This window comes from Pipra filicauda, unplaced genomic scaffold, assembly GCF_003945595.2.
Source record: "Pipra filicauda isolate LSUMZ 115617 unplaced genomic scaffold, ASM394559v2 scaffold528_size357041_pilon, whole genome shotgun sequence".
In the NCBI taxonomy this organism is placed as follows: Eukaryota; Metazoa; Chordata; class Aves; order Passeriformes; family Pipridae; genus Pipra; species Pipra filicauda.
The window spans coordinates 98173-227275 of NW_024104674.1; the positions used below are offsets into that span (position 1 = coordinate 98173).

Consider the following 129103-nt stretch of genomic DNA (forward strand, 5'->3'; position numbering starts at 1 on the left):
ACTGAGCCAGCAAAAAGAGAGCAGTGAAGAAGTCTAATGGCTAGTAATAATAAAAATAATTACTAAAAACGGAAGAGGCCAAGAAGCATTATCAGCCTAAAGCTGTACGGTAAGACAAACCAACTGCCTGACCTGAAATTTGGCTAAGACAGGACTCCAGGACCAACACTGCAGCAAATGTCACCTGAGTAATACTCAGTGTTCATTGTCAAGATCTTGGCTTTTTTGTTTCTGCGGGAAAGCAGGACTTTAGCACCCAGACACAGCTGATAGGGTCAGGCACGATAGACACCCAGCACAATGTACTGAACTGATGGATTTCTTTCAGCATGGCCCTGAGTCTTTCAGTAGACCATAAGACCATGGGATTTACACCCAGGCAAGCTCCCAGTGCTGCATTGTGTTCTCGGGAAGGGGGAAGGCAAATATAAGAAGAGACTTCCTTTACCATTGCTTCCAACCCTTGCACTCCAGAATTTATACAAATAAAATCTTGCTTTTCAAGGAAACACAAAAACTGTACTGTGCAAAAAATATGATACCAGGGGCATTTAAGAGCACTCAGTAAAGGGAACAATTCAATCAGGTCCTCTCTCAGAGGCTATATGAGCTGTTCACTCTTACCTTGGCATTTAATGCTGGACCAATAAACAAGGCAGCAAAGGTCACGCAAAAGCACTGAGATAGTCTCTGTAAACCCTATATAATTTTGGCCTTAACAGGCACAAAACAGGACTGACATCTTTTTATGCCCTTTTTTTTTTTTTTTAGTGGGAGAAGGGAACTTTCCTTATTAAATCTTTTTTCAAACTAAAGAACTTAAAAGCAAAAAAACCCCATTAGACATGGAAGTCCTATGTCTTCAGCTTGTATGTTTTCAGAAAAAATATATATATATTAATATATGGTGTATATATATCTATTGCATAAGCTTAACCAAACTGAGAAGTAATAACAGGAGTTTTCAAATAAAATTAGGAAAATTCTACCCAAAGAAAATGGCATTTACTGTGCAGTCGTGTCCCTGCTGCTACCATGCTACATAACCATCACATCTGGTTGAAATATGCACATCACATTGTTGCCACTGCATAAACCACCCACCACAGAAGGGATGACAGGGATAACAGGGATAACAGGGAAAGGAGGCTGCAGTGCCAGGCAGGACTGTGAGACACAGGTCAGGATGCAAGGTGAACCAAAGGGCCTATCAGACCCTTCAGTCTATCCAGAGGCTGTTGGAAAGAGCTGTTTACTTCCATGACTATCCAACAGGACCACGAAAACAAACTCTCAGAAAAAAATGCCACGGTCTTTTCTTTTTACCTCTTCTTTCCGCTCTCCACTGACAGTCCAAACAAATGTCTTTTGGAAAGAAAAGGGAAAAAGAGGGAATACGAACATGAACTCTGGCAAGGGTTAGGCAAGATGGTCTCCTAGAAAGACAAGGCAGGGTAGAAGAAGGAATGGGCAAATCCTGACCTCTCTGAGCTTAACAGGGGTTTGGCAGGAACCAGAAAGGGTCCTGAGCATCTCAGTGCTGGCATGCCCTGTCCCTGCTCTTCTTTCTTCAGTGCCCAGCTGGATGTGGCCCCTCACATAGGCCTCAGAGACGGCTTTATTGCAGTAAAGATCTGTGAGCCGGTGCCCTTGTGTTCCTTCTTCTATAAAAGAGGAATGTGTTTTGGCTGCTGAACAAGAACAGTAAAGATGGATTGCAACAGATACAGTTAAAGTGCTTAAACCAACTTTTTTCATTTTATCTCTTCCCTCCTCCTGCCATTCGATTCACATAACAAGCAAATCCACCCGTTGAATATAAGCACAAATAGATTTTCATGGGAAAGTTCATTAAAAAGAAACCCTCGAGTTTTGGTTTTTTTTTAGAAAGAATTTAAAAGACATGTCAGGGAGCAGCTGTAAACTAAGATCATTGTCATTCTTACTCTTCTAACAAAATCGAGCCTAGAATCTTCCTGGGTAATTCCCATTTTTGCATAGGTCAAATTCATAAATTATGTTATTTTCCCCAGGCCCTCTCCACAGCCCAAACTAAGCCAGGATGAGCAATAAATTTACTCACTAGATGGAACAAGAGTATCTAGATAGTAGAAGGTATGCCAAAGTACTATAATGGAAGTCTCAGAACTGGGACAGAGCAACTTCATTTACAAACCTTAGAAAACCACAGACAGAGTCCTTGTCTTTTAGGCTTATTCCAGTAATGTCAGTGCCATGCTTCAGTAGATGAGCAACACCTGAAAATCAGGGGGAATTCCCTGGGAAATGCTGATATGGTAAAAGTCTTCAAATTGAGAGGGGCTCCTGCCACCCACTTCTTCCTTAGTTCTTACCCTCAAGAATGCTGTCACTGACAGACCTCTACAAACCATGCTCCCACTGGCTTAGTTTCTGGAGGAACACTAATTTTCAGTGGTGAAAGCATGTCTCTTCCTCAGCAGAGCCTTGCTGTGCAAGGATCTCTGCCTATAAGTTATTAGTGGTACAGGGACACCTCACCTACTTCAACCCCATGGCAGGAAGCTGACTCGATTTTTGGCTTGAAGGCATGAAAGGCACCTCTGTGCAGCCATTGTTGGTTCTCCCTTGCAGAAATAAGAGCCATTTTCAGTCATTAATAAAACTCCTCATGGATATAACCAGCATAGAGGGTCTAGCATGGACTACCATCAGTTCAGAGTGAGCTAGGTATGAAAGTTGGAGGACTGCAGTGTCTCTTGGGATAGGAGCTCCTGATGCTGGAGTGACATTTTCTGCAAGTTGCCTGGCAGCTGCATATTTAAATCCACTGTTAAGGGTTATTCCTGTTTTTGCACAGCATTAGATCTATGGCAGAGTGGTGTGGTTTAACCCCAGCTTCCTCCCAGCCCCTCCACTTTGAGGCTGAACTGCATCCTCTCCTCCCTCTTCCTGAGACTTCACAGTGGCAAAAAACCAGTTTATTTCCTAACTGGAGATTAAGCAAGCCCATTATGATCTGGCTCTTGACTCTCCCTTTTGAAGAAAACTTCTGGTGTGGAAAATACCACCACTATTCTGCAGGACTGAAGTTTAACAAAAATATTAACGAGTGAAAATAGGATTTAAACAAGCCTAAAGGGTTTTTTTAAATGTTAGGCAACTTTAATTATCAGCCCTGCTATCAAATTCTACTGCCTACAGTTATCAAATCTACTGGCACAAAAAATTACAAAGACCTACAAAAACTGTCTCATGTTAAAAATAAATCATATCCCAAGGGTCATTTCTCCCCAGTCTTTGATAACCCAGGATTAGAATGAGTGTCTTTGGTGAAACATGAAGATAAAAAGTCACCTTTCTTCCCAATCATACCCATGTGCAGAAGCAGCAACTTATTCCACCCCATAAGCCAGAACCATCCTGAACTTCCAGCTGCCTTTGGAGAGCTGCAATTTTACAGAGGGTTATGCAGTTTCTCAACATGGAGAGTGATTGACATGAGAACAATGATATGGCAAATGGTCTTTGTGGGAGGAAACTGTTCTATAACATATCTATCTGCCTTGCAGAGAGCTGTTGGCAGAGTGGTTTTCCCCCAGGAATGCTGTCTCGCAACAGGAACTGTCCTCTTTGCCACCTTCCTTTGACAGTATGATGTATTTCACAAAATGCCTGGAAAAATAAATATTGCATCTTGAGAAGGCTAAATTATGACAAATAAGAGGCAGAGCGAGATGCTAACAAAGACATAGAAATGTTCAAAAAACGCCAAGTATTTTTGTAGCAGATTACAAAAGCTTTTTTTCCCCTCCTTTTTTTTTGTCCTTACAAAATGTTTTTCTTTGGACAAAGAAGCACGGACTCAAAACTGAGTTTTCTCCTGTTTTCTTAGATCATTTTCTATCAAAAAAGAATCTTATGAAAATCCACTTCCCAGAATAATTTCCAGTTTTTATAAACAAAGTATTAGTACCCCAAAGTTGTGGTTTCTCATTTCACTTTTTTTTTTTTTTAATGCATGAAAAAACACTTTTGTCTTCTGAAATACTCTAAGGAGAAAAAAAACCATTCAGCTCTTCACAATAGTAGCATGTGCTGGTTTTTTGAAATATGCTTGCCCCTGCCAGTTTTTTATGGAGCTAAACACATCTAAGCTTGTTGCAGGGCTAGAGGGGAGACTTACAAGCCACACAGGAGATGGTAGGAGGATTGCTCTTTCTGCAGCAGTAGAAAGAGCTTGCACACCTCAAACTGCTTTATAACCTCTTTTATCTCAATAAATATCTATGCATATAGTGAGACGAGCTCTCTGACTCATGTTTGCTTGGATTCTCACTATCAGACTTTATATTGCCTTTATGGTCATGTATGGGGAAGAGGTACATGTATTCATTATCTTAACAGTCTTTGGGGAAATACTTTTCACCTCCACCTACTAATGTTTTGCCTTGTTTTATGTGGAAAATGGGATCATCAGTCAGGCACCATACCGGTGTCCCTGATACACTCTGAACTCCCTTAAGTTCCTGCAAGGGTGGAGGATTCACAAGTCACTCCTAATTACCTGTGATCTTAATCTCCAACTTTGAATGAAGCAGCCCCGAGCCCCCTGCATAAATCGTAGAGTCACAGAAGGGTTTGGCTTGGAAGGGTTAAGGAAACTTGCCAGCCTGACCATTCAGGAGCCACTGTGGCAGTGACACTCCCATCACCAGACTTTCACTGCTGGCACCGAAGCCCCTTCACAGCAGACACCTCCAGTGAGCCAACAGGTTCCTCACTTGACTCCCTACACACCTCACTCAGACAGTCAGACTAGATTTCCTTACCAGTTTGACCCCAGGCCTCCCACAGCAGAGTCTTGGATCACAGAATCATAGAATCAGCTGGGTTGGGAGGGACCTCAGAGATCAAGTCCAACCCTTGATCCACTACCACTGTGGTTACCAGACCATGGCACTGAGTGCCACATCCAGTCTCATCTTAAAAACCTCCAGGGACAGAGAATCCACCACTTCCCTGGGCAGCCTATTCCAATGCCTGATTACCCTTTCTGTAAAGGATGTCTCAATCCATAAAGCAATTTCACAGCACAGTAACACAGAAACAACTCAAGCTGGTGCCTCCGAGGAGGGACCCCCAGCAAAGGAGTGCCTGGGCTTTTATCCCCTCATGGTCCAAGTGTACCGAAGTCTCCTTCATCCTCTCGATTCCTTGTCTTCTGACTGTCCAGTCCCCTGGTTGGGCCACGGGTCCCCATGCCCTTTGTTGTGCAAATGGGTCAGCAGTTCACAGCCCCCACTCAGAGCTCAATCTGCAGCTCGAACCTGCAGCTGCCCCCAGGCCACCTGCACTGAACGTTTTCAGCAGAAGGGACCATAGAGACTGTACAGTTCCAACCCCCTTGCCATGGGCAGGGACACCTTCCACTAGACCAGGTTGCCTCCAGGGATGGGGCACTCGCAGCTTCTCTGGGCAACCAGAGTTCCAGTGCCTCACCAACCTCACAGCAAAGAATTTCCTCCTAGTATATAGTCTAAACCTATTCTTTTGAAGCCATTACCCCTTGTTCTGTCACCACATATCCTTGTAAATAAATAGCCTCTCTCCATCTTTCTTGTAGGCTCCCTTCAGGTACTGAAAGGCTTCAATCAGATCACCTCCAGGCTGTCTTTTTTCCAAACTGAACAATCTCAATTCTCTCAGCCTTTCCTCATAAGAGTGGTGCTCTGTCCTTCTAATCATCTTGGTGGTCTCCTCTGGACTCACTCCAACAGGCCCATGTCCTTCCTGTGCTGGGGACCCCAGAGCTGGATGTAGTACTCCAGGTGGGGTCTCATAAGAGCACAAACACAGAAAAACAGGCAATTTTAGTGGAGTAACAGTAGTGTATTCAGGATGTACAATCCTACATTACAGTTACTGTTACATATAAGACAAAGTGCATATTTATACATATGTATGTGCACTCACATACTATAGCCTAGAATTTTAATTTCAACAATTTTCTAGTATTGAATGTCTAGAAATATTAACTCTAGAAGGAAGCACAAATAGAGAGTAAGCTTGCAATGGTATTATTTTTTTCTCTCAGGCTTGCAAATAGAGGTAATTTTAATTTTCTCTTTCTATTGTATTTTTAGGCCACCAGTGTCATATTTAGTGGTGCTGTGCATTGCCATACATGTTTTATGAACTCTAAAGATCCAGAGTATCCCAATGTTGAAGACTCATCTCCAGTTTGTAAGAAGTTACTTTTGCAGTCATGTCATGGATTGACACAGGGCAGCTTATGAGTGTTCGTTCATTAATGTCATCAATCCACTGTCTCCCAAAAACAAAATCACCACTGAGACATTGCTGTCAGGAAGACTTGAGCTTTCATCATTTGAAATCTCTCTTACCTGTACATACACACCAAACACAAACAGCTGCTGACAGGCTCAGCTGCATAAAGGAAACAGTTCTGAAGGGACCAATGGGGTCACAACTGAGCTCTTAATTATCAGATGCATCCAATTAAACTGTCTGCAAAGTACTGATTGGATGTTGACATTAATACTGTAAAGTATGTTATACAGTTACAATTGCATCAATAAAACCGTAATACACTAATTTCCTGAGTCCATTTTATTTACTTCAAGTGATTTGAGCTTGAGAAACATAGCTGGAAAAGCATAACAAAAACATATTTCTTGGTGGTTTGCCTAGGTTTGCTATGAAGCTGAAATCTAGACACTGGTCAAATGATTTTTTTATGTGTATTGGTCATAGGTCTTTCCTTTTTACTTTAATTTCCTGTTACATTTCTATTTAGAATTTGAAATTGTCTGTCCTGAGAATTTCCCTTGTGGTTGCTCCACTTCAATAAGAGAAATTCACGTGGGCATTTTCTGGAAGCTAAGTATGCGGGTCTGAACTTTTTGACAACTGTTCAGATTGCAGATTTCAACACCATAATTCTATAAAATATTTAACACTCCAATAATAAAGAGTCCAGTTTCCTCCACCTTGACCCATCTCTCCAGCACAACTTGTTGGAGACCACAGCAAATGAAAACCAAAATCTTGTAAAGCGTTTGACTTTCTAAGAAAAAATGTGGATCTGTTTCTTTCCTGAGTCACACTGTATTCAATATAATTCTTCTCACTTGTGCAATTGTGGCCTGGAACAAAGAGGGTCATGTGAGGCATATGAAGCTGCAAGGCATACTCAAAGCTGGCCCCATGGCCCTGGATGGGGTGGAAGAGAAGCCAAAGTCATACAGGACACAAAGTTTGCTGGGTCTTATTCTTTATCGACAGCAAAATCCAGTTTTGGGGCAAATGACAAAACAGAGCATAAATGTAGCCATCCATGGGTTTGTTTGCATGCTGTGTGTATCACCTATCAAAATCAACTCTGAAACTAGGTCTAATCAGGCATGGTGATGCTTCTTTGCAGATACAGGTTTCTGTAAAGTACATCCTAAACCAGACTGGAACTCACACTGGGGTCACACTGGAGCTCCCTGAGTCACTGGAGAGAAGCAAATAGTGGGAAGCCACCATTAATCTCACCTAAATGAAATGTCTAAAACAGATCTGATGACTCACATCCTAAAAATGATGGTTAGTCCCTCTTGTCAATAAAGGGAGCCAAGGGAGGGCCTTGCTCAGATGGGGATATTGTACTGCAGAGGTGCACAAAGAGGTGAGTTAAAGCCTGTTCCACCAGTCCCCCTCGGTAAGGAAAACTACCATCAGGAACATGCCCTGAAGTGCTGCATCAAAAAAGGCAGAGGCATCTTCCTTTTTTGATGCATCTTCCTCCAGTTCTAAATTTGTATCATGGTTGTTTAAATTGAGCTTGAAAAAGTTCCTGGTCGTTTGCAACAGCATTACAAAGACTTGTGAGAATGATCTTCATGACTATTGCGCAGCTGGAAATGGTCAGACTGGCCAGCTGTGGGCTGTTTTCGGACACACATTTATTTTTATGAGTGAACTCTGGAAGAGACACCAGCTGGCACCTACAGCATGATTCTGCCAATGCAATGTAAATTGCCACTGAAGACTTCTGAGCTTTATCTCTACAATTTTTACATTTTAAAAAATTATTATTACAGTTCCTGTAGTAAGAATGAGGGGCCACAAACACGGTAAGTATATATGGATTCCTTCATCATGGCTGCAGGGATCTCTGACTCCGAGGGGCAGTGGGCAACACACACTTCTGCCTCAGCAGAAGTCCTCCTGGAAAGGATCACTACACAAACAAACATTGCACCCCACCAGAGTGGTCTGCCTCTGGTCTGCCCACAGGGATCTCTACTGCCAGAACTGGGGCCCACACTGCTGCAACAGGGAGACTGTGATTTTGACATCAAGAGAAACATGGACATGGATTCTGTCCACTCTTCTGCCATGCTCATTACACCTCAAAGTGTTTCTTGTGCTATTCACTCATCTACAGGGGCCCACACAAAACCTCTTTTTGCTCACTGAGCAGCAGTATATCTGCAGACTGGGTGACTGTTGACATGATCATGGCATGACACACACTCTCACAAAGCAAGCAAAGGTTACAGTGGCAATTGGGGTGCTGGGGCCACATGTGAATGGGTGAAGGGACAAGAAACTCCATTTTAAAGACAACGAATCTTTCAAGCACATTGCAAAATTAAAAAGCACAAAACTTTTGTAAATAGAAGGTGAGGCAGAAATCTCAAGCTTTCTCAGAAACCTCACTTTATTGCTCAGAGCTCCACTAGGTTGATGACGAGGTTAGAATTCAGGATTATTCAGGCTTTGCAATGTCTAGCCCTCTTCCTGTCTGTCCATCCAGGCTGATGTCTTTAAGGGCCCTCCCAGGAACCTAGCAAGAAACATGCTGACAAGATATGAAGGTTGCATTTCAAAGCCTGCTCTTTATTTCTGCATCCAGGGGAAAAAAGAGTTTGTGGAAAGCCTGGCCCTCTCCCTCTGCAGTCAGCAGGACTCACACTGTCTGCTGCCAGGAAAACAAGGATCAGGATCCCAGGCTATAATAATCAAGGTGAACACAGCAAAACGTGAGTGCTAAGAGTTAGATCCACTATTGTGCTTTCAGTCAGGAGTTCTGCAGTCATCAGTGGACATGTTGAACACAATGAGGGCTAAGCAACTTGTCTAGCAAGTGGACCTCCCTCATCCTTTTTCCCCACACTGTCCTGGAGAGCTGGACAAGATCACATATTCCCACTCTCAACATGCAGTAGGCAGCTCTTCAAGTGACCTGGTTTTACAAAAATGCTGAGTTCAGTGGAAATTACTGTGCGTAACACATTTAAAAACAGGGACATTGGAAGCAAACCTATTAAGCACCTTTTGAACCAAGACCAAATAACCAGGCTTTATGAACCAGCCTTTTTTCTCATCTCCCTTGAAAACCAAATCAAAGTTACATAAAACTGCAAAATAGATTGCACAGTGTTTTGACAGCTCTCAGCTTATCCTTTTCAGAGTAAAGGAATATGTAATATAGCACCCCTAATATTTCTGTAGTGGATTTTTCCATTTGTTAGCTCAACCAATTCTTCTTCAATCCTGGCACGCTACCCTTGAACCCTGAAAGAATTAACATCAAGTAGCACCTGTATGATGCTTTTTTTTTTAGGTATATCATTAACAAAAGACCTGATCCATGACGTGGTGAACAACCACAAATCTCACCAGCAGTGGCGGAGGCACAGACTGGTCTTTGGCAAGCCACAGCAGTAAAAAGTCATTGGTTGTGTGGCATTGCTGGGCTCAAGTACAACAGAAACCCACTGCAACAGCCCCTCAAGTCATACCACCCTCCTACTACCTCCAACAGATCTGCCATGCAAGTAGCTCCACCTTTGTCAGCTGCAAAAAAAATGCTGTGCATGAGCAGCCACTGGTGGGAAAGAGTTTCACTGGAATAAGAGAAAGAACAGAACAAGCAGATAAAAATTATTAAGAGGAACACAGGTCACAATATTTCTCTGATGTGGGTGGTTTTCTCCAGCTAAAATATAAAAAACCTCATTTTCCCCTGTGCATCACAGGAATACAGACAGGATTGTAAAATATAAAATGCGATCCAGCTGGAAATCCACACCTCAGCCCAACACTTCTCAGGCTTTTTCAGATGTATCCCCCTCTTAGACCTATTCCACACTTGACCCTGTCTCCTCCTACCTATGCACCTCTTATAAGCAGCTCTGGAGCTGGCAGGGCACACCACTGAAGAAGGTGTCATGGAAGAATGCTGCATGGGAGCAGCTGGATGAGGTAATTTGTGGTTGGATGTAGAAATTTAGGGGAGGGTCACACCAGGGGACAGGACAAAACCACAAACTTGCAAAGATGTGAGAAATACAGTAGCCAGTGGGACCAATGAGAGCCAGGTGCTGACTCCTCAAACACGAATGACCATGTGAGTCTTCAGATAACTGGCATTTGTTTATTACATAGACAGCAGCTTTCTATGGAAAATGTTTTGTCACTTGCTGGTGTTCACTTTTTTTTTTTTTTGATTTATGTCCTGTTCTGAACAAAGATGCCAGTACTTCAGGTGGATTCTCACCAAATCTGATTAATGTTTTCCAAGCTGAGAAAACAGTCCCAAAATCCAAGCTGCTGTGGAATTTGAGTTACTAAGGTAGCAGAAGGGAAGGACAGAGTACCTAATAAGGAACTAGAAGAAAATAGGATATAAAGCACTTTGAGGGTATCTCCTGATCTGGAAAACCCTAACAGGTGAGAGAGAAGAATGCACCGTCCTTTGAAAAAACTTGTACAAGAGTATCTGAAGTCATAGAATCATAGAATCATAGAATCATAGAATCGATTGGGTTGGAAAAGACCTCCGAGATCATCGAGTCCAACCCTTGGTCCAAATCCAGTCCATTTACTAGATCATGGCACTCAGTGCCACGTCCAATCTGCGTTTAAAAATCTCCAGGGATGGTGAATCCACCACCTCTCTGGGCAGCCCATTCCAATGCCTGATTACTCTCTCTGTAAAGAATTTTCTCCTGATATCCAACTTAAATTTCCCCTGGCGGAGCTTAAGCCCGTGCCCCCTTGTCCTATTGCTGAGTGCCTGAGAGAAGAGACCAACCCCCACCTGGCTAGAACTTCCCTTCAGGTAGTTATAGACGGTGATGAGGTCACCTCTGAGCCTCCTCTTCTCCAGGCTAAACAACCCCAGCTCCCTCAGCCTCTCCCCATAGGACTTATGCTCCAGTCCCTTCACCAGCCTTGTTGCTCTTCTCTGGACCCGCTCCAGCACCTCAATATCCTTTCTGAACTGAGGGGCCCAGAACTGAACACAATACTCAAGGTGTGGCCTCACCAACGCAGAGTACAGGGGAAGGATCACTTCCCTGCTCCTGCTGGCCACGCTATTTTTGATACAGGACAAGATCCCATTGGCCTTCTTGGCCACCTGGGCACACTGTTGGCTCATGTTGAGCTTCCTGTCAATTAGTACCCCCAGGTCCCTTTCTGCCTGGCTGCTTTCCAGCCACTCTGTGCCCAGCCTGTAGCGCTGCAGGGGGTTGTTGTGGCCAAAGTGCAGGACCCGGCACTTGGCTTTATTGAACTTCATCCCATTGGAATCAGCCCATCTCTCAAGTCTATCCAGATCCCTCTGCAGATTCCTGAAACCCAAGGCCTCTTCCAAGTTCTGTTTTGTTTTTTTTTTTTTATTTATTTGGCATGTGCTCCTTCTCTCATGCAACACTGACTATTCTAGTGAAGCTGCTGATGCAATACAAAAGCAGGACTAATTGACAGTCTGTACAAACGACCCTAAATGATGATTGCAATTTATTCCACACCAGAACTAAGTAATCTTTGCACCATTTGTTAAACTACAGGGTGGCATTGGCAGAGATAAAATGTGCTGTCTTTCAGAAGAGGCTGATTAAAGCTTGCTGTCCCCATATGCACACAGGAGTGTAAAATTGGTCCCATTTTCCTGCATTCGCTTACCACAATGCACTTGCCCCCCCTGCTGTCCACTTGCATTTCTACAGTTGCAATTTGTGCAAGAGCGATTGCTTTGCCTTTTAGGGACAGTTATGAATATTTATGCTTGTTTTCTCACTCCTATCACAGCCAGTATCACTGCCTTCCAGAGTGATTCCAGAAAAAAAAACAATCTGTGGAGTTCAGGAACAGTTAAAGAGCCACAGATGCAACCTAGAGAACTAGCCCAGCTTTATTTACAGTACATTAGAGTTACTGGGAGCTTGACAAGTGTCTGTCAGGAAAGCAGGATTCACTAGGTGGTTAACTCCTCAGCAAAGCATCCTAAGTTTAGGTTATGGGATTCACTGCATATGCACATTCCTACTTTCCAGCACTGGGAACAAGGAGAAAAAAAAAAGTCCTTCGTTAAAAGAAACAGGCACTTCCACTAAACAGCTCTGGCAGCAGAAGGTGCTTCACGTGTATTCAGTTTTTCTGCTTGCTCCAAATGGCTAGAGATGACCAACGTGGAAAGCAGCAGCAAAGTCCTGCCTGGCTTCTCTGAGGCCAACAGCAACCAAAACGTGAGCATGTGCTGTCCCTGGACTTACACTGCTTTTCTAGAAAAGAGAGCAAGAATTTCTTCCACCTAATTAATGTGTACTAATACTTTCAAGCAAGTGCCAGACAGAAGGTGAGGGAATACATGCCGTGCTGAGGGGGAGCTGAAGGAGACCCAAGGAAAAACATGGCTATTGTAAATGAAGCATATGCTTGCCAGGGGTCCTGTTAGGGACTGCCTTCTGAAGCCTGACAGAGTAACTGCAGCATCTACATTACCATCTCCAACTGAGCTGTGGGTCAAAGCCCACTCCTTTCAAAACAGCCATCAGACATCTTCAGGCCTCTTCATTGCACCGGGTGGGACTTCACAGCACAGCAACATCCACAGTCTGGTACCTGCTGCCCTGCCCTGCTCTGTCAGCACAACAGGAAGAAGCAGAACAGGGAGCCTCTCCCCCTTCCTTCTGTAGAGTGGGGACACAATGTGGCTGCTAAATTCTGCTAGAATAGCCCCAGGAAGGCCTGGGTGTTGACTAACAAGCTAATAGGGCAGCAGGAGGGAGGAGTGCCATGTCACAGCCATTCTGCTCTCCGTGTGATGCTGAATCCCTTCTGTATTTACCCACCTCCAGAACCTTCAGCCACCATAATACAAGGAAGAGGCAGCAACATCTGTTTGGCACAGCTCTCAAAGGGAGATGCCTTCTTTCCAAATCTTTCTACAGTTCATCATTTGAATCACTGGTCTGTTCCTACCTAGCTCTGAACTTTCTTGAGCAGCTGAGTTGTCATGTCAACTTCCTTTCCTTTCCATGGGAATTTAAGACTGAGGAAATGGTAGCACCAGCACAGAAGACAGACAAGGGAAGTGTCATTTATTAGGGACTTTGAGAACTAGCAGCTCTGAAACAGGGTGATCATAAACTTGTGGAGGCAGAGCCAGATTAGTTTAATATTCAGCTGGCATTCAGACACTTTCCACAGACTTACCACAGACTAAAATTTCCATTAAAGAAAAAAACAACTCAAAGTGTGAATTTTGAAAGTGTGACCAGGTAGAAACAGTCTCTCCTCAGGCTGTGTAGAGAAAGTTCAAAGCAAATTCCTTGGCACAGAAGTATGGCAGACTGAAACCAAGCCAGTCTTCGGATGGTTTTCTCCCAGCACAGGAAACAGTGGACACAACTCTGGAACAATCTGAGGTGTTACAAAGGCAGAGAAAAGTACAAAAGGTGACTGGGGGAGAGGGTGGAATACACCTTAAAACACCAATAGAATTTTGAATTGGCTGGCAGCCACATTAACTGCAAAGTGTTAAATATCAGTACACAAATGGCTCAGGAAGATCTGCTCCATTCCCCACTCACTCTCAACACAATCACAAGAGCAGTATCGGTTTCTTCAGTGTGCGTTCATTTTGAGCCACACTGCTGTGTCTTCCCACTTCTATCTGAATGTTCAGCTTTTAGGACCTTCACACTGCTTCCCATTATCCCAGCATCCAAGGCCTTCTGTGTGAAGGTCAGTAACAAAAGACAGCCCTCAGCAGGTTTGTAGTTCCTTGCGCTTGTCATTCGAGTTACAATTCTGCTTGGTACCAGAGCACTTTGGAAAGTGAAGGGGCTGACTTCGACTCCAGAGGCCAGAGTTTGAAATGCTTCTTATTAAAGTGAAAAGCAAGCATGGGGAACAGCAAGCATTCATTTAGATTCACTGTTCCAGAACTAAATGTTCATTATTCCCAAGAAAATGTCCCCATGCTTTGGAACAGGTATGTATTCCCTCCAGCCCAATTATTTACATGCAAACATGAGGTATGTTTGCTCTAACACTATTTTAGCCCAATTGAAGGGTGATGTGCAATCAACAACAGTTTTAGGAGTTTTGGAACCCTGAAAGTCACTTTTATTTAGTTATCAGCCTTGAAAAGGAGACAAAGGGGATGGGAGTAGAAGGAAAAAAAGACTGAAGTCAAGTTGAATTCTATTTCAGGTGAATTTATTGCGCTAGAAAGAACTTGCCAGATCCTCCCTATTTACAAAGGTTTTCAAAAGGATCTAGATCTATTACTGCTATGAACCACAAGTTAAAAATACATAAACAAACCAAATTAACCACATCCATTACATTAACTGTAAAAACACCAGTTACCTTATAGGATTTTCAGACATACTCAAATATGGGGAAAATGCTTCCCAACCACTGATCTCTAAAGTCACCAGCAAGACTCTCATGTCTCCCTCTCATGTAGCTCTGCCTGAAGATCAGCAATCTTTACACCACTGTTGATGGAAGTTGGTTTCTGTTCTTCAATATACATGTTTTATGAATCAGGATTTTAATTAAAAGGCTATTCAGAAGGAAGCATTGCAAGGTGTTAAAATAATCTTAAGGAGAACAATGAAATCCCCAGTTGGTTCCATCTGATACTTTCATGAGGTGTTATTGCTGCCAGATGTGCATATAAAATTCTGTCATCGCTCCAGAGTCACAATCAAAGTCAAACTTCCAGGGCACTGTCACTGTTCACATCTCAAGCAGCACTGTAAAAACAGCATCACCTGAAATCATCACATTAGTGTTTTCTTCTTACTGTCCATGACTCTTCTGAAAGGATGTTTTGATCAATTTTACCCATTCAGCTGCAAGAAGAAGTAATAATGCTCTCCAAATTTACTTGTGTACCCTACCTTTCCATTGCCCAGAAGAGAGCATGGGTTCTCTAAGAGGAGGGGAAGAGAGAGCATATCTCCCAGTTTATCTGGTTTTCATTTCCACATATATTCCAGCTGCACATCAAGTCCTGAAGAAGTTCTACACTACAATACCACAATGCCAAAGGGATGTGGACATGGCCTGTACTTTCACATCTGGATGCATGCAGTTCCCACTGACAACAGGTGGCTCTGCTAGTCTTGTTTACAAGCCTACAGTAACTTTTACTTGATACTAAACTTGACACATTATATAATGTTTGGAGAAGAATTTAATCACTTGAGTGCCAGAGGCCCTTCTCAGGGTATTCACAGGTGAACATTGGCTGATAACAATCTAAGTCTGTCACACCGACTTGTAAAGTATCAACTAAGATTCAGAGTTACTCTACACACAGAAAACTAAAAACCCATAAAGGAGTCAGTATCAAATAAAGCAGCAGAGAAGCTGCTAACAATATTTCAGAGAAAACAAACAAACAAACAACAACAAAAAACCAAAACAAACACTGTAAAACCCTTTCTTGTACAAAGAAAGAGGAAACCTACCAGCTTTATGTTCAAAAGAGAAACATGTAACTTTGTTCCTACTGCAGGGGCTACAAAAACGAAACCAAAGAGAAGACCAAGCATAGTTCATGCAAGAGAAACTGCCTCCTAGCAAGAAGTCTTTTATGAATTATGTGACCTGGCATCAGACCTGGAAAGCCTTGCTCCACGTATCAGGAGGACTGTCAGAGGCACACCACACTGTCACATTGCTTTCCTCAGAACAAAAAAAAACATCCTCTCACAAAGTGAGTTTACAGAGCTGCTCACTGCAAAGCAGCGGCTACCCTAGGACTGTAAAAGTTTATACCATCATCATATCAAGGAAATTCTCATTAACATCAATATTTGTACCTGGGCCATGCTGAGAACACATTCAGCTCTAACAGCACACACACAAATGACACCCGTGCCAGTATGTGAGGTCAGAATCAAGATGCTCAGGTGTTGTGACAGTGGGCCAGATATAAATTTTAGTAACAGTATCATATTTGCAGGTAAGATTAAGAGCAAGTCTTCAGAAGTGGAATTACCCTGATGCTTGTGTACATAAAGAGAACATCAGAGTGCCATACATGCTACACAACATCCAACCACAGTGTGAACTGGTCAAAATCAGTGCCTAACAACAGCAAGGCCACACTGAGCAGGAATCAAGCTTTGATTGTGAGGAGAGGTTTATTGGAGAACACTTTCAGGCTTGGCAGAATATCCTTCCCTACCAGCACAACGGCTGAATGAGCTGCACCCAGTAACACTTCTTACCTGCCTCATACATCTCTTCCAGCCCTTCAGAGAATTTGATACAGATAATGCCACAGTAATATTACTGTAGAACATATTTATCAGGATATCTTTGCAACTCAGGAAAGCTTGGGGGGGGAGGAGTTCCTATATCCAGTTTTATTGAGTTAAATGTTACAGAAGTGTTTCAAAGGTATTCAGGTCCCTGAGAGCTCCATTATAATTTAAACACTAAGCAGGAAACCTCTGTGCTTCTTTTGTGTATTTAAGTCTGAGTTAGATGCTATTACTGCAAGCCAGTAAAATGCAGTCATGCTAGGCTTTGCAAAGGTGGTGGAGGAAAAAGAATTCCATCTACATTCCTTTGAAAAAATGGAATATAGTGTAACAAAAGACAACTAGGATAACTAACAGTCAGAACATCTTTACAAAATTCTCTGGATCGTGAACTGGCCATGGAAGATTCAAAATAACAAAGGCAGAGAGTTGTCCAACTGGAAGTGTTCGGAAAGACTGAGGGAAATCCATTCACAACAAATTGTCATTGCCACTGACACAGAAGAATCACAGTTGATAACAGAGTTATCTGGTGCCACTTTGTCAGTGAGAAAGTTTTAGCACCTATAACAACCTGGACTTAATTAGTCCAGTAAGATGGTGCTTTTCTCCTTAACAGATTAGGACTGATTTTTGGTAGACAACACTAACACATCCCTTTTTTTCTGTACTGGGCCATCCTCAGTCCCAGATCTGGGGCAGACTGCTTTACAAGTTTCCATTACCTGAATCATCTCTTCATTTCTTTTTTCCAGTATTGATAACCTCATCCTGTGATCTAAAGTCCAGTTTTTGAAAAGGCAAAGGGTTAAGCTATTAACCTGAGACTCAACAATTGTCCCTTCCAATTATTTAGTGCCTGAAATTGAGACATTCACACAGTACAACCTAGCAGTCATACATACATTGTCACTTACTACCACACTTTGAACACAGCTTCATTAGTCAGTGGCATTTTACTTCTCAACAGATTTTACTTTCCCTTGATCTTCCACTTTTTTGATGGCAGCTTGGATAGCTTCTTGATCACCCAGAAACTGGTGAGGGCCCAGAGGGTGCAAATTCTCATCAAGTTCAAGAAGTATGGGCACACCAGTGGGGAGAGTAACATTGATGATGTCCTCATCGGAGATGCCTGCCAAAGGAAAAACACAGAGTTACACCCACAGCTTCCTAGTTGCCTATTGCCTTATTTCTGAGATTATCTAATCTTAGAACAGTCAAGGACACACATTCCAGACTCCATCAACACCATCAGCTACTCAACTGTCAATTCCCAGCTAGGCCATAGATTAAAGGTTTGTGCTTTAGGAATAGGTAAAGGAGAGAATTCTCATGGAGGTGAGAATCCCTTGTGTGCAAGGATTGCTTAAACTGTCACAGTGTGAATTTTTTTTAAAGGACTGATATTCAATATTGTAACAGAGTGTAAGTTTCTTGAAAGGGTTTGTTTCTGGTGCTCCATGCCTTTTGAAACTCAGGGCTAACCTAAGTGCTTGGCCTAATCTAAACAAGAGTAGGTCACTGCAAAAGTTGCATGCTTGTGTAGTCTTTCTACCTCATGGTTAGTTCTGTTTTTTCTGACCTGTTGTCATCCTACTGTGGCTGAGTGGCTTCACTGGTATGGGTTTTCCTGTTAATGTGCTGGCTCTGCTTTTCTACTTAATGTGAAAATCACTGGTAAATTTGCACCCCTGTATTCTGAGAACCATCTGTTTTGTCAGCTGCTCGAGAGGATGTTTTCTTGTTGCACCTTGGTCTAGTTTGTATGGTGTCATCGCCTTAGAAGCTTGATTGTGTGCATTTTCTAAGTGTGGGTTGCTCAAAGCTGTCCTACTTTACAACAGCAGGCTGCTGCTGTGACCTCAGTACTTCTAAAAAGGGGAAGAAAAAAGAAATATTGACATTCCCAGTGACACTAGCTTTCTTTTGCCTGATTTTCTGAGAGAATGTCTTTGCAGTCACTCCTTCTTAATGCGACTATTTAGACCTTGTGTGAAAACTTTATTAGGATGTTTGGTCTCAAAATTCACTTGGAGTCTCTGGAGACTTGTCTGTTTGATGTAAAAATAACCAGCCATTTCACTGAGATCAGAGCCTTCAGAATATTTTAATTAAGCACATCTGAATAAAATCAAATTTCTCTCCAGGTACACATTCCTTTAGCGAAGTGGAAAATACTCTAAGCTGTGAAGTTGACTTCTTCCCTCCTTTTTCTTCCCCATTCCCTCATTTGAAAGTGCAAATGAATATCCTGTATGTAGTAATTCTGACAGGAGTACTGTTGACACTGCTGTAAACTTGCTTATGAGAAATCAGATCTGAGTGATCCTGACAGTAGAAGAATTAAATACTGTCTTAAAAGACAGCTTGTGTGAGAAGCTTCACATACAAAATTGAAGGGGAAAATTAACCTTGGTATTCTGCCTTTTTAAAGAAACTGTGTGTACTGGTTGTTTAGCAGAGGTTGTTTCATGCTGGAGTAGCACTTTGGACTCTAATCATCCTTCGTGATGCATGAGTAGAACCTATTGTCCTCCATGTGCTGTGTTAAAGGAACAGTATAGTCTCCAGGGCAATCTCTTTTTGTTCTTTTCACATGTGTAGGCTGAAAAAATGAAGAAACTCTCCTACAGCAAAGAACTCAAGGAGTATCTAAAATTTTAAACCAGCACAGAAATCAATGGGAAAAATACTGAGTCTGCTTACCAGGCATAAGCACAATTCTCAAAGACTTTGGTTTGCAAAACAAGCAGGCAAGCTGCCTGAGCTCTTATTTCAAGGATTCTTAAACATCAGATTTTAACAACATACATGTCATCATGTATCCACAGAGAATCTGTGCCTAGGAAGTGTTCTGCCCACCTCTCAGACTCAGTCTCCCAGACTAAACCATTCATATATACACAAAGCAGATGAAGTCACACAGGATAGTTAAGGCAAACCATATAATGTGGTCACAACCCATGATATTTAAAAGGTTTTTCCTCTGGAGTGGAATAAACAGAACTAGCTGTAGCTACACAGATTCAGAAATGCATTTTACTGTTTTTACAGAACACAAAGTGACCACAAATGTCAACTAGTATTGATTTACAAAGCAAAATGGTGCAGTTTAGGATAAACATGCTGCAACAAGCACGGTGGCTTTCTCCTCAGGATTTTTCCTCCTACAGAAGTGTTGCCTCACAGCCAGAAGCATGGAAACGCAAGCTCAAGTCAGAAGAAAATTCTACAGAAACAACAGTGTCCTGTGGCTTTATCTCAGCACTGGTAGAGCATCTGTGAAGTATTTCTGTTCCTCAGGAAGCAAGAAGCTGAGCAGGATTGTCACACAAACTCTTCGGTTGCAGGGAGAGTTCATCAGAACACTTCCCCGACCCAGCAGGCCAGGGAAGGGTTTACATCTCACACTCCAGCCACTGCAACTGGATATCTGCTACCCAGCAACTGCTATCCAGTTACTTCACATGCTGTAACTCAAACCAGCTGACCTTTTCTTGCACTTCATCTGAGCTGGCCTGTGTCACAACCTGTTGTACCTCACAGGGAAGAAGGGTGAAATCAGAGTAAGGTCTCAACTGCTGACTACAAGGTGCAATGGGAAGTAAGATCACAAAAGAATCAACACTCTTCCCTCCCCATTTTAATTCCAAAGCCTGGGTCTCAGCACTGCTGAAGTGTTGCTGGAAGCAGTCTTTACCCAAGGAGGTTTAAAACCCAGGTCCTACCTACTTACAGCCATGAGAACCCACAGGCATTACTGAAATACTTGGGATGACTTCCTCAGGACCCCAGACAAAATGCTGACTGAGCAACTACATTCCTCAAGTAGACATTTCCCATGTTCTCTCACAATCACATGTTAAACACTGTCCCTTAACACCAGCTGTACAGCAGGAAGCAGTTCGGTACATGAACATTGTAATAATTTGGTACAGCAATCATTACAAAAAAGACCTTTGAAAAAAATCACATTCAGAATTCTTTCCCAGCTCACTTACACTCCATTTAACTGAACTGTGGGTGATCAAATCCACAGAGACCAGAAATATCTCAGTGCAAGTTTAAGAATTCACCTTTATGGTGAATTCACTTCATGGTGGCCCATGAAGTGCTTTGAAATATTCATAAACTGGAAAGTCCTACAGAGACAAACCCCACTGATTTTGAGCACCTGCAGCCAGCTTCTGCAAAGGCTGGTTCAGCTTCTCCTTCCCTCTCACCTGCTCTTATCAAGTTCCTTCCTTCTATTCTTCTAGTTGGAGCAACACAAAAACCACAACAGCTACTGAGAATAACTACACCCCTCTTCCCCTGCATGCCAACTACACTTGAGGCCAGATGATGCATCCAATAAAACACACAAGACCATATGCATAAATTCAGCCACAATGGACTTGCTCAAGAACTGGTGCTTTGTAGGTGAGATCCAAATCAGGTCAAAGCATCCCTCCCACATGCTTAATGAAAATACTGAAGCTTTAACTAGTACATTAAATATTCAGAGCCAATTTCTGTCCTCCCTGTAGGCTAAGGAGGACCTAACTTCAACAGGGAAGAGGAGGGAAGTAAGCAGTGCTAGAATCTGGCTTTTGGTCTTTACAGAATGTTAGCTTGTTGTGCAGATTTTAAGGAAAGAAAAAGAAAATGGAGGGCTACAACCATGGCTGCAGCATATCGTGTCTGTTTGCTTCATCCTTATGTCTGCCAAGTCTGTATTAGGTTTGCATGGCAATGTTTTGGTAGTAGGGGGGTTACAGTAGGGCACCAAAAAGAATTATGGGGGGTTGACCCTAGCTGGATACCAGGTACCCACAAAGCTGCTCTATCACTCTCCTCCCCAGCATGATGGGAGGGGAAAAGAAATAGGGAAAAAAAACTTGTGGGTCAAGAGAAAGGCAGTTTACTAAAGCACAAGCAAAGGCCAAGCACTCTGGATCCCTTTCATCAGATTCACTGCTACAAAGCACAGAAGTGAAGAAAAACAAAGGATTTATTCCCTACTTCCCATCAGCAGGTGATGTCCAATCTATTCCCACTAATTAGGGCTTCAGTCTGCACAGTAATTGCTCCAGTGCCATTACAACTGCCCCTCTTCCTTTTTCTTAGCTTTTACTGCTGAGCACATCCTGTGGTTAGGAATACCCAAAGTTCAGATTGGGTCAGCTCTCCTGGCTACATCCCCTCCCAAAAACTTGCCCAGCCCCAGCCTACTGAGGGACAATGTTGGAGAGACAGCCTTGATGCTCTGGGAGCACTGCTCAGCAGTGGCCAAAATACAGGCCAAGTTAACTTGCAATAAGGCTCAACAAGCTCACAAGAAATAAGCAGCAGAAGCACACAGCAAAGACTGGGGTGAATGACAGGGAGAGCAAGACCATCTCATTTCAACAGCACTGAACTGTTAGATCTCAAGCTGTTTTCTGTAACTGCACTCAGACACCACAGGCACATAAGTAGTATTTCCTTAAGAAGGTCAAGCAGCAGTAATCTTGTTAAGAAGCCCTCAACACGATCCACACCAGGTCACACCATGTGTAGCCCCAGCATGTAAACTACTAGAATACTGTGACTGCAGAGTAGAGCAAGAAAGTAAAACCCTGAGGGCACTGCTCTCCCTGCTCATAGGCTGGCAAAACCAGCATGAGGCCTTCACAGTCACCACATTCTACCTGCAAGCCAGTTCCAGAGATCTGTCCCAGCTCTGTGACAACCAGTCAAGCCCAGTGATTGCAACATCTGCATCTTCAAGAGACTGGGTAACTCCTCTCCTCTGTTTTTAACCCTGAGCATGACAAGGCTCAGTGACCACCACACCATATCTAAGAGATGACAACCTTTCAACAGGTTGGAAACTCGAGAATCAGGCCTTCCACAGGACCATGTCTTGAAGTACTTGAGACCAGTCCTCAGGGTCAAATGGCTGGGAGGAAAGAAAGAGCTGAGACAGCTCACTAATCCTTCTGCAAGTCACCTGATAAATCAGTCCATTGGACTTGGTCTCCCAATTAGTACTTCAATACAAACAGGGCAAGGTGGTCAAAAGTATTACACTAATGTCTTCACAATGGGACACTGCTAAAAGGTTTCCAATCTGAAACACGAGTTATTAGATAAAGAGAAAACTATTCCTCCATCAAAGAACTGAGCAAATCAGCTGTAAATATATCCTGTGCATCTAGGATGAGTATTTAGCATGGCAAATCCTACAGGCTTTTCATACACCTTAGTGATGTCCCCTCCTCTGTGCACTGAGAAAACAAGACCAAAATCCAAACCCATTGTTAGCACAACACTCTGTTCTGATGATTGCATGCAAGCAGAACTACATTTACAGCTCTTCATCAGTTTTGGAGAATCACAGGCCTGTTCCAAAAAAATACCTCCTTGAAATAACAACTTCAAGGATACTCTGAAGTCTTTTAGAAAAAATAAAATAAAATTCATAGAAACACTTAGAATTGTTTCATCAGACCAAACTGAATGAAAACATTCATATTTACTGCCATTTAATCTTGGAAGATGTAGCTTAGAAACTTAAAGTTAACCCCATGACTAAGCCATTCAAGTACTCATGTAGTCATGAAGGATTGCTGCTTGAGGCATTTGGAGCCCAGTTTTCAAAATGCCAAAAAAAAAAAAAAAAGAGGAAAAAAAAATGGTTCCAACTACGCTAGAGAGGCCTAGAAAATTCCACTGAAGTACAGGATACACTAAGCTTATCAAAAAAATTCACAAAAACAAAGTCCATCTCACATTGGGTGCTATAAATACAGTAGACTGCAAAATTTCAAGCAGTCTTGAATCAGGTCCAACTCCAGCAAGACTCCAAAGCAACTCACAACCTTTCAGGAGGCAAAGGGAGAGCAAGCCAGCAATGCAGAGAAGGAACTCCCAGACCCAGTTAAGGAGCTCTTAAATAAAAAATAAAATTAAAAATAATAATAATAATTAAAAAATAAGCAGGTTGAAATAACAGGGGTCTCTGTTCATGCTACCCTTCAGGCCAGTTCTTCAGCAATCCAACCTCCACTACAGAAACAGCAGGAGAGCCAGCAGGTATGTGGCAATTGCTTCTGTGGGGCAGCTGATGGACAGTCCTTAGCCAACAAAAGAAGATCCTCTGCCAAGGATTCCTCACATTTCCCTGTGTAAGCATATCCTGAGAGGGTCAAGCACTGTAAGACAGACAAAACGCAGCTTTTTTTACTTTGGCTGAGCATGGGCAGTCCTGGAAAAGGTTGAGTTAACAACTGTCCCAAAGAAAAGCTCTGCATCATTGTTTCTCTCTGGTCTTAATGCAGCAAAGAGTCCATACTAACTCCAAAGGAACCTTTACCAGTCCCTGGTGCTGTCAGCTCCAGCCTCAGTGCATGCCTGCACAGAATGTGGCCCAGGGGCTCTGCTGAAGCCATGGTCACCTGTCAGCACTTCACCCCCAAAGGGCCTGTCCATCATGGTTTCATGGAACTGGTTCAGTTCTTGGGGTGCAGGGGAAACACTGTGGTTGCAGTTCCCCCTCCCCCTTCTTCCTTTGTAATTTTTATCATTTCACACAGCGTGGACAACCACCTCTGAGAACATCAGTGGAACCGACTGAACCAGCTTTCCTCCTTCGTCCTGGACCCCAGGATTCACAGCCTTTCTAGTTCCAGAAGCCACTTGTACATCCTTATTTCTCAGGTGTCTGATTTCTGCTAAAGCATCAGCAGTCTTCACTGGCTCTGACTGTTGAGTACCTTTTGCATTTGGCCATGTTGAAACATAGGGGTACATAACAAAAGATTTCATTACTAAAAAAAAAAAAAAAATTGAGTGGACACAATCCAGTCTGTGCATACTTGCAACTATAACTCCAGTAGGCTGTATTAACACACATATAATCACTAAACTTAAATGAAATAAATTAATCTACTCTCCCCACAAAGAAATTAATATATTCCATCTTCCAGTTTAGGATGACCTGGAAGCCATGAGATGAAAGAGGAAGGAGGGGGGAAGAATCTAACAATGCAAAGGATGTGATTTATCTTTAAGTCAAGTCCCAGATAAGTCCTTTCCAAGCCCAGCTCTGGGATCTTCAGCACAAGAAAGACATGGATCCACTGGAGCAGGACCAGAGGTGGGCCACAAGGATGATCAGAGGCATGAAGCACACCTCCTGTGTGGAAAGGTTGAGAGACTTGGGGTTGTTAAGCTTGAAGAAGAGAAGGCTCCCAAGGGTGTCTAAGAAAGATAGGTACGGACTTTTTAGCAGGGCCTGTTGCAATAGGACAAGGGGTAACAATTTTAAAATAAAAGGGAGTAGATTCAGACTAGATATAAGGAAGAAAAATTTTATGATGAGCCTGGTAAAACACTGGAACATGTTCACCAGAGAGGCAGTAGATGCTCCATCCCTGTGGAAACATTCAAGCCCAGTTTGGACAGGGCTCTGACCAACTTGATCTAGTCAAAGATGTCCCTGCTTATTGCAAGGGGGTTGGAGCAGATGGCCTTTAATGGTATCTCCCAATGCAAACATAAATAAGCAACCTTACACTAAGCTACCAACTTGGCTGTTTACCAGTATGCATTTTCTATATTGGGAAAAAACACAGTATTTTCTTAAGCTTTAGCAAGTACCTACTCTCTGCAGAACTCTCTGGCACACAGCTCATAAGTAAAAAATTATGAGGAATGAAGCCTCAAAAGTGACCCACCACAGTAATACTAAAGAACATCTTCCACAACCCAAGTTCGAGCACTTTTATTCTACTGTGTTACAGCAATGCTTGTTTAATGAACAGATGATGATTTCAAACCTGACAAAACAGCTGAATAAATCCAAAATTAACTGAGCCTGAAGAGTTTTTGTCTACCTGGACCAACCACAAAATTAGTTTGAATACAGTAGTTTTAAATGACCAATGAGAAACAAGAAGAAAGCATCTGGCCCTTTTCTTAAATATATTAACCTAACTAACTCTCTCCACTTCCACATGCCTCAGTTTGACTCCTGATCAACTTTTTATTTTCTCCTTAGAGATTAGAAACATTACATCCTGGTCCAGATAAGTAACATACATTACAGAACAAGATACAAAACTCCAAGCCATTGAGTAAGGAGGAGAGGGGAAGACACAAAAAAAAAAAAAAAAAAAAAAAAAAAGACCCTTACCTTCAACATGTTTCAGCAATGCCCTGCTGGTGTTACCATGAGCAGAGATCAGAATCATTTTGCCACTTTTTAGTTCTGGCACAATCTTTTCATTCCAATAGGGAAGCAGTCTGTCAAGCACATCTTTTAGACTTTCAGCTTTCGGGAGACTTTCCTGAGAGACATCACTGCATTTATAGCGGCGATCGTTGTATATCTCTTCGTAGTAAGGGTGAGATTCAGATATGGGAGGCGGGGTGACATCGTAGCTTCTCCTCCATATTTTCACTTGCTCCTCCCCGTGATTCAGAGCCATTTCTGCTCTGTTGAGCCCGATCAGTGCACCATAGTGACGCTCATTCAGCCGCCAGGAGCTCTGAATGGGGACCCACTCTTGGCCCATCTCTTGCAGGATCAGCCATGCAGTCTGGATGGAGCGGCTCAGCACGGAGGTGAAGACGAGGTCAAACTCAAAGCCCAGCGCTTTAAGGTGTTTGCCACAGTTCTGAGCTTCCTTTATCCCATCACTGCTCAGCTTCTGGTCCACCCAGCTGCAGAAGCGATTCTCCTTGGTCCAGGCTCCTTCCCCATGTCTTAAGAGAACAAGCCTATACTTAGACATTTTGATTGCAGCTTAGCACAGCTGGCAACTTGATCTGGCATCTAATAACGATGCATCTGGACAAAAACATGAGATAGATACATCAAACATCCCACAGATAGTGCACAATATGTCAGCAAAAAGTAAACAACTATCAGAATCAGAACAACCAAAGAAACGAGTGTCTGCTGAGTATGTTTTTACGTTTGAGGTCTCCTGGTTTTGAATTCCTCCCACTCTCGTGTAGTAAGAGAAGCACCATCCTCCACCCAGCTTGTTGCAACTACCCACTTAACCAATTAATTAAGAGTAGATTTGTACAAGCTGTTCTAGTCTACAGGTTTCCCTCAAGTGCTTTAACAGAGCCTGACTCAGTATCACAGGCTCCCAGAGAAGCAGATCTCACTCTCACCAGTGAACTCAGAAGTAACACGTGGAGCTCAAGCGCACAAGGGCTTCCCAGATCCACACTGGCTCTGAGGGAATGCAGGCACAGACAGCAGCTGTGGCCCTCAGCCAGAGGAGTTGGAGAGCAGGACCACAGAACTGGAACTGGCAACATACAGAACCTTATCAGCTTTTCTCAAAGGAGATGTCACCATAATTATGCTCTGCATAATATGTTTCTCATGACCCTATCCTGTCCTGCTAATTATTCCAGTCTCTGGTTGATTTTTCTGCAGGCCACCTCCTCCATCATTCCTCCACACTCAAGTGTGACAACACAAACACTCTGGGATGCAAGGCACAGCTAGCAAGTCCTCATGTCACTGAATCCAGCAGTGACCTCACAAATTATTCTGTCCCCTTCCTGACTTTCAAATATATTATTCCTCTTCTGCCTGTGATGTACAATGCCAGTTTCTCAGGCACCAGGATTAATGTTTTTACTTTTGCAGCGGGCACAAAAGGCCTGTTTGTTGTCCTCATTAAATAAGAGCTACACGTTCATAAGGTCAAACAGTACCTTTCTCTGCTCTTGCTGACCAAGCAACACTACTCCTTGATTGTCTTCAATGGGAGATACATTTTGACCACTGGTCAAAAGGGTCTGCAAGGTGGTCAAAGATCTTCTAAGTAGATTATCCAATGCCAGAAAGGTCCATCTAACACAGCACTGCAACTCTGAAAGCCCCACCTGATCACTCTGACCTGAGAAACAGGCTAAATTGTAATGGACAAAGCAGGGGGGGGAAATATAAAAATATAACTCTACACACTGGGAGCACTGCTGTATACTCAGGTGACTGTTAAGAGCTCTCAAAACCATGGGCAATGGGAGACTGAGGTCCAATTTCTGCACATCCAACCTTGGACTAGATATCCATAAGAGACACACTTAAGGGATCTCCCATCATCTCAAATTAGCTGCTTCAATTACACTCCAAATGTCTCAAATCCAGGCCCACTGTGACCACAAATTAGGTCAGCAGGATGGCATAGGCCCATGCACGCTGGGTTTTGGGAAACACCCAGCACAATATTAGAGCTCCTTGTTAGCAGACTTTCAAAAAGTGTCCAGAAAAAGCTGAATTCATTAACAGATTGAGTAATTTAATCTTGACTGTAACAGCACCTTAGTTGTCCTTTAATCTCACACAAGGACACTATCCAAAATCTCCCCAGCTTTAACTTCTGCCTAATGGTACATCTTCAGGATTAAAAAGCTTTTGAGGACTGAGATTTTTTCAGAATATCAGGACATATTGTCTGACACACAATAGACAGTTGATAAATACAAAGCAAAGTCTTATTTCATGCAAAGGGGAGGGAGTACAATTTGTGTATTGCACAGAACACCTCAGACAAAACCCCCTGCACGCTTCATTTTTTCCACTCACAACAATCAATTGCACATTAAGCAAAGAAATCAGCTATTGCTAGGATTCAGGTGTCATGTCACATCACACACAACACTAAACCACACCCCTTAAGATCCCAGGTTTATAAAAAAAGCAAGTGTCAGATAGACCACTTTGACTTTAGATGCAAATGCTTTCTCCAACATCCCTGAGACACAATTAAAAAATTGCAGGTGTCCAAAGCATGAACTACTACACATAAGTAGCCCCAGAGAAAACTCTGTCTCTGCAGATACAATCAATTAGTCTGAACAATGAGGTCATCATCATCAGTCTGAACAATGAGGTATTACCTACAGGAACAGACTGCATATTTTACAAAATCAAATTAAGACCCAACCAAAAGACCAAGACTCAACATTAGAGGAGGTGCACAAGTCTGGTTGGTACTTTCGGCAAAAACAATGAAAAACTTAATAAATATTAAAAAAAAATAGTTATACAAAGACCTAATATCATCTGGGGACCATGAACTCCAGTTCAGCTACATAAAACATATCATCAAACAAATGTAGAAAGGACTGATGGTCACAAAGTTGTTTTAAATATCAGTCCGCTTATGGAAGCATTTAAGCTAGAAAGCCTTAGAGCAACACATGGAAACAATCCTACTCACCTTTCCTATGGCAAAGGAATAGCCTACACAAATCCCACCACAGACTCAAGAGCTGCTTTATATAGAGGCCACCACACGCTCCTGTCTCATTACCTGCAGAGAAAGAACAAACACCGAGCACTCACAGAAAGGGATCACAACTGCAAATGGCTATGCCAACCATCATTTCCTCTCAGAGCTGTAAGAAAATAGAACACACACCTCTTGCATGCGCTGGGAAAGCTACCAAACTTCTTCTCCCAAAAAGATGTGAACGTACAGTTCCTGCATTGCCCACAAGGGAAGGTTTCTTGCCTTCCAGATGCCCCGGGATATCATTTCCTCCCCCAGATTTGTTTAGACTGCAATTACCATAGCTCTAGTGTGCAGAAATCTACCGAAATCCCTGAGATAGTAAGGAGGAGGGATACAGACAGCAGACCTGGACCCAGCACAGAGGCAGTGGAACAGGTTGCTCAGAGAAGCTGTGGATGCCCCACCCCTGGAGATGTTCAAGACCAGGCTGGTTGGAGCTCTGAGCAACCTGGTCTAGTTGGAGGGGGACTGGAACAAGATGATCTTTAAGGCCCCTTCCAACGCAAACCATTCGATGATAGAACAGAGACATGAGCACAGGACAGCAGCGCACGCTGCTCAACGTAACACCTTACACCGGCAGAGCTTTTTGCCAGGCGCAGTTTTAAGGTCTAACTACCAGAACTTCCAGGGCTCCTGCTCCAGCCCTTTTATATGGTGCACCTGCGTCCCTCGGCCTTCCCCGAGCACGGAGAGGCTCACCCACAAGTAGGGCAGCACCTCCCGGTGCCAACACAGGCGGCCGCCAACGCCGGGCGACGACTGGCACGCGAACACATCAACACGCACACACGAGGTTCCTCACCCACGGCCCCCTCAGGACGCCACTGCCTGCCCAGGGGTCCAAAACACTATCCTTCCCCTCGCCGGAGCGCCGGGACAACCCCTCCGAGGGAGCCACCCCCCAGCCGCCCCCGCAGGGAGCCTCCCCGAGCCCTTGCACCCCCTCCCCCACGGCCTCTCACCGCGCTCGTCCCCGGCTCCAGAGACTTATCGGGGCTAAACCCGAGCCGCCCTAAGGGGCCCACCGAAGCCGCCACCACCCGACCCACAGCGGGCCGGACCGCGCGTCTTATTGCGGCCGCGGCGTCCCCGCGGCGCGGGGGGAGCCTGATTGGCTGCTCGGGATGATGGGCAGTGCCCTCAGCCAATGAGAGCGGGCCTGTGGGCGGTGACACGCCGGGCCGGGCCCAGCGCCTCCCAGCGCTCCCAGCGCTGCCGTTCCCGCCCGGGCTGGGGGGTGTTTCTCGGGGGTTATCCAGCCCCTCCTGCTGCGGAAATCCCGGCTTCCGAGAGCCCGAGGGATGGTAGCAGAGATGCTGGTTCCCCCCGTGAGTCTGGGCACGCAGGCGGCGCTGGCGCGGGCTGTGCTCAGCGCTTTGTGAAGCGGGGAACCGGGATCACGCCAGCGGTCGGAGGCAGCCAAGCCTCTGGATTCTCACGAAACCACCCGCCTAACTCAGCTGGGCTCCGCTCTTCCGGAGTCACGGCTGCCTCGGGTCCCCCTCTGCCCCCAGAGCACGTCCGCCTCCTCGCCCGCCGCCTTGGTGGGCACGGCGGCAGCGGGACGGAGGGAGGGAGGGAGGGAGGGAGGCCGCCGGATCTCTCCTTCGCCACATCAGGAAAGAGGCGAAGGAAGGCGCTGGGCTGCCCGCAGCCGCTGGATCCTTCGTTCTCCTCTGCCGGAGCCTCCTCTGTGCCAAGGAAGGAGGGCGGCACCGGTGCCTTGGGCAGCCGCCCAACGCCCCCTCGCTCATTCCCAGGAGTTGAGAGGAAACGGGGCACAGGGACGGGGATTTTCCCGGGCAGGGCTCGCTTTTTCTTCTGGATTAAGGACTTCTTGGTTTTGGCGAGAAGCGAGGATCCAAAATCTCATTATTCATAATGAAATGAGCAGAAAGTAAAAAATAGACGTCAGTGCTCCTAAGGATCACGCTAGCGCCCTCATACCCACAGGCTGTAATCCCAGTTCAAAGTAATCAAAACCAAGTGGAGGGAGCAGCTCTGGCTAGAAACCAAGAGAAGTGCTGTGGGAAGGTTGTTTCTTTTGCTGCTTCTATTGCTATAGGTCTGCTTTTATTTTTAAAAGAAAGCAGAGCACATCTTTTCTACCTAATCAGATTCACATTTTCTTCTCTAAATGCTCACCCTTGAACAGCCACAATGTAATGCTTAAAGGGCAACAAACCGAGTGTACACTTAATGTGCTCTATAATCCTCTCCACTAGGGAGAGATAGGGGTGGTCTTCCCTTTTTAATAAGTTAAAATGAAAATAAAAGATGGGGGATTCAGATTCTGATAGGAAAAAGCAACACAAGGAAATTTAAGAAAGTTCACGGTAGAGGTATTAAAATAATGTGCTGTGAGCAGAAATGGTGTTTAATTTTGCATTTATAAGGATTAGGTCCTAAACTGTCAGTGGGAAAGAAGGACCAGCCATATGAAACCATTTCACTGGGTTCTCAGCACAGTACAGCACTTAAGTGTGGTAAGAGCAACCAGGCTGTTGGTGAGCAGCATCCTGTGTCTCTTTAATGGTTACTGCACTGACTTTGTTCCTTATTTATTTGGGAACTCTAAAAAGCATTCTGCATCTCAGGGGAACATTTTCAATCCTTTTCCTGATAAAAAGAGCTATGCTTGACCTCAGCACAGAACTACAAAAAAATCTGTCGTGTCTGCAGAATATTTCCACTGGATGTGAATTGTACTTAGAGTTACACATAAAATCCTTTTCATCTCGCTCACTAACTTTAATGTTAACAATTACTTCATTTCTGTCAACTTTGTCTGAGCCAGAACCTACACTATAAACCCAGTTCTGCCTATGTAATCAATGCAGGACTCAAGTTCACTGTACCAGAAGAGTTTGATTATAGCCACCCACTATCTCAAACTAGTTAAGAGAAATGCTCCCACCTCATGCTGCATGATCACACACCTGCAGTCACCCTGCCTCCAGGAAAACTGGTTGATTGACTTTGCAAGGAAAAGAAGCAAAGTTCCTAGAAAGAAAAACATCTATTCTTGAGTATCAGCACTATGTATTGGCTGTACATCAATCATTAAGAATACAATTAACAGAAAGAAACATTATATGCCGATATGCAGTCATAGTTACAATGGAGTAGACAGTAACCCATGCCACAATCCAGGATCTCCATGGCCTTTACATACAGACTTCTTGTCTCCATTAGTTTTTGAGCAAGACCATTTCATTAGCATGGCAAAAACAGCCTAATGAATTTGATTCACATTTCAAACTATACAAGGACAGAAGGGTCAAAGCCAAAACCCTGTGCGTGATTTCTTGCAGACAGCTATACTCATTTGGCCATTATCTCTCAGACCAGCTGGGCTGTGTTTTTCAGGGTCTCTGTTTTGGAGCCCTTCCGGATGGTAGTGTTTAGTTGGAATGTTTATGGCAGATGCAGTTCAGGAAACTCCTTTCCTCAACACATAAAATTCTGCTGGGGCACCAGTGCAACTGCACCACCCTGAATAAAGGCCTGGAGCTGAGCAAGGCAAAAAGAGAAGAAAACAAAACTGGAAAGAAGAAAGGCTGACTAATGATTGATGAAAACTATGGCAAACAGGAGCATTCTTCACTGATTATGCCCCTGGTGTCTTTTCATTGAATAATTACTTTGTTCGATGCTAGACAAAGTATTTGCCACAGACCACTGCAGACATACCCACTGTAATTTCCAGAAAACCCTGAGCTCTTTGTTTAGAACTATTTGATATATGATGTCTTCATTAATAATTTCATCTTCAAAAAAACACTTATATAATCAAGTCCTTGCACTCTTTAATAACTCTGAAACCTTCTCTCTAAAACTCCCTCCTGGGTGCTTCTTTAATGCATTAATTTATGCCTGCCTTCCTAGACTCTCCCTACTCCTTTCCACCTTCAGTTGCCACCAGCAGCATGCCCATTTTCTCTGCCCCCCCATATGTGTGCCTAGGGAATCCTCCCCTTTTTCTTGCATGCAGGCCCTTTCAGGCCATTTTCAACACTTGACTTTTTTCTTGTACAAAAGATCTAGATCCTGTCTTTTCTCTGCCTGCTATCCATGATATTGTCTGAGATTCTTCTGCAACTATTCTGATGGTCCACTTTCACTTGAGGCCAAATTTGCATGGAGAAAGGTCTGGGAGTACAACACACTACTATGCAGAGTCCTTGTTCCCTCCAGAGGATTCAGAACTGGCACTTCAGCTAAGCCCATCTCTTCATATGTCTCTACACACCAGACCTTGCTCTATAGTACGAGGGAAACAAACCCTTCTCTGTCAGAGCTCAGAGAGGACGTAGCAGGCATATAAATACACTGGGGCTTTCATCCTGTTTGGGTATGGAGGCAATATATAACTTCAATATCTCAGTAGATTCTCTTTATGTCATAACCAGAAGTACAAGCCCATGCAAAGAGAAAATAAAGTACTCTACTTTTTTTTTTTCCTCTCTCTAACTGCATAGCTCAGAGGGAAGGTCTGTTCAAAAAAAAAAAAAAAAAGAGGAGTGTGTAAGCACTTAAGCTAACCCTCCATTTGTCACCAGAATCATAGTAACTGCAGAAGTTTTTCTGAATCATTAAGTACCAAATAAATGACTGAGAAAGAGGAAGAAAGTACATGAAAGCCTTCATTATATGCAAAACAGATGGAGGGAAGCTACTATGTGAAGCACTGTATTCCAAAACTGAAGTGGGAACTTCATTTTTTATGCAATCCCAATGCCTATGTACTGGTAATGTTATTCTGAATTAAAAAAGGTGACTTCTGCCCATTCAGCTGAAGTCTTAACTCAAAAAAAGTATTTTACTTCTGCATACCCCAAGCTGAGAACATACACGTGGGAAAAACCTTACATTCTCTATGCCCTCAAAACCATTACATGGTCATTTTCAGATAAACACTTTACCATAACAGATGCCTAGATGATACGGAAAAGTGTGTGGAACACAATGTTCTGAAGGAGCCCTCATGGATTCAGTTCTAGTCCCCAAAAATAGCTCTAAAAGAAGTTTCACAAGGTGTCAATAACCGGGAAAACAAAATTCTCACAATCAATTCTTTTTTCCTTTTCTTGGGCAAGTGACGCAATTTGAAGATTTACAAGGTTCACTTTTAGATTTTGTGGATTTGGAGTGGCTTACACTTCAGGTTTTGGGTTGGAACATTCCACTGTTTTCTGGTCACAGTATTGTACAAATTAACTTACTGAAGCAGTACCAAAAGCAAAAAAAAAATCCTGTGATGAATCTGCCTTTTTTTTCCCTCATGATAAACAAAGCAGTCTAGACATTAGACGTCAGTAAGAAACTGTCTGGGAAGAGATAATTTAAAAAGACCTTTGAAAAAAAGAAAGCAGCAGGGTGGTGTCTAGTCCAGTGGTGATAAGTTAGTAAGAAAACAGACTGGATAGTGCAGATACTAGAGCATGGCAACAACACATAAGAATCTGGGCAAATACAACCAAAAGGGTAAAATGGAAACTCCAGTGTCATTGCAGAGAATGTTGAGAATAACAAACACACACCACACACACTCAGGTTTGCGTGTATTAATGTCTGTTAAAAATTAGTGGCTCACCTCAAAAAAAGCTGCTCTAAAGTTTTTTACTTCTACGTCATAACAAACATAACTAAGACCTTGTTGATGGGCATGTGCACAGTTCTCTCTGCGTTTATGATGTTTGTTTTCTCCCAGACACTACAAATCACAAAGGTGTATCGTTTCTGTTCCTGGTATGTGGCTCTCTTGCAGCAACGCCAGTTCACAAAACAAGACAGGCTGATGTTTAGCTTGGTTTTCAGTGGAGCACAAAAATGAGTTTCCTATGGAAAAAGTTTGTCCTATGTGTCACGATTAGATAATATAAAGAGAAGGGCTGAGTCACACTGTTACACTTTGCTGTAGAATTCAGCTGGGTTGCTCCTGACCTTAAAAAGCAACAAAATCAGACCTCTCTTTTACAGGATTGTTTCCCAGGAAACTTTAGGAGTCAAGTTGCTAAATAAATAGCTGTGTATCACAATTTAATTCCTGCTTCCTTCCCCCCTACCCCACTTAATTTCTTTAACAAAAAAGGAGCATGAGTAGAATGACAGACAGGACTAATAAATCATGCAAGGATGGGGAGTCAGAATATCCAACTTCCCAGAGTTTTCAATTTAAATTTTCATCTCACATCTGCTTTACTTACATGTAAAACCATTCATTTATATTATTTTGTGCCTGACTTCCACTGTTTTTTGATTCAGAATTAGTCAATTCTTCTCTATTGCCATCAGTCCACAGAAGAACCTGGAAAAGTATTTTGTTTGTAATTCAGTATCTCCTTTTTATCTTACAAAGAAAGACACTTTTCTGTTTCCCAGAGAGACAAGGCATTTGTCATGGGAGAGTGGAAGGCTTAGAGAAAGTTTTAAAAAGCAAAGCCTTGCCAGTGAGTCTCGAGGTGCAGGAAGACTCCCTTGCTTTCTAACATCCTTCTCAGGGAAGGGTTTAGGTGTGGCTGAATTTCTATCTTAGCCTCAGCCTGTGTTAACAGTTCAAATTTAAAGGAATTATAGAGGTATTAAACCACTTTGTCCCACAGATTTTAATGATGGCAACATGAGAATATTTATATAAAATGAATAATTTATTTTATACAATGGATCTGTGAGAAAAAAAAATGGGCAGTATGGTCCTGCTCTTCTTAAGGCAGCATTTGAAGAAGAAATTATATATGGCAACAAACTACCTGTCTTCTTATTGGGGAAAGGTATAATACCTCTAGAAAGATATCATAAAATTAGGCCCATTCTATTGGACCAAAGTCTCTTGCCCTTCTAAATATACAAACTTTAGACATGGAGAAGCCACTTTATCTGGTCTTCTAGGTTACATCCCCTTTGCAGGGGCAGTTGGGAGCACACACTGGTCAAACTAATTTTCCTGGCTTCTGCAGCAACCCATACCTGGCCACCATCTTTTCCCAGACCCTTGGGTTACAGGCACGTTCTCGTTACAAGAGAAGTGAGAGTCCTCAGATAAGACAATGGCTGGAAGCATCACACTAGAACAGTTTGCAGCTTGTGGCCTCCTCCCTACATGTCCTGAATTACTTCTGGAAATGACCGATCCTGAGAGTGTGGGAGCCCATCTGATCAACCCCAGAGCAAACCTGGAGCATACAGTGAAATAACTGCAGATCCATGGATTAGTGAAGGACAATAAAGTGAACTTCTGAGGGAATGACTGGACCTTCTGCATCCCCACTAAATGTTCATATTGCCCATGGGTCCTGCCATGTGATGGCAGAAAGACCAAATAAAGTTCTGCTCTCATATTTACAAAACTCAGTTTGCTACAACAATCTGGCTCCCCCGTTCTGTACAAGTTCAGGTTATAAAGCAATTTTTATTCAGCTGTAAGTGTACAGATTCCACAGTAGTATTTTTCATGTTGTTCCTAATCAAGATGAACTCATTGGTTTTACTGTGTGCTTCATTTGTTCTGTTTTTCAAACATGAGGAAAATATTTTCAACACTTTCATGTTTTATAAAAAAAACCCATATCATTTCCTCTACTCTTAAGACATTTGAAGTATCCCTTTTCTTGTCAAAGCTACACACAGCTTACTGCTGGAACTTGAAAAGGAGCATGAAAATATCTTTCCACGAGAACAAGAGCATCCACTTGGCAAGAAAAATAGCAGCCTGTTCTCTAAAATTATGAGCTTTAGAAAACCTACACGTCTGCATACATGAGAGAGGAAAATCTCGTCCCTGTGATAACCAGGCCTACCAAGAAAACTGGATAGGAATATAGGTCTGGGATGGTCAAATTTTCCATTTATAGATTAGTTGAGTTTGGAGGCTGACCACAGTGTCCTTCCTATTTAATTTAAGTTGCTTCTCCCCTCATTACAAAGCCCATTCTTCTTACTCTTCCTACTGAGAAGGTTTGGTCTTTGTTGATGCTTTGGTACCTGCTTTTTTCACAGGGCTTGACCTAGAGAAAACCAAGCAAAGTATTTGCCGGTCCCACATTAAATCCACCTCTCCAGTCTATGATCAGAAGGTTTCTTTTCACAAGTTCAAGAAAAGACACAAAAGATACTAACATGTTTCTGCTTCTGCAGCAACCAGTCCTGGCCTGTGCAAGGAAGTTGCAGTTTAATTAAAGGAGTTCAAAAACTGATGCTGTTAAATTAATGCGAAGTCTGTGGGAGGATGAATGTTATTTTGCTGGAGTGCTTTCTATTGTTTTAACTCAAGTGGTAGGGAACAGATTTAAGCTAAATAAACATACAATGTACTTCAACTGATATGTGTCCAGAAAAGGCATTTGCATTTCAACATAATGAAACAGTGCAAGATTCTCATGTACACAAGAATCAGATGAAAATGTAACCTTATTATTCTTTGTGAATACTGTGAACATGCCTTGCTTTGCCTGCCTGCTGTCAACACCTCCTCCACTGCCTCCAGGGGTCTGCTCCCCACTGCCTGACAGCTCTATTAACTATCTCTTCCTATCCTGTTTACCCTCAGGTGCCCACTTGTTGGCAAGTTACACTTCTCTTTATCACCAAACCACCCCGTTTGATGTAGCTCTCAAAAACTGTAGCTTGCTGAAGTTCTGCTAAATTCAAAGGTTCTTCTTGAAGGTAATTTCAGCTTGATGTTGCCCAGATTTTTCCCTTTCCTGTTTTTGTAACAGTAATAGTTACTCCAGTTTCAGAACCACACTGGCTGGGTTTTTCTCAGAAGCCAAAATATATTGCTTCAGGTTTCTTGTGGGTCCAATGCTGTGGAAATGTCAGATTGTGACTAGTTCTGGGAAGCCCATCTTGCTCCAGAGGGTGACATACAGTGACTGAGCAAAACTATAAAAAAGGCCATAAATCATTTTTAGTAGCTCTACTTTCCTAGCCTGGTATGATATCCCAGCACCTCTTCCATCAGCTTGAGCCCACTGGTTTACACTACGGATTGGGGAAAGCGCTTGAGAAAAGGAAAAAGGTCAGTTCTTCCTCTTCTTGCTGTTCTTGGTTCATCCCCCCGATAACAGCATGGTCAGGCCAACACTGGGATGCAGATCCTGAGGAATCTTATCTCCTCCATTGTGCCCGAGCCACTACCACTGCTGCATCATGAGCTGCTGGGGGAAACAGAGTTTTTCAGTGATGAAGCACTGAAAAACACACAGTGTTGAAAGCCATTCCAAGGACATCGGGAACAGTATAAAAAATAGGTTAGAGAGAGTTTGGTATTAGACTGGCTGAACAAAGACATTTTGGCAGACATTTTAACAAATGGCTTGTTTCCATGCTATTGAATCAGTGGGAAATCTCCCAATGGAAGTAACCTCTGACCGCAAATAGATAGGTAACAACCCAACTCTGTACAGCACATACTGCTTCCTACCAGCTGTAGGTGGCCCACAATCCTCATTAATTGCTGCACTTAAAAGCAAGCTGGAGGTGCTGAGATCATGAAAGCACCGCCAGTCGTAGTAAATCCAACCATTCTAAATTTTAGACAGTCTTTCTGTTTCCCCTGGGATATACAACATGTTGAAAGTAAGTGCCAGTTGACAGGAGGGAAAAAACAGACATTTCCCCCCCTCATACATAACAATGCTCATAAATGCCAGTTTTGGAACATCTTTGATAGAGAGTGGTGGGTTGAGGCAGGAGAAGCAGTCTGATACATTTCAGTATTGCATTTCAGTGCAAAAGACAGCAGGGAAAAGGAAATTCTTTTTTGTGTCTTTAATTTAAAGATCAGATAATTCAGAAAATCGGTATGTTAATGATAACTGCTAATTTCTTCTTCAAAACTCAGATTGTATCTTTTGAGTCCCTACCAGAAAATTTTCATGCCTATTTATTTATTACAAATGTAAGCCACCTTCATTTTTTTTCTTCCAATACTTTTTAGGAAAAAAGGCAGAGGAAGAGAGATTTCCACTTTCTTGTTATTACAAAATCTAAGGAATGCAATATGCAATTAAATTGGATGAGATACAGTTGAAGAAAAGCAAAAGCAGTGGCCACACACAAGTTTAACTCTGCCCCCGTGTGCGCAAACACTGAAGCACAACCACCATCCATTCCCTGGATCCTGCTTTATTTTTGTGCAAAAGGATGTGTAATTTGTGTTTATTATATATATGTGATTATATATGGCATCCACGATGACCATGACCCCGTAGCTAACAGGAAACCTTTTCTCTTCTACACTCCCACGTCTCTCTCTGCATTATGAAACTCCTTTATGGCTGCTGAAAACAAATAATGTTGATATCATCCTGGCAGTCTGCTATATACCTCCTAGCCAGGGAAATGACACCAACAAATTATTCTTTAAGGAACTAAGGGACATTTCCAAGTCAACATGCACAACTGTTCTTGTGGGGAACTTCAACTGGCCAGAAATTAACTGAGAGCATCACACAGCTGCTATAACCCAGGCCAGAAGATTCCTAAAAAACCTGGATGATAACTTTATGAAACAGGTCCTAAGGAAGCTGATGCAGAAAGATCCCTCCCTGATCTGCTGCTTGTCAACAGAGTGGATCTCACAAGCAAAGTAGAGATTGTGGCCATCTTGCCACAGTGACCAAAAGGCAACTGAGTTTAAAACCTCTGTTGACAGGAGGAAAAGTGCCAGGAAATCTCAGCTCTGGACATGAAGAGAGCAGACTTCAGGCTGCTCAGGGAATTAGTAAGTAAGGTCCCCTGGGAAAATGTTTTTGCAGGTGCTGGGGTCCATCAGCGCCAGTCACTTTTCAACCATCACCTTCTAAGGGCACAGGAGCAGGCAATTCCCAGATGTCAGAAGTCAAGCAGACAAGGCAGAAGGCTGGATTGGCTGAACAGGGATCTTCTCTTGGAAATAAGGCAAAAAAGGAAGGTGAATACCCAGTGGAACCAAGGTCAAGTGACATGAAGAATACAGAGATGTTGCTTGCTGCCATAGGGAGAAAATTTGTGTTGCTAAAGCTCAATTGGAAATGGAGTTACCAGAAATGTGGGGGACAATAAAAAGAGTTTTTTCAAATATATTAATGACTAGGCAGTACAGAAATATCCTTGGCCCATTACAGGATGGGGATGGTCACCTCACAAAGGGGACACAGACAAGGTAGAGGGGTTTAACACTTTCTTTGCCTCTATCTTCAACATGGATGACAGACCAAGGGAGTCTCAGTGCCCTGAGCTGGAGGACTATGACTGCAAGAATGATCAGCTCCCAGTCAACCCTGAAATTGTGCAGGATCTGCTGCTCCAGCTGGATCCCTGCAAATCTATGAAGCCTGATGGGATTCATCCAAGAATTCTCAAAGAGCTGCTGATGTCATTGCAAAACCTCTCTCGGTGATTTTTGAGCTGTCTTGAGAATCTGGAGAGGTCCCAGCTGACTGGAAGCTGGCGAATATTGTTGTGATTTTCAAGAGGGGCAAGAAGGAGGACCCCAGAAACTAAAGGCCTGCCAGTCTCACTTCAGTGCCTGGTAAAGTTATGGAGAAGATTATTCTGGGAGGGATTGAAAAACACCTGAAAGACAGTCATTGGTCACAGCCAGTACGGCTTCACGAGAGGCAAGTCCTGCTGATCAAACCTGGAAACACACCTCACCCATCAAGGGAAGCCAGTTGATGTAATCTTCTTGGATTTCAGCAAAGCTTTCAATACCGTCTCTCACAGTATCCTTCTGGACAAAATGTCCAGCACACAGGTGGATAAACACATCACACCATGGGTGTGCTCACGGGTTGAGCACAGAGGGTAACAGTGGATGAGGTAACATGAGACTGGCAACCTGTCACTAGTGGGGTTCTGCAGGGCTTCATCTTAGGCCCAGTACTCTTCAACATCTTCATAAAGGACTTGGACTTAGGAAAGGACACTAAGCAAGTTTACAGATGACACAAAACTCAGAGGAGCTGTTTACTCCCTTGAAGTCAGGGAGGCCCTGCAGAGAGACCTCACAAATTAGAAGACTGGGCAATCACCAACCATATGAAGTTCAAAAAGGGAAAGTGTCAGATTCTGCACCTGGGATGGGGCAACCCTGGCTTTTCATACAAATTGGTGAATGAGATCCTGGAAAGCAGTGCCAGGGAAGGGACCTGGGGGAGTTGAATATGAGTCAGCAGTGCCCTGGCAGCCAGAAGGGCCAACCATGTCCTGGGAGGCATCAGGCAAAGTATCACCAGCCGCTTGATGGTGGTGATTGTGTGACCTCACCTTGAATATTGTGTGCAGAAAGATATTAAGCTATTAGGGAGCATCCAAAGGAGGGCAACAAAGATGGTGAAGGGCCTTGAGGGGAAGCTGTATGAGGAGCAGCTGAGGTCACCTGGTCTGTTCAACCTGGAGGAGGCCGAGGGGAGACGTCATTGCAGTTACAACTTCCTCGTGAGAGAAAGAGAAGAGGCAGACACTGATCACTTCTCTGTGGTGACCTCAGGGAATGGCCTGAAGTTGTGTCAGGGGAGGTTTAGGTTAGACATTAGAAAAGGGTTCTTCACCTAGAGGGTGAATGGGCACCGTAACAGGCTCCCCAGAGAAGTGGGGAAGCACCAAGCCTGACAAAGTTCAAGAAAAGTTTGGACAATACTCTCAGGCACACAGTATGACTTGGCATATATTCTGTGATTCTGTGATTCCTGTTTACTGATGCATTTCAGGACACCCCTGAGCTTTATGAATGACAAATTGTGGGCCAAAGTGCCCCTGAATGAAACCATCTCTCTCACAGAATCCATGGTGGAATTGCAACAGTGACTGGCACACGTGAGATATGCATGGACAACCTGTGGCACAGGGACAGGGCACTGCAAGAGCTGTTCCCTGCACAAACGCCAGCTAGATCAGGACACACCTGCCCTCAGCCCTTATCTTTTGATAAGGAACTTCACCAGGAGGAAAGGTCCACAGGGGGAGGAAAGGTCCACAGGGCACACCACTGCACGCCCCATGTAATTACCTCCTCAATTTTAAATTGATTTCAGCCTTCACATTAACCTGTGTGAGTCGTGTGCGCAGAGAAAAAGCTGCAGACTTGTTTTCTGGATATAGGAGGAGCCAGAGCACCACTGACACTCCACCACCTTCCCCTGCCCTGCCCAGAGACCAGTCACTGTTAAACCAGACGGGCAAGAGGCAGCTGCAGTGGGGCAATGCAAACAGCGTGAAGGATCATGGCAACCTATGTGCAGCTGAGCACCACAGCCAAGATGCCCCTCCTGGGGCTGGGCACCTGGCAGGTACCAGCTTCAGGGAAAAGCACCTGTATTTGCAGAGCTCCCTGGCACAAAACTTTACTCTCCCTGGTCCAGCTCCGGAGAGCTGTCCTGGTCCTTGGGACTCTGCTCGTCCTGGCTGTTGGGCTGAATCTGAATTGGAGTGGACTACAGAGGTTGGAGGTTGGCTTCAAGCCCTGGAGCCCATGTTTATGACTGCAAGACATAAGTGTTCTTGTAAAAAATAAAACATCCCACCAAGCTGGGGGGCAGGGGAGGAATTGCTTTCAGTAAGATGGTTTCCCTGGTGTTATTTTGCTAGGATACGGGTATTTAACATGTACTGATTTGAGATTCTTAATATCTATGTTTTCTTTTCAGTCCCCAGCTGGGCAAGTCAAAGCTGCAGTGATGGCTGCCATCGATGCCGGGTACCGCCACTTTGACTGTGCCTATGCGTACCTGAATGAGAACGAAATTGGGGAAGGGATCCAGCAAAAAATCAAAGAAGGTGCTGTGAAACGAGAAGATCTCTTCGTTGTCAGTAAGGTAAGAATCTGATGCTTTTGCATCCTGGAGCAGCGGTAGGGGAATGCTTTGCCTATAGTATTTTATAGTAGAAAAGCTTAAGTATTGGGAAAAAATTTCATGCTGTAGGATAAAGCAAATCATAACATCATTCAAGTCACTCCTTGAAGCTTACTGCTTCACCCCATTCTGTGTGGAGAGTTAGGAAGGATACACTGAGACTGTACCCTGCTGTGGTCTGGCACTCTGTTGAGGAGACCCAGAAGTTCTGGGGCATGGATGAGGGGAGGCCAACTGCAGACTGACTAGTGCAAAAGAAGGGACACGGGGAAAGGTAAGAGTGGGCCAGGTAGCACCAAGCAAGGTAGAAACCTGTGATGCAGAGCTCTGAGACCACTTGGTGTAAAGGACTCATACAGAGGCAGAACCAGTTTGCTAATGGCACCTTGCTGACTGCTAAAGTACAGCAGAGGAGATGGGCCTGGCACTGCCTGGTGCTTCTTCCAGCAGCCGGGCTCACAGTCCTGACAAAGGAGTGTCTCTGCTGTTTGAGTAAGACACGGTTCTGGGCTCCTTGGAACAGTGTTATCTGCTCAGCACATGTCTCAAGGAAGGTATGACTGGCGTGTTCTCTTTCTTATTAAGAAAATCAGGCTATGTAGGTGGATTCTGAAGTTACTTTTTACTGAGGCAAAGGTTGGTGCCAACCACTCTTGCTTGCCTTATATTTTCTTGGCTTTGCCTGCTACATTCAATGCAGGAGTTCTGTGCATGCTCAGGAATGACAGACACGTCCTGTAAACACCCCCTTTTGCCAAGCCAGACTCTGTGTAAAAGGGGGTAGCACAAATTATGTGTGAACTAATGGAACCAGACTTTGTTATGATCCTGCTCAAACACTGTGCTGCCACTGCACACACCTTGCCCTCAGTGTCACAGGCCAGTCCAATCCCAGAGCATGCCAGATCTGAAAAGCACTAACATGACTTCATTCCAGTTGACCTTCCAAAGGAGATGGAGCATTTCTATGCTGTTCAGGAGAGCACCCAAGAGCTTTAACCCAGGAGGTCACAGTGTGCCTTGTTTTTTGCCCCTAGCTGTGGTGCACATTTCATGAGAAGCCTCTGGTGAAGGGAGCCTGCCAGAAGACTCTTGCTGACCTGAAACTGGATTACCTGGATCTCTACCTCATCCACTGGCCTTTTGGGTTCAAGGTACAGTGACAGCAATGTCCTTGGCTTTTCCTCCTGGGAGAGCTCCTCAACACTGCCAGGAGCACTTGCAGCTCCAGAAAGAGCGTGTGTCTGGTGTGTACCAGCACTGTGACAGTGCTGCCCATTCAGCTTTACTCTGGCCACGTCAGCTGTGCTCCTGATCTCTGCCCCTGAGAGTGAGGCTTGCACAGTGTCCTCTGCCCTTTTGATAATGGACAGGCAGATCTAGCACTAAGATCAAGCCTCCCAGCTGCAAGCACAGGTTATGCCTTTTTCCCTTTCTTTTACAAATCCAAAGCATGCTCATCTGAAAACTGCCCCTTGTGGGACAGAGGGCTGCGCTTTGCTGTGCGACAGAAATTCTTTCCTGTTCAGGTTACAAAATCACAGAGTGAAAGTAAATGCTTCAAGATTCCCATTTTTCTCTTTAATCACCAAGTCCTTAATACAGTAGAGATTGAGCTGACCTTGCTAGGAGACTCAGTGTTGTTTCACAGACTTTGAATTTCAAAAGATGAGGCTTTTAGATATCAAGTTTTCACGGACTACATGCACTTCAAAGATTGATGTCAGGTTATATATATATATACACACACGCACATACCATTAGCCTCTCCTTTCTGCTACACCCAGATCAAAATCTCTATTCTACCTAATGCTTTCAAGCTCAACTTCATTTTATTCTCTCAATATTGCTTTAGTTAGATTTCTATGGAAAAAGCCGTCAAGTGAAACTGCATAATATTGTGGCATCTAGAAAATTCCAATCATTCAAAATACTTTGGCCATACTGTCTAGATACAGGCTGTTCTAATTTTCCTTAATACAGCAACTTCAATAAGTGAGCCTCCCCATGGGACATCTGTCAGCAAATGTACTCCAGCATAAACTGTGTATGTTCACAGGAACAAAGTCAATCCTCCATATGCCTTTTTAAAAACAACTAAAGAAGCCATTATTCCTAAATGTGCATAACAGAACAACACTTAGAGTGAACTCATGTAAGACCCCAGAATACTGTTCTGTGAGTCCCTGCATGCTTCCCTGCATGCATTTTGTGGATGATCACTTCCAAGGGTCCAGCAGAAATACCTGTCTTTACTGGCATAGGAGGTTACAAAATGCATGAACTAAGAATAAGAAGCAACATGAAGAATTAAGTTATAATGAGAATTACTTGGGATTTTTTTCATACACTATTAGCTTTAGCTCCTTACATCCCCACTTAGTTGTTTTATACAGCTAGTGTCCCAGCAGAGATTATTTCAAGCATTTTTTCCTCACTGACAGGCAGGAGAGGAGCTGTTGCCAAAAGATGACAAAGGCATGGCTATTCCTAGCAACAGTGATATTCTGCAGACGTGGGAGGTAAGTTCAGCCCAGAGCAGAAGAGGCATGTCCTCTGTCCTCATCAGTCTTTTCCATGTTTAATTATGTCACACAACCACTGTCGTCTCATTCAAGCAAAATTAGGTGGAAGGCACATAAGGCAGTACAAAGGACCTTTTCATAATGGGCATGCTTCATCCTTACCTAGTTATTCCTAATCCCCGAGTCTTACTTAACCACCTGACCCACAGTGAGCTGGACAAGCTCTTCCAGTGGAGCTGCAGACCAGACTGAAACTAGAGAAAGTTCATTACTCGACCATAACAACTGTACAATTATTTTCACCACAGTTTTTGCATCTTTCTTGAATTGCTCAAACAAATTTCACAGAAATAAAGGTGTTTTAGGTGGAGATCTTGCCTACAGTGTGGGGCACAGCCCTCCAGTGCTTGCTCAACAGTGGATTACTGAGTGTCATCATTCTTTTCCTCATGCAACTTGGTCTGAATTTCCACACACTCAGGGAATGAGAATTTGGGCTTGGGTGAGATGGTACGTGCTTCTCCCTCAGAGAACTTTGCAAGTCTAAACAGTTATTTAGTGCTGCTCATGACAGGAAAAAAAATCCCACATCATCATGATCTGCCTTGCATACTGGATGTTGACTTTGCTCCTCTTTGTATCAGGCCATGGAAGAGCTGGTGGACTGTGGTCTGGTAAAAGCCATTGGAGTCTCCAACTTTAACCACGAGCAGATTGAAAGAATCTTGAACAAGCCGGGACTGAAGCACAAGCCTGCAAATAACCAGGTAAGCTGCAAAGTGACTTCAGGTGACTAGTTTTCAGGCATTATAAATACCTGATACCAATTGAAGGAAGGGATGGGAAAAGGGAAAACAAAGCAGACAGCATGTACTTTAAATCCCTCTCTGTGGAATATTTGGGAGTACACAAGGCACTTGGACGTTTCCTTTTTGGTATCACCTTGCTGAACCACTGTTTACAAATGTTGGAGTATTTCCTTAAAAACAGTTTCTCTGGAAAAATAAAGAACCCAGAGATGAGCTTTGTGAAACGCCCATAGCAAACTCTACATGAGCACTTTGTACAAAAATAGGTATTTTCAATACTAAGGATAATACTATTATCATGCAGGCCATGGGCAAATCAGGGGAAAAGGCAGCCTCTAGCTGGATTAGGAGATAATCCATGGAGCACAATATTTCAACAGTTCTGCCAAGTAACAGCCTCTGTGCTTTTCTGTTGGCAGATTGAATGTCATCCATACCTCACCCAGGAGAAGCTGATCAAGTACTGTCAATCCAAAGGGATCACTGTGACAGCATACTGTCCCCTTGGCCGTCCTGACAGACCATGGTAAGACTGCTCTGCAATTTGCAAGGAAGTTGGCGTGGATTATGTTTGTAACATTGAAGCTACACCTGCAGCATTAAGTATTCACCCAGATACAGATCTCTGTTGCTACGCTGGATCTTTCTATGGAGGTTTCTTGCCATTGATTTGTTTTCTCTGCGCAGGGCTAAGCCAGGGGATCCTTCCCTCCTGGATGACCCCAAGATCAAAGAGATTGCAGCCAAACACAACAAAACCCCAGCACAGGTGAGTAAGTGCCACACAGTGGGTACTCATTCCTGTAACACAGCCATTTAGGAAAACAGAGCTCAGGAAAGGGTAGAACCTCTATCCATATTACCCAATCCATGAATTCTGGCACTCCTTTGATTTTTCCCTAACAATACAGATTTTTTTATTATATGATCTGCAAGACACCCTACCACTATCTCTTTGGCCCTACAAAAGATTCTTGACCCATCTTCGGATGTCACCTTCCACTCTCAAGTCTTCTTGCACAGAATGAAAGCATTGCATAGACTGCTAAAAGCCTGGCTGGGAAGAAAAGAAATTGTTCCAAAACTGGATGGGAAAGGAGGCCTCCCGTGTGAGACTCCACCACTTCCCTTTTTGCTCTCCAGGCAGTGCTATCTGGGCTGCAGGGATAGGAATGGTTTGAAATGCAGCTCTGCCAAAGTGAATAGAGCTTAGAGAAAACAGCTGTTGGAACAGGCTCTGCTTCCTCCAGAGCAGGAACCATCCTCTTTCTGACTCGGTTGTCTGTTCTTGCAGGTTCTCCTTCGCTTCCAGATCCAGAGAAATGTGATTGTGATTCCCAAGTCTGTCACACCACAGCGCATTGTGGAGAACTTCCAGGTGAGGGATTAGGAGTGAGCTGGGTGCTGCCCTTCAGGGACAGCACGGCTTCTCCCTGCAGAGCAAACACAGATCCTCTCTCATCCTTGCCATGTCCTCCTTGGGCAGCAGGACTGCACTTTTTCCTTCTTTATGCTTAACTAAACTTTACTGACTGTCAAGCCAGGCCTATTTTTTGAGAGGTTAATGATCAGCCCTTACATGATAATTCCTGTTCTGTGGCTTATGGATGAATCAGCAGGCACTGCTTGCTTGGAATCAGTAACATGCCAGAAACATCCATAGAATAAACAATGTTCATAAAATATTTCCTGTGTCCATAAAACAAGGTGTCCTTCTATCTGTTAATTCAGTGGTATGTGAGTAAAAATCGACCCTCCAGCATGGAGCTCCTCTCTAATCCTGTCTTTCTCCTCATTGTTTGGTTTGTCCAAAGAGGAAATTTCCATCTGTTTCTCTTTTTAGGTGTTTGACTTTGAATTGACTAAAGAGGAGATGGCAACTATTCTGAGCTTTAACAGAAACTGGAGGATCTGTGAAATGGATATGTAAGTGACACTGACTGTTTTCTTCCAACTCCTAAACTTTGAATATTCTTTACAAGGAATTTTGTGTCACAGATACTAGGTAGAATGAAATTCAGTTTATTTAAAAATCATGCCAACTCAAATTCCAACTGGTTTTCCCAAGAACACTTCTTCAGGAGAGGGTTTAATATTTTCATTTTAAAAACAAAACAAACAAACAAAAAGAAAACAAACTACATTCTCATTTTGAATTCAGTTTTCAGGAAACTCTCTGTAACTTGAATTATAAAAAATGGATTCTGGATATTCATTTCATCTTTGTCTGTATTAGAGAAACAAAGACATATATCTCCACATATTCTTCCTGTAATTACATGATGCAGATCTTCCCTTGGTGGCTCCTTTGTGTACCCAATGCATCTCTATATAACATTTAAGTTATGCATTTAAATAACATTCCCTCTTTGATTTCTTTCAGGTCCAAAAATCTCAAGGAATACCCTTTCCATGCCGAATACTGAAGATGGCCTTCACTAGACCTCTGGTGTCTCACGTGCCTCTGCTCTAACTTTGAGCTATTTATCTGGTTTTCTTATTGCATCTGCCCCAGTACTGCCAGTGAAGACACAGAATGTTTATCCCATGAAATTTGGTTTTTTTGGAAGAAGAAAAGGGTATTTTCTACAGCAAAAAATGTGGGATGCAATAATCTTCTGCCTATTAGAAGACAGTATTTCTACTGAAGAGCCAAAGCAGAGGTGGAAGAGCTTGTACCACCATTCAGTAATTGCCTTCAGTCTTGCATCAGCAGAAACCAGATGCTGACAAACCACAAAAAAAAAACCAAACATGGATTCACAATTTCATCAGAGGTGTCCCATATTTTAAATAAGTTTAACTGTAAAAAGCAAAAACGTTAATTGGCTGAAAATCTTCTGTCCAGTGAAGGAAGAAACCAAAACCCTCCCAACCCAGAGATACACAGAGAGGTGGGCTGCAGCCACCTGCACTGTGGAGACACGGATTTGCCCTGGGACAGCCACTCAGCACTCTCCCCTGCCATTCCTCAGCAATCCACAGGCTGGCCACAGGCCCTGAGCCACAGGCATAGCCCCATTTCAGCTGCCACACAACCCAGGTGTCTGTTGGCAGGGGAGGCTCAGCCCTTTGGTGCTGAGCCAAACCACTGACACCTTAGGATCTTCTCCCCAAAATTTCCACTTTCCATTCAAAAAGATACTATCCAAGAGCATGTGTTTCCCAGCTTCCCAAAGGAAACAGCTCATAAAGCCCTCAGCAACCTCCTGCAAAAAAATACACCAAGTTAGTGAATCCAGTTAGGGTACAATATTTAATATGGCATGGGAGCTAAAGATGTAGGGAATTTCTACCACCTTTCACAACCACCCTCTTTGCCTTGGAAAGCTCCTGATCAAACACTTGCTCTAACTTTGGAGCCATCATTGTGGGCACAATCACACAAATTCATCCATATTCTCCTTGGCTAAGGGCACCACTTACTGCCTCATCCTACCCACACTGAAGGGCTACTCTGCTCCCACTTGAAGGGTCTCTTCTCATCCCAGGGCACATACAACCAACTGAAAGGAAGGAGACATCATCAGGGTTTAGCCACATCAACTTGCTGTATCAGGCCTAGGTGCAAAGGATGCACAGGCAAGGGCTGCCTGCTTAGGGTATGTGCTCATCGTTTCATTTCTGGAGTTAAATCACTTTAATTACACAGTTTTGTCAACTCATCAGGTTAATAGACAAATAGGCAAATACAAGAATTATCAAATATTAAAGTCTTCAAAAAAAACTACTGAGAAGACACAGAGGGTGATGGGACCTCAGAGGATGCTCCTGACTTGATCTGAACTCAGTGCAAAAAAGAGGCCAAGGTCTTAGAATCAGATTAAACCACCATCCTCCTGTCTTATTCCTGCTTTAACAAGCATCTGGAAGTTGAATCAATGCACACCATTTAGCAACATAAACATCCTGTTCCAATACATACTCCTTTCCCAAAGTCCCTACTGTCATCTGACAACCCCAGCCACACCTTCAGGACAGAAAATCAACTGGCAGCTCCCATATATTGGCATGATTTGGGCAAGGTCTCGCAGTAACAGGCAAAACTAAGCAAAATGCCAAAAATCCTCTCATAAATGAGCAAGGCATCTCTCGGGATGTGTCTTGGGAAAACCAAGCACCAACCTTCAAAGGAGAACATGAGTTCACAGAAGCAGCAGCATCAGAAATCTCAGAAGAAAGTGAAAGGAAGGACAAATTGCACTTCTCAGCCCTGCTCTCCACCAAATCTCTCTCTGTCATCACACACTCTACCCAGCTCCTTGCCGCAGGAATGCAAGGCTTTTGAACCTGTCTCCAGAAAGATGCGTTCAGAAGAATTAGAACAAACACTCCAGGGTTTCTGCTCTCTCTCAGAGGAGTTCCCATCCCGCTGGCCAAACAGCCAGGCTTTGCAAGCTTTCACAGGCTCACAGAGCACAGCTCTCTGAGGGCAACAGTTCACCTTGGTGCTGCTCCAGTACAAAATCTGATGGATTCTGCAAGTTCCTACATCAAGTCTTGAGAGCCACTCATCATTGATGGTTTCTGAATGTGACACTACTAACACTAATAAATTACCAGCACAGCACCACAAACTCGAGTGCCTTGGGAATACGAAGGAGAGCAGGAGCAAACTGGCACTTCAGCTGCTCTCTGGGCTCTCTTGAGAAAACACATTGCACACAAGGCAAAATGTGTCATTTCACGTTTTTCAATCACTTCTCTGAACAATGAACCAGACCAAGAAACTGAGTGGACTCAGGGCAGATCTATGGAGAAGGAATCCCAAATAAGGATGAAAGATAAGCCCAAGTTGTATAACTCTTACGTGATTGAACTGAAACACCACATCCTGCTGAGGAAGTTGATAGCCCTGACAGAAAATCAGAGGAAGATTAAAGAGAAAAACTAATTATCTTGTCTGTCTTGGGTTAAATGAAGCAAAAAGACCTGGGGCACCAGCTGTGGGAGAGGCACTCAGAGAAAAGTGCACCATTGTACATACTTTGAATTTATGCTTGTACATAAATCAATTCTCCAAGTACAAGCAAATAGCAAAGGCTTCCAAGCAGCCCTAACATACCATTATGGAGCACTTGAAGGATCATGCTGATAAATATTTTTTTTTCATTACACTGTGAGCACCTCATTAAAACAGGGTATTTTGCCTCTCCACAATTTCAAAGTCGATTTCTAACGTGAAATTAAAGTTCACTTACCATTTATTTCTACATTTGTACATTTTATTCTGAGATATGGTTTGCACCTCCCTAAAGACACAGGCACAATGTGATCCTTGTGACATTTGCTGAGAATCACTGCTCTTCTGCAGCTTTGAAAACGTACTAAGAAATACTTTCCCCCAACATTTAAAATGAAGTGATTTGTACTGATTATTGCCTAAATTACTCACAAACTCACTTACCACAAACTGAAATTGTACTTGTCCCATCCGGAGAGGGAAACAGGGTGCTCCCCGCTCTCACAAGCCATACTGAGGTATCTTTAGCCATCTCCTTTCAATAGCGCGCAGCATGGCAGGTTCTTGGCACCAGCCCAGGCCACCAGTGCCGCGCTGCTCCAGCCAAAGGCTCAGCCCTTCCCCGGGCCATGGCTCAGCCCCAGCCACACACCCGGCAGCGAGGGAGGCGCTCCGTGAGCGGGGAGCGTGGGACTTCTGTGTCACGTCCTACCCCAGGCCTCCTGCTTATCGACACATTTCGGGACACCCCTGGGCTGTACCGATGACAAGCCGTGGGCCAAAGCGTCCCTGAAAGAAACCACCTCTCTCTCAGAACCCACGGGGAGAACTGCCACAGGGTGTCGCAACGCCCCGGCACACCGGCACAAGCGAGACACGCACGGACAACCTGTGGCGAAGGGACAGGGCGCTGCAGGAGCTGATCCCTGCAGCACAAACACCTGCCCTCGGGACACACCTGCCCTCAGCCCTTATCTTTGATAAGGAATTTCACCCTTTTCCAGCAGGAAAAGCCGCACCCCCCGGCCGCCCCCCCGTGAGAAACGCCCACCTCGCTATCCCACCATGGCCGCCGGGCGGATCCCATTGGCTGCAGGCTCCGCTGCTGACTGGGCGGAGCTGCCAGCGGGGCGGGGCCAGAGCGCTGATTGGCTGCCAGGGAGCGGGGGGGCGGAGCGCTGCCGACCCGGCCATGGCGGCGTACGCGCGGCTCGGGGCTGCCAAGGTGCCGCTGCTGGGGCTCGGCACATGGAAGGTAACCGCGGGCAGCGGCACCCCGGCGGTGCTTCGGCAGCTACCGAAGGAAGAGTACGTGAAAATCCCAAACTGAGACATGTCCTACCCTTTTTCCCGTCAGTCCCCCCCAGGTAAGGTGGAAGCTGCAGTGATGGCTGCCATCGATGCCGGGTATCGCCACTTTGACTGCGCCTACGTGTACCAGAATGAGAAGGAAGTTGGGAGTGGGATCCACCAGAAAATCAAGGAAGGTGTCGTGAAACGAGAGGACCTTTTCATCGTCAGTAAGGTATGGATCCGATGGTCATGGATTATGGACAAACTGGCTTTACCTGTGATATGTTTACAGTAGGAACCTGAAGTAGTTTAATGCTGTAGCACTGGAGAAGCTCATAATGTAAACGAGATTATTCCTGATACTGCTGTCTTATTCCACTTCATGACCACAGTGATAGAGTTTGATTCTTTCCTGTCCACTGACAGTAATTGTTAATGTTGTAGCCATTGGATAGGAAGAGTGAGTTCCTTAAGAAGAATCACTCTTACCCTAACTGGTGGCAGCTGTCTTCCCTGCACTTTCTTCCAATAACACTGAAGGGAGGCAAGAGTCTGATTTCCCCCCTCAGAATATACAGCAACTTTGAGCACCACAGACCTGTTGTGTTCTGGCACCCTGCTGAGAAGACAGAGTGCTGGGGGATGGATGAGGGGAGGCCAGCTGCAGGCCAACCTGCAGGAAAAGGCAGAGTGGGCAGCACAAATTATATCTGAACTAATGGAACCAGAGGACTTTGTTATGATCCTGCTCAAACACTGTGCTGCCACTGCACACACTGCCTTCAGTGTCATGGGCCAGTCCCATCCCAGAGCACACCACATCTGGAGAGCGCTACGATGGCCTCATTCCATATTACCTTCCAAAGAACATGGAACATTTCTGTGCTGTTCAGGAGAGCACCTGAGAGGTTTAACTCATGAGGTCACAGTGTGCCTTGTTTTTTGCCCCTAGCTGTGGTGCACGTTTCATGAGAAGCCTCTGGTGAAGGGAGCCTGCCAGAAGACTCTTGCTGACCTGAAACTGGATTACCTGGATCTCTACCTCATCCACTGGCCTTTTGGGTTCAAGGTACAGTGACAGCAATGCCCTTGGCTTTGTTTCTTGTGACTCTGCCTTTACAGCCTAACAATTGCTGTGACTGAGAAAGACAATGATGTGTCTGTCATCTGTGTCAGCACTGCTCTGGTGCCCAGCTTTACTCTGGCCATGTGAGTCAGGCTCTTGGTCTCTGCCCCTGAAACTGCTGTTTCCATACCCTTTCATCCTGGGAATGATGGTCTGAAAACCAGGGGCAGGTTGCCCAGCTGCAAGCATAAAACAGGCTGCTTTCCCTTTCTCTTGCAAATCCAGTGTGTGTTCATGTAAGATTTGCCCTTGTAGGATGGAGGGCTGCACTTTGCTGCCTGTCTGAAATTTTCCTCTGTATGATACAGAATCAGAGAACAAAAAGAAATATTTCTGGTTTCAATTTCTCTCTTTAATCACCAAATCCTTAATGTGGTACAGATCGAGCTGTCCTTGCTTATTCCACTGAGACAGGAATTTAAACTGTGAAACTTTAGTGGGAGAAGTTAGGCCCCCAAGATTGGTGAAGGAGTTCATGTCTGTTTGAATATTTCTAGTTTTAGCCTTTCTATCTTACTGCAGTCTGATCTGTCTCTGTTCTACCTGTTGCCTTTGAGATGCTCGTCTTTTTTTCATGCTCTATTTTAGCTTTATATTAACAAAGCCGTGAAAATGAAGCTGTCTCATGGTCACAGCAACAAACAGCTGCTAAACACAGTTCAGTCTTGGTGTCTTTTCATGACTTGTACACAAAGGCTCCTCTGATTTTCCTAGTGTTGGCAGCTTTACACTGAGTTTTGTCATGGAAGAACTGTCTTTTCAGCAAATCTGGCACTGTGTAGGCCAAACTCCTCCCAGTACCCAATTATGTATCTTGATGTCCCTCTGGAAAAAGAACAAAACAAAAAGAACAAAAAGTTCTTTCTAAGTGGGAACTAAAGAACAATACCTGAAGTGAACATGTGTGAGACTGAAGTCTATAGTTCTGAGTGGGTTTTTTCCCTTGTAGGTGTTTGGGTGAACCCTGACTTCCAGGGGTCCAGCAGAAAACCCTGTCCTTATGGGAACAGTCTCTAGCAAAAATGCCACAAATTCCTTCCACTTCTCAGGAAGGAATGACTGAATATAGACAAGAATTAGTGCTCTTGCCTGCACTAGAAGTTCAAACTGTTTTGGTTGTGGATTCTCATGTATTAAGTGAACTTCTCGACAGATTTTCAAGCATTTTCTTTGTCACTGACAGGTAGAAGAGGGGCTGTTTCCCACAGGCATGGCTATCCCCAGCAACACTGATATTCTACAGACATGGGAGGTAAGTTCATCCGAGTGGAAAAGTCACATCATCTGTCCTCAGCAGTGGTGTTGGCTTCAGCAGTTGCAGAAGGGCTTGTGCATGTATGCAGAATTAGCTAGAAAGAATTCACAAAAATACATGGGTAGCTTTTAAAACTCTGCTTCCCATGAAGAGAAACAAGAGAAGAAAAGTCAGGAAGAATGTACTCAGGTCATGTCTTGTACACTGCATGCTGACTTGGCTCCACTTTATGTCAGGCCATGGAAGAACTGGTGGATGCTGGTCTGGTAAAAGCCATTGGAATATCCAACTTTAACCGTGAGCAGACTGAAAGAATCTTGAACAAACCAGGACTGAAGTACAAGCCTGCAAATAACCAGGTGAGCTGCAAAGTGACTGCAGGTGAATACTTTTTAGGGATTATAAAGATCTAATTACAGTCGAATGAGGAGATGGAAAAATGAAAAGAAAGTAGACACAGCATGTACTTTAAATCCCACTCTATGGGTATTTTTTGGTACACACAGAACTTAAACATTTCCTTTTTGTCTCACCTTGCTGAACCACTTTTCACAAATTCCAGATTATTTTCCTAGGAAGCATTCTCTCTGGAGGGATGAAGAATCCAGATACGAGCTATCATTCTGACTATAATCATTGACTTTTATAAAGCCTCTCAGAATAAAATCCAAAAAGCACACAAGTACTCAATGTAAAAGTTGGTGTTCTATAGAATTACAGAGTTGTATTGGTCACACAGACTACACATAGGGTAGGATGAAGGCAGCCTGTAATTAGCAAATTAGGATTTAGAAAAACCTCTGGAGCATGGGAAAACTACAGTAGTTCCACAACTCTGTCCCTGCTTCTGTGTTGGCAGATTGAGTGTCATCCATACCTTTCCCAGGAGAAGCTGATCAACTATTGCCAATCCAAAGGGATCACTGTGACAGCATACTGTCCCCTTGGCCGTCCTGATGGGTAATTTCCAAGTGGGTTAGCATGATTTAAGTCTGAAACATTCACACTAATTGAGTAATTGGTGCAGGTGTATATATATATATATGTATATATTTTTTTTTAATTGATGAGGCTAGATAGAATCTTTCTAGAGTGATTTTTTTTGTTGTTTCTTCCCTTTCCCCCCCCTGTCTAGTTCTAAGCCAGAGGCACCTTCCCTTCTGGATGATCCCAAGATCAAAGAGATTGCAGCCAAGCACAACAAAACCCCAGCACAGGTGAGTAGGTGCCACACAGTGGGTACTCATTCCTGTAACACAGCCATTTAGGAAACTTATGTCTGAAGTGAGGGAACAGCCTCTAACAGTGTTACCTGCGAACTGTGGTGCTGTTTGGTGGCGTTAACAAGCCGTGCAGATTGTCCACTCTGTGGCCTACAATATATGCTACTATTACCTATTTGACCCTCAGACAGGAAAAGATTCTTGACCCATCTTCAGATGTCACCTTCCCCTCTCATGTCTTCTTGCAGAGAATGAAAGCATTGCATAGACTGCTAAAAGCCTGGCTGGGAAGAAAAGGAATTGTTCCAAAACTGAATGGGAAAGGAGGCCTTCCGTGTGAGACTCCACCACTTCCCTTTTTGCTCTCCAGGCAGTGCTATCTGGGCTGCAGGGATAGGAATGGTTTGAAATGCAGCTCTGCCAAAGTGCATAGAGCTTAGAGAAAACAGCTGTTGGAACAGGCTCTGCTTCCTCCAGAGCAGGAACCATCGTCTTTCTGACTCGGTTGTCTGTTCTTGCAGGTTCTCCTTCGCTTCCAGATCCAGAGAAATGTGATTGTGATTCCCAAGTCTGTCACACCACAGCGCATTGTGGAGAACTTCCAGGTGAGGGATTAGGAGTGAGCTGGGTGCTGCCCTTCAGGGACAGCACGGCTTCTCCCTGCAGAGCAAACACAGATCCTCTCTCATCCTTGCCATGTCCTCCTTGGGCAGCAGGACTGGGCTCACCCTTTCTGTCTGGAAGTCAGGGCTACATTGAAAACTAAACTGAAGAAAAGACAGAGCTCTTAGAAACAGTATGCTGATAATATTATCTGTTACTTTACATGGTGTCTTCTGCTCTGTGGACTTGTGGATGACACAGTGAGTAGGCTTGTAGCCTCAATCAAGTAACATTCCTCAAAATATAGAGTAAGCAACACATTAAGGGAAGAGTCCTTCTGTCAGTAAACCACATAGCTCCTCTGACTGTTACGTAAAGGCATTTTTTCTGATATTGGACATCAGGATTTCAGATGTAACATAGCTGGATTTATTGAATATGGAAGTGTTGTAGCTGTTTCTTTGGTATGGGACAGAAAGATGGACCTTTCACAAATGGAGGATGGAGGCATTCTACAACGCTTAAGTGCTCACCAAACACCTTGGAATAGCTCGCACATGTAACTGCAACCATCAGTCTTTTTTGTTTGGTTCTTCCCTCTGCCAGTAGAATATCGAAAATCCAAAGATACTTCTTTTCCTTTCCCTGTTTCTTGAAGCCATCACTTGTAACCAGCACTCTTTCTGATATGAACTTGTTCTTTGATCTTGTGAATCTTGCTTCTGATTTGATTTGTTCAAAGAGGTGGTTTCTAGCTGTTTCTCTGTTTAGGTGTTTGACTTCGAATTGACTAAAGAGGAGATGGCAACCCTGCTCAGCTTAAACAGAAACTGGAGGATCTGTGAAATGATCACGTAAGTGGCCGTTTGTCTCCTTCAAACTCTTGCATTTTCAATGATCTTCATTTTGATATATATTTTGAAATGTGAAATCATTTGGGGGATGAAGGGTCTGTTATTTAACATCTTAGCGGAGTTATATTTTTTTACTTTATTGACTAAAGGATAAGTCATGCTGTGTATTCACTGTAAATCTGTTCTTCAGGAAACTTTGTGTGCCAGGAATTCCAGAGTGAGGGTTCTGGTTGATAACTTTGGCTGTGTCCATATGGGATAAATGAACATTAGGCAGTTTTAAACTTAAGATAATTTTTTCTGTGAGGCATTATAAGCTGATGTCAGCTCTTACATAGGTGGTTGGGGGAGGGAATGATCATCTGTTGAGCAGTACAAAGCACAACTGCTTGCAGATATGCACCTTGGAAGCCAAGAGCAAGACAAGAAGAGTTGGCTGGAAGGCTGCAGAAAGTGCTGTTTTTTCTGTAAGCAGTATGAATTTTAACTTTTTATCTAGAAAGTAATTTGGTCCCACCACTGCTCAGTGCCTAAATAATAGAAAAAGATGAACTTGTTGGTCCTGTATGCTTTTTCTATACTAATAAGTCTCTTAAATTCATTCTGCTGCTACTCAATTCAGAGCCTCCCTTGAAGGTTCTATATTTCAGCCTTAAGTAATCCTTCCTCTTTGATTTCCTCCAGGTGCAAAAATCTCAAGGAGTACCCTTTCAATGCAGAATACTGAAGATGGTTTTATCCTGCCCTCCTGAAGGCCTCTGGAGTGTAATGAGCTTCTACCATTCCCTGAAGTTGCCCACTAGCTGCACACTGTCTCTCTCCTGCCAGCAAGGGCCCAGTATAGGTATTCAGTGACTTTGGGTTTTTCTTCTTTGGTGGAACAAAATAGTAAAACTGTTCTGAAGAACAAAATATGGGCTACAATAATTCTCTGCTCATTAGATGAGTGTCTCTGCATGGCTGAAATAGTAAAGCAGAAAACAGAATAACCTAGCAACTGATTTTGTCTTCTGTCTTGCATCAACACCACTTAAGGCTGCAGGGTTAAAGATATGTGAACACAGAAGAAAGATCCATCCTGAAAGAATGAACTACATAATCACTGCCTGAAGATAAAAGACAACAAATAATTTTACTTCTAGAGCACAGTTCAAAGCTTTCTGTGAAAGAAGAATAAATGGGAGAAGCGTCCAGACCTACAGATGCATACCAACTCATACTGGGCTTTAATTCAGTTGTAATTTTTTACAGGCTGAAACTGGACAGAGATTAGTGTTCAATTTCATTCTTAACCAAAATAAAAATGTTTAGATTACTGCTGGTTTGGAAGTTCTACTCTAATGTGAAAATTAACAAACCAAGCAACTTGCATTAACAATGTCATTGGAAATAATTACAGAATCAACCAGGTTGCAAAAGACCTCTGAGATCATTGTGTCCAACCTTTGACCCAACACCACCTTGTCTACTAGACCATGGCACTAAGTGCCACATCCAGTCTCTGAATCGTCCAAGGACGGTAACTCTACCACCTCCCTGGGCAGCCCATTTCAATGTTTGATCACTCTCTCTGTAAAGAACTTCTTTCTAATGTCTAACCTAAACCTCCTCTGGCACAGCTTAAGACTGCACCCTCTTGTCCACTGCTGGTTGCCTGGGAGAGGAGACCAACCCCCACCTGGCTACAACCTCCTGTCAGGGAGTTGTAGAGAGTGAGGAGGTCTCTCCTGAGCCTCCTCTTCTCCAGGCTGAACAGCCCCAGCTCCCTCAGCCTCTCCTCATAGGACTTGTGCTCCAGACTCTTCACCAGCTTCATTGCCTTTTGGACATGCTCCAGCACCTCAATATCTTTCTTCAATTGATGAGCCCAGAATTAGCACAGCACTCAAGGTGCGGCCTAACTAGGGCTGAGTACAAGGGCAGAATCACTTCCCTGGTCCTGCTGGCCACGCTATTCCTGACACAGGCCAGGATGCCATTGACCTTCTTGGCCACCTGGGCACACTGCTGGCTCATGTTCAGCTTCCTGTCAATCAGAACCCCCAGTCCCTTCCTGCCTGGCTGCTCTCCAGCCTTGTTGAACCCCATACCATTGGATTCAGCCCCATCTATCCAGCCTGTCTAGGTCTCTTTGCAGAGCCCTCCTGCTTTCTTGCAGATTGCCACTCCACTTGGTGTCATCTGCAAATTTGCTAATGGTAGACTCAATCCCCTCATCCAGATCATCAGTAAAGATGTTAAACAGGACTGGGCCCAACACTGATCCCTGGGGACACCACTTGTGACTGGCCGCCAACTGGATGCAGCCCCGTTCCCCACCACTCTGTGGGCCCAGCCATCAGCCAGTTCTTAACCCAGCAATAATCCCTATTCAATTTTAAATGATGTCACAAGAGCATGAAGATCTTGTCCTGATCAAAAGTTGAATAACTTGGTATAATAAGCTGTGATTGATAGAGCAGTGCTGACAAGAACAGTTGAGTAAGACAATTTACTTACAAACAAGCCTTAGTGGACTGTGGATCAACAAGCAATAGGAGACCAACACCTGAAACTGCTGGAAAACTGTACAGTGGTATCACTGTGGACTGATTTGGTTGGTATCCTGTGCTGATATCTGGCTATTAAAAACCCAGAGTAGCAGAGACTGGGGAGAGAGGGGAGACTGTTTAACGGGTGTCATGATGCATAAAAGCAGGGGGCCCATGGTGGAACTGGAATGTGACAGTGGAGTGTTACCTTCTCTCCACAGGCTATTCTGTGCTGACTGACTGGCACAGTAACTGGGACAGGTCTCTGTTAACTGTAACTATGTGAATGAATAAAGCTTTCCTCTGACAAAGCCTATCCCTTCCGGTGGAAGATGCAGGTGAGCCTTGCTGGGGAGTGCTAGGATAGCTAGGAAGTGTTTTGATAGTATGGCATTTCAGGTTGTCATCCACTGACAAAAGTGATACTTCTTTCCCAAAGGCCCTGCCATCATCTGACAACCCCAGACACACCTTCAGGATAGAGAAACAACTGACAGATCCTGTGTCTTGGCATGATCTGGGCAAAGACTCACACCAACAGGCACAAACAACAAAGCAAAATGCAAACCTTCTGCCCCAAATCCTCTCTTAAAAGACAGAGACATCTCTCATTCAGGAAACCATTGGGGAAAATTAAGCACCACCTTCACAGAAGCAACACAAAAATCTGATAGATTCTTGTGATTCCTACACTGAGACCTTCTACATCTGGAGTCAAAGCAGAACACCACTGGCTTGAGCACCCAGGAAATAGGAGAGCAGAGGCAATTTGGTACTTCATCTGCCTTGAAAAACCAAATCACAGGCATGACTCAACGTTTTATTTTGAAAAAAAAGAATTGTGAAGTGCTTTTTGCATAAACCTTACTAGTCCTCAGCAAAATTATGTTTTAAAATAGGGTACCTTCTGTGAAGGGCAACAATCTTTGTCAGGACAAGTCTCCACGTGACTTCTGCTAATAATTAAGGTCAAGATAGAGGTCAGGCATGGAAAACTGATCTCTGAGCCCAGCTAACACTACTAAGTCCACCTCCCCAACAGTATGCACTCTGTGCAGCTGCTCTGCCCCTCTGATAACCTTAGTTCCAGTCCTTTGCCCACCATCAGCAATGCTTACCAGGAATGCTCACCAGACACAATGCCATGACTGGCACAGAGAACTTCCCTACAGCTCTGCAGATGGACAGTGTCCATTTTTCTGAACTGAGGGAGGGACAGTAGGAAGGAAAAAAGGAAATGTGAAACCCCCTAGACTAGGATGGCAGCAGGCCTCCCATGCAAACAGCTTTCTTTTAATACTGTCGTCAGCACTCCTAGTATCACAATCTTTCCATTGATTTCATCGACCCCTGAACCAAACCCCATGAGTCTGAGCATGCTCAGAGCAAATTTACAGAGAAGGAATCCAGAAAGAAAAAAAACAGGCAAACACTGCATTATATAACTATTTTGTGATGTAACTGAAACATCACATCCTGCTGAGAACGGCTGATGCTGCTGACAAAAAAAACAGTACAAAGCTACAAAGCAGCTGGACATCAGCTGTGGGAAAGGCACACAGAGAAAAATGCACCATTATAGTCCAAACAATGCTTGCACCTGAATAAATTCACCAAGCAGGAGCAATCAGCAAAGTTTCTTAGGTGGCCTTAACATAACATCTTCTTCTATTCTTAAAAAAAAACATCGCAAGAAACCTCTCCCAACACTAAAAATAACATTCTTCTTTAAATTTCACTGCTTTCTAATTTACTCCTACAAAGGAGCTCACTTTTCCTCTCCTGTTACCACAAGCATCATCCCACCTTCCGAGGGGCACTGAGGGCTGAAAGCTCCAGATTCACACAGACACTACAGGAGCTCTGCAAGAGCCTGGACCACCATCTCTGCCGCGGGGACACGCTGCTCCAGCCGGTGGGCTCAGAGCCCCTCCTTGTCCCGAGGCTCACAGCCCACATCCGCGGAGAGAGCAGCTCCGAGGACTCGGGGAGACGCGGCACTGACCCGCCCCAGCTCGGTGGCTGTCCCGTGTGGGCAGGTCCCGGGACGGGGCGGGCGCGACCCAGCCGTCATTACAGGGCTCGGCGGGCGATAGTGCCGAGCAGCATTCCCAGCTGGAGCTATGGCGACCTGCGTGCAGCTCAACACCGGGGCCAAGATGCCCCTCATGGGGCTGGGCACATGGAAGGTAAGGGTCCCTTGCTCTCAGCGGGGCTGGGACTGCGCCCGGTGCGATCTCCTGCGCGGCGGTCCGGAGCGCTCTGAATTGGGGATGAAGCTCGGACACCACGGCTCGGTTTGGCTCGGTGACCCGTCCCCACCGACAGCCCGGGCCGGAGCGCAGCGCTGTCGGTGTCCCCAGCATCCTGCCCGGGATACCGCCAAGGATGCTCTCTGGCTCTGGTCGTCCCCGCAGGCAGAGCCCCACGCTGCTTTTGAAGCTGTTTTCCCCAGCGTGCCCTCCGTCCTTGTCGTCCCCCTCCTGCCATGGGAGAGAGTTGACTCTTGGGTCTCCCTGGCCCGGGAGAGTCGGCTCCCTCCCTCCCTCACATACCCAGCAACCCCCTCCCCAGGGATGCGCGGATCCCATCCTCTCCCGTCCCAGCCAGGCTCCCGCGGCTGTGGCCTTCGGGGCCCCTCTCCCGGCTGCTCCCCAGCCCTTCCCGCAGCCAGGGCTTCCGTGCCGCTGCAGTGGGGCACTCGGATTGTCTGCTGCTTCAGTGCTGAGTAACTTTAATCCTGGGCGAGGTCACTGGGAATCATCTGTTAATAAGATACGGCTTTAGAAGACCATTCATGCGTCTCAAGCAAGTTCTGACAAAGCAGTTTGCACTGCTGTTACAATGACTACAAAATCAGTGAACCATACAATGCCTGAAAACAAACATTGCTAAATCTGTATGAAAAAGATATGCCAACATTTCTTTGTGCACAGCTCTTACCCTTGTCAGGATATAGAAACACACAAATGCACATCTCTTCTGTCTCTGAAAGAAGCAGCTTCAAATTACAGGTGGGATGTGCCCCAGCAGGAGCTGGGCTAGAGAATGGTACAATACTCAACAGTGATGTGGATGACTAAGGTGTAGACAACAGGTTAGCAAAGGCATATAGTGCCTTCAGAAAGCTTCATAAAAGAGTTTGGCGAAATAAACAGTTGAAGAAAAGTACAAAGATCAGTGTTTACAAAGCCATAGTGCTGTCTGCTCTTTTATATGGATCCAAATCATGGGTCATCTATCGCCACCACCTGCATCTCCCAGAACGCTTCTATCAATGCTGCCTCTGTACAATCCTAAACATCCACTGGTCAGATTATGTGACCAATACATCTGTTCTAGAGCAAGCAGCAGTCACAAGTATTGAGGCCACGTTGCTGAGAACACAGCTGCGATGGGCAGGACACATCTCAAGGATGAAGGACTAACCACTGCCTCCCTAAGATCCTGCTTTATGGTGAACTTGCCACCGGCTACCCCATGAGAGGAGCCCTGAAGAGAAGATACAAGGACTCCCTGAAACAACATCTCAGTCTTGGCCATATTGATCAACATAACTGGTCTACTCTGGCCTCCAACTGGGAGACCTGGAGACACACCATCTATAACGTGGCTGATGCTTTTGAGAAAGCACACAGGATCACTCTCGAGGAGAAAAGACAATGCAGAAAGAATTGTGTCTTGCAGAATATACCACCTAAGGAGTCTTTCTGCTGTGCCTTTTGCAATCGGACGTGTCTATCTCATATTGGCCTTTTTAGCCACCAGCGTGCTTGTAACAAACGTGGGTGGAGCCCTCCCCAAATCTTCATTTGCGAAGCCCAGCCATGATGATGATGATGATGATGATGATGATGATGATGATGAAATAACTAGGAAATGGCCTGTATGCTTTGATTTGGGATCTTAACCTTCTGTTTTCAGTCTGCAGCTGGGCAAGTAAAAGCTGCAGTGATGGCTGCCATCGATGCCGGGTACCGCCACTTTGACTGTGCCTATGTGTACCAAAATGAGAGTGAAATTGGGGAAGGGATCCAGCAGAAAATCAAGGAAGGTGTTGTGAAAAGAGAAGATCTCTTTGTCGTCAGTAAGGTAAGGATATAGTGACCTAGGGTCCAGGGGAAAGTCTGCTTTGTGTAGAGGGAAATTCAGAGCAGGGGAAAAGGTTGTATGCTATAGAGTGGAGTAATTCAGGACATAGTTCAGGTCAATACTGATGAAAGCTGCTTCTTGTCACTGTATTTTGTATAGAGTTATCTAAGATACGCTTCACATTCTCCATTTTCATGGGATTGTTCAAAGGATGTGTTAAGCTTAAATGGTCCCAGAAAGTACCCTGGTTTTAACTCGCTTCTGCTGAAAATTCTGGATTTGGCTCACCACTGAAACTATTAATTTAAAAAGAGCTCTTTAACCCATATCTACCTGTAATAAATGGCTTTTGCATATCTTGACTAATGGAACAGGGTCAGTTTTTAGTTTACAACCCTTTTTGATCACGTATGCCACCACAGCACATATTGTCCTTCGTATCAGTGGCCATTGCCCAGTCCTGCTTACAGAGCAAACCCCATCTGAAAAGAAACAGGGTGGCCTAATTCCACATCACCTTCCAAAGGAAACAGGTTCTTGCTAGAACAGTACAGAAGGATTCTGAGAGATTTAACCCAGGAGGTCACAGTGTGCCTTGTTTTTTGCCCCTAGCTGTGGTCCACATTTCATGAGAAGCCTCTGGTGAAGGGAGCCTGCCAGAAGACTCTTGCTGACCTGAAACTGAACTACCTGGATCTCTACCTCATGCACTGGCCTACTGGGTTGAAGGTACAGTAACAGCAATGTCCTTGGCTTTGTTTCCTGGGAGAGCTCCTCAACACTGCCAGGAGCACTTGCAGCTCCAGAAAGAGCGTGTGTCTGGTGTGTACCAGCACTGTGACAGTGCTGCCCATTCAGCTTTACTCTGGCCACGTCAGCTGTGCTCCTGATCTCTGCCCCTGAGAGTGAGGCTTGCACAGTGTCCTCTGCCCTTTTGATAATGGACAGGCAGATCTAGCACTAAGATCAGGCCTCCCAGCTGCAAGCTTGAGTTGTGCTGCTTTACTTTTGGCTAAATCATCCTTCCCTGCTTTGTGGGAAGGAAGGTTGTAATTTGCTACCTGACAGAAATTGTTTCCTCTGCATGTTACAGAATCACAGAACAAGAGACTTCTTCTGTCTTCCATTTCTTTCTTTAATCACTGAGTCCTTAATATAGTACAGATTGAGCTGACCTTTGCTGTAGGAGTCTTTAAGTTGTTCCACAGACCTTGAATTTCAAAAGGTGAGATTTTTTTGACGTCTGTGTCAGAATTACATAAAGTACATCTCATACTTCATGTCTCAGTCCATGTCTAGCCTTGGCTTTTCCTTTCTGCTACAAAAAGGTTAAGGCCTCCATCCTGTCTGTTGCTTTTGACCGTGTCAACTGTTTGTCATACTTTGCAAGATGTCATGGTAGGTTTTATTTGAACAAAGACCTTGTGTAAAAGTGTCATGGCATAATACTCTGACATTTGCACAACACTAGACGTGGAGCAATATGGAGATACGGGAATTTATTTCTGAGTTTGTACACCTGGGATTTTCTGATTTTCCGAGTGCCACTAATTTAAACTGAGGGTCCCCTCATGAGAGACCTGTGTGTTTACATAATATGTTTTTCAGGAGATGTGGCTCACCCTAAACCTGACTTAAATGTTTCTGGGAGCTTAACAGGTCCTTCAAAACAACAGTTCTCTCTTAAAGGCATGATAGAGGAGTACAGGAAGCTTGTTTGTTCCACTTTGTTCCACACAGTGGTGTGATTTGTTTATCTGTGTGTGTTTTAGTGAGTCACGACTTACTTCATCCTGTCCCTCCTACTAGGAATGCTTGCTGGCAAAAGACCATAAACCTGCATGAACTATGTAGACAAATATTAGTATTTTCTCTACTAGTAGTTAAAGCTAATGTTGTCTTCAGTTGTCTTGCTATTAACTTCCCAATAATGAGTGTTTCAAGCATTTTCTCTCTCACTGACAGGCAGGAGAGGAGCTGTTCCCCAAAGATGACAAAGGCATGTCTATACCCAGCAATGCAGATTTTCTAGATACATGGGAGGTAAGTTCAGTCACAGTGGGAGAAACATGTTTTCTGTCATTGGCAGTCTTTTCCATGCTTTCATTACCTTTAGCACTCACAAAGTTCTTATGCATTTATCAGACTGTATACAGTGTTGTTTTTTTAAAACATACATGCTTAGTGAAGCTGATAATCTTCAGCAGAGCTGCAGACCAGATTGCTTGACCATGACAGAAACAGAACTGTCTTTACTACCATTCTTAAACTGCTCAAATACACTTTGCTGAAATAAGTTAGTTTGTGATTTTGTCCACAGCTGCAGTACAGCCCCCTGGTGCTCACTCAACACATTATTGTTTATCATTATTAAGTAACTTATCATTATGTGAATTTCTGCCATCTCAAGAAGGAGCCCTTGGGTTTGGGTGAGGTGGAAGACATGGCACAAATACACCAGTGAGCACTTTCCCCCAAGAGACAAACTTTGCAACTCCAAATAGTTGTCTTTCCCTTCCCATGAAGGGAAACAAAGACAAACCAAGAATAATGTCTTCAGGCCTTGTCTTGCATACTGGGTGTTGACTTTGCTCCTCTTTGTATCAGGCCATGGAAGAGCTGGTGGACTGTGGTCTGGTAAAAGCCATTGGAGTCTCCAACTTTAACCATGAGCAGATTGAAAGAATCCTGAACAAGCCAGGACTGAGGCACAAGCCTGCAAATGTCCAGGTAAGCTGCAAGGAGACTTCAGGTGACTAGTTTTTTCAGGCATTATAAGGATCTGATTACAGAAGAAAATAGCACAATAACACCCTCTGATTACTTCTGGGTATATGTAAAGATGTTGTAGATCTCCTGTGTCCAGATAGGGAATGAAGTTGTGGTACACAAATTACAACAAGAACTTCTTAAAATACAATACTTGTTCTCTTATTAGTGATGGCACCCATCTCTTATTAATAGCAGATAATTGCTCAAACAACACACGTTTCTTCTCATGCAGGCATGCACAGTTCATTCAGTCACCCAGTTGGAAAAGAGTGGTCAGTCTTAACTGTTGTGCAGAAGCAGTGGCTTCATGATATCTGCCCTGAAGATATTTTTATTTATATATAATAAAACATAAAGTGTGTATATATACACATATCAAAAAAATTACCTAGTCTTTGCACACAAAGCTACTGCCTTCTTCTATGCTACAGAACCTGCTGTAGATACTTATCTCTCCCAGGAATATTACACAGACTCAGACACCTCTTGCAGTTCTGAATCCATTAGTTCTTGCAAGTTCACGTAGAGTGCTAAATTCACTCAGTCTCCAGAGCCTTTCTCAGCATGTAGTTACAGAAAAAGAGCATGCTGAAAGGGAAAAATGCATTTCTGTCCCAAACTACTGTATCTATGTAACACATTCACACAAACTCGCAAGAAAGGGATTTTTATGACTAGAACACATAAGGAGTGGTTACAAAGCAGATGCTGCATGTCCTTCTAATCCCAGTCCACATTACAGTCGAACATACAAGGCATCAGGGTTCTCAATATTTGCTCAACTACTGCTTGGAAATCCAAGAAGCATCTCAGAATGTGCCTTCTCGGGGCCAAAGAACTCAGGGATAAGCCTTATGGAATGCTTTTTCTCCTGAGCAATAACCCAGATATACAAGAAACCTCACTGTAAAAATAGGTGCTGTAGAAAACTAAGACTGAATAATACCTTGCAAAGACGAGCACATGAGGACAAATACCAACCTTTAAGTGCATTAGGAGATAATCCCTGGAGTGAGTTACAGCAGTTGTACTGCTATCAATCTCTATGCTCTTCTGTTGGTAGATTGAATGTAATCCATACCTTACCCAGGAGAAGCTGGTACACTACTGTCAATCCAAAGGGATTGCTGTGACAGCATACAGTCCCCTTGGCTCTCCTGACAGACCATGGTAAGACTGCTCTGCAAGGGAACTGGTGTGGGTTATGCTTGAAGCACTGAGACACTAAGTATATCTTTCCACTGCACAGGGCTAAGCCAGAGGATCCTTCCCTCCTGGATGACCCCAAGATCAAAGAAATTGCAGCCAAGCACAAGAAATCCACAGCACAGGTACACAGATTCCAGACAGTGGTTATCCATTCCTGTAACACAGGACAAGGTGGCATTTCCTTCCCTGTCACTTGTGGTGTTAGGTAGCAGTACAGTCTGTTTACTGTGTGACCTGCAGTGCAAGTGTCCTCTGACACTTGCAAACAAGAAACATTTTCTTGACCCATCTTCCGATGCTGTAATGTTTCAGTCTTCATCTCAAGTCCTCTGTTACAGAGAATAAAATCTTGATAGAAGTTTGGATGGGTAAGAAAAGACTTGTTTGCCTATAAACTGAATAGGAAAGGTGGTCTTCCATGGGGGCCTCCACCACTTCCCCTCTTTGCTCTCCAGGCAGTGCTACCTGGATTGCAGGGATAGGAATGATTTGAAATGCAGCTCTGCAGAAGAGCTTAGGGAATATGACTGTTGGAACAGGCTCTGCTTCCTCCAGAGCAAGAACCATCCTCTTTCTGATTCTCTTCTTGCAGGTTCTCCTTCGCTTCCAGATCCAGAGAAATGTGATTGTGATTCCCAAGTCTGTCACACCACAGCGCATCTTGGAGAACTTCCAGGTGAGGCATTAGGAGTGAGCTGGGTGCTGCCCTTCAGGAACAGCACAGCTTCTCCCTGCGGAGCAAACACAGATCCTCTCTCACCTGTAGGAATAGTTGTGCTTCCGGAAGAATTTGTAATGGGAAAGCTAGAAACTCATTTTCGCTTAGGAAGCCTGCAAAGTGCCTTCAAGAGGGTTAGATGTTTTTTTTCCCCTTCTGCAGCCCAGAGGGGATTGCAAAGAGAGCTATATTATTTCTCTTCTATGCCAGAGAGAGATAGCCCTAACAGACATGCACAGAGGCCTTGGGAAGGCGGGGGAGAAACAGAGACGATACTAAAGGCCCTGGAGAGGGTGGGAACTTGCCTTTTCCTCCCTAGAGCCCGGTCCTTAAATAGCACTGTCAGGAATTTGTACATTTCTTGTGTTCTGGCCTTCTAAATAAACTTTTGAATTCTTTCCACTGCCCTGGCATTTCTGGGAATACCTGCATATCTTACTTTACATCACCCTTCCCAGCTTCTCCTCGGACAAGAGGATGAGTTTTTCTCTGGGTACCTACACACTGTACTGAGGGCTACATTTAAGGCTACAGTTGAAAAGCAGGAATGAACCAAGTTTGGGTAACAGTATGCTGGTAATTTTAGCAGTCACTTTACATGGTGTCTCCTGTTCTGCAGATGAATTGGCACATGGTGCTTGATTGGCACTTGAGTGCAGTAGCACACTACAAAAGGCTTTGCATTAAGAAAATAGTCCTGGTGTCCATAAACTGTGTTGCTCCTTTGTTAATTGACTGAAACTGGTCATCAGGGTTTCAAAATAGATAGATTGATAGTCTTGTAGCTGTTCCTTTGGATTAGGACAGAAAGATGCACAAGTGGCACATGCAAGTGCTTTCCAAGTGTCCTGCAACAGCTGGTATGTGTAATTGTAACTTTGGATATATTTTTTTTATTTCTTCTGCTAATGCATTCTTACTAATACAGAGAGATGCCTTTTTCTCTTCCATGAAACAGTAATTTCGGCTAACCAGCTTGTCTCCCTTTTAGATTTGTTCTTTAATTCTGTAGATTTTGCTTACAGTCTCTGGTTTGTTCAGAGAAGTGATTTCCAGCTGTTTCTCTTGTTAGGTATTTGACTTCAAATTGACTAAAGAGGAGATGGCAACTATTTTCAGCTTTAACAGAAACTGGAGAGTCTATACAATGAGCATGTAAGTGGTAGCATTTAGTATTTGGGTTTTTTTTCCCAAAGCTTAAATAATGAATACTATATATACAGAGGTTTTACATCTAAATATTGCCTAGAAGGTCAAGAGCCTGAATGATGAAGTGATTTGGATGCTCCAAATGTACAAAATCTACACACTATACAGGAAAACAAATCTGGGAAGAAAAATCATTCTACAGTTATAAAGTTCAGATCCCGCCTCGGTGGCTTCTCTAAGCACTACTAGAGCTTGATAGATTGAAAAAAAATTATGGCTAAAATGAAGTCTTTTATTCCCTTCAGGGCCAAAACTCACAAGGACTACCCATTCAATGCAGAATACTGAAGATGGTTATATCCTGCCCTCCTTCAGAGCTTGGTTTGATATTCTTCCTATCAGTTTATCTAGCTTTTTTATTGCATCTCTCCTCCTGCAGCAATGAAGTCACAGCATATGTATTCAGTGATTATATTTTGTTTGTTCTCTTTGAAAGAAAGATACAGTAAAATTGTTTTAAAATAATTAAATGTGGGCTGTAATAATTTTCTTTCAAAATGAGGACTTATTAAGGAGAAAACAGGGAGAGATTTTGAACTACACCTTCACATTTATACTTTATCTTGCTTTATCTGGCTAAGGAGAATAGTCAGCAGTTGTGAGCATTGGAATAAAATCTGAGAAATGTGAACTAAAGATTCATTTCCTCAGGATAAATGAGATAACCAGAAGTTTTATCACTCCAGAACTAACTGAGAAAAGGGGTTTTACTACCTTTAAAAAAAAAAAATCCATAAGCAGAAAACACACAGGTGCGCAGTGGGCAGTATTTTTCCTCAGGTTTTCTCCCGAATGTGTGGATTTTCCCTGGGACAGCACAGCCCCTCAGCACATTCTCCAGCGGGCACCAGAGGGCAGCCAGCCCTCAGCGACCCGCCTTGTCCCCTCCCCGCCGGCCACAGCCCCGGCGGTGCTGGAGACATTTCAGCTGTCACACACAACCCCGGGGGCTGCTGGCAAGGGAGGCTCAGCCCCTCGGTGCAGAGCCCAAATTGCTGGCCTCCCTCCCCACTGGCCCTGCCAGCCTCAGGGGCCAGTTTCCCTGGCAGCATCTACTGCTGTGAGCCCAGGGTACCTAGCTCGGGGATGATGGCCCATCTAGCTCCATCCATCTCCTTTGGCAGCTCCCTTCAGCCCAGTCACCCCATCCCACTGCTGCCCTGGCCCCACAGCCCCAGGACTGCAGCTGGGGGCCCCAAGCCCTCCCACAGCACTGCAGCATCAGGGGTTTGCTCACCCCTATAGTCCTATGCCCACCAACCCCTTCTCTTCCCCTGGTACATCCCAGCCTGGTGCAGGGACACCCGTCCCAGCAACCCAGTGATAGCAGAGCCGAGCACCTGAGCTGCCCACACACCTCTACATGCATGGATACCCACTGTGGAGCCTGTCTGGCACAGGGGACACATGGAGAGTAGGTCTCAAGGAATTGATCCCCCCAAATCTCCTTTCTACCTGACGCTCAAATTCAAGACATTAAAACAATCAAGGCTCCTTTAACACCACCAGGTGAGATGAGGAGGTATTTGATTTTGTGGCTGTGTCACCTTTCTGTTTCCTACTACTGGGCAGGTAGACAAATGCATCATCTTAGATGTTGCACTTGGGTTTCAGGGGAAAACAAACACCTTAAGACCTTCTTTCCAAAAGTTCCACTTTGAATTCCTGAAAATGCAATCCAAAAACCTTTGTTTTGCAGCTTCCTAAATGAAGCAACCCCTAAACCCCTTAGCAATCCCCAGGCTGAGGTGAGAGAGCTCTACTGAGATCAAATACACATTTTTATTGAACAATAAGGGTACAATGCTTTTTATGATGCAGGGAGAGCCAAGGGTTTAGACCACTGTGTTTTCAGTGCATTACTTCTCCAGCATGAGTTACCCAGTGGCCATAGTGAATTCAGGGGTTTCCTTGTTCAAGCATGAATCATCCACCAGCTGCCATCCTCTCAGAAGTAAGCCCTTTCAGCATGGACCTCCTTCAAAGAGTGCACCCATGTCTCCAGCAGCATTCCTGAGTCACAGCACTGTGGGCTTAAATTCTGGCATGAGACAGGGTGTTTATATCAGTTTCAGTGGTAGCTGGAATTGCTCCTGGCTGGCACTGAGTAGTTCATGGTCTGCACTCAGGTCATCACTGCCACCCCCTTATACCCTCTGCAATTTATGTTCTTTACATTCTACCCTTCACTTTAATTGAAAGATATATTAAGAATTGCTTTCACCCTTATACAAACTCCACCTTTAAAATCGTCACAATCTTAACGTGTATTCATTATAAACTCCATCCTTTGTCCCTGCAGACCAGTAGTTAACACCTCACCCACATGAATGTAATATACATCACAAAGCCACCCCTTCCCCAGCAGTCCTGGTCTCTCTGAAGCCTCATTTGCAGCACATGGCAAGCCCCAGCACACAGTCCCAACACAGCAGGACACTTCTCTAACCCATGTTTCATAGCCAAACCCTCTGCAGATCCCCAGCTAGCGCTTCTGGATCCTACATGTGGATCCTACAGCACTACATCAGGCCACTGGGGCCCAGGTGTAAAGGAAGCATCTGTCTATCTCTTCCCAGTGACCTTCCCACTCAGCAATGGTCCCCCCAAGGTCCCTCCTTTCTTCAGATGTTTGCATACTGTCTGCACTCACTCCTGGACATATGCTGACTGTGCCACTTCCCCCAGCATGTATTGCCAGGATCAGGATCATGGCTCCTTCCATAGTCCTCATTACTCCAGTTTTGGGCCATGTCAGGGTATCACACACAATCTCCAACAGCTACTGTCCCAGGCAAAACAACCTCATCACCTCATCTCAAGGCAATCTAAGATAATTTATTGCCAATTAACAAATCTTTATTTCACCGATTCAGGTACTGTGGGGAGGGAAGAACACAGAAGACCAAATCAGTAAATGCCTTTCTCCCCCTTCTCCAGCCTCTACTTAAGCCAAACACCAAACCCTGTCCTCCTCTCTGCTTCCCTTGTTTTCACCATAGATTACATCCAGGCCATCCCAATCCCTCCCTGAAAGCAAGGGTGGCTCGGAGGGTGATGCTGGGTGCTTGATGCTTCCTTTCATCACTCCTGTGTCCTAGAGCTCCTGGGTGGGTGGGCTGCTGGCCCCAGGGCTGCTGCTGCCCTGCCTGGCAGGGGTGACCCAGCCTGCAGGCCCCTCAGCAACTTGGCCCCTTTGGGGTGAGGTGCTGCCCTCCTTCTCACCTGCCAGGGGGACTGGGGATGCACACACACAGGTGCTTCCCATCTGCTGGAGCTCAGTCACACCAGATGGCAGCACCGGCTTCATAGTCATCCAGAACTGGTTCTGACCAGCCTGGGGCAGTTCATGGTTTCCTCCTGTCCAGGTTTCCCCTGAGGGGATAAACCCACCCTTTCCACACAGTAACCACCACTGGTGGATAGTAGGAGCACTTGCTCATCCTTGCCTACGGTCAGGGCTTATTATTTAAGCAGGTGGGATTAAAGAACAAATACTAGTGTGAAGACAAAAAGCCTCATCAGCTCTGAGAAGATGGGAGATCCACCAAGATATGCTCCTAGATTGATTTGAGTTCAGAGTAAAAAACAGGCTGAGGTCTTCTACGGTCAGGGCTGGCCAAGCCCCTCAGATCTGCCTCCTGGCACCTGGAGATTGAACTGGAGCCCCCCATTGAGCAAAATAAACCTCCCATTTAAAGACTCCATTTCCCAGGGATTCAAGCTTGAAACCCACATGCTCTCACCTCCAAACCCTGGTTTAAGCTATGCCTGTGTATGTTGGTACCTCTGAAGCTGCAGACCCTCACAGCTCTCTTTCTCCCTCAGGAGTAGAGATTGATTGCACCTTGCAACTCTGTCACCTCCCTACTTTGTGCTTTTTCTGCAGGCCACTGGGTCTCTGGTAAAAACTACCTCCACAAGGACATACCCACTTCCATTATTTTGGGTCCCGTTCTCAGATGCAAAATACTGCTGTGTCTCCAAAGTCACAAATTGTGGTGAAATTACAGTAACTAAATGCAAAGTCAGAAAAACAAACTGAAAACTCGTGATACTACACATCCTGTTTCAGTTCAACATCTCACACGTGCATAAACAAACAAAGAAAAAAAAAACCAAAATGAAAAACCCAAAAAGGCAACAAAATCCCTCCTCCCCTGCACAGTTCCTCCTTGCCAGCTCAGTGTAAAGAAACAGTTGCCCATGTTATCAAGGACACAGTAGATAAGATTTAGCAGGCTGGCTAAATCTTGTGGATCAAGGGTTGGACTTGATGATCTCTGAGGTCCCTTCCAACCCAGCTGATTCTATGATTCTACACTGCTAAGCCACAGTTCACACTGGAAGCTGCATTTGTCCCACTTGGAGCAAAGAACAGGTTCTCCTGGCTCTCACAAGCCAGATAAATCCGAGTTTTCTCCTGTCATTTCGCTGTTATCAGCACACAGGGCCATAAAACATCGATAAGGGGGACCACCATCCCTGCGGCAGCTAAGGGCTTAGCCCTTCCTTTTGCTGAGGCACACAGCCCGCTAACACCTCTTAGGGCGACAGCTCTTATGTCGTGTCCCCTCTATCATCCCCATCCCGGGGATGTGACTCCGAAGGACCGAGGTGATGCGGTGCGGCGGCCCGCACACATATCCCCCCTCACATCCCCCCTCCTCCTCCGCCACCGCCCCGTCCCTGCGCCCCCGGGCTCGGTTCCGGCCCCGCCCCGACAGGGCCGCGCCGGGGCGGGGCGGGCCGGGCCGGCCCATATTAATCGCGTTTGAACGCGCGGGGGTGGCGTAGTGTTGTCGGCGCGGCCATGGCCACCTCTGTGCAGCTCAATACCGGGGCCAAGATGCCCATTCTGGGGCTGGGCACATGGAAGGTACCGGGGCTCTCCTTTGCCGGCGGCGGGGGTGGGTGGGGGGCGATGGGAGGGAAAGGAGCGCGGCCGGAGCGCGGCCCGGACCTTGCGGGCGCTGTCGTGACCCCGGCCGGGCCGCCAGGGCTCCCTGCTTTGCTTCATTTTAATCGGAGGTTGCTTTGGATGGGGCGGCTTTCGTAATTTTATCTTGCTGTGAGAAAGCCTTTCGGTAATACGTTGACTGGAGTTTGGTTTTGTTTTGGTTTTTTTTTTTGTGCCGTCACTTTTTTTTTTTTCAGTCCGAACCGGGGAAAGTAACAGCTGCGGTGATGGCTGCTATCGACGCTGGATACCGTCACTTGGACTGTGCCTATGTGTACCAAAATGAAAACGAAGTTGGGGAAGGGATCCAGAAAAAAATCAAAGAAGGTGTTGTGAAACGAGAGGACCTCTTTGTCGTCAGTAAGGTATGGATCTGGTGATATAGGATACCAGGAGACACCTTTTTTTTTTTTTTTTCCTAAGTAACCTCCGAGTTCTTTACTTTCCCGCTCTGGGATGCGGTATTCAGAACATCATTTAGACCATTCCTGAGACAAGGTTCTTACTTTACCTCATCCTGTATGGAGAATTATGCAGAGTATGTGTCACAAATGTAGGTGATGCTTTCAACTTTTCCTGGCATGAAGTTATGCTGTCCTTTTTCATCCAGTATCTGACCTTATAGTAGGTGTTTTTTAATTTAAGTCTTAATGAACGAAACAAGACTACTTCTGCTGTGTACCAGGACATTATGCAGTGTGCTGCCACAGCACATATTGTCCAGTATCACAGGCCAGTCCTGCTCACAGAGCAAACCCTCTTTGAAGAGCTGTAGGATGACCCAGTTTCACATCACTTTCTGAACAGGACAGGCACTCTCCTGAACAGTACAGAAGGGTTCTGAGAGATTTAACCCAGGAGGTTATAGTGTGTCTTGGCGTTTTGTTTCTAGCTGTGGTGCACGTTTCATGAGAAGTCTTTGGTGAAGGGAGCCTGCCAGAAGACTCTCACTGCTCTAAAACTGGATTACCTGGATCTCTACCTCATCCACTGGCCTCTTGGTTTGAAGGTACAGTAACAGCAATACCCTTGGCTTTGTCTGTTGTGATTGGCAGTTTAGAACAGCTATATGGCTTTATAGACTAGTGATTGCTCCAGCTGTTACAGATCATCACGTGTCTGCTGTGTGCCAGCACTACTCTGCTGCTCAGCTTTACTGTGGCCACGTGAACCAGGCTGTTGATCCTTACCTTACCAAGGTTTATGCTTGCCTATCACCTGCTACCCTTTTGATCATGGAAGAGGTAGACCTTGAAGTAGGGGTGGGTTTCCCTGCTGCAAGGAGAAGTTATATCTCTCTCCTTTTGATTATTGCCTGTGTTGCCTTTTATGAGTCCAAAGTATGCTCAGCTGATAATGGTGTGGTTCCTTCTTTGTGCTGTACTTTGCTATCTGACAGAAGTTCTTTCCTCTGCATGTTACGGAGTCACATAATAAGAGATTGTTTCTGTCTTTAATCACTAAGTCTTTTAAGACAGTACAGGTTGAACTAACCTTTGCTATAGAAGCCTTAGTGTTTCACAGACCTTGGATTTCAAAAATTTGAACTTTTTACTTCCTAACTCTTTTACTGACTGCATGCAAAGGAACTGCTGTTGCAGTTTGAATTTGTCCAAGGTTAGTCTTTCAGTTAGAACTTGGTCAAAATCTTCTTTATGCTTCTTGCTTCTGGCATAACTGTTCTCCATGGCATCTGTATTTTTAAAATGAGTTTCATGTGGAGAGAACTATCACAGTGAAAATATGTTGTTGCGTAATAATGTATCAGTGGAAAATAACTGTTTTGAATGAAGTTGATACTTGGCATGTAGTCCTAACTGGGACACAGGCTGCTCTAACATTCTCTGTGCCAGCAAGTTAAACACCGAGTCTTCCCGTGAAAGAGACCTGTCAGCAGATCTGGTCCAGTATAAGCTGAACATATTCCAGGTCCTAAGTGGGTCCTGATTTTGCATTCCAATAAAACACTTCAATACACCCAGATACGAACTGTGTATTTTTGTAAACTGGCTATAGTCCTACTTTCTGTAGTACAAGTTGAGGAGACTTAAGTTTTGTCATTTTGATTTTGATGAGCCACGGGGCACAGTGTCCACCACAAGTACCTGTCCTTACTGGGTTGATTGCTAGCAAAAAGAAAAAAAGGCCATAATACCATGCAAAAACAAACAAAAAGACTGGAGACCGTAGATAGTGACTATTAGTATCTAATAAATTAGTATAATAATAAGTATTACTTGTCCTACAGTACAAATCTGTGGTATGTTCTTCAGCTGGTGTTAACCCAGCCTCCCAATAATAAATAAAGAGTGTTTCAAGCATTTTCTCCCTCACTGACAGGCAGGAGAGGAGCTGTTCCCCACAGATGACAAAGGCATGGTTATCCCCAGCAACACAGATATTCTACAGACATGGGAGGTAAGTTTAGCTGCAGCATGAAAATAATGTGTTCTGGTCTTAGCAGTCTCTACCATGTTTTCATTACCTTCAGCAGTCTAAACTGTCTCTTGTATTTAGATCTACTTGTAAGGGCTCACTGGTACAACAGTGGTTTGTTCTCTATAATTTCATTACTTGCAACTTCTAACTTGCTGTGAATATCCCCAATCTCAAAGAATGAGTCTTTTGAGCATTGGTGACAGAGGAGACAAGGCACAAATACAAGAGTGCTCCAGGTGATTTTTTCTTCAAACTTGAACTCTGAAAATCTGAACACTTATTTCAGGCTTCTCATGAAGGAAACAAAGCCATATCAGGCAGAATGTGTTCTTCAGGCCCTGCCTTGTGTGCTAGAGGCTGATCTTGTTTCTTTCTGTTAGGCAATGGAAGAGCTGGTGGATGCTGGTCTGGTAAAAGCCATTGGAATCTCCAACTTCAACCATGAGCAGATTGAAAGAATCTTGAACAAGCCAGGACTGAAATACAAGCCTGCAACTAACCAGGTAAGCTGCAAAGTGACAGCAAGCAAATGTTTGGATGGTGGTGTTTTTTGTTGTATGGTGATTTCTTGGTTTTTTTTTAAGAATGACTAACATCTTGTTTTGAAATAAGGTTATAGTAAGAGATAATGGAGTATACACAGCATATTCTTTCAATCCCACCCTCCAACTGCTTGTGGATGTACAAGGTGGTTTTTCTGTCCATTTTCTGCACTGCTGCCTGGAAATCTGACAATGAGCGGCTCCAGAATTGCTTTCTGTAGATGTTGAAGCAGAGGGAACTCAGATGAAGTCTAAAAACTTCATTGACACAGCTTAAAACTTGGTGTATGTATAGGGAATTGGATGACCTCTTCATAACTCATCTGTGGAGAGGCCAGTTCCTGTTGCTGATGACTGAGAGAATTGATCAAGAACATGCTTTATAGACCCCTCACAGACTTAATGAGGGTTAGGAGGAAGGAGGAAATCTAGTTGCAAGGTAGACCACAGAGTAGAAGTGTCCAGGTACATAAGCAACACTTGAATAAAATCTTGGAAAATTCAGACAGCAGAAGACCTTGGGAGATAATCTGCTCTAATTCACAGCTCAGAGGAGCATCAGCTGTGAGATCAGACCAGGTTGTCCAGACCTTTATCCATCTTGAAAAACGGCAGGGATGGAGATGCACAGCTTCCCTAGGAAGTGTGCTCTGCTGCCTGATCCCCTGCCTTGGTTGTATGGTGGAGGGTGGGAGTTTTCCTATATCCAGTGTCAACCTCTCTTGTTTCAGCTTGTGTCTCATGCCTTCCTCCACACAGCACTGAAGAGCTTGGCTTGTCTTTGGATGACCTTCTTTTAGGTACTGAAAGCTGCTGCTAGGAGGCCTGGAGCCCTTCCCTTCTCCAGGCAGAACAAACCCAGCTCACTCAGCCTTCCTCAGGACGGCAGGTTCTCCAGCCCTTAGCCATCCTGGTGTTCCTCTGCTCAATTCGTGGCAGTCTGTCAGTCTTTCTTCTACTGAGGGGGGTTGGGAATGGGGGGAAAACTGGATACAGTATTATGAAGTTAGTCTGACAAGTGTGAGTAGAGACAGATGATGACTTTGCACAATTTACTGTCTGTGTTCCTGCTGCCAGGGCTCCCTGCTGGCTCATGTCCAGCTCAGCCTAATATGGCCCCCAGGTTGTTTCTAGCATACTTGCTTTGCAGGCAGTCAGGCTCCAGCCTGTGTTCTTGCCAGGAGGCTTTTATTTCCCAGGTGCATGGCTTTGGGCTGTTCCTTCCCAGCTGCAGGTCTTCATGTGCAGCCGTAATGAATTCCTTGAGGTTTTTATTTGCGTGTTCTTCCTGCCTGAGTGGGTCCCTCTGAAATGCCCTCGTGTGTATTGACTGGTCATTCCCCAGTTTGGTGTTGCCTTCAAGTTTGACACGACTGTAGCATGGCACAGGTTGTTAAAGAGGACAGGTCCCAGGATAGACTCCTGTGAGGTCTAACTAGTCTTGACCTTGATTACTGTGGTGTTTGAAGGACTGCAGTCTCAGTTATTGATACCTCATTGCTAGAACTGGGTAATTTATTGTGGCAGCTTGAACATGTGTACTGAAAAGGGGGTTTAACACCTTTTTTTCAGAAAGCTTAATAGGAGTGTTCTCTGGAAGTCTATTCAACATAAAACTGAAATGTTCTGATGAGCAAAAGGAATGATTCTCTAATGTGTCTTTTCATTATCAGTCCCAATGCACTTTTAGAAAATTACTGTAAGTTTTATGATACTTTTCAACCTCTGCCACACTTCATTGATACTATCACTGCATAATAATTACCCTTGTCTCTTGCACGTAAGTTGTTAACCTTGGATCTCTCCCACTTGTAAATGTTCTCAAGCTCTGATTACTATAAGCAAGTTTAGCCCAGAGCAAGAGATCTTTGGTCTGTGTCCTTCATGATTTATTGCTTCTGGAAAAAAAAATGCTTGCAAGCCTGAAAGCTTGTCTGTTATTAACACTTAACAGTTGGCCTAGTAGTGATAGTGCTTCCTTGAAAACACTTTCTCTGTGCAGATATTTCACATGTAATCTACTATCTTCATGTCATTCCCATTCTTAATTTTAGTGCAATCAGGATGTGTGTTTAGTTTCATTTGTAGTGAGAAATTATTTTGGCAAGGTAGTAATTACATTACAATGATACTGGTACTTAATTCAGTAAGGAAATCTGACTCTAAATTACACACACACAGTGTGGATTGCAATATCTTAAGATGGTTGTTTAAATGGACATCATAGGCTTTTCATCCTGGTTCAAATGTAATACTAGCTCAGAAGTTTTTCAGTGTGAGTTCCAGTAAGGATGACTTTGCCTTACTTATGTCATATAAATTCTGCCTATTGAATACTCTTGAGTAGCTGTCTTTCTGGAGCTGCTGAAGCTAAATAAACCTGTCCCAAAAACTGAGCTACACGTTCTGTTTAATATTCCAGCATGTCTCAGAAGGAAAACAGGCATGCAGGCTTCTGATAACACCAAGCAGCTAGAGCCACAAATAAAGTGCTTGGGGCTGTAAACTGATCCTATGTTTTGCACTCTCTCCTTTCACCTGCCAGCAGCACAAATTTCTAGGGACCTCCCTCAGAGTGCAGCTGCAGGAGTCTCGAATGGCAGCGTCATCAAAACGGTTCTTGATGTTGTCTGCTGAAAGAAAAGTAGTACTCCCTGGTGTGAAACTATCCTGAAAGTCCCTCTATGCAAAGTATCGAATATTCATGTTCACTCACTGCCTCCTGACACATGAGTAGTTTCTGTTCCATACTGCATATCTGTGCATTCACTTGTCAGAACACAGATCCACTGTTAAGGAATCTGTTCTGTTGTGTAGTTATTCTTGTGGAAATTCATGTGAAGTACCCATGCATTTATAAAAAGTCTGTAATGGACAGTGGGTTGAAGGTCTAAAATCTGTAGCAGGTAGCCGTTCTGACCATTTGCAGACTGGAGGTGTTCAGTGGTGAGTATTGAAACAGCAAACAAAACCAAATTAAACAATACTATCATTGAAGTTAATATGGTAGCTGTAAAAAAAAAAAATATTATGGCTTATTATGTTTAATTAAGGATGAAAAGAGAACTTTATACTTCCTGGTCTGTAATCCTGTTGCTGTGATTTTACCGTTCTCCTGTATATGTTGGAGATAATCTGCATCAGCAAAGTTATAAGGAGTTTTTCTACAGTCCTTGAACCCTTCATTGCAAGGAGAACTACAGATAGTAGAAAAGGGGTGGTGGCATACAGAAAACAAAGGCTGCATAAAACTGTTTAAAAACTCCAAGGTAAAACAAGAATTAACCTTTGATTAAAAACGAATCCCTGGAACATGTTAAAGCAGTTAAGTCACTGTCAATCTCTATACTTCTGTGTTGTCAGGTTGAATGTCATCCATACCTTACCCAGGAGAAGCTGATTAAGTACTGCCAATCCAAAGGGATTTCTGTGACAGCGTATAGTCCCCTTGGCTCTCCTGACAGACCATGGTAAGATTGCTTTGGAAGGAAGCTAATGTGGATTATGCTTGAAGCAGTGAGACTACTTGTGCAGCATTAATGGTTCATTCAGATACAGATCTCTGCTAGGTTGGATCTATGGAGATTTCTTGGCATTCATCTTCTTTCCTTTATGCAGGGCTAAACCAGAGGATCCTTCCCTTCTGGATGACCCCAAGATCAAAGAGATTGCAGCCAAGCACAACAAAACCCCAGCACAGGTGAGTAGGTGCCAGAGTACCACTTCCTGTAGCACAGCATAAAGGACAGTTAATGACAATGTAAAGGACAGGGTGGTTTTTCCTTCCCTGTCACCCGTGGTGTTAAGTAGCAATGCAGGTGTGTTTACTGTGAGGCCTTCAGTGCACGCTTGCAAAGGCACTCTGACCATCACAAGAAAGTTGAGCCATCTTCAATTGTTGCTGTGCTTCAGCCTTCCCATCTCAAGTCCTGTTGCAGAGAAGTGAACACTTGAATAGCCTACTAAAAGTCTTGGTGGGAAGGAAAGGAACTGAGTATTGCTAAACTGCATGGCAGAGGAGAAAGTGTGGGGCTCCACTACTTCTCTATTTGCACTTCAGAAGGTGCTGCTTAGAATGCAGGTATGATCTGAAATGCAGCTCCAAGTAATGGGTTAATTCTGCTGAATTGTACTGTTTACATCAAATGACTGCTGGAACAGGTTCTGCTTGCCTAGAACAAGAACCCTCCTCTCTCTGACGCAGTGATGTGCCTCTTGCAGGTTCTCATTCGGTTCCACATCCAGAGAAATGTGATTGTGATTCCCAAGTCTGTCACACCACAGCGCATCGTGGAGAACTTCCAGGTGAGGGATTAGGAGTGAGCTGGGTGCTGCCCTTCAGGGAGAGCACAGCTTCTCCCTGCAGAGCAAACACAGATCCTTTCTCACCCTTCCCAACTGATACTTTAACAGGAGGGCTGGGCTTTTTCTGTCCATGTGTTTACCTGCTGTCTAATGAGGACGGAATTTAAGATTACAGTTGGAGAGCAGGGGTGAACAAAGCTTTTGGAAACGCTGTCCTGGTGATCGGAGCAGTCACATTATGTGATGCTTCCTGTTCTGTGTCATGTGAATGAGTCATCTGACAGCTTGTTTGGGGACTGAATGCAGCAGCACACCACAAAAGACTTCTGTAGAGCAAGCATTGTTAAGAAAATAGTTCATGGATAGCAGGGCTATGTTGCTGCTTTTGATTCAGTGATCTTGGACTGAAACCAGTATTAGGATTTTGCTTCCGAACGCGTAGTTGCATTCAGTGGAATATTGAAGTCTTGCAGCTGTTTCTCTGGAATAGGACAGAAGGATGCATCTTTCACAGATGGAGGCATTGTGCAACACTTCAGTGCTCTCCAAACTTCTTAAAGTAACCGGTGCATGTGACTGCAGCTTGATTATTTTTTTTTTTTTTTTTTAATTCTTGCTTCTCCCTGCTCACCTCCCTCCAGAGGTGTCTCAGAAATCCAGAGAGCTGACTCTTTCCTTTCTCTTCATGAAACAGTCACTTTTTCTAACAAGCACTGTACACTGTGGACTTGTTCTTTAATATTGTGATTTTTTTGTTTGTTTGTGTGTTTTGTTTGTTTGTTCTGTTTTTTTTTTCTTACAAGCACTGATTTGTCAAAGAGGTCATTTTCAACTTTTTCTCTTATTAGGTGTTTGACTTTGAATTGACTAAAGAGGAGATGGCAACTATTCTCAGCTTTAATAGAAACTGGAGAGCCTGTTCAATGATGATGTAAGTAACAGCTTAAAGAAAAGAAACTGTCAAGTTATCACACAGTTCAGTATATGAAGTTATAGATAGTAGGCTTAATTTAAATTCACAATATGCAAACTCAGTTTCCAAAGGGGTCATCCTCAAAATAACTTTCCAGAGTAAGATTTTTCAGTGTTCATTTTATGAACCAAAACATGGTGAGCATAGACCAAACCTCGTTTTTCAGTTCAGTCTCCAAGAAGCTTTTAGTAGCTGGAATTGCAACAGGAAGCTTCTTATTCATATTGGAGAAATGAGCATGATGCAGGTTTAAATTCTTGATTAACTTTGCTTGTGGTATTTTGTCTTTATGCCATGACCCCTAAGCATGTTACAAAACCTGTATGTTGTTCAGGAGTTGAGAAAGTGGACGAACACTCAGGAAGCAACAGGAGGATTTAAAACTTGAAAACCTAGAGCCAAATAGGAAATCTTTGTTGGAAGGCTGCAAAAAAAGATCTTCTGTCAGTAAACAGCAAAATCCTGAGTTAGTTGTCTGCAAAGCACCTAGGTCACATCACCTGAGGTGCTTGGAGCCCAAACTACAGAAGGCACTCAAAATCTTTTTGTTTGCAAACACAGTGTCACCAAGGAAAACAGAGGAACTTGCTCTGCTTTTATAGGGTTCATCTCTCCCCCGTGGTGGTTCTTTGAAGTGGTTACAGCTGCATATAATGTCTTTCAGGCATGAGATAATCTTTGCTTTTTGATTTCCTCCAGGTGCAAAAATCTCAAGGACTACCCTTTCAACGCGGAATACTGAAGATGGTTTCCTGCCTTTCTCCAAGTTCTCAGATATGCTTCTACTGTTGCCTTTGAGTTGTCTATGTAGCTTTTTCACTGCATCAGACACCCTTCCACACCCCTAATGTTTTTCCTGATGCAGTATATGTACTCAGTGACTTTGTGCTGTTTTCTTTTTTTTGGAAGAAGGAAATGCTAAAATGGTTCTGAAGAGCATACTGTGTGGACTAGTAGATTGTCTTTGCCAAAACAGCATGTCTAGAATTGGTAAGCAGAGAATATTGAGCAAGCTTGAAAAAACAATCACTTTTATTTTGGAATTCTGTGAATCGGAGCTAGTGCCTATTGTTTTCTGAAAGGACCAGGATATTGGCAGATGTTACATAATGAGGTCTGCTTTTTTCTGATTACTTTTGGGTTTGGTTTTGTTTCTTTGTAACAATCCATACTTTTTTCTCTAGTTGGAAGTACAAGTTGATTTTGAAGTACAGCAGTTTCTACAGGGGTAGCTCTTCGAAAAGTGTACAGGTCCTGGTTTCTTGGTGATATAAATGCTGATTCTGCTTATAATAAAATAGCTTCATTACTGTGTGTAATGAGATGGTTATTTCAGCAATGCTCAAGTGATAGTAATGCCGGAGTAGCTGGGTTATATCAGCTGTCTCTAGAGATTACATGAAAGCAAGGAAAATTATCCCTCACAAAATCATCTGGTGTCAGTGTTAACTTCCTGTGTATGACAACTGTCTGCTGGTACATGTAGAACACCTGAGTGTGATGAACTTGTGACCAATGAGTCTGTTTGAGCATCTCTTTAAACAGAGCTGTTTTGGTGTGTCTGACCACTAATACACTAATGCCTAATTCAGTTTATATTTTTTACTGAAGTGATAGTATACTTTGGCTAGTAGAAAACTTAGTCCATTGAAGACTTGAAGCCTATACAGCAACCCATGGGATTGTTTTAATAAGCAGTAGAAGCCTTGCCCTCTCTGGTAGGCAGCACATAGTACAGGAAGGAATTCTGTGCTTGCACAAGGTACCATTGGCAAATATAGTAGAAATGGGTTTCTAAGAAAATTCTGTATCATGATCTTGCAAATTGGAAAATTATTGCTTTGTTCTGGGAGCACAGAAAAATACACTTATACTGGTTGTTTGTTTGGGTTTTTTTTGCTATGTGAAGTGTGTTTGTCCCTGAGGGCTCTTTATGATTTTCATAATACTTGTAGGTAGTGGCTTTAAAGTTGTTTCTGTGTGAGAGCTGCTTCAGACTATTCACAAAATGTATTTGGGCCCTGGTGAAAGCAGTGACTAGTGTTGGGTGATATTCTTCCATGTTCCTGTAGGGGGGTTTTTGTTGTTTTGGTTTTTTTTTTGTTTGTTTGTTTTTTCTGGTGTCTGAGTAGATCTGGAGTATGAATAGTCCTCTGAAGGAAGTTGTGTAGGCCTGGCAGAAAGAGGGTTCTTTCTGAAGACCCTGGATGAAGGGAGACATCAGAACTGTTAGTACATAACAAACCTAAATGGTAAATGTAAGGTAGGATTCTGATTGCGTAACTGCATAGTGTACCTTAAAGTGAACTCAGACAGGTTAAAATGTAACATGAAGGGAGTTGCTCTGCAAGTATTTGTGAAATAGGTGGTTTGTTTCCTGGTACTGATAAAAAGGTATTAAGGAGTCATACTAATTTAAAATTTTTCTTTCTGATAAATACTAAACCATTACATTGAGAGGATATTTTGTAATCTCAAAATGCTTCTTTTAAATTGTTCCACTGTCACTGAGACCAGATTGAACATTTTTGGTCGCAGTACTTTACAATAGACCAAACAGAAAAGATTGATTTAGCTTAAAACATGAGGAGGAGACGATTGGTGTCTGACTCCAAGCAATATTCTCTTCAGTGCTGATTCTCCTGATATAAATTGATCATAATCACTTTAAATTCCGGGCTTTAAAGCAAATACTAAAAGCTTCAGCTCTGCAAGTGTTTTCATGTGTCTCTAATGTGATAAGCAAAAGCCCAGGGGCCTCTAGAAAAACCAGAACGGCTGATGATCTTTGCTTAGTCCAAGCTGTGAGAGAAAACTATTTGGGGCAATGTTGAATGGCTGGGAAATAACACTTTTGTGACAAGTCTGTTCTGGCAAGAAGTTAACACTGAAGGTCAGGGTTTCTAAAACAGTACATCAGGTTCTGTTAGCTTCCTCTGTTTTCATTTCACTGTAACTTTTTATGGAAGTTTGTGCCTGAAATTTTCCATTCTCAAAGTAGGAATTTTACTGGAGATGACTTTACTGGAGAGACTGCTCTGCAGCAGAAGGGAGACTGCCTAGCACTCAGAGTGGAGTGGTATTGTAACAGGCTCTCTCTGTATTTCTCTGGATGACTTAGCAGGGAGGAATTTGGAAAGGGTCATTCTGGGACACAGTGCAGCATTTAACCGGCAGAGGGCTTGGATCCTGGTGAAATGTGAGAGTGGGAATAGAGGGAAAATAGAGAAGCATCTGAGTGAAGGGGAAGCAATGCACAAGCTCGAACAGAAAGCAGGCTGTTGTCAGAAAGCATGGGAAGGGAGTGATAGAAAACCCTGTCACCCATAATGTTTTTGGATTGCTTCTTCAAGGGCAGATGTAATTAAATAGGGCTGACATAGAGGAAGAGGCAGACTAGACTGTGGCCAAGTCTTCATTTATTTTAGGTTCATCTGGGAATTGCTACGGTAAACTAAATGTCTGTTGTACCCCCATATAGTACCACACTCTCTACCTACAAGAGCAGAGATTTCCTTTCATCTCCTAAAAGGTGAAGTGGAAAGATCAAAGAGTTAGATATCCGGAGCTTAACATTCCTGCTAACTGAGCTCTTCCTGCCTAGAACTGTTCACAGCATTTGTTTTTGTATTGTGATTTGACAGATCTCTGGGTACCTGATCAAAGAAATTAAGGACAAATACAGTCTTGTAGCTCTTCCAATGAAAAGTGGCTATGTTTTGTTTTGTGTTTTTAATTTAAGAACTTGTAGTTCAGCCCCACCTTGACAGCCTTTTCCCAGACATTCTCAGGGCTCTGCTGCAGCAGCTGAGCTACTGTGATACTGTAGCACACCCTGTAAAGAGGATTTCCAGTGTACAGGAAAGATTAAGAGCAGGAAACAGAAAAATCACGTTCCTGGGACTGGTAGAGTCAGTACTAGTACAAAAATTGTTTCAAGTCCACCTGCACTCACTGCTACAAATGATATCAGATTAGCAGGTCTTTATTTTGTGTTAAAAGAAAATGGCTCTGACAGAACAGATCCATTTCCGTGGTAGCAAACAGTGATGGTGAACTGGTTTATCAGTGAAAATGGGTAGAGAAATTTGGCAATTGCCTCACTGGAGAAGGCAAGATACTGTTTTTGGAAATTTTTGGGGGTAGTAGGGGAGAATACAAAAGAAGTATCTAGAACTGACATCTTGCTGGTTGAAGGTAGGATAGCACAAATAATCTGACAGGCACAGTATGTTTCAGGTTGCAGTTGATGTTCCTTTGAGAGAAAATGGCCTGACTTCTGGTATTGGAACACAAATACCCCAGCCTGCCTGGCTGGAATCACTTTTTATGGTACTCTGTAACTTGGTGTTTGTTTCCCTCTGGGAAAGGGAGACAGGATCTCTCCTCTTCCTGAGCTCACAAGACTGACACAAGTGTGTATCGTGGCATTTTGTGCAGAGTTGTGAAATCTGGGGCACAGGAAACTACATTATTCAAAATGGGAAAATAAAATTCTGTATGTGGATTTCTGATCTATATTCACTATGTTGAAGATACAGTTAGAAATCTGGTGTCTTGCTTAATTGGAGCACAGAGCAGTTGACTTGGGACAAATTATTTTCTTGTAAATCATTTAGTAATCTCCTAGTTTGTCATCTATAAACTGTCATAACTATTTGTCCTGCCTCCATCTACCTTGTCCTTGGCCACTAAAAGTACAGAACCCTGCCTTATTCTGGCAGTACCTTGTTTATTTGGGCTGTGAGGGAGCTCTTAAAACTCTTTAATAGGCCACTTTGCTCTTGCATTTTAACTTGTTAAAGTGTGTGGTACAGGACCACTAGTACAAACATCTGCAAAACTCCATCTTTTTTCCAAATCCTTAAGAAAAAAATTTAAAAAGCTGAATGTAGAATCTGGCTTTTCTGAGCAGAAATAGGCCTGATTACAAGCCAGCTGATAGTTGCTCATAAGAACAGCTGAATTGAATCAGACTAAGTATACACACATTGTAGCATCTTGTCTCCAGCTGTGGTCAAAATAAGTTGCTGAAGATGAGTAAGTTGAGCACTGCAGTGGTGTGTTCTTTAAATATTCTAACAGCAGTTTGAAATCTTTTGTGTTTAACAGCCATCAGTTAACTCTTTCCTGTTCAGGTAACTTCTGAAGCTGTTTCATTCCAAGGGAATGGTACTTTACTCTCACATATTGTCAAGAATTGCCATTTGTTTTGGGCTTGTCTGCTGCTAGATTCATCTGATGCTGATGATTTTTACAGATAGATGCCAACTGGTCTGCTTCCAGTCATGCTTTCCAAGCTGCCCCACATTTGATAAGCTTATGGCATAGCTCCCTGCACTTGTGTCAGGTCAAGGAAAGTCTTGGTTTCCTTAGTGGCCACCTGTATAAATTATTCCTAGGCCATTGATTATCCTGGTCAGTCTTCGGTAAATCTGTAAGATACAAAGGAAGGCAAGGACCAGTAGTACTTGTCTAGGATTGCACGCAAAAAGTTAATGAAATAGGTCTGTATTTTACTGTTTCTTTTGCTTCTCATTCTATGTGCTTTTTGATGACATTGACCTCAGTATGAGAGAGCTTGGAATTCTGGTAGATGGAAACCCTGAGCAGCAATGATAAGCAAAGAGTTTGGGGTTTAACCTATTGTTCATTACCTACGTTGTCCTGTTTTCCCTCTAAAACATGGACATAACACTTTACTTTTTTTCACCCAGTTCCCTTTGGAACTTTTCATGAGGCTTGATTCTAACAGAATGCATGAACTCCACAATCAAAAGCTCAATGTATTTGTAATACAAAGACAAAATGCCAAGCTAAGGTGTTTTCATTTTACTGGGTTCAGTCCAGTGGCACAGATAATCTCACTGCTCACTAGGAAGGATGTATGTCTGGGTTTGGTATAAGCACTGCTGCACAGCTGATGGAAACTGAAAATTATTTGGGGATACTATAAACCCCTTACTGTAGTTCCAACAGAAAGCTGAGGGAAGTAGGCACACAGGAATAGAAGCTGCTAGTCCTTCAAGGAATTTGCTCTACTCCTAGAACTGGTCATGGTTACTTTAGCCTTATGCTGCATACATGACACTGAGAAAGTATTCATGTTCTTTTCTTGAGGCATATTGTTGGTAGCGTGGCATGTTCACTCCTGGCTTCAAGAGATGGCCTTGGCATTTTTAGATCTGTGTAGTACTGGACCCTGCTAGTATCTGCTCCTCATTTTAGACATTCATTCTACCTGGGAATTAAGTAATGGCAAATGTTCCATGGGCCACTGAAGAGTATGTGGGGACAGATTTGTCACTGCCTTGAGGCTTCCTCGATAGCTGCGTGCAGTTAAATTAGTCACAGCCACACAAAGGGAGTGGGTTAAATGGCCATCAGTGTACTTATTCTTGCTTATTATCACAGGGTTCTGATGAATCTGAAGATGGACACTAGAAAGTTTCCAGTACTTCTCAGTGAGGCAACACCTTTGCTGCTGGTCCCTGCCCTGACAGAACTAAGCTCTTCAGGAGACAGTTGTAGCTTGTCCTCTCTCTTCTGCTGCAATGATCTGACCAGCAAAACACTTGTTTTTCTTTAGTCAACAGAAGAGCAGTTACACAGCAGTAAAAGAAACTCAAGTTTCTAGCCTGTCATGGCAATTTTTATTTTCTTAGCAAATAGGTTCTATGTAAAGCAAAGTCCAAACTCGCAAAAAAAAAAACACAAGAGGCTGGAAGATTTTTGGAATCCACAAAACTGCATACAACAGAGGTCGTGCTTTGTAGTGTTCTCTCTACAGATAGCAGATGCAGTTGGAGCAGTGCCCTTGTGGGACAGGTATCGGGTTAGGGGAAGGGGTGAAGCTGGCCCATGTGCTTCCTGAGCAGCTGATGGCAGCAGGCCTGCTGCTGTGGGTAGCTGTGAGGCAGCAACACTCTGCTGGAAAAGGCACACACTGTAAATAGGGCTGCAGCTCTGCTGCAGAATAGAAGCACTTTTATTCCCCAGTAACTGACACCACCCAAATTCTTCTCCTTATACCTTCGCTGAAGTCTCTGCAGCTGAAAAAGATCTATTGTCTCTAAAACAAACGCACAGTCTCTGGCTTCTAACTTGTTTTGAATTTTTTACTATTATACGGCTGCTGTGATCATCTAGTCTGACTTCCTGCCTACCACAGTCTATAAACATCCTGTAAATAGCTTCAAGTCTGATAGCTGTGATTAAATTGGAATGTTGTTAGAAAATTCCTATGAAGTAGCAAATATGTCAAGATAAGCTGCACACTACAACCTTAAATGGGTATTGCTACTGCAGATTGACAACCTGACCACAGGCTCAATGCCTGGAAGCAGATCACCTTCCATATAGTACATTTTCTAACTGCATCTAGAATGATATCCTGGAACTGATCTTTCCAGTTTGGCATGTTCAGGAGGAAAAAAACCCAGAGAATACCTGTTACAGGCACCTTCCTGTCCATAGCACTGCACTACAACTGTGTGATGTCAATTCCTGATACATTTTTCAGAGCTGTTTCTTTAGAAGAGTTGCTGTAAGAAATCCAGTTTGATGGGAATTGCTTTGCTGTTTCTAGGGCACCTGTTATTCAAACAACTTGCAAAAGTCGAAAGTAGCTCAGAGATAGGTCATTTCCTTTATTAACTACAAAGAAAATCAGTTGGGAAAGGATATCCATGAAGTGTGTATCCTAACTGTGAACCTTAATTACACAATTGTCCTTCCTCTCTGCAGGCAGTGCTGATTCACATTGTTCTACTGGGCTGGAAGAGCCTAAAGCATGTACAGGAGTTTTGAGTCATGTGCAAGAGTTCAAGAGCAAGAATTTGTGATTAACAGATGCCTCATTAAAACACCAGCATAGGCTGCAGCAGCACTGACTTTTTTTTTTCTTTTACCAGGGAAAACAGCATCCCTTGGCATCCTTTGAGTCAAAACACAAGCAAACAGTATCTAGGGAGCAGTACAGGAGAGTGAAAATCTATGATTGGCTTTTATGAAGCTGCCCAACTTTTGTGCTTGTTAAATATGACAGTTGCCAAACAAAATAATTCCTGTGTCTCCTTTATCAGACTTTGGATGTGCTAGGAGACATTCACAGTCTTAAGTGCAGCCACTCTACAGATAAAGGCAGTATTTATATACTCTTGATGATACTATAAACCAAACATACAAATCTCCTACTAGTTTATTAGTTTTTAGCAGTTCATAAATATAAAACCTCATTAAGAGCTCCTGAATCATAATTAAGTGACGTCCTCCAAAGAGTTTTCAGTGTGTTACACTGAAATTACTGAACTAAGACTCTCAAGCAGCACATTGTCTTATCTCATAAAGATCTTTTGATGTTGAATGGATTGTCTTGTGTTGACAACTAAAAGATAGTGTATGTTTTGACCTTCTGTCCAATAATACAACAAACAGGAGAATCTAAATTTCTATAAACTTTGTCAGGATTTCTATTTATGACAAAGACTGCTTTTCATAAATCCCAAAGACACAGGTTTATTAAACTTCTTTTATCACTACTAAATGATAAGAGAATGTACATTCTGCTGCAACTGAGACTTGTGTTACAAGAGCAGAGCAAAGATACAGATAAAGGACTGATATAACTATGATTGATAATAAGGGAAGTAAATGCATCCAGGCTCAAAGATTACTTTTCAGAATGCCTGTGAGCTACCTTCCCCCATCTTACACTACATATTCCACTTCTATCATGAATTTATACACCAGGTATTGCAAATTGCTTAAAACAACAGTATACAGTCCCAAGCCATGGAGGATCTGAAGATGGTGTCTCTTTTAATCTTCCAAAAAAGGGATAGTCCTTGTGATTTTTGCATCTAGAAACTAAAACTGTGAACTACAGTAAAAACACGTCTGTCTGCTTAGTGTACGCAGGGCAGTAGAAGTGAATGCTTGGTAACCTTCACATGTATCAGTGACCTCGTTCTCAAAGGATAAAGTATCTTTTGCTTAGCTGAAATTGCCAGACTTCCCTGAGGTACTAAACAGCTCTCTTGTGAACTCCCAAGCCTGCAGTATGCTGTTAGGTAAGTGGGTAACCCAGGAAAACAGAATAAATTGCACATCTTGGTAAGTCTGTATCTAACCATTCTGTTATCTGGACACTGCTTTAATAACATTGGCATGAGTACATAGGCACAGCTCTTCACTTCAAAAACGCTTACAACTCTCATTCTTAAAATGGAGTTTATTTACACTGGCTATCCCTTATGTAAAGGAGCCAAAGAAAACAGAACAAAAAGTATTGCCACTTATTTATTTTGGAATTTCCAGCTGATTTTGATTTTCAGATAGCAGTTTGGTATGCATCCAGTACAAAATGCCTTAACACACAGTGTGCCTGCAGAAATTCCAGTGTTACCAACCTGTACAGGATGGGCAATGCTCTAATAAACCCAGCTGCTGGATTCCAGCAGATGTGGATGTGAGGAGGTAAAGGTTCCCTCTCTTTTTATTTTCCAGTGGGGCTATCAAATACTATCTGTTTAGAGGATATCCAATGATAATCCAATCTTGCTAAAGCCTGGAGGAGGAGGAGATACTTGCTTAATGCACAGATATGGTATCTTGAAAGCAAGGACAATTTCCATCTCCTCTTTGGTCAATTCAAAGTCAAACACCTGAAAAAAGCTCCCAAACAGTTGGGTTACTTCAGTTTGCAAAGAGACAAGTAAGATCATTTGCAGAAAAAATACCCAAAACAGGTTGAAACCCTAGGAAGTGTGCAGTAGGCACATTTGTGGAGAGCAATGAATAAATGTCATAAAGTTACAGTGCTGGTGGGGTCTAATTGCATCATCTCACTATGTTCTAAGACTTGGCTTCTTTTAAAGTAATTTTTTTGCATTCATAGGGAAGTAACCTACTTGGTTAGGTTACTGACAGACAAAAGGTTTTGCCAGTTCTGACTGTGAAGGGGATACTTTGTGCCACTGGCAGAGTGGGTTTTTTTCACGTATGGAGTTTTAACACCATTAATATTTCTGTAAGGTACCTTTTACCTTAAAATTTTCTTCAATATGCTTATGTTGACAGCTTTGGGAATTATATGCATGTTTCTTTGAATCTGAAGCCGGGATAAGCATGTGTCAGAACAGATAGGGGCAGATAGAAACAGAGAAGTGCTGCCTGTGTTCTGAAAGCCAAAAACCATATGTGCCTGCGTGGCTACATGGAACAGCTCTACTGGTAGTCAGAGATGGCTCACACAGGAGAGGCACTATAATAAACCCTTCCTAATTATTACATGAGCTCGTTAAATCCTTATCAGTCTCTGAAGCTGCGGTGACAACATGGGAGTGCACTGAGTTCAGGACTGGCAGGGATGTTGTGCAAAGAAGTGGCCAGTGCACCCATTAAAGCCCTCAGAGCCATTGGTAATCTTCTGTTCATCCTTAAAATTAATGCAGAGAGAATATTTTTTAAAGCATTAAAATGTGTATGAGACACAGCTGGAGCTCAGCTTTCCATGATGCCTGTGTAAATAGTTACTTTAGCCCAAGTGGGAAAACTACATGTCACCAGGGAAAATACTGTGACCAGCCTGAGCTGGGGTTTTATTGTACTTGAGTGTGATTTCCTTGGTTTGAGGATCATCAAAAAGGGAAATATGTTCAGGTTTGGACTTGTGGAAATAAAAAGCAGACTTCAGCAGTCAGATGCCCACTGTCTTCTCCCTCAAGCACTATAGCATAAGAATATTATTGAAATGATAAAAAAACATCATCTTGCACACTTTAATTTACCATCTTTTTGTTCCTTCAGTCCCTGCCTTCATTCTTTTCCTTTTATAACTAGTGCACACATGAGAAAATATTTGTAGTTCCTAATAAAACAGGTCATTTTAGTCCAGCCTGGGAATTTCTTTGATCTTGATCCCCAAAATTTCATCTTGTCCTTCACAAGTTCAGCTGCTCTGCTAAACACCCTGTCCCAGGTTAGAGAAAGCCATGAAGACTGGAGTAAAAGCAAAATTTCTTCAGGTTGTCTATTGAAAATCCCTTTATCTCAGCAGGACTGCAAAGGTATTATTTTTATAAGCATCTGCTGTTTTGGTTTTTTGATGGTTTTGTTGTGGGTTTTTTCTAGTTCAGAAGTTCTCTTATATGTTTAATAAGCCCACCCAAGCTCAATTAAGAATTCTCTTCACTGCTTTCATCAACCAGTTGATCCTTCTAAATATGAAACTCCAGTAACAGCAGTTAGTGACAGAATATCACAGTAAGTGTGAGAGAAGTTTCTGTGTGTGAGGTGTTTAATTGAGTAGTAAATCTTTTTCTAATTACATTAGTTTTACTCTGTGAGGCTTCATCCACATCCTAAGAATGGTTTAGTGCATTGACTCCAATCTACCTCTGAGAAAGAAATCTCACAAAACATTCACAACCATGGCCAGTGGGAGGCTCCAAGGGGACAATATGCAGGGTCAGAAATCCCTTTGGATTGGCAAAACTTGAAATCAGCTCTTCCTGAGGAAGATGGGTGACTTTCAATCTACAAAAAAAAAAATAAATAAAAAAAATAAAGTTTAAGTTTCACCTCTCAGAAGCAGAAGGTACTTTAAGGTTTAGCATCACTATAGTGACCTACTAAGCCCCGCATCAGCTTTGAAAAGGTGGTTCTTTTTGCTGCTATGGGGTTTTTAAGGGAGTTAGCCAGGGTTTCGGATCAGTTCCCCTTCTTCCCAGCACTGCCTCCAACAAGGCCCAATCTTTAAACGTTAGTTTCTGTTTCTAGCTGCCCACCTCATTTTTCGTGACCTCTCACAGGCCCTGTATCAATGGGCTCCAAGGTCCAGTTGTGCACATCCACTGAAGCACCCAGCCCTCATGTCATCCCATGCCTGGACCTGTCTATTCACGCAGCCTTTTTCCTTAGGAGCTGTTCTCCATTGCAGAGCTCAGTGCTTGCAGCCAGAAGAAAGGCAAAGATTGCACTGTCACCCCAGAGTTGCCACAGGCTTGTGTGACTGTGGCTTCCTGCACAAGGACAGGTACAAAATGTTCTGTGCTTCTCGTTGCTTTACGATTTAGCCAAATACAGGTATATTCCCACACAGGTATGGAAAAGCACAGCCTTAACAGAGAAGGTATTTTTTTACTGCCAGAGTTGTTCTGTCAACAGTGCAGCACCCCAGACAGGTATGATGTCAGTACTGAGGAGTTGGAGAACAATTTACCTGATTATTTCAGGTTTGTGTCTTAGGCCTGGTTTTCTCAGGAGCCAGTCTGTCTGTTTGCAGTTGAAGTTGGAGACTTCAATAGCCTTCACTGTTTCCACATCCACCAGCTCTTCCTTAGCCTAGAAACACTACAGAATCAGACTACCTACTTTTTTTTTTTTTTTTAATGCAAAAAAAAATACCTGCACAAAGACTTCAGTGGTAAAAATTATCATGACTGGGGTCCTCTTGTGCTGTGCCATTAGTGCAGTACATGAACAGTGGGGCTCTGGTCAGACTCAAGCTCTCACATCTTGTGTCATCATACAGGTAAACAGCAGCATTATTTAAGATGAACAACTACTAATATTTCAGTAGAATATGACTATTTTGAAATATTATCCCCAGGCAGACCTTCTTCTTATAGATAAAAGAGATTATTTTAGGATAATTCCTCAGCTAACAAAATAATAATCCCATAATTAAAAGCTCATCATTTGGAACAATGCAGCTTGACAAGGAGCTGTTCTGGGATAGCTAGGGCGGGATGGATACCTGATCATCAACACTCATTAATTTCCCAAGGGAGATGTACCATTCAGCAGTGGCATTATAGTATAAGCAGAGCTGTGTTCCACCACCACTGCCTATTTTCTTTCACACTAATGAACAATAAAACAGCCAGACAGCCCTAATTAGACTGGCACCTCCAGCAGAACAGAAACGGGAGAAAATAATCTACTACCAGCCTTCAAGGGCAGAAAATATCCCTCTTCCAAAGCAGAAATCATTTTTATTTGAAGTTTCTGTCATAAGTAAGAGCCTGAAATGCCCAGTTTTCTCCTTCAGTTGAACAATAAAAATGTACCTTACTTCTCATCTGACAGAAGGAAAAAGCATCACTGAATTCTTCTGACTCTGGTCGATGGCAAGTTGAATATGAGTCAGCAGTGCCCTGGCAGCCAGGAGGGCCAACCATGTGCTGGGGGCATCAGGCAAAGCATCGCCAGCCAGTTGAGGGAGGGGATTGTCCCCTTCTGCTCTGCACTGGTGTGACCTCACCTTGAATACTGTGTGCAGAAAGATATTAAGCTATTAGGGAACATCCAAAGGAGGGCAACAAAGATGGTGAAGGACCTTGAGGGGAAGCCGTATGAGGAGCATCTGAGGGCACTTGGTGTGTTCAGCTGGAGAAGAGGAGACTGAAGGGAGACCTCCTTGCAGTTACAACTTCCTTGTGAGAGGAACAGAATGGGCAGTGACAGGACCTCAGAGAATGACCTGAAGTTGTGTCAGGGGAGGTTTAGGTTAGACATTAGAAAAAGGTTCTTCACCCAGAGGGTGGATACTGGTGGGGCACTGGAACAGGCTCCCCACAGAAGTGGTCACAGCACCAAGCCTGACAGGTTCAAGAAGAGTTTGGACAATACTGTTGGGCACATGGTATGTGACTCTTGGGGATGGTCCTGTGCAGGGCCAGGAGTTGGACTCAATGATCCTTGTGGGTCCCTTCCAGCTCAGCATGTGCTGTGATTCTTCTTTTGACCAGTCCTCAGATTAGCTCAGATGGTTAGAGCCTGGTGCTAATAATGCCAAGGTTGAGGGTTTGACCTCTATATAGGCCATTCATTTAAGAGTTAAACTCAGTGATCCTTGTGGGTCCCTTCTAATGCAGAATATCCTGTGATTCTGTACCTGGCTGTGCTAGCACATGGTGAGGGTGGAGGGGAAAGGAAGCTCAAACCATCAACCAAGCAGGAATTTGAGCTTGCACCCAAGCCCTGCCCCCCACGCAGCCTGTGCTTGTGCCTTTGTTGCACAGAGAGCTTTAGCAAAGGACTTTGGCCAAGTTCCACTGCTTTCTAGAGCAGGAAATTTGGGTTCTCTGGGCACATTGGCACAGGCGTGTTGGCTTTCCTGGGGCCTGGACAGCTCAGGTGCAACTAGAGATGAGCATGACTACAACTAAAGCCACCAAAAAATGCTCAGAGAGTGGAATGGGGACTGAAGTGACAGCACGTCAGCTCAAGGCACTGCAGGGTACACACACTGTCAAAGATTTCCTCTTGCCATGCCCAGCCAGCCAGTTTAGTAAGCAGTAGACATAAAAATACGTAAATTTTGGCAAGGTGGCACAAAAAAGGAAGCTAAGAGAAATCAGCAGTCTGAAATACTTTATATTGGAAATTCTCTCAGAACAGTTCCCAAAGTGGAAAGTTTAAAGTTTTCAGGCTGTTATTGCAAACTAGCAAGAATTTTTCAGCCTGTCAGTGAATGTACCTCCCACATATCCAGAAAATCTGTATTGCTGGGAATGATCATGCCATTTCCATCTGCAGGAAATGGCTCCTCTCCTGCCTCTCATCACAAAAGAAAAGTGAGTTTAAGATAGGCAGAATTGTAAGTAGTTAAGGAAATCACTTAGAAATTGAGCGAGCGAGTGGAGCTTGAGACACGCTGGATATCCTGATTCATGTTTGTGTTGGGGTGAGATGTGGCCAAAACCCTTAATCTGTACCAACAGAGTAATCTTCAAGAAAATCTGCCTTTTGAGAATCTGTCCTGCAGGCAGAGGAAGGGCAGACAGTTTTGTGTGCCTCAGTCAGGCTGGGGGAAGGCCAGAGATATGACACAATAGGGAAACAAGGATTTATTTAAGCTGGGGGCACAGAGAGAAGAGAAAAATAGGAACTAAATAATTCACAACTGTTTGATCTGGATAAGCAAATGACAGCTGAACCCCACATTTTAAGATGAATGTGATCTGGATGGTAATTTGATGCATGACATGGAAATGGTGAACAGGGTAAAATAAGGTGATTTTTGTACTACAAGGCCTAGTTTAAGCACCTTTCTTCCTGGTCACTCAGTGCAGAGGTTTATCATTATGTCCCATTGTGTCCTAATGAGGTTTAATGACACTCCTCATTAGAAAGGACTAAAGGCACATCTGGTCCCAAAGGCAAAAGGGGCAGAGCTCTGACAGATGGCTCCCAGGAATTAAAGTCACAATACCTTGGATCCCATGGGCCAGTGCATCAGGTAGAGATCCAAATAATCCAGCTGGAGGGCAGCAAGTGTTTTCTGGCATGCCTCCTTCACCAAGGATCTCTTATGGAAGGTGAACAACAGCTGTGGGGGTAATGCAAATCCTGGGAACTGCTCTCCTGCCCTCACTGTGGATGAGCATCCCTGGCAGGGAAACATGCAGCACAGGCACAGAGAGAGTATGGCAAAGCTTCTCATCTTGAGGGAGTGCCACTTTTGTGCACCTTATTTTATTTCAGTACTGTCAACTAAATAAAATGAGAATGGGATACTCTAACATTCCAACAATTATTGCAACAATTAAAACAAAGAAAAAAAAGTGAACCTGGTGAAAATCAATCTACCAGGTTCCAGCAGATAGAAGTTACTTTATTTTTCTTACCATTGTTGTTGGGGGGAAAAAACAAAACAAAGCATAACATACAGGAGTTAACAGGCTGAGGCCAACAGCACAGCAGGAGTGACCACGAATACAATAGCTCTGTTTCCTATCTTGGAGGCAACCTAGAGCACGGCCTCAGTTCCTGTCTCCATGGCTGACAATGGACATGGACTATAAAAAAAAAAATCACTCTCAAATCAAGCCTTTTGTTTTTCAAGGGCTGACCTATTCCATCCCCCCCAACCACAAATTGCTTTGCCGTGAGAGAGAGGAGTTAATTCCCAGAGCATCTTCATCCCCTGACACTTTGCAGGCTGGGACCTTGTGTCTCGTTCTGAGAGCTGGCTTCATGTGAGACATGTTATCCAAGGACATACCTTACCGACAATAAAGAGGCCTTCTTGCCTCACAACCCCCTCCTCAGTTTTTTCTCACAGTGCATCTCCGCTCTGACTCCCATTCCGGTACACGCAGGCACAATCCGAGTGGCAGTACCCAGCATCGATGGCAAACTCCACTGCAACTCTCACTGTTCCTTGGAGAGACTGAAACCAGAAGAGAAGTCAGTAATTTGGTAAATATCAGATTAAGAAGTTTGCTCTTCTCCAAATCTGGAGACTTTAAACCCTCAGCTGATGAGGTGTTCCAGTCTGGACCTTGCTTTCATTAGTTTTCTGAAATAAGATGGTGAAGGGAGTCACTGACAAGTTGCCTGAGCTGATCTGCCCTTTTCTAAGGATTGAGCGTTCACTTTCAGACTCTAGGCTATCTTGAAATAAGTTCTTATTTTCCCCGAAATTAATGGCAATTTGAGTGGTGACATGAGGAAACGAATCACCTCTGGAACGTGTGCTGGCCCTGCACACAAACAATCCCTCTCTTGTTGGCACAGGACAGGGAGGTGAGAGGATGCAAAACACTACAGACAGTGCCACCTCCTGGGTAAAATACACAGCCATGCTACTTAATAACAAAGTAAATCACTTCAGATTCTTGGCTTGGAGACACCAAAGAGTTGTTTGATGGCTGAATCCAGAAAATGGCACTCCAAACAGAACCATGATTCAAAATTATGACCACCTCCTGCATTTAAACTTCATTACAACCCCACCTTTTTTTTTTTATGATTTCACTTCTCCAAGTTTTTCCAATCAAAGGGTGTTTGGTTGGTTCACTTAAATGAACAACAACAAAAAAACCACATAGAAAATGCAGCAATTTTTTCCCCCCAGGGCTGCACACAACCAAATAGCCAGTTTTAAAGTTTTACAAGTCTTCCTTTTTGCAGCCCCTTTCCCCATCCCACCCCTTCCTCCTTGTGAATGCTGCAGCTCCCAGGGTGGCATGGGGAAGCAGGCTAATGGTGGCCAAATCCTAGGCATTATGTAGCTTGGGAAAACTGCCATGCAGGAGTGATCGGCATTGCTTTTGAGTGGAAGAGTTGGTGGAGAGCAAAGGAAACAACATACTCTGTGGTTACATAAAATTCTGTAATACTACACTTGTGTATCCTGGAGCAGCCACTGGGGCATTTTCTGTATTTAGCTACTTTTTGGAAGCCAAACAGCTTAGGGTGTCTCGTCACTTGACACCACGTTACTGTTACTTTATGGCCCTTTCTGAATGCATGCTGTCCTACATTAGATTTTTTTACAGTTCACAACTATAAAACCTCTTCTGCCTAAACTGAAAAACCCAGTTTTATAAGGCTTAGTAGGAACAGCAGCGTATTCCGGGAAATCCAAACTCTTTACACAGAGTGGGTTTGACCCCAGCTTGGATGCTCCTGGGTCCTGCAGAAGGAGCTGGTTTCAGATGTACCTGGTTTCAGAGCCCTGCCCAGAATTTTGCAGGAGTTCATTTTAAAGATATGGGTGATAGGATATGATAGGATATTGTTTATCTAGCCATTAATGGACCTTTTCTTCCCTGTCCTATCTTTACCTGTTTACAGACAAAACCAGCCCCAGGGTAAAAACATGTTTCAATCAGCAGCACCCCATATGCCTAGTGACCCACAGCAGGTCACTTAGTTCAGGCACTTTTACTGTGTGCAGACCCTGCACGCAGAATATGCTCAACCTGAACGCAGAAACCTGTTGGTTTGAAGCTAACACAGATAAAAATCAACAAAACCTAAGAGGCCACGAGGCTGGGCATGAGCACAGTCAGCACCCCCATGGCAGAGCCCCAAAGAGCCCCAGTGGGCATCAGTCAGGTGGACAAGGGTCCACCCTGCTGCTCCCTACAACAGGTCCCTAGAGGTACCAAACTCTTGTCCTCCAGCACCAAATTTCCTTTAGGGTTTTGTACCTTTGCATGTTGAGCAGTTTTTCACTTGTTTCCTCAAGTCATTGCTTGTGTCTGCCTCAACCAGTAGCCTGGCCTCCCTATACCTCAGACCTCCTCATTTCCCCATCCTACAGGCTGGCAGCTGAAGCCAGAGCTGGCCAAGGATTTGGACTGAGGTGGGCAGATCACTGCAGCTTTAGGACAAGCCAAAGGAGAACCCTTTTAATTTTATTTCTGAGGTCAAAAAAGTCAGGCCTGTCTGCCTAAATTCTGCAAGGAAAGCAAGGTTTAACCAGCAGCTGTACTGCTCAGGGCTGCTACGTGGAGATTTCATTCACTTACGTGGGTTTTCTCCTTATCTGTGAGAAAAATGGATTACGTAGAGGAGAGGCATGATGACTGTGACTCTATGAATCGTCCATTTGATGTCCTGGTCACAGAGGCTGCCAACATACCTGTACAGGTGGTCTGCAACCAAGGACAGGAAGAAATTCCCTTCAGCTCAGTGCAGAAAGTGATGTAGATTAACAACAGGCTGCCCTCCCAGCTGTTGTGCCTGTGTCCTTTAGCGGTGTGTAGCCACCGCCCTAATGGGAGGGACTTTCTCGACCTCAGCTCTGCCCCATCACAAAGGCACACACGGAGAGCATTATCCCATTCCCTGCTCTGGCAGTCCCTCACACAGCAAAGCATTTTCATACATAATCAAACTGCATCCCATGGGCTGCCAAATTTTCAGTCATGAGTCTATTTAAGAAAACAGTCAGTAGCACAAAGCACTTCTTAAGCCTTCGTGAAGGTCTTCATTCACATTGTAAGTCCTCATTCAGTTTTTCGCTGCACTTACAACTTTTTTTCTTTAAATCAAGTAGATTTAGCTCAGAAGCATTTCTCTTCCAGTGTTTTTACTTCATATAGATCAGAAATTTTTGTTACCTATAAAGGTCTCTAAAGGGTTGGTGATTCTTGGGCACCTTTCCACAGACAGGTGCAAACAGCGTTGAGCCTCCCAACTTGAAGCTGGTGAAATATGAGGCAGCCACACGGGAGATAGCAGAGTCAGAACTAAACAGCTCTCTTGTAAAAACAAATTGCTCCATAAAATACCTTTGAAAGGTTGTTTGAGGTTTCTGTTTGCACTTGTTAGGCAAGTGCTGCTTTCTGCTCACAGCTTCAAGCCTAAGCTGTGTTAGAGAAGAAACACCATATGGATGTTACTGGCAAAGATGATTTGGGCTTGTCATCACCAAAATGTCCCTGGGAGAGGTATGGCCTGTGTCAAGGCAGGACCAGAAACCTGGCTCTAAGGAGAGGAGACCAGTAAGACAAAAGTGCCCAAAAGGCAGTGATATAGGAAATGCCAGGGCCAGCAAAGGGCCAGCGCTCTCTGGATGCCAGAAAAGCAAAAGTAAAGCTGTCCCCAGGTGAAAAACAGGTAGAAACTGCCACTGAGAGAATCTGCTTATCAGATCTGTTATCTGGTCTCTAGAGGAAGAAGTTCCCTTGACAGTCGTTCAGTGCAGGAGTATCATCACAAGATTTACTGTTGGGGTTTATCAGACACAATAGATTATTGTGATCCACAAAATTATCTGTAAAGGTATTATCAATTAAAATTACTAGTAATGCCAAGTCCTAATAAGTTTTACATTTTCCATTGTAGTTTAGAGTAGTTTACAGTTTTATCAACCCATGTTTTTTAATCTGTGTTAGAATGTGCTTTTTTTGGAGGTATTTTATAAATGTAGATCTCATGTGCAGCTTTTTTGTGTAAATACCAATGAAAACTAGTTGGTAAATGACCCTTGTAAACTAAAATGATACTGGAAGTAAAGTATCAAAAATTATTTTTTTACTTTTACTTTCATGTATAATTTTTGGTATTTACAAGATATTGACATTTTAGAAATTAGACGTGTGAGATGTATAATTGTTATATAGATTTACATTTTTTCTGGTTTTCTCTGTGTTTCTTGAAGGTGAAGAATATCTCAATCTGAAGAAGTGTCTGTCAGAGGTGAAGCAGAGAATGTGTAATTTGCTATTGCTCCTTCTCTTAAGCCTTGGTAATCCTAAACCAAACAAAAAGTGGAAATAAGGAGTTACCAAGACCTATACAATAATCTCTCCACACAGATACTCTTGGCTTTATCTGGTTTTTCAAAGTCCTTGCTATCCGTGCCGGGCTTCATTTGCACAGTGACTCAAACAGGACTAATAATACTGGTAATACTACTACTACCACTACTACTAATAATAATCTTGACTCTTGTGTGGTGGCTCTGTGGTGGAGATTTTTTTCTGGCAGAAATGCAGGAGCTGTTTCCTGTAGCCACCCCAAGGCAAGGACTCTACATTAGCACTGATCTCCATGTTATGCCTGTACAGTACTGAATCCCAGACACTTTGCTGAAAGGGGGTTTCCTTAGATGTAAGTAAACTCCTAGGGCAGTTTATCCAGTATGCAGCTGAGCTTTGCTGTGGACACAGAGGCAGTCAGGGCGACTTTTTGCAAAAGCAGCTCAGGCCAGGCAGAGTTTTTGAAACTGAGTTTTTAAACTGCCATGCAGTTTGCACACCCTCCCGCTCCTCCCATGGCCCATCTGCATCTGGAAGCAATATAAGCTTGACAGCAAATCTGAAAACATGACAGTAAATCTAAAAACAAACCCATTGTGTCTCCAGCACAAGGGTGAAGTGACCAGGTTTAGCTGCTTTTCCTTGGTTCTTGGAGCTAAATATTAGCAGCAGCTCTACCCCAAATACTCAATCTGAGCATTCACCTCTGTGCATGTGCCATGTGGCCTCCCACCTGCATTTACGGTGTTTAGGAACAACAGACCAAGAATAAACCACAAGACCCATTTTCTAGGGAATTTATCACGTAGTATTTTATTCAAAAAACACTTACTACTTTTCATTGAGAGTAATATTTTTTCACTGACTGGAAAGATTCTTAATGTATCTCTGCAATTGCTTCCTTGATGGGTAACATCCCTGGAAGGTTATGACACATTTAAGGCATTTTTCATAAGCATAAGTTTTCAAATTTCAAGTTATATCTAACTAGAAATGTCTTGTCAGTCTCTTAACCCATTAATTTCCCAGTTTCTGGAAGTGCATTGTTTTTCTGCTCCTTCACTTCGGCAAAGTGCAGGACAAAGCAAACAGGAACTTGGTTTTCTTACTCATCCATTGCAAGGTGCTTTAGAAAGATTGAAACACATTCTTGTATGTGAATAGAGTGAAAATTCCTCATCCTGGTGACAAACAACACACCGGGATATTTTAACGAAGAAGGAGCAGTATAAATAAAAGAGAGTTGAGCAGAATAACGGACCTTGCTATACAGCAAAATAAATACCTGCTACACTATGAAAGTGTAATTTCATAGCTATGCTCCATAATTTCTCAATTTACCTTCCACATACCAACAGAAAACAGACATGATTTGTGAACTTCATCATCACTATCAAAATATAATTATTTTGATAGCTGCTATTAAATCTACATTAGGAATTTTAAAATGTGCTCAGTCCCGCAAAAATAGCACCTTTGTAAAGATACAGTCAAACTGCTGGAATCCTCGATCCCTTCACAGGATGTGGTACAACAAGACTTAATGCCACCAGGGCATTAAAAGCATCACAATCAAAGTTTTTGACTTTCCTCACAATGGAGCCTTGTGATGAGCCTTCAGAACACTCTTCTTCACGCTGTCACATGTGACCAACCTTCCTTTCTAGCTCTCTTTACATTTTCCCTCTGTGTGGTCTTGCCACGGGAGTACAGGTGGAACCAACAGCACAGAGTAACGGGACTCAACAGGAGATTTAAAAATTACCCACTTTCTTTATACAATTGTTCTCTCTAGAACATTTTCTGCTTGAGGGACATTCCCACCTCAAGGGCAGAAAGGGAAAGAAGAGGGCAAGACAATTCCAGCTGGCAACCAGGTGAAGAATACTTAAGGAAAATCCCAAAAGTTCAAGCACAGCAAGGCATCTTACTTCCCCTATCACAGTGTATTGCCCTGCATCGTGCAAAATCACTAATTAGCTTCAGAATCTCTGTTACTCTGAATATTTCCCTCTCTACAGGAAAGAAAATGTGTATAAACACCTGATAAGTGTGTTAAAACAATAATCACCTGCACAAATATATATGAATCACCTGCATAAATATATATATATATATTCATCTTGTAAATCAGAACTGCTGCAAAAGCTCCTGATTTAAAACACCTCATTGTGCTGATGCCAACTTTCAAATACATCTCAGCCCCTGTAGTGACTCATTTTCAGGGAGGTTTTAAGGAGTAAGAGTCACTGGCATGTGGCATAAAGGTTTTGATCCTTCCTGCAGATGTTTCTGGTGATTTCTGGGGTCTCCTGCCTAGCTTGCCAGCATCTCACATGGTGCTAAAAGGGCAAAGTCTCAAGCTCTTACTGGTCAGGTATGGCTATCAGTGCTCCCCAGTCATACCACACACCTCTCTGGAATATCACACAGGTTTTCAGGCCAAACACTTCCCCTGTATGGGAATTTAGGCATCAGCATTAAGGAAAATGCTAAGTCAGCAGAGACAAGGACTAACTCATTATCTTTTAAAGATGAAAAGAATATGTAGAATCACATAAATATAAAAAATATATGAAAGAAAAAGTTTTAGTTGCAACAGTTCTTAGATCCTTCTTCTAGCTGAGTGTTTTTCATAAATAAATGTGAACATAGAGGTTGCTGAGTGCAAAATGTCTTTCTTATGGAACATTTGTGCATGTCCGCTCTTGCACAGAGGTGCTGAGCTCCATGGACAACTCACAGCTTTCCCAGACACTCTGATAGTCCTGGATAGGGCTGCTGAGGATGTTTTTTCATGTAAATCAAAAGATAGGCCGTTTCTCCCCTGTAGAGGCAAAGAAAAAGCAAAATGCGATGTATATGTTTGAAGATCTAGGTTGCAAGTCACCTCCCAGGTTTGCTCCTGCCCAGCTTTTTGTGGTTTGGATCAACTAAGCTGACCTTTTCCAGTGTTCCTGAGAGAGCATATAAAGCTGACTCCCTGTCAGCACTTTAGCTTATAGGAGGGATTATCTCCCTCTTATAATATCCCCCTCTCATAAGCTATTTTCTTATGATGCATCAAAAGAAAAAGCATGGAAAAATCCCGACTGACGTATCTAACTGCAGCCAGCCCCACTTGTGACTACTCAGTAACCCTAGAGGCTCCCAGTATAGTCATATGCAGTCCCATCAGAGCAACCAGAATACAAGGATGCCTCTTCTGCTCTCCTGCATCCCCACTACATCCCAGGCAATATGCAATTCAAACCATTTATCTTCCCTCTCTTTGCTACCCTCATTCCAAAGTCCAGAGCAGCATTAGGTAAAAACAGAGATATGTTTGCATACCAGTGGAGGTTGGAATGTCCATAGGTGCATTTAACATCATCCCATGATACCTAGAGAAGAAAAACACACAAGAGGAGGCTGGTAAAAACTCTTAGGAGATGGACACGTTGTGATACCAGTGCACCAGTTCTCAGAGTGGTGTAAGTGGCACTTCCAGGAACTAAGCACCTTTTAATAAATTGGTTTATTGCTTTACAAGGGAAAACAGTTCCTTTTCTAACACAGTAGAGTACATAAAGTAGGGGTATACATCAAATGGCTGCTTTTGCAAGTCACAAAGCAGAAACTGAGGCCTTGTTTGGTGCAGAAGCAAGAGCCTGCAGCAGAGGTGCACAAAGCTCTGCAGCTTCAGTTTCTTTTCCTGGTTCTCTTTAATTAGCAGTCAGTCAGACTGAGCAAGATCTGGAGGAGAGGTCGGGAAAGTACAAAAAGAAACGTGGATTGATCTCCTCACCTGGCAAACCTGAGAATCATTAAAGCAATACCATTTACGCTCTGTGAGGCTTTGAATGTAGGCACAGTAATGTCCACAACTAGCTGATCCTGAATGAGCAACGACAGCAAAAAGGTCATACTGCCAGGTAGCCTGCAAAGAGACACAAAGAGTAACTTTTAGTGCAGTAATTCTCATTTGCCATTGACTGAAGAGAAGCAGCATCCAGGACAACAAGGATGTGGATTTTGCAAGGAGAAAGGAAGAAGAGCAGATTAGCCTTGAGGATCCTGCCTTTTTTGCTCTTACCCTCATAGTTTAGCCTGCCAGCTATGGGCTGGCAGCCTCCCTGGAGATCACAGGAATGTGAAAAAGGTAGAAGAATAGCAAAGGAGTTACACTACAGACAACACCATACTGGTGACTTTTGCTATTGCCATGTTTCCCCTTCTTATTTCACAGTAAGGGGGACAGATCCACGGTAGGGCAGAACACTCTCAGCTGCTTGGCAAAGCTGTTTCCTTGCTAAGCTCAACTCTGTGGCCAACAACACTGCATGGGAAATACCAGGAATGGAGTTCCCCTGCCTTGGACTGGTGAGATATGTAAAGCCTGTTTTTTGTCCTTATGGCAGGAAGCTCCAGTTATTGTGCCTTTGGTGATTTACTCTGAGCACAGAATGCTGAATAATGACTGAACCAGTTAAAACCAGACCCAGGTGAAAGATGTCTGAGACACAGAGTTTTAAGACAGGTACTTTGAAATCAGGTAAGTACTGGTGTGATCTCTTAAAATTTTATGAGACTTGAGCAGAGAGGAGAAGAAAATCTCTTTTTTAGACAGCCTTAGGAGTATCTCACCTTTTCATTGTCATCTGCGTGGCACTGATTTTCTGTCAAGACTCCATTGAAATCAAGGTCCCGTGGGAATGGGAGATAGTGACTGAGCTTGTGCGTGTAGGATGATTTTTCGAAGCAGAAGCGCTTTAGGTGTATGGTCAGAGTCTGTGGCAGATAGACGAGCTTCATGCTCTGTAAAACAATAAATAGTGTGTTTGAAAACTAAGGAATAAACCCTGGGGAGGTAGGCTGGAAACAGCCATTGCCACCCAGTGCATATAGCATGGAGAACAGCCAGTGCTATAAGTGAATGGCTGCCAATTGCACCACACAGCAGATGCCAAACCTTTGTAGCCCATTTGCACACAAGACACATAATGGAGCTGTGATAACCAAGTTTCTCAGCTTCAGTGTGATCAGCACTCAGCCTAGGGTGTGTCAAGGGTTGCTTCATTTCTCATCTGCTTTCCTAACCCTAGATTGGTAGCACTAGGTAGGGTGAGGAGAGGCAAGCCAACTTTTTTGTGACATGTGACCACTGGAGCTCTGTGAAGGATGTCAAGCTGACAGCTCATTTCTTCCAGCACTGCCTGTTGCTGCCATGGCTGTCACTAAGACACATGGATTCATTGTGGCCTCAGAGGCAGCCCAACAGTGAAAATGTTGTGGGAAGTTCCCTCCAAGCCTTGTGCTAAGGGATTCTCCCTCATGCTGCTCTCTTTAATGCACTTGCCTCTTCATGAAACAGCTAATTCATCATCTGGCACAGACTGATACTGTGAAAAATAGGGAGCCCAGTGGAGAGCAGGGAAGAAAGGAAATCATCCTGCAGTATCCTACTTTTAGGTGTATGCACAGTTCAAGTAACATATTTTTGTCCACCTCTGCAGCTACGCAGCAGTGTAAAGGCCCACAGTGCACACACAGAATAAACCAACAGAAGCTCCTCTTCTCAGCGACTTAGAGTAAAACTCATGAAATCCTTTGTAGCAAGAGCTACAACTACAGCAGGGAACTTCCTAACAGGAGGAAAGATGCATGTGGTTTATACCTTGCTGATACTTCTGTGCTGACAAATCTGAGTTGTTGATCTCCTCTTAAACTTATATGGTTGAGTCCTTTCCCCACCCTTCCCAGTCCTAAAGGAATTTCTCTGTGTGAGAGACTTATGGGAAAATAATTCTCTGATTACCTTCAAGAAAGGTGTTTTCATTCCACATTGTTGACAGAAACACATGTTTTGACCAGTCAGCTCTTCTGGATGGAAAAAGTACTGTAAACAGTCCTCCTATGAAGACAGAGGAGATTTCTTTCAACTGAATTCCTTCAAACTGGGTTTCTATTTCTACTTTATTTCACAGAGTACAAACAAATAACAAAACTACAGAAGGCATATTTTATTCAAAGGACAAAAGACTGCCTAGCAGCCTAAAAAAAGGTACCCCATTTTTCCTAGCTGCTATTGTGATTGCACTAGTTGGGAAAAAAAATGGAGTACCACATTTTTCGCAAAGAAGATGTTGATGCACACGTGTCTTTTATACCTACTTCAAAGCTTTAGAGGTTTTCAAAGAGCAATGATGAAAAAGTATAAAGGGGTCAGGTGGTCCAATGGTGAACTGGTACCTCAAAAATCCACTATATTTGTGGCAGCACCGACACAGTCACCAGCACTGCTCTATCTGCAGCACTGATTCAACAGTGAAAGACCACTGCACTGGACAAACACAGTGTGTCTGGCCAGGGATTCCAAGTCAGCTAGGGCACCTCACTGTGGTATCTAAGGTCTCACAGGTAGACATCACTGCATAGTTTGAGTCTTTGAGTCTGTTACAGAGTATTTAGCCAACACTCTTTTTAGAAAGGTGATTCAAGGACTTTATTTTCCAGCCCCTAAATCAAACAAATTTTTTGAGACCTCTAAAACTCTTCCAAACAAATGAGAAATGTGAAGGAGGAAAGACCACCCCCTGGTGGTCCCAAACGCTCTACAGAAATCTTGCAGAGATTCTAGATGCGACACAGGAGACACCAGTGCTGCAAGGAGATGGCTCCCACAGTGACAGAGGGGAATCTTTCTCCTAAGGGAACAGTGTTGCCACTAAACTTACCAGAGTCTTCAGCCTGTGAGAATTGGAATCCAACACTGGCAGTGGAAGAGTTAACATGCAGCTGTTGTTCTTTATTTCAAAAGAGCAATTCTGACAGGCCAGATGCTCCTGTACGCAGATAGTGTACAAATCACTCAGCTCTTCAACCTGGAGGGACAAAAAAAGGCCAAAACAAGGTTTATGAAGATGACAGACGATGTACTTTCTTGTGGGTGGAAAAATCCACGTGCACATGTTATTTCAAGCCAGGTTACTGCTTTAATGTTCAAACCAAGATCTAACACTGACTTATGTGGACAGGCCACTTCCCACAATTTAAAGGAGGACAATTCCTTCCCCTCATCCCCTCTCAGAGGGGAAAGACACAGCCTATAACAAGATCAGAACAGTTAAATGTCTGCTTTGATGCAGAATTGTACTGTTTTGTTTGAAACTGCAAAAGAAGCCTGTCTTCTGTATGAATAAAACTATGACTGAGTCAAGGAAGAATCACTTTTCTCTTCCCAGTCTGGTAGAAGAAACCTACCTATATAACATACTAACAGTGACTAATTAGAAAGAAATGCACATGGCTGACTTCAAAAAATGGGAAAGTTGTGTCAAGGCATGCCAATAAATGCTTACAGAAATTTGGGGGGAAAAAATGAAAGAAAACTAAATTTGGTGTTGCAAAAAGATCAATTTTTTACTTATTAATCAACTCTCCCGTTAGAACAGAGACTCTGGCATGCCCTAAGAGTAGGAAGAACAAAAATTAACTGTAATTCAAAATGTTGTAGGTTATGAGATCAAGACTTCTTCTCCCATTTGAAAGATGTGAGGAAAGACCCAAACAGGGGATGGATAATTTTAAGAATTTAACTTAAGACAATTGTCAGTGAACGGGATCCTTCTCCAAGGAGCAGAGGAAACAACACATGATAAGGGCCAAAAAACCTGGTGTTCATTTCAGTTACCATCCTTACCAGCTCTAGCTTTTTCATCTGCTTCTTTATCAAGTTCCAGAGACGCAGAAACAGCTGAGCAGCATCATGCTGCACAAACACTGGACAAAGAGAAAACACAACCCCAATAAGTACTGTGAACAGCACCAAGCACAAACTTCCCACAGAGGGCAAAGGGAGAGTTATTGTCCCCCATTAGATCCAGTTTCTTGTCCCTTGCCACTCCCTGCCAGGGACAGAACTTAGACTGGACAAGAGCTGCAATCTCTCTGTGTGACCTGAACAGGCAGTGGGAAAAGATAAGAGGGCTTGCACCACCCAGTGCTAAAGTTGTGTACTTGACACCAGGTGCAGGGCCAAGAGTACACCAAATACCTACCAGAAAACAGGGCTCAGATGTCTCACTGATTTGAGAACTGTATTTCATAGCATCACAGAATGGTTTGGGTTGGAAGAGACTTAAAGGACATCTCTTTCCAACCCCCCTGCCATGGACAAGGACATCTTCCACTAGAACAGGTTGCTCAGAGCATTTTCCAACCTGGCCTTGAACACTTCCAGGCATGGCGTATCCACAACTTCTCTGGGCAAACTGTGCCAGTGTCTCACTACCCTCAGAGTAAAGAGGCTCTTCCTAATATCAAATCTAAACCCAACTTCTTTCAGTTTAAAGCAATCACCTCTTGTCCTATCACTACATGTCCTTGCAAAAAGTTCCTTTTGAATCCTGCTTAGAAACAATAAAGAGAAGATTCTGTTCTCCTTTTCACCTTTATTACACCACAGACCTTTTTTCCCCCATCCCCTAGTGAAGGTTATAATTCTCCTGAGTGCTGAGATAAAATTATGTCTCACACACCAAATAGTATAAACCCTCTTGATCCCTATCCAGCACATGGTTTCAGCACAGGAAGCCAAGTATGATGAAGTGACATTATGCTTTGTCTTTCCGCTCTAGCTAAATTGGCATATTAGGAAACCTAAAGTGGTGGGATACAGCTCAATGAATGAGCTTGCTTAGAATGGCTCAGCAGGGAATTGCTTCAAGATTAAACTTAGGCAGAAAGAAAAGAATCTACATCCTTGAATGTGAAGAACTGATTTTATCAGCCAGTGAGGAACTCAAGAGTTAGGAACTGGGCAAAAATTACATGCGGTACAGCAAAATCATAGTATTTCTGGACTACCTTTTTGCTTGATCATAGGTGGAACAAATTTTGTAGAATAATCCAACAACCTGATGTGGAAGTGCTTTCAACTTCCCAGCAACGCAAGTCTGCAGGTACTGACTTCAGCTGTGTTCTAGTATGATTACAGACATCTCTGATTAAACAAGGCTCAGAACATACGCCTTTCCTCATGTCTAATAGCACATTCATGATCCAGGAAAAGAACCACTTTCTGAGATGTTGGAGTTTAGGAACCACATCTGAATTTTAAAGAAGGACAAGGTGGGAAATAGTCAAGCTTTACAAACTCCCTTTGGGCATCTCTCTTTGACAGGAAGAGAGAAGGCAGACTGCAAAGCCATTCAGAGTAAGGGGGAAAATGAGGCAAACAGAAATATTGAGTTTATCTTGCATTCCTCCTTAACAAAGATGGCTGGCTACCACCTCCTCTTTCAGTGCTGTCCTGTTTGGGCAGGAGAGTTGGGCTGGTTCCAACGGGATGAGGTGCAACAAGGCCAAGTGCCGGGTCCTGCACTTTGGCCACAACAACCCCCTGCAGGGCTACAGGCTGGGGACAGAGTGGCTGGAGAGCAGCCAGGCAGAAAGGGACCTGGGAGTTTGGATTGACAGGAAGCTGAACAGGAGCCAGCAGTGTGCCCAGGTGGCTAAGAAGGCCAATGGCATCCTGGCCTGGATCAGGAACAGTGTGGCAGCAGGACCAGGGAAGTGATTCTTCCCCTGGACTCAGCACTGGTGAGGCCACACCTGGAGTGCTGTGTCCAGTTCTGGGCCCCTCAGTTCAGGAAGGACATTAAGGGGCTGGAGCAGGTCCAGAGAAGAGCAACAAGGCTGGTGAAGGGACTGGAGCACAAGTCCTATGAGGAGAGGCTGAGGGAGCTGGGGCTGTTCAGCCTGGAGAAGAGGAGTCTCAGGGGAGACCTCATCACTCTCTACAACTCCCTGACAGGAGGTTGTAGCCAGGTGGGGGTTGGTCTCTTCTCCCAGGCAGCTACCAGCAAGACAAAAGGGCATGGTCTTAAGCTGTGCCAGGAGAGGTTTAGGTTAGATATTAGGAAGAAATTCTTTACAGAGAGGGTAATCAGACATTGGAATGGGCTGCCCAGCGAAGTGGTGGATTCTCCATCCCTGGAGGTTTTTAAGATGAGACTGGATGTGGCACTCAGTGCCATGGTCTAGTAACCACGGTGGTGATGGAACAAGGGTTGGACTTGATGATCTCAGAGGTCTCTTCCAACCCAGCTGATTCTATGATCATACAATAAAGATCATGACATTCAGATACACCCTGTGTATTTGTACACATAGACAGACTCCCAGAATCCTACTGTCACCAGTCACACGTGCATTCAACAGTCTCTCTCTCCTTTGGGACTTTGACCAGTTGAGAGATTAAGATAGCAAATTTTTCTCTCTGCCCTTATAAAAAGGAACAGGAAGTATACAGTTTCTATCCTTGGGGATCTGTGTGAACTTATCTTTTCCACACTATCGCTTTCTTCTAACAAGTAACAGCAGCTATTTCACTATTATGATGCCAGTACAGCAAGACAAATCAAGCTCTAAGCTGTCTTCTCAGCCCTGCACAGCCCTTTCCCCTTGGCTAGTGTCTGTAGCTGAGTCTTCCAGCAGGCTGATAGACTTTGGACATCAGCAAGGATATACAACAGGGGCTTTTTTCCCCCTCTTCATGAGCAATACACAGCATCACACTCACAGGTGGGGAGCAGCTATAAATAGCACTACATCACCATGTACCTAACTCCTGACATTTCTGAATGCAGACGCTGGAGTCTGCACTGCTTGTTAGTGCTGGGTAATCAACACCCCGGTTTGCAGGCAGAGGTGGGCATGAGGCAGCGCTACTTACATTCCACTCTGTGCGCTGAAAGGCAGCAAGCGAGTTCTGTGGGGCGAACAGCTTTGCGCTTGCCACGCTGCATCTCCTCCAGCAGCAGGAGCATTTGGTACGGGACATTGCTCCTCCTCTGCGCGGCACACGGTGGCACTGTGATCCTACAAAGGGAAGAAGCAACACGGATGGTCATCAAGGGGTACAATGGAGAAATATCAGACATCACACCTGAAGGAGCAGAAGGTAAGTAGCCCAGCTAGCAACTCAAGAGGAACCAGAATGGGTATATTTTCAGCAAAAGAAGGAAAAAAGGGGAAGCAGTCACCTGCACTAGCTCACCCCACAGCGCAGGCTGACAGTTCTAAAGTGAAAGGCCACAATGTTAAGTCGGCCTGTTCCTGAGTAAGGGACAAGCCAAGCAGGACCTCAAGTGCTTTCTGGGCTCTAGAAATAACATTAGTTACAGCCAGTTTCAGAGCTGTTCTTCCCTCCCACTGATTCATGTCCTCATTCTCAACATACCCTCAAAATTTCATGGGCACATAAATCAAAATGCTTGTATTTCAAATATATGCCAACTGAAAAGCTCTTTATCCTCCCTAAATTTATTGCAGTCCACAGGTTTTTCTAAGTCTTTCTTCAAATAACCGTGGTAACCTACTGTCTACATTATTTAACTTTGCCCATTCATGACACTTCTCATCTCTGCACGTCTGTAACATCTTTCTCCTCTGCACAGTAGTGAGCATCCAAGAAATGTAGAGAAAGAACTGAATAGGAATGATCCACTTAGATGTTTAAAGTTGCAGGGAACTGAGTAAATTGAAAATAAATCAAACCAGTTATTATTGTAGTTGGTAGGGAGGCAGAAGCCCAAATCCTCCTCACAAACAACCAGGGAGAACAGTCAAGCAAGACAAAGTAAAGCTATGTATTCTTGATCTGCAACAACATTATTAGTCTTCTCTATGAGGTGCTAACCAGGGCAGTCAGGGGCCAGAGGCTGGGGATTACCAAATGTTTGTGTTTACATGCTTAAAGTTACAAAATTAATAGTGGATATGGTTAGGCACAACACATCCTTTTTTTAAGATGGCCTATGAGTAAACCTGGAATAAAATCATATCCTCTTTTGGAAAAGAGAGATACAAGTCATAAAGACTCAGCTCAGGACTGCAGCTTACTGGTGTGCAAAGGGCACACGAATCAGAGATGACTAACAAGTCAGAATACTGCAACTTCTACTTTTGCAGGCCCTAGACTATGCATGACAGACACAAGGCAGAGACCTTGCTGAGGGAGCTGAAAGCACCTTTGATAGCACCTCAATGATCTAATCCTTCAAATGTACATCCCATATAAAAAAGAGGGGGAGGCAACAAAGCAACAATGGAAGTATCTCTGGTAGTTCAAACAAGTGGTACCTTCGAAGTATCCCTGTGAAGTGTATATTCATGAGGAACACTTGGAGTAGAGAGTTCAGACAGCAGCTCTGTCCAAGGTTATACAGTCCAATAGCTCCTGCAGGAATAGAAGAAGAGGAAGTGAGGCCTGGAGATAGGTACAGGAAAAGAAAGTGAAAATTATTTGAAAGTGGCAAACTCCTCTTGTCATTCAGTGGTATAGGCCGAGCATCTTGGTCAGACCCAAAAAAGTGTTCAATCTATTCTTCTGTTGCTCAAGTAGATAACTTCTGGTTTTGTTTGGTGACTGACAGGAAAAAACGAAGTAAGCCTGGATAATGATACTCAGATTTCTCCCAGTTCCTCTATTTTCAGTCCTCTGAAACCACCTGAAACACCTAAACAGAAAATAAAACCACAGGAAGCAAAAGGACTTTTATTTAGTCTTTTACACAGCAAAGCCTAACAAAAAAATGAAGAGCTCCATATGGGACCAGATCCTAGCTGTCCATCACACAGGATTCAAGTTTCCCCTTCAGCCTGTCTCTGGTATGGTTTTTTCCAGTTTCAAAGGAAGGAACTAGCCTGAGAGAAGAAGCAAGTCACAGCTGCTCCTACATCTAAAAAGGTGGCATGTTCTGTGCCCCACTGTGTAGGATCGTGACCAAAGCAAGCACACAAAGGGTTAACAAAGCAGTGGACATTGCCAGAATGGAAGAGAATGTGGCAGAAGGTGGGAGGAAGTGTCTACAAGGTGCATGGAGCCAAAGGTCCATGACCCAGAACAAGAAGATGATTGAAGAAAAGAAGAAAGCGTGTTGAAAGCTGATAGCCGCAAAGATGGACGTTAGTTGTTTAACAGGTAGAAATATGCACACTGTAATTTTATAGGGCCAAGTATTGCTTGTTGATAGGTTGAAGAGGCTTAGCTAACAGACCAGAAACGAAACTAGTTCCTCTATAAATAGAGGCTTGAAATAAATAATAAACGATCCTCTTGCTGACCAGCGAGGGTGTCCGTGCCTCGGTCGCTACACCCCACTGCAGTATAAGCAACCCTGGTCAGAAATTAGAAATTTTGCTTCTGAAGTCATCACCAAAGAGAGAGAGGACACGGAATGGAAACCCAGAACACCTTTGAAATACGTACAGTCAGTGGTAAGGGTGGGCCTAGTTCATGGTTTAGTAAACCCAGAATCAATGCTGGCTTTGTTTGGAAAGAGACAGAGCCACCATCTAGACCTTTTGGGCTGCAATGGCCAATTTGAGGACTTAAAATGGGAAAAAGCTATGAGATCCTCATGCAATCCATTCCCCTAAAATGGTTATTTGGCAGGATAAAATAATAATCATCTGCATATTCCTCAGTGAAGAAGTAAGGAATAGGAGAAAATGAAGCCTGAGGACAGAACAGCAGCCATTAGAAACAGAAAATATTAGAGCTAAGAACAGACAAAATATTATTACCATTTTTTAAGTCTGCCACACCAAAGACTGATGTCAGCCTCCGTTCTTTGGCCTTCAGCTCTTTGGCTTCATCTTTATTACTTTGTACTTCAGCTTCTGCCTCCATGGTCTCACTTAGTGCCAGCTCTGGTTTCTTGCCTCTTTCTTGATGTCCACTGTTTTGCCCCATCCACAATACTGTAAAAAGACAGAAGGACGGCAAAGAGACACAGCAAGATCAGAAAGATTGGGAGCATCCAAAACCACCGGATTTGTCTGTGATATTTTCATTACGAAAAAGGTGAAATCACAGAATGGTTTGGGTTAGGAGGGACCTTAATCTAGTTCCAACCCTCCTGCTACAGGCAGGGATGCCACCCACTAGATCAAGGTTGCTCAGGGCCCCGTCCAGCCTGGTCTGGAATATCAATAAAATAAGCAAGATTACTGCAACAGCATTTGGTGTATTTGAATAACATGGGTATTGTAGCTGTGCAAGGTAACAGAGTTTAATGGCAATTTCTCATCCTGTCTTCCTCTCGAGGCTATATAAATAAATGAACCTTCAGTTCCACAGAAACAACTCCATCTAACTAGAGAACTCCAGATATCCCTGTTCAAGGAGATTTCGTAAATAAGATGATTAATATTATCCCAACGGCAAATGTTGCAAAACTCCAATGTTTAGTAAAAGCAACATTTTATCACCCGAAGTACCCCAAGTATTCAAAAGGGCAAATTTCACCTTTTTTTAGCCTTTTGACCTGATAAGCATGTTTGGTTTCTGTGCTGGGCTCCCTGCACTGTTTTTAAGTGCCTTATTCACAGCTCTACTGTGGCACTTCGGACTGCAATTTTTGAAAGACATTTAAGAACTGAAATATCAGTTTCTTTTTCTGTTCCTTCAAGTGATCACAGGCAATTGCACAAGGGAACCATTATAATACCTTGACTGTCGACAGACCATTACTCTGAGACATTCTCCTGTGACTCAGCTACTGACTACTAAACCAAAGTAAAAATACATGAGCAAAACAATATGATAAACGTTCAAATGCAACTATACAAAATTGAAACTTTTTATAAGCCCACCTCCAACACAAAGAACAGAATTAGAAAAAAGTGGATATGCTTAGGGAAGCATTCACAGGTGAGGAGGGGGGACCCACAAAACAAATGCTCAGACATTATTATTTAAAAATATTAAACAGCACATAAAATCAACCGAAGGCCAGGTGCTGAAAGAATGAAGGAAAGCTACCAAGGAAGGGAAATAAGCAAAATATCCTGATTCCGCCTTTCACAGAAAGAAAATCTTTGTTTTAAAAGCATGTTTTCAGGTTAACTGTGCCTAATAATGTCAAATATCAAAGCTTCTGAAGACTGAGGCAGAAAAACTAGAAATGGATTTTTTTCCCAATTATTACCTTTAAGCTTAAGTATAATTATTTCCAACTGTACTTTTGAAGATTACTTTTGAACTCTGTCATACACTCAGACTCACTAAAAATTGTCGAATTTGCTGAGAAGTTTATTTGAAAAAAAACAAACAACTCTGACAAAGATAGATTCAAGAATATTGCTTTTTACATACCCAAAATCCAGTGATTAGAACAGCTATGGAGGAAAAGAGAAATTTTATTTGATTTCTTCCTTGGCAAAACAGAGTCTGAACACACACTGCCTCTTTCCCTGGAATTGATTTAACAGTGCATTCAGGTTTCTGAAAGCCCAGCTGGTGTGGAGCCCATCTGGGCCTGTAACATGAGAACCACTGGGTTTAGCTGGTTGGCCTTAGCCAAAAGGTAAGGGATGCTCACAGCCAGTGGGGATGCCAAAGAAGACAGAAAGGAAAGGGACAGGCAGTGCAGAGGTGGCAAAAAAATAGCTGGGGATGTAGCAGGGATGAAGCGAACCAGCAAGACATTACTTTTGTCAGGATAAGATTAAGGGTAGGATTAATGAGTAAACTCAGGGCTTTGGGTGACTTGAGAAATAGGTAGAAAAATACTAGGGCATGAAGATGCAGGAGGATACAGAGAGAGGAGGGCTTGGGTTTCTAGTTCAATGACACTCTCCCCCAAGCACCTCTAGCAAGAACCCGGGTACTGGAGCAGGGACACGAATACAGTTTCCCAACCCTGGCATGGAACTGGCTCACTTTGTCTGGCTGTCAGCAGTAAAGCATTCCTAAGATTTGCACTTGACCGTCTTTCCCTTGCACAAGTGTATAAAAAAACTGGTGAGTGAGCTGAGGAACTGAGGAGTAGGCTCCCCTCCTGCCCCCAATTTCTCCTCTCTCACCAGAGGAGCAGGGTTACTTCTCAGGTTTTTTTGCAGGTCAGGGGTAGGACTCAGTACCCTCAAGTATGTGGCTTGGCTGCACCAAGCAACTCCACTAGCACTGGGCATCCTGTAATCATGTAACCCTCTCACTTGCTCTCCCTCAGCCAATCCCATCATCCTCCCTCTCATCCTGGACTGCTCCACAGTTCCATCTGCCCTCCCAAGACACTGGTTTCTCACAACAAACCCCCAGTGGTGCCTTCACGCCCTGTGCCTCGAAGTGCCCCTCCGCCTGAGGAGTAGCCCCATCTCTGCCCCTGGTCACCCCTTCCCCACCATTGTCGTCTCCTTTCCCCTCACGGGCATCTTGGGGTGCAGATGGTGCTGGGGTGGGCGGTGGGCTGCAGGTGGGAAGGCCAGGTTGGATGAGGCTCTGAGCAACGTGGTCTAGTGGAAGGTGTCCCTGCCCACGGGAAGGGGGTTGGAACTAGGTATCTTCAAGGAAACCATTCTATGATATTATGACTCTGTGATGCCCCGAGGTGCTCCTCGAAGGGGAGAGGGACTCAATGTGATGACCCATCCTCAAGGAGAAGTACCTAAGAGCGCATCACCTCCACACTTCTCCGGGATGCGACTGAAAGGAGACTTCCCACCCTGTTGTTGAATCACTCTCCCTTATTTCCCTCTTTTTATTACCTTCCCTCCAGGCACACTGCACCTCTGCCTCGACCTATCTCACAGACCAGCAAAAAGGCTTCTTACCAATTACCGCAGGACCCAGCAGCGCTTCGAGCCTCGGCTGGACCTCACGTTCACCTGCTGACAAAGGGGGCAGCGGGGGCTCGGAAAACTCGCCTGCCCGCACCGGAGCGGCGCGGAGGAGCCGCTCACCCGGAGGAGCCGGGAGGGCAGCGGGAGCCGGGAGGGCAGCGGGAGCCGGGAGGGCAGCGGGATCCGGGAGGGCAGCGGGAGCCGGCAGGGCTGCGGGGCGGAGCGGGGCCGTCCCGCCGCTCGGGCTGCGTCAGGCGGCGGCAGCGCCCGCCCCGCAGTTTTCATTTCCCGCTCGGTCGGGAGAGAGGACAGAAAGTGAAACTCAGCGCCGCCCTGGGCCGCTTCCCGGCACGGAAAGGCGGCCGAGGGACAAGAGACCTCCCCCAGCTCAGCGGCCGCTCGAGGGGAACTGCTGAGAGTGGCACAGCACTGGAAAAGTGATGCCAGTACTGCCCAGGGATGCCAGTACTAAATAAATACTTGAGAAAAGCAGCACTGCTTGGTTTTGCATTAAGGCTGAAGTATTTTTCCTGCTTTTCGAAAGCTGCTCGGGATGAGAAGAAATTGCTGAAATTCCCTCTGAATCCCCTAGCTGCTCTCTATTGTCCAGTCTCGTGAAATGTAAGTAAAAGCAACTGCAGACGCTAAAAATGGAAAGCTTTCACCCAGTCTGTTCAGAAACACACATTTGTAAAAAATTCAACAACACTGATATAAAGCAGAAGCAAGCAACAGCAATAAAGCCATTTGAAACCATTACAAGGACAATTTTAAAAAGTCGTAAAAATAGAGTAGGTACAAAAACGTGTGCAATTCTGTAGTTCACTCAGTAACTTTTGTGACACATTCAGTTTCATGAAAAACAAACCTGATGGAACTATTGCTCAAGAAACAAAAGCAACATAGTAACCTACTTGCATGACAGTCTGACTTGATGCTTGGCACCACAGTTCTCAATAAACCCATACACTACACATGTGGCAGTTATGTTGAAAAAATGAGGCAGCTAAAGCTGCTAATATTTGCATTAGGTTATCCTGTTTGCAACTTGCCTTTCAGAGTTCATAACTTCATATTCAGTGCATGATCAATGACTCTCTTTTTCCGTTTCATTTTCATCCATGAAAAATGCAGTGTTCTGAAAACCTCTCATTTTTTAAGGCCAGTGCCAAGTTTGATTCTACATTTTCTGTAAGAAACGGTAAGAACAAATATAGAACTTTAACACACTTCAAAAAAAAGTAATAATGTATTTGACCCGTATTAAAGACTGTATCTGACAGAAGACACAAATAGCAGGCAGCCATCCATTAATAAAGAAATTATTCAGCATTAACATGGCCATAGTATTAATGAATTCTTAATGAGATAATGCTGCTTACAACTCATTTTCCACGAACAAAGTTTTGATGGCATTATACAGGGGACAGGCATATAATTTAAGGAGCAGCTGAGGATAATAAAGAGATGAAGCCCTCTGTTTACCCACCAGCCAGGAAAAAAGTGGCATGATCTCTGCAGTGGCAAGACACAGCTGTCACACTGTGTTACCATGGTGCACTTCCTGCGTGAGGAATTACAAATGTCACATATTTAATGTGCTTTAGATGTGATTACAGCACCCGAGTTCTACCAAAACAGTATAAGGTTTTCCAGTATTTTCATTACAGGTTTCTATTTCCAGGTATGTTTGGAAGTGTTTTTTAAAAATGCAGTTTGCCAAATTGATACCTGCTGTGAAGTGAAAAATTTCTTGTTAGGTATCAGTGTGAGACTTAGGAAGTTTTTTGAAACTATTCATTAGATATTGCTTACAGGACAATCAGTAGGTCATTTTCCACATTAAAAAGAACCACATTTCTTTTTTAAAAAATGTATTCTAAATAGGGAACCTCAAATTCACTTCTGGAAACAAAATTATTTTTTTTTTCTTCTTGTATAGGCCTTCTTCTTGAACTAAAAATACTTTTTAATATCCAGGTGTAATCTTAGTTCAACAGGTGAAAGAAAACTCCAAACTAATGTCTGAAAAGTGGCATTATCTACAGAGGTCTCTCAGCCAACTTGTCCTTTATATATTCAATCCTGTAATTACATAATCTTATGATAAATCACAGTAAATTTGAAGGACATTATTTTAATCAATGAAGGGCATAATTTTAATCAAATAAAAGATCTAATTTATTTTTTGACTGAAGCTTGCATAATGAAGGAAATAAATAGGTTATTTTCTATGGCTCTGAACACTTGCAGTTTCTGTTTGTGTTTATGAGGTAACTGAAACATTTTAGCTGTTGTTTAACACCTAAGCTTCAGTGAGTATACATCAAGACATCACTTATTATCATTTTAAGTAGATTTTTGTGTTCTTTTTTCTTATATGTGTAGGCAGAAAATATAAAACCTGATTTAAATTAATCACCTTACTGTAAATTCAATATAGTACATAAGTAAAACAAGTAACTTCAAACGCTGTGGTGGATTCAGATTACAACTCAAATGAGAAGCAGAAACCTTTCATGTCCAAAACAGTCAATCTAATGATCAAATTACAAGAATTTTCTTTAAATAATTCATAACAGAGACAAGTTTTTCTATAGTTCATGTTGAATTTTCTAGTTGTGTTCCTAATACGGCGGCCACCAGAATGAAGAAGGGTGAACCGTACACGTATTGGTTGCACTGGTTTCATGTTTGTCTCCAAATGTAAAGCAATACTCTTAATATACAAAAGATTTTCTGTTCCACAACAAAAAAATCCCCCACACAAACCAACAAAAGAAGTGGAACTCAAGCACAAGGAAATTATTTTCAGAGTGACAGCCAGCTCAGTATGTCCTGATGCGCTGCCATCCAAAACACGGTGTAAAACCATTAATGTCTCCCTAAGCTTCAGTGAAACCTCAGAAGGAAGTCATAAACTCCATTTGAGATATTCTATGGGTGTGGCCCTGCTGGTATGACATTTTTAATGATCCTAATTAACCTCTCGGTTAGTTGTTTTAATTAATCATAGATTGCGTGTAAGGCCTTAAATCACTTTAAGCCAGCATACAGCAAAAGTATGTACTTCCAAACATTTCAGAAGGCCACCTCTGACCTCCAAAAGTGATTATGTTTAGAAGTTGCTCCAAAACAAAAGGTGAGGTAAAAATAGCAGTTGCTGTCCCTTTCATTCCCTGAGCACTCTATCAGAAAGGTCTTGCTGGCCTCTGCTGGGCAGACGATCACTTGCAGTACCAACAGTAGGACTAGGTGTTTCCTTTCCTTTGGAAAGTACTGTCATTCACTACCAGGGACTACTCTTGCAGCCTGCATCTAAACTGAAAAGTTTCCGGCTCCAGTTTGCACAGAGAAATGTGCGGGAGAAAAGCCTGTTCGGAATCCTGCTCTGCACCTTCCACCTCAGCTCTAACTACAATCACACATGAACGCTGAAAAGTGAGGCTGAAAGAGTGTGATGGTCCTTAAGAGCTGAGAAGGATGGTGGAGAGCACTTGCAGTAGGACTGCAGATTACAGACTGTAAAGGAGAGGACTGTCACTTGATCGTGGTGCAAATACAAGGTTCTGAACAGAAGGGGCCATGTGCGAGCAAGCTTTTTGTCCCAACACATTTCTCTCTGAGGGGCTTATGGAGCATCAGGCCCTTCTCAGTCTTGCCAAGTATGAAATCTCCATGTGCTTCTCACACAGAAAAAAGTGTTAGGAGAGAAACAGAGTAGCAAACTGCTTCTGTGGAAACATGCTGGGGCCTTGTACTTTCTTTCTCAGCTCTTCAGTGTACCCCATTCTGTCACTCTTGCAGCCTGAATCTAAATCAAAAACTGTCTGGCTACCTCCGGCACAGATGAATGTTTCACAGTAAAAGACTTGCTCAGACCTTGATACAAGATTGGAAACTCCACGATCAAGTGGCAGTCCTTTCCCCTTGCAACCTATGAACTACAGTCACTCCATGGAGCTCTGCACTTTCTTACTCAACTATATCTATCGTGAAGCACTTTCAGTCTTGCAGAGCCTGATACACTTCTAGCACAGAACACAGTTGCTGAATCTCCCCTTTGCCTCGCAGCCTTCCATGTAAACACCACACACTGGGGCTTTGCACCTTCCTTCTCAGCTGTAGGAACTGTCACATTTTTTCACTGTCAGATCCGAGTTTCAACCCTTAAAATGTTCTTATGCTCCTATTAAAAAAAAGGTACCAGAACCAAAACACAGGGTTGCCATTAACCTTCCCCTGCTACTGATAAACTGCACCAAATATACGTACCACTGCTCTGCACTTATCTTCTCGTACCACCACACTCTTGCAGTCTGAATCCAAACTGGAAGTTTTCCAGCTACAGCTCACACAGATGAATGTGACAAGATAAACAAACATGCTCTGACCTTGCACTTTACGTTTGAAAACTCTTATACACATCCCTATCGAATCGCTTTCCACTTGCAGCCAGTAAACTGCGGTCACACTGTGGTTCTCTGCACTTTGCCACTAAGCTATATGTACAACCATGTACCTTCAGTTATGCAGAGAAAAATGGGCTGATGTAACTACCAATAAAAACGTGTGGCATAACAGAAGAAGTAGCCAGGTAATTTTTTGCCATGGCAGCATTTCTGCAGCTACACAGCTTCCTTCTTATCTTTTCACTCTCGCAGAGTTTAACTTAAAACCTTAAAACATACCTCAGCTGCTCCAATACGAATGGCCAAAGAACAAAATCCCAGAGCTGTAAAAACTGCTGCAATGCACGTTTCTCCTCAACAATGACCTCACATTAAATTGCACAGGGTCTAAAGCTAAATGGAAGTGTTTACATGTAGAACTTGAATATGAAAATGTAACAGCACAGAAAGTTTTGCTGACCTTCCCCCTTAGAATTAATAACTTGAAATTCAGACCACATTAGAGTGGTCCAAAGAAATGTGCTGGGAAAAAAACTGCTCATCCCTTGACCCTTCTCTTCAGAACCTGGTACTCTCACCAGAAGTGATAGTCCTCTTCCACAGAGAGCTTGTAAACTACAGTCCCACTGCAAGTGCTCTGCAGCTTCCATCTCAGCTGCAAGTACCATCACAAACTTCCCAGGCTCACTGAGACCAAAATGTTTATCCCTCTCACACTTGTCCATGACAGCGCTACAGCAAGCCTCCTTAGGCACTGGGAGATGGTCTGGGTTTCCCTTTCCCCATCCACGATGTGGGGGAGCCCAGCTCTAGTTCCTTCTCCGTCTGAAGAACCATTTCCGACGTCTTGTGGGACGGGGAAGGGGGACTCCAGAAACAGGGTTTTTCAGGCCCCGAGCCTGGAGGGGAGAGGTGCCCTCCCCTCCCCCCACCACCCACGTGGCTCCATGGCAGGCACAGAGGCAGCACACCGGGCGTGGAGAGGAGGCAAGAGAGAGTTTATTGTTGGGAAGGGGTTTATAAGGCTTCTAGGAGGGTCAAAGGGGAACCAATCACAAGTTCAGGGTCACACAGAAAAAACCATCAGGTAAAGGGTCAACAGCCAATAGGAAGGGGTTTAACAAAGGACCAATGGGACACCTCAGGACACCTTTCCCAGGACATTCCTGCATGGGAGATAACAGTTGCTGTGGGGGGGTGTTGGGAAGAAGAAACACGTGTTTGCAAAGGGACCACAAAGAGCCATTTTAAGACATGTTTAAACAAGTTTCTCATCAGATATAGTGCTACAAGATGGCAAGTGCGTGACAGTAGTTAGAGGTGAGGTAGAATATTCTGAGCAGGAGTATGAACAAGAATTCTCTCGGCACGTTTTTCCCTGCAAACTGAAGATGAACACTTCCCGGTTAAAGGCACAGTACAAGAGAGACAGAATAGGCAAGTTCAAAGAGATGAGAAAGAAAAGCACAAGGCACCAGCCTCCTTTTAAGTAACCAGTCCACGATACTGTTTCTGTCCTTACACATATTTCTGTGCAAGAAGCCTGCTCCATACTGTGCACCAAGAAAAATGTGCTGGGACAAAAAGCTTGCTCAGCTGTTACCCCTTGTCTTCAGAACCTTCTACTCACACCACAAGCATGTGACACTCCTCTTTCCCACAGAGATTTTAAACTGATCTCCCACTGCAAGTGCTCTCCATCTTCCTTCCCAGCTGCAAGCACTATCACACACTTCCCAGGCTCACTAAGGCAAAAGTCGCTCTTCTGTGCCAGAGGAATACCAAGCCTCCTTGGGAGTTGGATGACCAATTTCTGCACGGGGATCCTGTAAGCAAATGACTGCCATTCCACCCAGGAAAGAAAGCCCTTACCCTCCGTATCTCAAGTGCAGTTGGTGGGCCAATCTTGACCCTCCATGGACACATAAAGCTTTCTGTGTGGGTACCTCTTGTGTGTGGGAGGAATCTTCATCTGTATTGAATTTTGGGAGTTGGACTGCCAATTTCTGTGCAGGGCTCCTGTAAGCAAAAGACTGCCGTTCCATGCAGGAAAGAAAGGCCTGACCCTCTGTCTCTCACATGCAGTGTGTGGGCTACTCCTGGCACTGCATGGACACATAGAGCTTCCTGAGCTGGCACCTTTTGTCTGGCAGGAATCTTCACTGTATTAAATTCTGGGAGTCGAATTGCCAATTTCTACACAGGGCTCCTGCAAGTGAACAACTGAATATTCACCCAGGAAAGAAAACCTTGACCCTGCGTATCTCATAGGCTGTGGGGGCCACTCTTGCCACTCCATGGACAAATAGACCTTCCTGTCCTGGCACCTTTTGCCTGGGAGGAATCTTGGTCCGTATAGAATTTTGGGAGATGGACTGCCAATTTGAGCACAGGGCTGAAAAAACAAAACAACAACCCTTCTCCTCAGCAAAGAAAGCCTGGAACGTTTGGTTTTCTAGTGGAGTTGGTGGGCCAGACTGGGCACTCCATAGGCAGTAAGAGCTTTCTGGTGTAGCACTTTTGTTAGCAATGAGATGGACGTCTCTAAGGGACGACCATTTCAAAAGTACTTGGACTAGTTGCCAGCAAGGCTGTAGCCCCGTCCCAGAAAGCCACCAAATTTGTCAGGTGTGATTTCCCCTTTGGTCCTGCTTTTAGCTAGGGGAGAGTTCATTTCTTCTCAGGAGCTGCTCCAGTGCTGTCGTTTGGATTTGGAATGAGAACGGTGTCGATAACACACTGATGTTTGGGTGTTTTGCTCAGTTGCGTTTCTCCTAAGGAAGTCAAGGAGCTCCAGAGGCAGAGGAGCACCGCACGCCTCTGGCTGCCGAGGCACCAGAGGGGGCAAGGACGGAAGAGTCTCTTGCCTTGTGGCAGCAGGCGAGAGCAGCAGGGGCAGGGAGCCAGGCAGCTGCCCCGCAGCGCCCCAGAGGCCGCGGCCACGCTGGGCTGGGCACGCTGCAGCGCGGGGCAGGGGTGAGCCTGAGCAGGCTTGCAGCTGGGAGACGCTGCATTCTTCTCTTGGTATTGGCTCAGAGCAAGTCAAGTGTGTCTGTGTGGCGAATGCAGAGGTGGAATGTCAGGACGCTGGAAGGATGCCCTGCCCCAATGCAGCCCCTTGGAGCCTCCTTGGCAGGCTCTTGGAGCTGCTGCCTGCAGCAGCTGGAAGCCAAAAGCAGCCCGGGAGCACTGCCCCACAGCACAGCCCGCGCAGCCCCTAAGCCAGTCTGAGAATGGCTGGCACCCTGGAAGCGCTGCCTGAGGGGCGGCAGTGGCCACAGGAGGCCAGAGCAAAGAAAAGCAGCACCAGGCGGCCCTTTGGTGCTGGTGGCTCTGCCCTCTGGGCATTCTTGTTAGGTGGACCTGCCCTGGCTCTAGGAGTGAGAGCTAGGCTGTTCTACCCTCTGGTTACTTTGTTTGCATCTGCATGCTGCTACAACTGTCCCAAGGGGAAGAAAACACACAGCCAAGCTGGAGCACTGGGCAGGAGGGGAGCTGAGTTTCCTTCCAGCACCAGGCATGGGCAGAGCCCTGGCACCTTCCAGAGTGCAGCCCCCCAGTGCATGACCCAGCTCTCCCCACCAGAAGCCCTCCCGTCAGGGCAAAGGCTCCCACTCTACCCGACTCTTCCTGCTGGACCTCCAGACCGTCCCCAAGGCCGCTGGAAGCTCTCAGTGGGCAGTGGGCAGGGGCAGCAGTGGAGGCAGTGCTGCCAGTGGCCCAGAGCCCGGATGGGGCCTGATGCCAGTGGCTCTGGGACATCTCCAGCCTCCTAGAGCGGTGCCAAGGGCAAGAAATCCCAGAGCAAGCGGTGTGCCATGGGGAAGAAGCAAGGAGAAAGAGCTGTCTCAGGAAAGCAGGAAAGCCAGCCAAGGGCACGCTGTCTGGGTTGGGCCCTTGTAGCTGGCGGTGTTGCTGAAACCCTGCACTGGGGGCTTACCAGGAGGGGCCCAGTTCCCCCAGCAGTGTGGGCAGAGACGTTGAGCTGCACAGCACATGTCCTGCCCCTGCAAGTCCCCAGGACCCCCCTGTTGTCCCAAAGCAGGGTCTTTCCTGCTGGGTGCAAGAGGTCGATCCACACACACGGTCGAGAGCTTTGATTTATTGAAACTTCTGCACAGAAGGGCATGCTGGTTGGCAAGCCCTAAAGCTTAGCAAGGCAATTCTTGCCACAAGTAACTTCTCTCTCTGAGCCTGGGACATCCCGCGGCCACGGCTGGCTGCCCAGGGCGGTGGCAGCGCCAGCTGGGGGATGCAGACAGGGCTGAACCGCGGGGAGGCCGCGGGCAGCGGGGCCGTGGGGGAGCTGTTGGCTGGGGCCGGCTGGAGCGTCTGGGAGGGGAAAGCGGGGGAGCCTTGTGCCGGGCACAGCCGGCTGCGAGTAGTTGCAACCAGCCGCAGCCGGTTGTGTGCCCCCTGCGCTGCTGTCCTCGGGGCGCCGGGAAATGGCCCATTGCGACAGCGGTGGTGCGTTGCCGGGCCCTTTGTGATGCGGGACCTCCTTGGGCCCGCGGGCCATTGTGACAGCGTGGGGCCCCACCCTGCCCGGCAGGCTATTTAAGAGGGCAGAGCCCTGCAGTGCCCTCTTTCTCCCAGGAGAGCATCTGTCTCAGGAGGCAGCATCTCTCTCGGGGACCTCAGCGGCAGAGGAAGTAGCCGACGCGATAGATTTGGAAGATGAAGAAGTTCATCGACTTGCAGCCGCGCAAGTGGCTGTCGAGCTGGCAGAGGAAGCACAAGGTGAAGGATGGGGGAGCAGAGAGCTGCCTTGGCAGCAGGGCTGGGCTTGCGAGCACGCAGAGGCCTGATGTGCCATGGCAATGGCCTCCATCCCACACCGCCTTCTCCTCCTCCTCCTCCCCGCAGGTGGACAACTGGCAGACGCAGGCAGCAGCGCAGGAAGAGGAGAAGAGCGCCTCTTCTGCTGCTGCCGTGGTTGAGCAGGTGAGAGCAGCAGGGGCA

The 129103-nt window shown here is 44.1% G+C and overlaps 7 protein-coding genes across 12 annotated transcripts; 4 read left to right on the forward strand and 3 right to left on the reverse strand.

The window, feature by feature from the left end:
• Window positions 1-14491: 14491 nt before the first annotated feature.
• BPGM (bisphosphoglycerate mutase) lies at window positions 14492-51922 on the reverse strand. Of its 5 annotated transcripts, XM_039387057.1 has the most exons (5): window positions 29836-29949; window positions 28796-28888; window positions 26730-26869; window positions 25738-26394; window positions 14492-17709 (listed from the first exon to the last, which is right to left on the reverse strand). In XM_039387057.1, the coding sequence occupies exons 4-5, from the start codon at window positions 26336-26338 to the stop codon at window positions 17531-17533; spliced, it is 780 nt and encodes a 259-aa protein (XP_039242991.1). In that variant the 5' UTR covers window positions 26339-26394; window positions 26730-26869; window positions 28796-28888; window positions 29836-29949; the 3' UTR covers window positions 14492-17530. The 5 variants fall into 5 exon arrangements, with proteins under 5 accessions (XP_039242991.1, XP_027603360.1, XP_039242992.1 ...); XM_027747559.2 differs by lacking the exons at window positions 26730-26869; window positions 29836-29949 and adding an exon at window positions 51453-51922; XM_039387058.1 differs by lacking the exons at window positions 26730-26869; window positions 29836-29949 and adding an exon at window positions 31791-31808.
• Window positions 42082-48508, forward strand: LOC114001964 (aldo-keto reductase family 1 member B10-like). The gene is made up of 10 exons (XM_027747560.2): window positions 42082-42147; window positions 42505-42672; window positions 43749-43865; window positions 45156-45233; window positions 45881-46003; window positions 46465-46571; window positions 46733-46814; window positions 47340-47423; window positions 47889-47971; window positions 48429-48508. Exons 1-10 carry the CDS (start codon window positions 42082-42084, stop codon window positions 48469-48471), a joined length of 951 nt encoding a protein of 316 aa, XP_027603361.1. The 3' UTR covers window positions 48472-48508.
• Window positions 51923-52187: 265 nt separating the features above from the next.
• LOC114001962 (aldo-keto reductase family 1 member B1-like) lies at window positions 52188-58678 on the forward strand. The gene is made up of 10 exons (XM_027747556.2): window positions 52188-52263; window positions 52366-52533; window positions 53254-53370; window positions 54611-54679; window positions 54919-55041; window positions 55542-55642; window positions 55818-55899; window positions 56427-56510; window positions 57280-57362; window positions 58047-58678. Exons 1-10 carry the CDS (start codon window positions 52201-52203, stop codon window positions 58087-58089), a joined length of 933 nt encoding a protein of 310 aa, XP_027603357.1. The 5' UTR covers window positions 52188-52200; the 3' UTR covers window positions 58090-58678.
• Window positions 58679-61528: 2850 nt separating this feature from the next.
• Window positions 61529-70363, forward strand: LOC114001961 (aldo-keto reductase family 1 member B10-like). Of its 2 annotated transcripts, XM_027747553.2 has the most exons (10): window positions 61529-62082; window positions 63818-63985; window positions 64598-64714; window positions 65951-66028; window positions 66593-66715; window positions 67821-67927; window positions 68007-68088; window positions 68559-68642; window positions 69757-69839; window positions 70139-70363. In XM_027747553.2, exons 1-10 carry the CDS (start codon window positions 62017-62019, stop codon window positions 70179-70181), a joined length of 951 nt encoding a protein of 316 aa, XP_027603354.1. In that variant the 5' UTR covers window positions 61529-62016; the 3' UTR covers window positions 70182-70363. The 2 variants fall into 2 exon arrangements, with proteins under 2 accessions (XP_027603354.1, XP_027603356.1); XM_027747555.2 differs by lacking the exons at window positions 61529-62082; window positions 63818-63985; window positions 64598-64714 and adding an exon at window positions 65123-65210.
• A 4300-nt stretch (window positions 70364-74663) lies between these two features.
• LOC114001960 (aldo-keto reductase family 1 member B1-like) lies at window positions 74664-84431 on the forward strand. The gene is made up of 10 exons (XM_027747552.2): window positions 74664-74772; window positions 75051-75218; window positions 75746-75862; window positions 77194-77271; window positions 77673-77795; window positions 81198-81304; window positions 81453-81534; window positions 82056-82139; window positions 82988-83070; window positions 83812-84431. The coding sequence occupies exons 1-10, from the start codon at window positions 74707-74709 to the stop codon at window positions 83852-83854; spliced, it is 951 nt and encodes a 316-aa protein (XP_027603353.1). The 5' UTR covers window positions 74664-74706; the 3' UTR covers window positions 83855-84431.
• Window positions 84432-91852: 7421 nt separating this feature from the next.
• On the reverse strand, window positions 91853-101158 carry LOC114001959 (aldo-keto reductase family 1 member B1-like). The gene is given in 13 exon segments (XM_039387054.1): window positions 91853-91973; window positions 92700-92726; window positions 92728-92777; window positions 93159-93184; window positions 93187-93239; window positions 93699-93785; window positions 94547-94650; window positions 95336-95346; window positions 95349-95457; window positions 97598-97675; window positions 98333-98449; window positions 99125-99292; window positions 101144-101158. Coding segments are annotated over 13 exon segments (966 nt in total).
• A 2758-nt stretch (window positions 101159-103916) lies between these two features.
• USP18 (ubiquitin specific peptidase 18) lies at window positions 103917-119850 on the reverse strand. Its single transcript, XM_027747571.2, has 11 exons — window positions 119721-119850; window positions 116691-116867; window positions 115245-115341; window positions 113836-113981; window positions 110800-110879; window positions 109835-109981; window positions 108916-109011; window positions 107745-107915; window positions 106906-107037; window positions 106452-106501; window positions 103917-105945 (listed from the first exon to the last, which is right to left on the reverse strand). Exons 2-11 carry the CDS (start codon window positions 116857-116859, stop codon window positions 105858-105860), a joined length of 1176 nt encoding a protein of 391 aa, XP_027603372.1. The 5' UTR covers window positions 116860-116867; window positions 119721-119850; the 3' UTR covers window positions 103917-105857.
• Between the last annotated feature and the right edge of the window lie 9253 nt (window positions 119851-129103).

What these genes read in the sequence shown, in the direction of transcription:
- BPGM (XM_027747559.2), bottom strand. Translation starts at nt 26,338, where the DNA reads ATGTCTAAGTATAGGCTTGTTCTCTTAAGACATGGGGAAGGAGCCTGG. An exon ending in ATTGCTGAAACATGTTGAAG is followed by an intron (nt 17,710 to 25,737) that starts GTAAGGGTCTTT and finishes TTCCTTTGGCAG; the next exon opens with GCATCTCCGATGAGGACATC.
- LOC114001964 (XM_027747560.2), top strand. Translation starts at nt 42,082, where the DNA reads ATGGCAACCTATGTGCAGCTGAGCACCACAGCCAAGATGCCCCTCCTG. An exon ending in TGGGGCTGGGCACCTGGCAG is followed by an intron (nt 42,148 to 42,504) that starts GTACCAGCTTCA and finishes TTTTCTTTTCAG; the next exon opens with TCCCCAGCTGGGCAAGTCAA. An exon ending in GCATTGTGGAGAACTTCCAG is followed by an intron (nt 47,424 to 47,888) that starts GTGAGGGATTAG and finishes TTCTCTTTTTAG; the next exon opens with GTGTTTGACTTTGAATTGAC.
- LOC114001962 (XM_027747556.2), top strand. Translation starts at nt 52,201, where the DNA reads ATGGCGGCGTACGCGCGGCTCGGGGCTGCCAAGGTGCCGCTGCTGGGG. An exon ending in ACTGGCCTTTTGGGTTCAAG is followed by an intron (nt 53,371 to 54,610) that starts GTACAGTGACAG and finishes TGTCACTGACAG; the next exon opens with GTAGAAGAGGGGCTGTTTCC. An exon ending in GCATTGTGGAGAACTTCCAG is followed by an intron (nt 56,511 to 57,279) that starts GTGAGGGATTAG and finishes TTCTCTGTTTAG; the next exon opens with GTGTTTGACTTCGAATTGAC.
- LOC114001961 (XM_027747553.2), top strand. Translation starts at nt 62,017, where the DNA reads ATGGCGACCTGCGTGCAGCTCAACACCGGGGCCAAGATGCCCCTCATG. An exon ending in ACAAGCCTGCAAATGTCCAG is followed by an intron (nt 66,716 to 67,820) that starts GTAAGCTGCAAG and finishes TTCTGTTGGTAG; the next exon opens with ATTGAATGTAATCCATACCT. An exon ending in GCATCTTGGAGAACTTCCAG is followed by an intron (nt 68,643 to 69,756) that starts GTGAGGCATTAG and finishes TTCTCTTGTTAG; the next exon opens with GTATTTGACTTCAAATTGAC.
- LOC114001960 (XM_027747552.2), top strand. Translation starts at nt 74,707, where the DNA reads ATGGCCACCTCTGTGCAGCTCAATACCGGGGCCAAGATGCCCATTCTG. An exon ending in ACTGGCCTCTTGGTTTGAAG is followed by an intron (nt 75,863 to 77,193) that starts GTACAGTAACAG and finishes CCTCACTGACAG; the next exon opens with GCAGGAGAGGAGCTGTTCCC. An exon ending in GCATCGTGGAGAACTTCCAG is followed by an intron (nt 82,140 to 82,987) that starts GTGAGGGATTAG and finishes TTCTCTTATTAG; the next exon opens with GTGTTTGACTTTGAATTGAC.
- USP18 (XM_027747571.2), bottom strand. Translation starts at nt 116,859, where the DNA reads ATGGGGCAAAACAGTGGACATCAAGAAAGAGGCAAGAAACCAGAGCTG. An exon ending in TTCAGCGCACAGAGTGGAAT is followed by an intron (nt 110,880 to 113,835) that starts GTAAGTAGCGCT and finishes CTCTTTGTCCAG; the next exon opens with TGTTTGTGCAGCATGATGCT. An exon ending in TGAAAACACCTTTCTTGAAG is followed by an intron (nt 107,916 to 108,915) that starts GTAATCAGAGAA and finishes ATTGTTTTACAG; the next exon opens with AGCATGAAGCTCGTCTATCT.